This window comes from Papio anubis, chromosome 2, assembly GCF_008728515.1.
Source record: "Papio anubis isolate 15944 chromosome 2, Panubis1.0, whole genome shotgun sequence".
NCBI lineage: Eukaryota > Metazoa > Chordata > Mammalia > Primates > Cercopithecidae > Papio > Papio anubis.
In genome coordinates, this window is record NC_044977.1 from 96,348,362 (window position 1) to 96,492,540 (window position 144,179).

Below are 144,179 nucleotides of genomic sequence, written 5' to 3' on the forward strand. Positions count from 1 at the left end.
GACAGGAGACACCAGATTCCATCAAGAGGCCCCATATAAGTGGAAGTTGCTGTTGCAGGCTGGTATTGGGATTACATAATCATCTGTAGGTGGAATCATTGTAATCTGGAAGATAGAAACTTAATGAGAGCATTAAAGAAGCAGGGACCAAATATTAGAAGAAGAATAATGAGGAATAAAGGTCCAAGGAATGGGAGAAGCCAGGTGATTTTTGGAAACCAATTAGTAAGGATTTTGGCCCAGTTTGGGTTACTTTGAGAAAGTGTGTGTAGCCATTTGGTTTGTTTGAAAATCTCTCGATTTGTATTTATATTCTCCAGACATATTAATGTAGGTGCAACACATTTTGTTGATGACAGCACAGATGACTCCTTGTTCAGATAGGAGGTAATCTAGCACTCTTCTGTTATCAAAAACCATTCCTACTAGTGAGGTTAAAGACTTTTCTAGTGGTGATAGATTTGTGCTAGTTTTTGCTAAGCTATTTTGAGGGAGGCAGTAAGTTCCCGCAGTGTGATTTCATGATAAGTACAACCTCCTCAAGGGGTGAGAGTTGTGATGATTCCAGTAACTCCAGCAATAAGTCCTAGGACCCTTTTTCTTCCTGAATGGGATTCTAGATTGGAAGTTATGTTTAAGACAGTGATTTGGGCAGGAGCTATTGTACCCAGAGTACAGTCATCATAATGAAGAGAATTATCAAGGTGGGATAGGGCCAAAGCTTGAAAAGGATTTAAATAATTAATAGCAGTGCCACAAAACCATAAGAATCCAGGAGGGGCAGATAATACATTTTTGAGGCTTCTTGGACTAAGAGGGCCACCACTGCTAAGGCTCTTAAGCCATCCCTGGGATACTAGGTCTAAAGTTTTTTTAAAAATATGCCATAGGGGCAGGCATGGTGGCTCACACCTGTAATCCCAGCACTTTGGGAGGCCAAGGCAGGCAGATCATGAGGTCAGGAGTCCGAGACCAGCCTGGCCAACATGGTGAAACCCTGTCTCTACTTAAAATACAAAAATTAACTGGGCGTGGTGGTACGCACCTGTAATCCCAGCTACTCAGGAGGCTGAGGCAGGAGAATCACGTGAACCTGGGAAGCAGAGGTTGCAGTGATCCAAGATCACGCCATTGCACTCCAGCCTGAACAATAGAGTGAGACTCCATCTCAAAGAAAAAAAAAGTGCTATAGGGCACTTAAAGGGCCTCCCAATCTGGGGCTAAGACTCCCAAAGCTATTCCCTTTTGTTCATGTACATACAAAAAAGGCTTAGTCACATCTGGTAGGGCTGAGGTCAGGGCTGAGATTAAAGCCTGTTTGAAAGTGTTTAGAGCATGTTTCATATCATTAGTCCAGAATAGAGGCTGTTCCTCAGTTCCCTTGAGGGCTTCATATAAAGATTTTGCTATTAACCCAAAGGAAGGAATCCATATTCTGCAAAACCAAGCCTTACCCAAAAATGACTGAAGCTGTTGTTTACCACAGTTGTCATGTTTAAGATCTTTATAAGCACTACAAAGGCTTTTTCACTGGGAATTAAAATAAGACCCCAAAATTTAACCCTTTGTGTGGATATTTGTACTTTAGAAGGAGATACTTTGTACCCACAATTAGCAAGTTTGTTTAATACTAATACTGTATTTTGGTTTGGAATAACCTTGTTAGGACTACAGATTAGTAAGTCAACCACATACTGAAGTAGATTGCTATCTGGGAGAAGCTGCAGGGGCTCTTTTAGTGAAGTGTTAATATAGCTAGAAGGTGGGGCCTTAGCTGTAAATTAGATTGTAATTTTGTAAATCACAACCTAATGGAACAGGGCAGCTTGGCTGAAAAGGAGTAGAGGAATAGCCTTTCATTTTACAAGGGAGTGGTGGTGTGAAACAGCCTCATTGGGGTTTTCCATCAATATCCATGAGGAAAATGGAGGAGTGACACATTGGGCCATAGTAAATGTTTAAAGCTGAATAACTGTCCATTGTACCCATGAGTAATATTACCTGTTGTTCAGTCACAGTCAGATTTGCCCTGGGCTCATCCACAGAGATGGAAAAGACAGGGCCATGGATGGCTTCAAAGGCCCCATCCAGAGGATGGATGACTGACATTTCAGAGGTTTGATCATAATCCAGGCATAGAATTAGAGGTACTTGCCCTTGCCCTCACCCTCACCCTTGTTCTACAGGATCCCCTTGTTAGGTTGGTGAGATTGTGGCTGTCATAGCCTAGAAGGAAGAGGTGGCCCCCGTTCACGAGGGAGGGACACTCACTCTTCCAATTTGCAGTGAGGACAGGGTCCCAGGGATGACTTGCAACCTGGAGGTTTGGGACATTCTCAACTTCAGTGTCCTTGATTTCTGCAGTGATGACAGGCTCCCCTTCTGTTAGTGTTATAGGGATGAGCCTTGGGGTTATTGGCTAATGAAAAAGAATGTGCCAATGTTGTCTCAGTATAATTAGCTTGGTGACAGCATTTTTCCTCCTCCAATTGAGCCTTTTTTTTTTTTTAATGTTTCCTCCTGGTTATTGAAAACCTTAAAGGCTGCTTTTAATAAAGTACAAAAGGGAGTCTGTGGGCCTTTCTCTAATTTTTGGACTTTTTGTCTGATGTCTGGGGAAGGCTGACTTATAAAATGTATGGGCAGAAGGGATTGGCCCTCAGGGCTTTCAGGGTCTAAATTTGTATATTTATGCATAGCCTCCATCAGTCTAGCTGGAAAAGGGCTGGGTCCTTGGTCCTGAGTGATCTATCATAATTTAGAAAAATTAACAGGTTTTATTACAGTCTTTTTCATTCCTTCCAACAAACATGTTATCACGTAATCTTCTCTGCCCGTCTCTGTTTGGGCTGGCATTGGCAGCATGGTATTGCCAATTGGGTTCTGTGTTGGGGACTGCTTCTGCCCCGGCTCTATTATTAGGATTGCCAACATGAGCTTCATCTGCCCAAACTCGAGCTAAAGACCATGATTTTTCTTCGTGGGAACAGCAAATAGTTAATACCACAAATGTGTCTTGCCAGGTTAACTCAAAGGCAATAAAGCCCGAAATTCTTGAATGAACTTAGAGGGATCCTGGCTAAATGAACCCAACTTGGATTGAATTTGCCGAAGATCAGACAATGGAAAAGGGACATGAACTCAAATTGTTCCCAAATCTCCGTTTGCCACCTTGTGGAGAGGCAAAATATTTGGGGGATTTTCTGAGGACTCTGTACTAGTGGCATATGTAACTCCTGTGCGAGTATGTGAGGGTGATAAAGTATCTGGATGGTAGGGGGCAGGGGTTGATTGGGGCATGGAGCAGATGGCAAGGGGTACACAATGAGTTTTGACATGCGTGCATTATGGAGATGTATAGAAATTCTAGTTACTTTTAAATTTGAAGGGAAGAAGTCTGGTACCAGATGCTGGCTTTAGATAACAGGGAAGTCTAGTTACTTGTAAATTCCTGAGGTAAGGAGTTTCTGCCTCAGGATGGTCTGCTTAATGGCCACCAGGTGATCTTTGCTCGCAATTCTATTTGCTTGACTTCATCTGTGGCAGTTTCTGGGTGCGGGGGTGGGGGGAATCAAAGTTACAGGAACAAAATAAAACCAACAGTAAAACTTTCATGCTGACTGGAGAATGCTTAACGTTTAAAAATAGGTGTTGAATGGGCCAAAGCCAACGCAAGCCGGAAAAGAAATGTTTAAAAGTTGGCTATATTTATACAAGAAAAACCAAAAGAGATAATTAAATGAGACTTTTAAAATTCGGGGCTCTCCACTGAGGCTCGTCCCCGGGCGCCAGCTCCGGGAGTTCGGCAGAGGCTCGTCCCCTGCCAGGGCGCCTGGGGCAAGGGACCGCACGGCGCATGCGCGTCTTCCAGCAGCCCCTTTCCCCTTCTTCCCCAAGATCCAGCGCGTGCTCGGTTGCCCTTCTCCGTTCCCTGCGGACCCTTGCGTCAGGACCCACCACCTGCCGGCCCATCATTTTCCGAGTCCCTGCGGCCTAGTCGGAGTGCTCGCTCGCGCCTCCTAAAGCTTTCAGCGGAGGGCGCCGAGACCCCTGAGGGCAGCTGGTAAGAAGGCGGAGGGGGGGGGGCCTCAAAGCTCGCGGGGAAGGTGCAGCAGTCACTAGAGTGCTGACGTCAGCTAGAGGCAGGGCACCGCGGAAGGTTGAATCCACGCCCTGGCTGCGCGCAGGCGCTATAGGGGGAAGGCCTGGCACGCTCCAGCCAACCAGGGCGTCACCTGCAGCCCGTCCCCCTTCCCAGGCTTGCCTCCAGCGCTCTGCCGCCGCCGGAGAGGGGAGGGTGTTGGGGACAGGTGGAGCCGGGAGGGTCCAGCTGAGAATTCGGGGTTAGGGGCTCAGAGAGCACTGCGGCTAGGAGCCCGTCAGAACCTGTCGCCCAGTGGGGCCAGGGCAGGTGGGAGCGCCTGGCCGTGCGTCGCGCGTTGGTTGGCCGGCTGACGCCCCGGTGCGCATGCGCGGCCGAACAACCCTGCGGGCGGAGCGAGTGTCCTCTCTCCTGGTGTACTGGGTGGGAGGTGGAACTGGTCGGACAAAGCCCTCGCGTCGGACCCTTGCCAGAACTGTAAGGAGCAAGAGGGGAGGGACTCCGGTGGTGCATTCATGCCCCTCTCAGGGTGGGAAGCGGGGTCGGAGGGGAGTGCTCAGAGCCACCTTAGCGCAGCGTGCTAACTTTTGAACTGAGGCGGTGCGGGGGGCCGCAGTATCCACATCGCATCTACATTTTAACTCGCTTTGAAATGAGAACGTAAAGACGATTTAGGTTTTATTGTTTCCGACTTATATTTTACCGAGGTCTTTGGTTTACGGGAAATTGTTACCTACTAAATCTCATATAGCAAGAGATTGAGAAAAGGAAGCTACAGAATCTAGGCTAATTTATCTGATAGCTTTTCCTGCTTTTACTCTTTTTGCCTTTTCCCCCTACTCTAAAAAGTACATATTCAACTGAAAAGCCATGAAAATTGCCGCTTTTATCCGTCCTTGATGTAACAAACTGCGTTCAGAAACCTTACAGGATAGTCACTAAAGGAAGTCACAGTTCAAATGAGAGTGGCATGATATTAATTTTGTTAAAATAAATTACTTTCAAATAAAAGTTGTGCCAAATGGTCAAAGCTCAATCCTGGGAGCTCTATTTGGCACACACTGTTATTCTTTCTGTGTTAGTTGAAAGTGATTTAAGCAAAACAAAACCGTTTTTCGTGTACTCTTCCATAATTTGGATTTTTCACCGATTTACGTATCTTTCCTCCAAATTTGGTTTGAAACTGCACAGATTTAATGCCTCAGCACAGATTTTAGGTAAAATTTGAAATTTTCATTGTATGAAACAGAAGCTAATATCACTATTAAGTAGATTAAAGTAGTCATTTACCATGGTTTGTAAATAAATTGTATCCTTCCCGGTCCTCTGCCCCTTTCCAGGAAAGGCACCATTTCCTTAGAGAAGACCTTCCTGAGTGCTCCCCGTCCCATTCTAAATGTAGCGTCTGGGAGTTTCTCATATTCTGTGCATGTTTGTATTATTGCATTTACTGCGTTTATAGTTATCTGCTTGTGTCTGTTTTTACACTCCCCCCTCCCTCTAAAAGTATTTTGAGTGTTAGAATTGTCTTAATATTTTTCTAGTCCCAATGCTTTACGCAGGACCTGGCCCATAAGTGATGATGAATGGGTGAGTTAAAGACTCAGTATGCCTTCCAAGTCTGATAAGACAGTGCAACCTCTTTAGTTATTTTATAGCATTTTCCATGTGGAAGTATAGTGGGCTAAGTGCAGTATGGACAGGAACCACCTATGTAACAATTTGTCTGAAGAGGAGAAGCCTGCAGTTGATGTGGATGCCCTAGGCTTTTGGAGCTAGTGTCTGAATGAGAGCACCCACCTCTACTCTGAAGCAATGTGTCTTCAGTCAGCTGATAGTAATTTGATTTTTTGTGTAGCTAGTCCTGAGAGAGTAAGAACATTATATGTGAATCTTCTAGTTGTCTTAGCATTCATAATCTCAAAGTAAATTTACAGATTGACATTCTAGTTATCAGGCCTTCTAATTTAGCTTTCCCAAAGTCCGCATATATCTGTTTGAAGTGATAAAATTGGGTTCTGTTCTTACAAAGTTAAAGACTAACCCAAGATCTGGGCGTTAGGAAGAGGCAAGCAGCCATGCCTGCCAACCTGCTGGACTCTTAACATTGTCTCTACTTAGAATTTTGTTTTTTTAGTCTGAAAAGTACGTAAACCATACAGGAAACAAAGAACTAATTCAAGCAAAAACTTGAAATCCTCCTTTGATTTTTAGCATAAATTGGGTAGCTAAAAATCCAAGTTTGTATTAAATAATTATTTTTAAAGAATTAAAGCTTAAACATTAACAGATGCCCCAGAATCCTCTTTGGTGATAGAATCAGGATTCCCTAATACAGTGGTTCTCAAACCTGAGTGTGCGTCAGAATCCCTGAGAGTATGTTAAAACAGATTCCTGGATCCCACCCAGTTTCTGATTCTGCAGGACTAGGATGGGACCTGATATTTGCATTTCTCATGAATGTTGTTGCTGCTTTGAAAACCACTGCCCTAAGAGTTCTTTCTCTCCTTCGTACCCTATCCCTTTCTTCTTTTCCAAAACTGGATCCTGATCTGTCACTTAGTGTTCAGAGCCCATTCTTAAATAAGAGCTTATAGGAAATACTCAAAAGACTCATAGGACTCAGTTGTTCGTTCTTATTCTTAAACAGAACAAGAAAATATATTTTTAATTTTTTCCAATGATTTGTATAAGAAGTCATCATCTTAGAGCAATAATTTTGTTTAATGGATAGCAGAATTATTAACTGAATATATTTTTATGTATATAGGCATTTTCCTCTAGAAATATGAATTGGCTACCATTATGGGAGAGAGGAGAGTTGCTGGAAAAAGGAAAAGTCACATTCCCTCTCATTTCTCCTCTATTGCTCTCTCATTGTTTCTCCATGCCCCAGAACGCTGTCTTCAAAAAGTCAGTATTAATTCATAAAAAGACAATTCCCACAGCACAATATAACTTTATTATACTCACTTTAGTTTTTTATTTTGAAGAGAGAAATGCTACTTCCATCAAAACTTGTGTTTTTATTGGTTAGCAAGTGCTAACTTTGTCTTCAAATGGTAAAAATAAACAACTAGCTACTTTTTAATTCTGATGAATTAAAAGTATTTTTCTAGAGAAAAATTTGTGAAATTAGATTATACATTTGTACTTTTTAAACTCTAGCCTTGGCAAAATTGTCTACTACCTTGTATTTTTTAAGACCTTCAGACATTGATTCCTTATTGTGATAATTCTGAGTTTTTCAACAAAGTTTTTCAAAATTTGTTTTCAAATAAAGTGTTGTATTTAACTGCATGTTTGAGCAATATGTTATCCGACATTAGGTGGAAAAAAGAATTATGCCATTTTTTAATATACTCTGACATAATAATAGTTGCAACTTTTTTTTTTTTTTTTTTTTGAGACAGAGTCTTGCTCTGTCACCCAGGCTTGAGTGTAGTGGCGCGATCTCAGCTCACTGCAATCACTGCAAGCTCCACCTCCCGGGTTCTCACCATTCTCCTGCCTCAGCCTCCCAAGGAGCTGGGACTACAGGCGCCCGCCACCACGCCCGGCTAATTTTTTCGTATTTTTAGTAGAGACGGGTTTCACCGTGTTAGCCAGGATGGTCTCGATCTCCTGACCTCGTGATCCGTCCACCTCGGCCTCCCAAAGTGCTGGGATTACAGCCGTGAGCCACTGTGCCGGGCCAATAGTTGCAACTTTAATGAATTTTTTACTTGCTAAATGTGGCTAAAGCCCTTATGCGTATTATTTTACTTAAGCTTCACAAAAATTCTATGAAAAAGATAGCCCCTACTTTCATAAGTGATGTATCCCTCAAAACATGTACACAAAGTCAGATGTGGGATTCCACATCCAGAGCGCTTAAACATCATTATTAGGTTCTAGATTAGATTTCACCTTTTAGAAAAGTCTTACTGAATATTTCTAGCATTTTGTTTGTGTCTTTCCACCATTTTATCTTAAATGTGCTGTCCAGGTAACTTCAGTCCAATGAGCATCAGATACAGACCAAATAGCAATATAGATGTCGTTTTCTCATTTATATTTCATTTCATATTCTTTATTACTAGTATTAGAATTGTAATTTTTCTTTTTTATAAATAAAGACAAAATTCAATAAAATATTCACTAATTTCATTGACTAATTTGTACTCCTGTCTAGCAGATTAGCATTGTGTTAGCTCAGAGTATTCTTTCGGTTAATGAAAACTTAAGATTCAGAATTTAAAAGGCAGTTTGGAGTGGGGACAGAATGTTTATATATATCCACATGTTTCTGCTGTAATGCCATACTTGCATTCCTGGAAATCCTGACATGCTGCCAAACAATAAGCAAAAGTAACAGTTTGTGGAGAAAAAACACTCAAAACTGAACAAACTTTTATAAGAGCCCTAACAAAAACCCTAACCCTAATAAACATACTAGTACAATTAAATCTAGTTTAGACCAGTTTTGTCAAGATTAACGTTCTAATCTAGGAGTAGCTTTATTTATCTATCCATTTTTTTTTAAGACTTAGAAATCTCTAGCTTTTTCATTTATCCTAGCACATTGCCAGATGGTTTGATAAAGTGGAAAATGTAGCCAGACATGAACCCACTAAACATCTGCTTCTTAAACCAAAAGAAAGAACTACCATGATATTTTTTTTTTCCTGAAGGTCTTTACATATCACTAAAGCCTTTTTTTTTTTCTTCTAAATTGTAGAAAGCCTACCTCTGATCACTTCAAATCAGTAATATGTTGGGGGAAAAATGCATATATAATGTCTTTCCCCTGTTGACCAATTGCACATAAGCTGATTCACATTAAATAAACGTTTTGAGGCTGGACACAGTGGCTCAGACTTGTCATCTCAGCACTTTGGGAGGCTGAGGAAGGAGGATCACCTGAGGTCAGGAGTTTGAGACCAGTGTGGCCAACATGGAGAAACCCCATCTCTACTAAAAATATAAAAATTAGGTGGACGTGGTGGCAAGTGACTGTAATCCCAGCTACTCGGGAAGCTGAGGCACGAGAATCACTTGAACCTGGGAGGCAGAGGTTGCAGTAAGCCAAGATCATGCCACTGCACTACAGCGTGGGCAACAGAGCAAGACTCTGTCTCAAGAAAAAAAAAAAAGAGGAAATGTTTTGGTGTTACGACAGACTTTCCTTAACCATTTGTGTTATTTAAGAGATGAGGAAACAGACTCCAGAAGGTAACGTAACTTGCCCTTGCTCACACAGTCACTGAAGATGTCAAGATTTGAATACAGATCTCAAGCTCCCTGCCTTCCTTTCCAAACCATGGTGCAAACTACCTACTTTGACAGCCCCATTAACTGTGTTTAGATCAGCACAGTCCAATAAAAATAGAATGTAAGCCTTGGATATAGTTTAGAATTTTCCAAAAACTAGATGTTTTACTTTTTTAAAAAAGTAAAAGTGAAATTAATTTTAGTGAATTATAATTTCAACACATAACCGATATGAAAAATTATTACTGAGCTACTTTCCATTCTTTGTACTAAATCTTTTAAATCCAGTGGGAGGTATTGAGGATAGGAGAGTATATGGGTTTGGCACCACGGGGTGGATAGGCAAAACAATTTGACTGATAAGGCGCAGATCCTGAACTAACCTGTAAGACTTGTCTGGTTTTTGGACAGGTAAAATGGACTTGTAAGGAGAGTTTATAGGCTTTAAAAGGCCATGCTGTAATAGGTGAGTGATAACAGGCTTTAATCCTTTTAAAGTGTGCTGTGGGATGGGATATTGGCGTTGAGCAGGGTAAGAGTGATTAGTTTTTAATGGGATGGTAAGGGGGTGCATGATCGGTCATCAAGGAGGGAGTAGAGGTGTCCTATACTTATGGATTAAGGTGGGGAGACACAAGGGGAGGATGTGAAGGAGGCTTTGAACTGGGGAAAAGGCTGGCAATGAGGTGTGGCTGTAGCCTAGGAATAGTCAGGGAAGCAGATAATTTAGTTAAAATGCCTTGACCTAATAAGGGAACTGGGCAGGTGGAGATAACTAAAAGGAGTGCATAAAAGAATGTTGTCCAAGTTGGCACCAGAGTTGGGGAGTTTTAAGAGGTTTAGAAGCCTGGCCGTCAATACCCACAACAGTTATGGAGGCAAGGGAAACAGGCCCTTGAAAAGAAGGTAATGTGGAGTGGTAGCCTCCATATTGATTAAGAAGGGGACGGACTTACCCTCCACTGTAAGAGTTACCCAAAGTGTCTGTGATGGTCCAGGAGGCTTCTGAGGCAATCAGGCAGCGTCAGTCTTCAGCTACTAAGCCGAGGAGATCTGGGAAGGAGTCAGAGAGCCTTGGGCCAGAGTTCCAGGGGCTCTGGGAGTGGCTCCCAGGCAAGTTGGACAGTCCAATTTCCAGTGGGGTCCCACAACAGATGGGACACGGCTTAGGAGGAATCCCGGGCTGTGGGCATTCCTTGGCCCAGTGGCCAGATTTCCAGCACTTGAAGCAAGATCCTGGGGGAGGAGATCCTGAAGGAATGCCTGGCCGCTGTGGCTTAGGTGTTTTGAAGTTCTTGTGTGCTGGAGTTGTGGCTGGGGTTTCTCTCAGAGCAGAGGCAAGTAATTGCAACTCTTCTCTATTATTGTACACCTTGAAGGCAAGGTTAATTAAGTCCTGTTGTGGGGTTTGAGGGCCGGAATTTAATTTTTGGAGCTTTTTCTAATGTCAGGAGAGGATTGGGTAATGAAATGCATATTGAGACTAAGACGGCCTTCTGGCCCCCTGGGTCTGGGGTGGTAAAGCGTCTAAGGGTTGCTACTAAACAAGCCATGGACTGGGCTGGGTTTTTATATTTGATGAAAAAGAGCCAAAATGCTAACTGATTTGGGAAAGGTCTGATAGAGAAAAAGAAACATAAACCTTGACTATGCCTTTAGCTCCAGCCACTTCTTTAAGAGGAAATTGTTGGGCAGGTGGGGGAGGGCTAGTGGTGGAACGAAACTGTAAGCTGGACCGGGGTGAGGAGGGGAGGTGATAGAAGGATTATAAGGTTGGGGAGTGGAGGCTAAAGAAGAATTGGGACCTGGCTCAGCCTGGCGAGGAGCAGACTGGGGAGGAGGGGAGAGGTCAGATGGGTCCTTAGAAAAGGAGGATTTAAAGGACTCAGAGCTTGGGGTGGAGACTGAAGGAACAGACAGGAGAGAAAGAAGAAAGATTCGGAACGAGTCGCATTGGGAGCAGAGATTAGGAAGGGACCGATGTGTGAAAGAATGCCTGGAAATCAGGCATCTCAGACCATTTGCCCATTTTACGACAAGAATTATCTAGATCTTGTAGGATGGAGAAATTGAAAGTGCCATTTTCTGGCTGCTTGGAACTATTGTTGAGTTTGTATTGGGGTCAAGTGGTATTATAGAAGAAAATAAGGCATTTCGGTTTTAGATTAGGTGTGAGTTGAAGAGGTTTTAAGTTCTTGAGAACACAGGCCAAGGGAGAAGAAGAAATGGAGGGTGGAAGGTTGCCCATAGTGAAGGAGGCAAGCCTAGAAAAAAGAGAGTTTAGAGACACGGAGAGAGGGGGTTGGGGGGGGTACTTGCCCCCCAAGGGAGGTGGTGCTTGCCACCAAGGTGAAGGATCCAGGCAGATATCCCCGCGGTGATCACACACCTCCGAAATGTGGGCGAATAATCAGGCAGGCGTCCCCGCGGTGATTAAACACCAAAGAAAGACTGTCTTCCCAAGTTTGTGACTGGTGCCGGAGTTTTGGGTTCACGGATAAAACGTGTCTCCGCTGTCTCTACCAGAAAGGGAAAGGAACTGAAATTAAGGGAAGGGAGAGATTGAAGGGTGGCACCAAAATTGAAAGGAGAAAGAAGTTGAGGGATAGTGAGAGATGTTAGAGAAGAGAGTAAAAAGAGGCCGCTCACCCGATTTAAAATTGGTGAGATGTTCCTGGGCTGATTGGTCAGAGGACCCGAGGTCGTAGGTAGATCTTTCTTATGGAGCAAAGAGCAGGAGGACAGGGGATTGCTCTCCCAAGGGAGATCCCCTGGTCCGAGTCACCAAATGTCACATGCATCCGTGTGAAGAGACCACCAAACAGGCTTTGTGTGCAGGTGGGCTGAGTCTGAAAAGAGAGTCAGCAAAGGGAGTTAGGGGTGGGGCAGTTTTATAGGATTTGGGTAGGTAGTGAAAAATTACAGTCAAAGGGGGTGGTTCTCTTGGGAGCAGGGGCCGGGGGTCACAAGGTGCTCAGTGGGGGAGCTTCTGAGCCAGGAGAAGAAATTGCACAAGGTAATGTCATCAGTTAAGGCAAGAACCATTTCTACTTCTTTTGTGATTCTTCAGTTACTTCAGGCCATCTGGATGTATATGTGCAGGCTTGGGCTCAGAGGCCTGACAGTTACCTCCCAAAGGCCCCACTTCCTTCTTTTTATTTCTCTTTTTTAAAATTTTTTTTGAGTCAGGAGTCTTGCTCTGTCTCCCAGGCTGAAATACAGTGGCACGATTGCAGCTCATTGTAGTCTCCACTTCCCAGAGTGAAGCCATCCTTACCTCAGCTTTCTGAGTAGCTGAGGCTACAGACAGACAACACCACCCAGCTACTTTTTTGTTTTTTAGAGACAGGGTCTCACTATGTTGCCCAGAGGCTGATCTTGAACTCCTGGCCTCCCTCAAGCAATACTCCTGCTGCAGCCTCCTGAATTACTGGGATTACAAGTGGGAACCATCATATGCAGATGATTTTTTTTAAAAAACATATTTCACATGTTTGTTGTAAATAATATAGGAGATAAGAAGCAAAATTAAAACATTTAATATCCTACCACCTAGAGATAGCCATTGTTACAGATTGCATGTTTTTCTAGTCTTTTTTTCTTTTCAAGCTTGGGGTCTGGCACTTGTGCTGTCTTAACTAAATCTAGGTTATTTTGTTCACCTTATGATGAAGTTTGGTGAGAATTCAGTCCCTCACAGGTAACACTGAACCTTCAAATAGTTCAAATTTTTTTTGTGTTTTTTATTGTTGTTGTTGTTTTTGAGATGGAGTCTCACTCTCTCACCCAGGCAGTGCAATGGCGCAATTTCGGCTCACTACAACATCTGCCTCTCGGGTTAAAGCAATTCTCCTACCTCAGCCTCCCAAGCAGCTGGGACTACAGGCACACATTACCATGGACGGCTAATTTTTGTGTTTTGGGTAGAGACAGGGTTTCTCCATGTTGGCCAGGCTGGTCTTGAACTCCTGACCTCAGTCGATCTGCCTGCCTGGGCCTCCCAAAGTGCTGGGATTACAGGCAAAAGCCACTGCATCTAGCCCCCAATTTTTTTTTTTCCTCATTGTGTCTCCATTTGATCTCAGAAATCTTTGAAATGGTAGAAGTATTTTCTATATCTTTGTATTTGTCTCAAAATATCAATGTTCATGGTTAAATAAAATCACCTTTTTAAATTTATTTTATTTTATTTTGTTTTATTATTATTATTAATATTATTATTGTTGTTATTTTGAGACAGAGTGTCACTCTATTGCCCAGGCTGGAGTGCAGTAGCGTGATCCTGGCTGACTGCAACCTCCACCTCCAGGGTTCAAGTGATTCTGCTGCCTCAGCCTCCCAAGTAGCTGGGATTGCAGGGGTCCCACTATCACACCTGGCTAATTTTTGTATTTTTTGTAGAGACAGGGTTTCACCATGTTGGCCAGGCTGGTCTCGAACTCCTGACCTCAGGTGATCCTCCCGCCTCAGTCTCCCAAAGTCTCCCAAAGTGCTGGGATTACAGTCATGAGCCACCGCGCCCAACCCACCGTTTTAGTATTTAAATGGATACCTATAAACGCATTCTGTCTCCAAGAAACTCTTCCCACGTCAGTCAACCTAGAAATAAATTGAAGTATCCATTTTTGTTTAAGAATGTACTTTTTAAAAAGATAATTCCTGATTTTTCATTTAAAATTTTCTATCATTCTATTAATAACAGTTATGCTTCATTAGATTACTTCACATATATTCACTGCTTCACTTATATATATGTTATGTATATATTATGTTAGTTATATATCTATTATATATATAAAGATATATATATGTATATATAATATATTAAAAACATTTTGGTACTTAAGATGTGACAGAATAGGACTTTAGCCATGTGATGATTGTTTTGAGAGAACGTGCTACTCAGCAGCTCTCCACTAGAATGGAATAATGGAGAACAGGAAAAGCTCAGAGCTCAATTACATAGGGGAGAAAATAATTTTTTACCTGATGGTTATTATGTGAATAATAGGGCCTTGCAAAATTTTAATAAGGTACTGCTCATAGGATTTTAAAAATCATTTGGTCAGTTGATATGGAGACCATAATATACTCGAATATCTTGCTAAAGATCTAAATTATTGGAAAAGTTCATGTGATTCAAATCCTTTCCCCCACTTTTATCTCCATAGCTTGTTTTAAAAATAAACTTTAACTTTCAGAGCAATTTTAGGTTCACAGCAAAATTTAGCAGAAAGTAAAGAGAGTTTCATATACTCCCATCCCTACTTACACATAACCTCCCTCACTATCAGCATCCACACCAAAATGGTATATTTATTACAGTCAGTCTACATTGACACATCCTTATCACCCAAAGTCCATGCTTTACCTTAGGGTTCACTTGGTGTTGTCCATTCTAAGAATTTTGACAATTGTTGACAAATGATGCTTCCACCGTTGTAGTATCATTCATACAGAATAGTTTCACTGCCCTAAAAATCCTCTGAGCTCTGCCTGTTCATCCCTCCCTATCAATTAACCCGTGGTAACCATGGATCTTTTTGTACTGTCTTCAGACTTTTTGCCTTTCCCAGACTGCTTGGAATTCATATGCTTGGAATCATACAGTATACAGGTATATAGCCTTTTCAGATTGACTTTTTTTTTTTTGAGACAAGAGTTTTTGCTGGTGTTGCCCATACTGGAGTGCAGTGGCACGATCTTGGGTCACTGCAACCCTCTGACTCCTGGGTTCAAGCAATTCTCCTACCTCAGCCTCACTAGTAGCTGGGATTACAGGCGCCCTCCACCACACCAGGCTAATTTTTGTATTTTTAGTAGAGACAGGGTTTTACCGTGTTGGCCAGGCTGGTCTCAAACTCCTGACCTCACGTGATCCACCTGCCTCGGCCTCCCAAAGTGCTGGGCTTACAGACGTGAGCCACCGCACCTGGCCGACTTCTTTAACTTAGTAGTATCCAGTTAAGTTTCCTCCCTGACTTTTTTTTAGCCTGAATAATATTCAATTGTCTGGATGTACCACAGTTTATCCATTTACTTACTGAAGCACATCTTGTTTGCTTCTAAGTTTTAGCAGTTATAAATAAAGCCTCTATAAACACCTGTGCACTGGTTTTTGCGTGCACATAGTTTTCAGTTTGTTTTGTAAATTACCAAGGACTACTATTGCTGTATAGTATGGTAAGAGTATGTTTAGTTTTGTAAGAAATTGCCATACTGTCTTCCAAAGTGGCTGCACCTGTTTGCATCCTCGCTTCCCACTAGGAGTGAATGAGAATTGCTGTTGCCGCACATCCTTACCAGCAGGTGTTGTCAATGTTTTGGATTTTGGCCATCCTAATAGATTTGCAGTGGCATCTCATTTGTTTTAATTTGCAATTGTCTGAGGATACATGATGTTGAACTGCATTTCATGTGCTTATTTGCCATCTGTATGTCTTCTTGGTGAGGTGTCTGTTAAGGGTTTTTGCCCATTTTTAATTGGGTTGCTTGTTTTCTCATTGTTAAGCTTTAGGAGTTCTTTTTTTTTTTTTTTTTTTTGAGATGGCGTCTTCCTCTGTCGCTCAGGCTGGAGTGCAGTGGCGCGATTTCCACTCACTGCAAGCTCCGCTTCCCGGGTTCACGCCATTCTCCTGCCTCAGCCTCCCCTGTAACTGGGACTACAGGTGCCTGCCACCGCGCCCGGCTAATTTTTTTTATGTATTTTTAGTAGAGACGGAGTTTCACCGTGTTAGCCAGGATGGTCTCGATCTCCTGACCTCGTGATCCACCCGTCTCGTCCTCCCAAAGTGCTGGGATTACAGGCGTGAGCCACCGCGCCCGGCCAGGAGTTCTTTGTGTATTTTGGATAATAGTTTGTTATCAGACGTGTCTTTTGCAAATATTTTCTCCAAGTTCGTGGCTTTTCTTCTCATTCTCTTGACACTTTCTTTCACAGAGCAGAATTTTTCAGTTTGACCAAAGTCCAGCTTACCAGTTAAGCTGGATAGTGCCTTTGGTGTTATAACTAAATAGTCATTTCTATCCCCAAGGTCATCTAGATTTTCTCTTTTGTTATCTTCTAGGAGTTTTATAGCATTTTATATTTAGGTATATGACCCATTTTGAGTTAATTTTTGTGAAAAATGTAAGGTCTATGTCCAGGTTAATTTTTTTGCATGTGGATGTCCGATTGTTTTAGTGTCATTTGTTGAACAAGCTGTCTTTGCTCCAATGGATTGCCTTTGTTCCTTTGCCAAAGATTAGTTGACTTTATTTATATGAATCTATTTCTGGGCTCTCTATTCTGTTCCATGGTTCTATTCATTCTTTCACCAACACCGTGCTGTCTTAATTACTGTAGCTTTAGGGTAAGTCTTGAAATAAAGTAGTGTCATTTTTCTACCTTTGTTCTCCTTCCTTATTGAGTTGGCTACTCTCTGGGTCTTTTCTCTCTCTTTATAAACTTCAGAGTCCATTTGTCAGTATCCACAAACTAACTTGCTGGGATTTTGATTGTAATTTCATTGAATCTATAGATCAAGTTGGGAAGAATGACATCTTGGCAATATTGAGTCTTCCTATCCATGAACGTGGAGTATCTCTCCATTTATTTAGTCTTTCTATTTCCTTCATCTGAGTTTTGTAGTTTTCCTTATCTAGATCTTATACATATTTTATAAGATTAATAACTAAGTATTTCATATTTTAGGTGATAATATAAATCATGTGTTTTACACTTAAAATTCTACTTGTTCATTTGTGATATCTGCTTAACTTTTAAGCAATTAATGGATGCCTGGAAGTTGACGTACATATATATTCAGAAATGTTTTGCCACCTGAGACCTATGAGGAGGTAAGTATCGTGGTCCAATCTGTAATTAGTATTGTGGGGGTGGCGGGGGAGGTCTGTTATGCATTTGGTTTATTTCAGTTTGTTACTATTTTTCTAATTCTGAAGTTATATTATGGTGGAAAGCTGGAACAAAAAAGTAAAGAAAATTTATATAAGACAGGTCCTCCAAGAGTACATTCAGAGTAGAAGGTGAAAAGAATACTGTCCTTCAGAATAGTTAGGTGTGAAAAGCTTAAACAGAAAAACAGATCAAGTTTCCTCTTAACACAATTCACTTTATGGTATTACGTTTCAAGCATCTAGGGCACACAGTTTCTTTTCTTTAGAGTTTAAAAGAGGGAGAGACTAATGAGAATACAGAAGGGAAGGTTCTGGGGGAATAGATACAATGCCTGGAGCGTGACAGGTGTGCAGTAATTGTTCAGTTTGGATAGGTGAAAATGCAGGTCAGGGAGGATGCATTAGGACTTAAAAATTATGTAGGACAAAAAGGGGAAAATGAGGAAGATTATTGGGACCTGGAACTAAGGGTTTCTATAAGGAATGATTGGAGATCAAGTTGGAAAGACAGATGGGGAAACAATGAAAGAGGGTTTCAAATACCAGACTAAGGAGTGGATTTATTCGCAGGAATTAGGGCACCACCAAAGCTGTTTGAGTAAGGAATACAGTGATGGTGGGATTTTAGGAAAGTTAATCTGTTGGTGATACCCAATATAGCTAGAGAAAGGGACAGCAGAGTAGACTAATTATGAGACTGTACAGTCTAGTTTTGTAGTGATGATAATTGATAGCAGAGAACGTGGGAAGAAGGAATGATTTCATTGAACATTGTAAAGTGAGAAGACTTTACTAACTGAAAGTGAATGGGGGTAGTGAACTAATTTGGGTTTTGTGCTTTACAACATTGAGAAAGGTGGTACCACAATAACAAAAATAAGGAAGATAATCCTGGATTGAGTTGTTAGCTGCTCCCTGGCCTTCTGTAACCAGGCTGAATTTAAAAAGACAATAATGACTTGTACTCCTTTTTTAGATACGCAAAATTTGAGCAGCTGGCAGGAGAGCTAAGTGTATGTCAGACGCTGGGAAATGAGAACGGAAGCTCAGAGGGATAAGTGGAGTTGCAACTGTGGTTTACTTAGACTAGCTCATATTTAATCCTGGCTGATTGTTTCCTTTGCTTTAAACTCCTGTTCTAATCCTTGAGGTACAAATCCATATATTGACTTTATAAAAGGTTCAAATATATGGGAGGAATAAAAGATAATCTGCAAATAGATTGATGGTCTCCAGATTGTTTAAAAATCACCAGAAATGATTCCACAATCTCTACCATTTTAAAAACATAAAACTTTTCTAAAGACTTGGCACACCTAATGTATGAGAACAGAGGCATGTGCAATGTTTAGAGACTTCATTATAAAAAGCTTAGGTTGGGCCAGGCACAGTGGCTCACGCCTGTAATCCCAGCACTTTGGGAGGCTGAGGCAGGGAGATCCTTTGAAGTCAGGAGTTCAAGACCAGCCAGGCCAACATGGCAAAACCCCGTCTCTACTAAAAATGCAAAAATTAACTGGGCATGGTGGCATGCACCTGTAATCCCAGCTACTTGCAAGGCTGAAGCAGGAGAATTTCTTGAACCCAGGGGGCAGAGGTTGAGCCAAGAGCGCACCACTGCACTCCAGCCTGGGCAACAGAGTGATACTCTGTCTCAAAAATAAATAAATAAATAAAAGCTTAGGATGGAAAAGGTAAATGATAACATTTAAAAATAGGTGTCGTGGAAGTGCTTTCAAAAAACTGCAAATAATTTCATTTGGATTTAAACACTGTACTTTTAAAAAACACTCTCAAGTGGGTTACAAAACTTAAGAATATCACAGCCGTGTGTGGTGGCTCATGCCTGTAATCCCAGCACTTTGGGAGGCTGAGGTGGGTGGATTACCTGAGGTCAGGAGTTTGAGACCAGCCTGACCAACATGGTGAGACCCTGTCTCTACTAAAAATACAAAAAAAAAAAAAAATTAACCGGCAGTGGTGGCACATGCCTGTAGTCCCAGCTACTTGGGAGGCTGAGGCAGGAGAATCACTTGAACCCAAGAGGCAGAAGATTGCATGCAGTGAGCTGAGATCATGCTACTGCGCTCCAGCCTGGGCAACAGAACAAGACCCTGTCTCAAAAAAAAAGAATGAGAATATCAAGTTATCCAACTAGTATAATTTTAGCATGCTAATAATGAGGGAATGAGCTAAAAGACATCTGTATCTCTTTTTAAGTATAATAATTATCAAAATGTTTGCTACTATAAAGAAAAAATTGAACCAGGCATGGTAGCTCATGACTGTAATCCCATTGCTTTGGGAAGGTAAGGCGGGAGGATTGCTTGAGGCCAGCAGTTTGAGATCAGCAAAAGAACTAGTTGGGTGTGGTGACAGGCGCCTGTAGTCCCAGCTACTTGGGAGGGTGAGGTGGGAGGATCACTTGACCCCCAGAGATCGCACCCCTGCACTCCAGCCTGGGCAACAAAGCAAGACTCTGTCTGAAAGAAAGAAAGAAAGAGAAAGAGATAGATGTAAAGAGAGAGATATAGATATATAGAGAGAATTACACTATTGGATATTAAGATTTTTTGATCTGAATAAGAAAATTAGAAAGGAAATTGTTACCATTTGCAGTGAAGTCAGCTGAATTTCAAAGTGGAATATTGAGGGGAAATTATAATATTATTTAATATTTCTCATTTTGCACAAGAAAAAACTATAACCAGTTTTAGAAATCATGTGGTACTCACCGCTTGTAAAACTAATAGATTTCAGAAAACCATGAAGTATCTATCTTGTTTCTGCTGTGCATAGTACGTTTAATTTTATTGTCACCTTATACATTGAGGATTTGTGCGTGTGTGAGTGCCTCAATGAATAACCAGCCCACATCTTTTTAAAAGGTTATGTCTAGAGAAGATATTTCCACACTGGTTTCCCTATTCAAGAGCTTTATCAGGAGCTGAAGCAGTCAATGCCTTGAGGCCTTTCTATTTTGCAGTACATCCAGATTTCTTTGGACAGCACCCCGTAGAAAGGGTAAACATTTATTTATTTTTAAACCAGTAGTGTACATTTCTGCTTATTTACCTTTGATACAATATAATACATAGAGTTCTATAAATGTGGATTATTCTGTTGTAGTGATATAATCAATGCTTTGAACTAATTTGAAATGTAGATACCGAAAATTGAAAATAGAGCTTTTTTTAATCAAAGCTGTCATTGTTTTGTGCAGGCAATAAAGCTGTCATTTAAACTCTTTAGAGTACTAGTAATCATGTTTTTGGCACCAAATTTTGAAGTACAGTTGAGGGTTTGAAAGAAAACTTGAGACCTCTATTATCATGATCGATCTCTCTTTTTTATTTTTTTTAAATTATTCTTTAAGTTCTGTGGTACATGTGCACAGCATGCAGGTTTGTTACATATGTATACATGTGCCATGTTGGTGTGCTGCACCCATTAACTCGTCATTTACATTAGGTATATCTGCTAATGCTATCCCTTCCCCATCGCCCCTCCCCACAATAGGCCCTGGTATGTGATGTTCCCTTCCTGTGTCCAAGTGATCTCATTGTTCAATTACCACCTATGAGTGAGAACATGCGGTGTTTGGTTTTCTGTTCTTGTGATAGTTTGCTGAGAATGATGGTTTCCAGCTGCATCCATGTCCCTACAAAGGACACAAACTCATCCTTTTTTATGACTGCATAGTATTCCATGGTGTATATGTGCCACATTTTCTTAGTCTGTCACTGATGGACATTTGGGTTGATTCCAAGTCTTTGCTATTGTGAATAGTGCTGCAATAAACATACGTGTACATGTGTCTTTATAGTAGCATGATTTATAATCCTTTGGATATGTACCCAGTAATGGGATGGCTGGGTCCAATGGTATTTCTAGTTCTAGATTCTTGAGGAATCGCCACACTGTTTTCCACAATGGTTGAACTAGTTTACAGTCCCACCAACAGTGTATAAGTGTTCCTATTTCTCCACATCCTCTCCAGCACCTGTTGTTTCCTGACTTTTTAATGATTGCCATTCTAACTGGTGTGATATGGTATCTCATTGTGGTTTTGATTTGCATTTCTCTGATGGCGAGTGATGATGAGCATTTTTTCATGTGTCTGTTGGCTGTATAAATGTCTTGTTTTGAGAAGTGTCTGTTCATTTCCTTTGCCCACTTTTTGATGGGGTTGTTTGCTTTTTTCTTGTAAATTTGTTTGAGTTTTTTGTAGGTTCTGGATATAGCCGTTTGTCAGATGAGTAGATTGCAAACATTTTCTCCCATTTTGTAGGTTGCCTGTTCACTCTGATGGTAGTTTCTTTTGCTGTGCAGAAGCTCTTTAGTTTAATTAGATCCCATTTGTCAATTTTGGCTTTTGTTGCCGTTGCTTTTGGTGTTTTAGACATGAAGTCCTTGCCCATGCCTATGTCCTGAATGGTATTACCTAGGTATTCTTCTAGGGTTTTTATGGTTTTAGGTCTAACATTTAAGTCTCTAATCCATCTTGAATTAATTTTCATATAAGGAGTAAGGAAAGGATCCAGTTTCAGCTTTCTACTTATGGCTAGCCAATTTTCCCAGCACCATTTATTAAATAGGGAATCCTTTCCCCATTTTTGTTTTTGTCAGGTTTGTCAAAGATCAGATGGCTGTAGGTGTGTGGTATTATTTCTGAGGGCTCTGTTCTGTTTCATTGGTCTATATCTGTTTTGGTACCAGCATCATGCTGTTTTGGTTACTGTAGCCTTGTTGTATAGTTTGAAATCAGGTAGCGTGATGCCTCCAGCTTTGCTCTTTTGACTTAGGATTGTCTTGGCAATGCGGGCTCTTTTTTGATTCCATATGAACTTTAAAGCAGTTTTTTCCAATTCTGTGAAGAAAGTCATTGGTAGCTTAATGGGGATGGCATTGAATCTATAAATTATCTTGGGCAGTATGGCCATTTTCACAATATTGGTTCTTCCTATCCATGAGCGTGGAATGTTCTTTCATTTGTTTGTGTCCTCTTTTATTTCATTGAGCAGTGGTTTGTAGTTCTCCTTGAAGAGGTCCTTCACATTCCTTGTAAGTTGGATTCTTAGGTATTGTATTCTCTTTGAAGCAATTGTGAATGGGAATTCATTCATGATTTGGCACTCTGTTTGTCTGTTATTGGTGTATAAGAATGCTTGTGATTTTTGCACATTGATTTTTTATCCTGAGACTTTGCTGAAGTTTCTTATCAGCTTAAGGAGATTTTGGGCTGAGACGATGGGGTTTTCTAAATATACAATCATGTCATCTGCAAACAGGGACAATTTGACTTCTTCTTTTCCTAACTGAATACTCTTTATTTCTTTCTCTTGCCTGATTGCCCTGGCCAGAACTTCCAACACTATGTTGAATAGGAGTGGTGAGAGAGGGCATCTCTGTGATGTGCCAGTTTTCAAAGGGAATGCTTCCAGTTTTTGCCCATTGAGTATGATATTGGCTGTGGGTTTGTCATAAATAGCTCTTATTATTTTGAGATATATTCCATCAATACTGAATTTATTGAGAGTTTTTAGCACGAAAGGCTGTTGAATTTTGTCAAAGGCCTTTTCTGCATCTATTGAGATAATCATGTGGTTTTTGTCTTTGGTTCTGTTTATATGCTGGATTACGTTTATTGATTTGCGTACGTTGAATCCCCTGCATCTCAGGGATGAAGCCCACTTGATCATGGTGGATAAGCTTTTTGATGTGCTGCTGGATTTGGGTTGCCAGTATTTTATTGAGGATTTTTGCATCGATGTTCATCAGAAAAGATACTCTTTTTACACTGAATGAGCAGGACGTTGAGAGGAAATGAAGTACTGAGAAAAATGAGGTGAGGCTAGCCAGAGGCAGCTTGACTAAAGTAGGGCATAGCCAAGAGACGGGAGAAGGGTTTATGACAGGTAACTATCTAAATGGGCATACAAACAGTTATTAGAACTTTTCCTTCAGCTTTTATAAGTCCCCACCAAGACACATATATTTTGGCATAAATAATAATGATTTTTCTCACCTGGATTTCATTTCCAGAACTGCAGTTATTTCTTGTTTGGAAGCTTGTACTTGATATAAGAGCTTAACAATATAGTTAAAGTGCTCTGGGTCAAGCACCATCCCAGCTTCAACAAGCTGTAGAAGAGAAAAGAAAGAGTGGTTATTCTTACAAAAATGTGACAGAATTGAGGAGCCAATGTGTGTGAAACAACTAAGACACTGAAGGAAGAAGTGAAACATGGAGACAAGCGGAATAAAACTCACTAAAAAAAATTGAGGCACAGAATCACAAAAAGATATCCTAAGAATTTAAAGCAAAAATGAAAATATTAAGTGTTTGAATTTTCTTCCTGTTCTCTAAGTTATCTCAACCACTTTATCATATATACCTCTTATTTAGTACTCAGTCTGTCTTTTAGTCTAGGACTGGTATTCATACCTCATCCCTGATTGCAAACTTCCTGAGAAGTATTGTTCCTGTGCCTCACACAGGGCTGTGGCCAGAGAAGAATCAGTGATTCCTTGATAAATTAATCACTCAGGTGGATTAACTGCCCACATGTAATATAGCATTTAATTTAAAAAAATCAATTCAAAGATTTTTATCTGTCATTCACATATGACTCATTTCCTGTCTTCTTCATGAGCCTCAACTCTAATGAAGAGAACCAACAGGGGAATATCTGGATACTTCCAGTGTGAGAATGGATGAATGAGAGGCAGGCCTTTTCTGACAGCTCTTCTACATGACATTATCCTGGAAAAGCGAGAAGGTACAAGGTTGTGAGCTGGCAGTCTTATTAGTTGCCCCAGCTCAAATGATCCTCTTGACCTTGGTTCAAAGGTATTATGACTAGGTCCTCCAATACCTCCATAATACCTCGAAGGTATTATGACTAGCTACCCTGGACTAGGATTTAGAGAGTTAAGAATGACTCAACTGAGTGGTGTTTGAAATTCTCTGAGCAATATTTTTGCTGAGAATTTTCTATGGTTTTATTCTGGTTTTCAGAAAAATTCCCTTTAAGAAATTACTTAAATATCAAAATATATTTTGAATGTTTGAGAGAATGTATGCTTTGTCTCCAGTATATATCTGAAGGGAGTACTAGGAAGTAAGAATTTGGGGTAGGATAACAAAACAATACCGGGGTAAGTGGAGAAGCTACCTGTTTCAAGGTATAATGTGAGATGCTGTAATTTGGCTGTTAGAACTTACAATTATATATTTTGAGATAGAATTTCTTTTAGTGAAGGATAATAGTAACAAGCTGCTAAGAGATTTTTCCCACCTTTGAACTCCAAGGAAAACGGTCTCAAATTTAGTGCTACTAGGCCCCCTTTGAATGGGTCCTAGAAATGCTACCCTAAGCCATGTTATTAAACAATTTTAACTAAAAACAATTTTGGTAAAAATTCCTGTAAAAATGACTGTTTAAAGTCTGTTCTAAAGATTAGGTTCTAATCCTTAAGCTCTATTAGCTCCTCTAGATTCAGAGCATACTCAATTTTATCTTAAAAGAGGAAAATAGCTCCTCTCCTACACCTACCAATCCACTACCTTAACAAATAGTTTTCCAAACATCATGAAGTAAAGGAGTGGGCATCATGATTTTTTTTACTGTTATGCTCTACAACATTTGAAAGGGTCACTGGTGGTCTAACTGTATTCACTGACCTTGCAGTAACTTTTGACTAAATGAACAAGGCCAACTATAAACAAACCTGCAAGAGAACAAATCAGTTATCTGGTAACTGACATGCTTTAAAAACTCTGCCCTTTAACACTGCTCAAAAACCAGAGTAAATATAAATTGTTTTGTAACACACTAGGTAACAATCTAAGGCAGGACAAAAATAAGATGTTAATTATCTTTTCTCAGTGATATTTATGCTAAATACATGGAGTATGGTACACCAGGATAAAGAGGAGGAAAAGCATCTTTCTCCATGATGATATTATGGTGTTACTACTGAACCCTGAAATAGTCTTAAGAGGGAAATTGGTACTGGTTTTAAACAACTTCCAGAAATGATGGTTCCATATTAGCCACGCAAAAATGAAAATCATTGTCTTTGTTAGATATTCTCCACTAAGGGTAATTTTATTTAGACAGTCACTGAGGGGTACATTTTGCAGAAAGTCAAGTTATTTAGTATCAGACAATTTATGGAATCCTTACTGAGATTTTCTACAACCTCTATGGGTTATCAGCAACTTTTTTTTTTTTTTTTCTTTTGAGACAGAGTTTTGCCCCCCTGTTGCCTAGGTTATGGCGCAATCTTGGCTCACTGCAACCTCTCCCTCCAGCTTCAAGCAATTCTCCTGCCTTAGCCTCCCGAGTAGCTGGGATTACAGGTGTGCACCACCATGCCTGGCTAATTTTTTGTGTGTTTTTAGTAGAGATGGGGTTTCACCATGTTGGTCAGGCTGGTCCTGAACTCCTGACCCTGTGATCTGCCCGCCTCGGCCTCCCTAAGTGCTGGGATTACAGGCGTGAGCCACCGTGCCCGGCGATCAGTAACTTTTGATTCAAAACATTTCTAGGCAAGCAATTGTCAAGTTTTATAATGTGAAATCTGAGGTATTCACTCAAATATCTGTTTTTCTGCTAGAGTTCTTCCAATGTTGCTTCTGAAAGAAAACCAGTAGTTTTCCTATCAGGCCTATTCTGAAGTAGATGATTAAGTATCAAATATTAGGAAGTATTTAACAAAAGTTGAATTTTATATTTTTGTCAGTCTTTTTTGGTTTATTTCTGTTGTAAATGATCTCAATTCTTTTAGAGAAAGAAAATTTCATTTAATCATCCTTATCAAGTAGAGATGAAGACAATTCATACATCAAAAAGCAATAATCTGAATGTTTGAAACTAATTTAAGGGGAAGGCTTATCAGCCACTAGAGTATATTTTTATAAACCCTATTTCAAGAGAAAAAGAATACTTCTCGAAATAGAATTCTTTGGCATCCAGAATGTGAATAAAAGGCAGCTCAAGCGTATACATGGAAACAATTATTTTCTTGGTTACTTGCCATCAGAGAATAAAAGAAAATAAAACCATACCTTGCAAAATATATCAATTAAAGCAGGTAGAGCATTCCTTAATTTCATAGTTGCCACATGCTCAAATATGTTTAGTAATATTTTCAGAGAAGGCTGGATAAAACAAAAAAATTACACTCATTTTCAGATCTTCTTTTAGTACACCTTAAATTTCTCAAACTCATTTATGTTGAAAAACACAAGTGGTTTCTAGGAAGTATTCAACAAACACAGAAATTCAACTGCTAAATTCAAATAATGAATAACAGAGAAATTAACATAAAATATTAAAATAACATATATTTTCAGGCTACTTACCAGCATTTTAACCATTATGCTGAGGTTCACTATCTGAAATACTTCTTTCAATAAACAATGTTTGAGTAAAGAATTTAGAAGATCATTTAGCACTTGTAAATCAAAGTATATACCTGGGGGAAACTTTCTGTAGTACTCCATAAATACGTTTACTGAAAATGAAAATATATATACTAACGTCATTTGCTGTGTCAGATATCCGTATTTCTTAAATTCAATAATTTTTCTATATATAAAGATAAAATAATATGAAATCAATGTAAATTCTTGAAAGGTACAGTTCTAGTATTAGAAATAGTGGATGAAAATTAAAGCAAAAGTCAAAATGGCAATAATATTTGAAGTCAACCAAGCATGTTCAGTATGGAGTAACTCATGCGCTGCCTGCAAAAATAGGTCTAAACTGCCATTCCCATATATCATACTGTCAATATGAACTCCTAGAGAGTCAAGTTCCCAGGCAGTCGTGAGGCAGTAGCCCTGGTACATATGTGAAGTTGTATAGTTTGGTGATGGACGCAGACTGTTTTGACACATACCCATTCTTGTTGCTTTAAACCCACTAACACGTTGACATTATTTTTAATTTCTCCCTGCCTTGTCATGGATGGGGATTTTTTTTTTTTTTTTTTTTTTTGAGACGGAGTCTGGCTCTGTTGCCCAGGCTGGGGTGCAGTGGCCGGATCTCAGCTCACTGCAAGCCCCGCCTCTCGGGTTCACGCCATTCTCCTGCCTCAGCCTCCCGAGTAGCTGGGAGTACAGGCGCCCGCCACCTCGCCCGGCTAATTTTTTTTGTATTTTAGTAGAGACGGGGTTTCACCGTGTTAGCCAGGATGGTCTCGATCTCCTGAACTCGTGATCCGCCCGTCTCGGCCTCCCAAAGTGCTGGGATTACAGGCTTGAGCCACCGCGCCCGGCCGTCGGATGGGGATATTTTTGATTTCAGTTTGTGATTGTGGAACATTCTACTAAAAATTACAACAACGCTGATTAGTTTTCTTTGAGAAAGTACTTTCTTCATGCCCATCCAAATCCTTAATTTTCTATGTAACATGATGTTTCCAATTTTTCCCCATTGATTTCACTAAAATTATTTAAATTGGGATTCTTTCATTGATCATTTTTTTCTTCATTCCAAAATTTCGCAGGTTAAAATGTGTATGCCTTAACTGCCTTAGTAAAAATACTTTTGGTTTTATTTTGTGTTAATTATTTCTATTAGAAATATTTATTACTAGCTGGATTACCTGGTGTTGTTTGGGAAAGCCAGTAGCTATTGACAAAGTTCAGTGGCACAAGTGAAAAATTAATGTTAAAGTTTTAAAACTTTAATCATATGGTATAATATTCAAATTTCTTGTAAAGCTTTTTTATATACTACAATTATTTTCCCTGAGCACATACAGATAAATTATTGCTGCTATACTTTTGGCAGTATTTATATAGTTGCCTATACAGAAGCAGATCAACTGATAAAATGGTAAACTCAGTGTTATTATAGCTTATTAATAAAACTAAATTGCAGACATTCAAAAAGCTGCAGTTAATCTATGTTAGCCAGCGTGTAAATAGTCCACTAATTGACATGCAACCTTCCTCCTTTGTGTCATTAAGTTATTTATTTTTTTGAGACAGAGTATCATTCTGTCACCTAGACTGGAGTGCAGTGGCATGATCTTGGCTTACTGCAACCTCTACCTTCCAGGTTCAAGTGACTCTCCTGCCTTAGCCTCCCAAGTAGCTGGGATTACAGGCATGCACCACGATGCCTGGCTAGTTTTTTTTTTTGCACTTTTAGTAGAGACAGCATTTGACCATGTGGGCCAGGCTGGTCTTGAACTTCTGACCTCAGGTGATCTGCCTGCCTCGGCCTCCCAAAGTGCTGGAATTATAGATATGAGTCACCGCGCCTGGCCTCATTAAGTTATTTTTAAACTGTTAATATATTTTCTGCATTGAAAATAATGATCCTCTCAGCTGGGCGTGGTGGCTCACGCCTGTAATTCCAGCACTTTGGGAGGCTGAGGTGGGTGGATCACCTGAGGTCAAGAGTTTGAGACCAGCCTGGCCAACATGGTGAAACCTTGTCTCTGCTAAAAATAAAAAAATTAGCCGGGTATGGTGGCGCAGGCCTGTAGTCACAGCTACTCAGGGAGACTGAGGCAGGAGAATCGCGTGAACTCAGGAGACGGAGGTTGCAGTGAGCCAAGATCGTGCCATTGTACTCCAGCCTGGGCGACAGTGGGAGACTCCTTCTCAAAAAAACAAAAACGAATAATGATACCTTCTTGTTAAACTGTTGGGTGGAAACTGAACATTTTTAATACGTTTTGACACAAACTGCTGTATTGTCTTTTATTTTATTTATTTATTTTTGAGACATGGTCTTGCTCTGTCACCCAGGGCTGGAGTGCAGTGTTATGATCTTGGCTCACTGCAACCTCTGCCTCCTGGGCTCAAGCGATCTTCCCACCTCAGCCTCCCGAGTAGTTGGGACTATAGGCGTGCACCACCATGCCTGGCTAATTTTTAAAATATATTTTTGTAGAGATGGGGTTTTACCATTTTGCCCAGGCCGGTCTAAACTCCTGGACTCAAGCAATTCACTCACCTCAGGCTCCCAGAGTGCTGAGATTACAGGTGTGAGCCACTGCACCCGGCCTACATTGCTTTCTTAAAAAGTTTGTCAATTCATAATGCTACTTTACCAATTATTCACCAGAATCAGGTACTTTTACTCCTTTCTTTGGTTAGGAATGCATAATTCTAGTGAATCATTAACCACTGGAATTTCCTCTTGAAATGTTTCTAATTTTCAAAAGAAGAAACAATATTCATGTCTTTCTAAATAGCTGATTGGACTCATTATTCTTATATATTGGAATATTTTTGTATATTACCAGTGGTAAATCTAAAATATTGAAGATAATAGCTTTTTAGTTCAAATTTATGTGATCAAATTTATATCTTTTATACTCCCTTTGATTAAACCACAGAAATCGTCATCTTTCTAAAAATCTGATTTAAAAGACTTTTTTTCTACTGAATTGCTAATTGCTGTACTTCATTGATTCATTCTGGGATATGCTAAATGCGTTGTTTTAAAATGTTTTTGGCCATAAAACTTCTGGAAAGGGAAATTTTATGTGGAAATTCAAATATAAAACAGATAAAACAGGACCTATAGTTTTACTCTTAGGTATATACCCGAAAGAACTGAAAGCAAGGACTCAAGTAGATACTTGTATGTCAAAGTTCACGGCAACATTACTTTAATACCCAAAAGGAAAAAACAACCAAGTGTCCATCAACAAATGAATATATAAACAAAATTTGGTGTATTCATACAATAGGATATCAGCCTTAAAAAGGAAGAAAATTCTGATACATGTTATAATATGGATAAACCTTGAGGACACTATGCTAAGTGAAATAATCCAGACACAAAAGGACAAATATTGTGTAATTTTACTTATATGAAATACCTAGAATAGACAAACGTATAGGGCCAGAAAGTAGATTAGAGGTTATCAAGGGCTGAGAATGAGGGTAATGAGGAGTTATTGTTTAATGCATACAGCATTTCTGTTTGGGATGAGAAAGTTCTAGGAATGGATAATGGTGATGGTTACACATAACAAATGTACTTAATATGGCAGTGAATTGTACACTTAAAAATGTTTAAAATAGTAAATTTTATGTATATTTTATCATATACATACTCCCAAAATGTCCAAGACAGACGGTGGAAATGTTCTAGATTAAAGGAGGCTAAAGAGTTATGACAACTAAATGCACACCTGATCCTGGACTGGATCCTAAACTAGAGGGAAAAATGCTACAAAAGGCCATCATCGGGTCAAGTGACAAAATTTGAATATAAGTAATAGATTAGACAAAACTATTGTACTCATGTTCAATTTACTAATGTGGATAAATGTGCCATGGTTATATAAAAGTATAGCCTGTTTTTCAGAAATATGCATTAAAGTATTTGGTGGTAAAGGGCCATGATATGTGCAACTTAACTTCAAGTGGTTCAGGGAAAAACGTGTGTGTGTGAATGGCCATGCACATATGTGCACATGTGTATATACACACATATATGGAAGGAAGGAGAGAGTGAACAAATGAAAATGATAAAGGATATGACTATTGTTTGTATTATTTCTATTTTCACAGATTTTTGTAAATTTAAAATTTCTAAATGGAAACTTAAAATTTAAAAACCTCTCAAAAGAATTTTATGTGGAAATTTAAATATAAAATAGATAAACAAGAAACTATGGTTAAACAGGGAGTTGGGGGGGTCCACTGATTCAGCTCCCTCCCCTTGTGCACCAAAATGGTTCCTGAGGCCTCTCTGTAGAGCCTGAGTAGCTAAATCCATAACTTATTTATACCAGTGGTATTCAGAGCCTCTTTAAGTTGCTATCTAGTTATCTTATCATTTTCAAAGTGATTCCTCTTGTCTCAAATCCTATGGTCTTTGTAAACACTAAACCCCTCATATATATCAGGTCTATTCTGAGCTATCTATTATTTCCCACTAAGTTTTTATTTTTAAACCAAAAAATTTCCACAGGTTCTTGACAACTTTCTACATTTATTCTTTGCTACAGGCTCTTATTTTTGTTCTCTATTCATTGTTTTAAAGCAAAATTCAGATGGATTTTTCCTGTAGCCATGTTGGATCTTTATACAGTCAGACTTATATTTTTGGGAGTTCTGCATCTTTTTCACGACATCCTCTTTTCTTCCACATCTCATGTTATGGGATTATTTCTGGAATTTAAAATTTCATCCATATCTAACCTATATAGTTTCATAGGTTAGATATGGATAAATCCCTCAGGTTACAAGTATATTTCCATATAGGTACCTATTACTTCACCTTAACTACTACTTCTTTGTTACAGTTACATTAAGTTGAGACTAGCAATTCCATTAGGTGTTTCCTCTAATCCTTGGGGAGATGATATCACCAGCAAAACAAAACAATAAACCTGTCAGAGACTTTGTTTTTAGCAGAATGAGATCTCAAGCAGAAATATATGAAGTGAAAGTGCTCTATTACCACATCTACTATGTGGCTTTGGTGGTTGTGTCAGGGTGACAAATACAAATAAATTAAGCATGGTCTCTGTCCTCTTGCAGCTCACTATTAGTATGGGGAGAAGGTGGCAAAGAATGGGATGGGGTTGTGGAATCAGATAAGGGCCTAATAGAGGAGGTAATCCTATTTCCTATGACCTAGCCTTGAAGGCCGAATAGCCAATCCTATTTCCTATGACCTAGCCTTGAAGGCCAAATAGCCAATCCTATTTCCTATGACCTAGCTTTGAAGGCCAAATAGCCAATCATATTTCCTATGACCTAGCCTTGAAGGCCGAATAGCCTTTCCTTTGCCATGAGGAAATGGGATGGAACTAGAGGCATCCCTAACAGAGAGAAGTGGTAATAGTAGCCTTGAAGTTTGAACACAGCCTGGTATGTATAGGGAACTGCACAGAACTCACTGGATGGTACACTGGCTACAAGAGGTAAATGTAAAAAGAGAAGAAGGAAGAAGAAATAGGAAAGAGTCAGCTTCTGAAAAGTCCCTTTAGATAGAATTAAAGACTAATTAACAATACCATTTTCTCCATCTTACACTTGTAAATAAAATTTGTAAGTCATGAAAATATTAGTGTGTAAGGGAATTACAGTATTAGGTAGATTTTTTTTTTATTAACCAAAATATCTCATTTATTTTCAATCCTTTCTTAGGCCAACAGAGCCACTCTTGGGTAAGGCATTCCGTTTTCAAACTTACAAATTACTGAATTTACTTTTAAACTATTTTCAAACAATAGCACATTACTTAATATCCACACATTAATAGCTTTATACGAATTATTTGTTTCATACCTGCACGCTGTAGCAAACACAGTTCATTGATATTTATATATTTCTTAAACACATCCATGCAAACCTGCAAAAGTCATGAAAAATGTAAAATTACCTTTTTTTAAATATTCTGTAAGAACTATACACATTTCAATCCTATCTTTTTGCTTATATTGAAATTTTTAAATGATCTCAAAGGATTGGAATAAAGAAGCTGATGTTTGGTTAACTCACAGATTTGAAGTACATATTTAATTCATTACAAAAATCTTATGTTATTTTATAAATAACCATTTCCCGGTGCAAGGATAAACACACTGACCAACGTATTAGAACAGAGAGCCCAGAAACAGACCCACTCATATACAGTCAGCTGATTTATAACATGGTATCATTGTAGTGTAGTGGGGAAAAGATGGTCTTTTTGATAAACGGTAATGTGTCACCTGAAGATCCACATGGGAAAAAACTGTATCTTGATTCTCTTTTTATATCATAAACAAAAATCAATTCTAGATGATTTGATTCTGCAAAAGGTAAAACAAACTTTTAAAGGAAAAACGTAGGAGAACATCTTCATGATCTTGGTAAAGATCTTCAATAGGATGCAAAAAGTTAATAGCACAAAAGAAAACTGAAAAATTGGACTATAAAAATGAAGAAATTCTATTTCTCAAAATATACTTTTAAGAGGGTGAAAAGGAGTTTCTGACTACCATAGCATTGCGGTGGGTATTAAATGCCTGAAGACCTGGCCTTGGACCACCCATTTCAGTGGAGAAGGGATGGCATGGTGAGCCAAATGGATGAATGCATTTCAGTGAGATTTTGCTAAAAGGTAGAAGAAAATGCATTTGCTTAGTTTGTCTTATACAGAGAAAGAATCTCAGCAGGATCAAAACCTACTAGTGGAGTTACAGAGGCTCCCTAATACAAAGAAAGTGTAAATGACAGACTCCCAGTGGCCCACACTCTGGCTGAAAACTCCTATAATCCTAGCCATGACAGAGTCCCTTGGCCCTTGTGGGTCCTGAGACTAATGTAGGGGGGTTGCCTGGAAAAGCACTGCTCCAGAGAGGAAGAGCTCATGCTGAGTCCCACAAACTACTAAGTCCTAAGTAGCTGCTAAAAAAGCTGCTAATTAACAACACCCTGGTGCCATGTGGGGAGCCCAGCCCCCACAGATTGTGCCCTGCCCTGGTGCCGAGTGAAAAATCCCTGGAGCCCCACTGACATTCCTGGCCTGCAGCTGCAGCTGCTGTGGCTGTGGGAGCCAACAGCAGTGACCCAGCCACACCCCCAGCAGAAAGATGGCTACACATTTTCACATACCAGAAGGACAAATTCTATTGTTTGTAACCATCACTGCTGTGGACTGCTAAAACAACTTTTGAAAAAGAACAGGCTGTGTACAGTAGCTCATGCCTGTAATCTCAGCACTTTGGAAGGCCAAGACGGGTGGATTGCTTGAGTCTAGGTGTTAGAGATCAGCCTGGGCAACATGGTGAAACCCCATCTCTACTAAAAATAGAAAAATTAGCTGGGCGTGGTGACATGTGCCTGTAGTCCCAGCTGCTTGGGAGGCTGAGGTGGGAGGATCACCCGAGCCCAGGAGGCAGAAGTTGCAGCGAGCTGAGATCACACCACTGCATTCCAGCCTGGGCAACAGAGAAAGACCGTGTCTCAAAAAAAAAAAAAAAAAAAGAAAAGGAAAGGAAAGGAAAAAAAAAAAGCATCTAGTCACTTATAAAGAAATCTCCATCAGACTAACAGTGGATTTCTCAGCAGAAACCTTACAGACCAGGAGAGAATAGGATGATGCATCTAAAGTATGCTAAAAGAAAATATGGATATTAATTGATATTATACTCAGCAAAGTTAGCCTTCATAAATAAAGAGAAAGTCTTTCCCAGAAAAGCAAAAGCTGAGGGAGTTCATCACCACTATACCAGCCCTACAAGAAACGCTTAAGGGAATCCTACACCTAGAAGTGAAAAGAATGATATCTACCATCATGCAAACATAAACACCACTGATAAAGCAGAGCATACAAACAAGAAAGAGAAAAGAATAAAATGTTAGCACTACAGATAAGCAGTAAGAGAGAAAGAAAGAAACAAAGGATATACAAAACAGCCAGATATCAATTAATAAGATGACAGGAATAAGCCCTTACATGTCAATAATAACCTTGAATGTAAAGGAATTAAACTTTCCACTTAAAAGATATAGATTGGCTAAATGGATTAAACATGATCCAATGATATGCTCCTTACCAGAAACTCATCTCACCTGTAAAGACACATTAGATTGAAAGTAAAGGGATGGAAAAAGATATTCCATGCAAACAAAAGCCAAAAGCAAGCAGGAGCAGCTATACTTATCAGATAAAACAGACTTTAAGTAAAAAAATAACAAAAAAGATAAAGTCTTTATTTAAAGACAAATGTATCAATTCAGCAACAGGATATAACAACTTAAATACATGCATCTATCAATGCAGCACCCAGACACATAAAGCAAATATTATTAGATCTAAAGGGAGGGACAGACTCCAATACAATAATAGTTGGAGACTTAAACACCCTACTCTTAGCATTAGACAGAACATCTAGACAGAAAACTAACAAAGAAACACTAGATTTAAACTGCACATTAAATCAAAGGACCTAACAGACATTTACAGAACATTTCATCCAACAGCTACAGAACACACATTCTTTTCATCAGCACATGAACATTTTTTAGACCATATGTTAGAATACAAAACGAATCAGCAATTAAAAAATCAAAATCATATCAAGTATCTTCTCAGATACAATAAAATAGAACTAGAAATCAATAACAAGAGGAACTCTGGAAATTGCAAATACATGGAAACTAAACAACATGCTCCTGAATGACCATCAGGTCAAGAAAGAAATTGAGAAGAAAATGCAAAAATTTCTTGAAGCAATGAGAAAACAAAATACCAAAATATATGAGATACAGCAACAACTATTCTAGAAGGGAAGTTTATAGCATTAAACACCTATGTTAAAAAAGTAGAAAGATTTCAAATAATCACTCTAACAATGCATCTCAAGAAACTAGAAAAGCAAGAACAAACCAAACCCAAAACTAGTAGAAGGAAAGAAATAAGATCAGAGTGGGGCTAAACAAAATAGAGACAAAAAAAGAAAAAAAAAAAAGGAGGGTCAACACAATGAAAACTTGTTTTCTCAAAATGATAAACAAAATTGATAAACTGCTAGCTAGACTAATCAAGATAAAGAAAAGACCCAAATAAACAAAATCTGAAATGAAAATGCAGACTTTACAATGGATACTATGGAAATATAAAAAGATCATCAGAGACTATTATGAACAACTAACTATACATGAAAAAGTAGAAAATCTAGAGGAAATGGATAAATTCCTGGACACATACAACCTACTGAGATTGAATTAGGAAGAAACAGAAAACCTGAACAGATCAAAAACAAGTAATGAGATTGCATCTTTAATGAAAACTCTGAACAAAAAAAAAGTCCAGGACCAGATAGCTTCACTGCTGAATTCCAAACTTTCGAAGAAGAACTAATACCAATTTTCCTCAAACTATTCCAAAAAATGGAAGAGAAAGGAATTGTCCCTAACTCATTCTATGACGCCAGCATTACTCTGATAACAAAACCAGACAAGGCTACAACAACAACAGTAAAAACTATAGGTCAATACCCCTGATAAACACAGACTCAAAAATTCTCAACAAAATATTAGCAAACCGAATCTAGCAGTACATAAAAAAAAAAAAAATACATCATGATCAAGTTGGATTTATTCTAGGAATGTAAGTTTGGCACAACACACACAAATAAATAAACATGATACATCACATTAACAGAATGAAGGACAAAAACCACATGGTCATCTCAATAAATGCAGAAAAAGCATTTAATAAAATTCAATATCCTTCATGATAAAAACCTCAATAAACTAGGCATAGGAGGAATATACCTCAATATAATAAAGGTCATTGTATTATTAGGTCATTCTTGCATTGCTATAAAGAAATATCTGAGACTGGGTAATTTATAAAGAAAAGATGTTTAATTGGCCCATGGTTCTGCAGGCTTTACAGGAAGCACGGTGCTGGCATCTGCTCAGTTTCTAGGGAGGCCTGAGAAAGTTTACAATCATCGCAGAAGGTGAAGGTGGAGCAGACACATCACATGGTGAAAGCAGGAACAAGAGAGCAAGAGAGTGGAGCGGAAGGTGCCACACACTTTTAAATGACCAGATCTCATGAGAACTCACTACAGTGAAGAAAGCACCACGACATGAAGGATCCATCCTCATCACCCAAACATCTCCCACCAGGCCCCACCTCCAGGATTGCAGATTACAATTCAATGTGAGATTTGGGCAGGGACAAATATCCAAACTCTCTCAGCCATATAAGGCAAACCTGCAGCTAACGTCATACTGAATGACCAAGACAAGGATGCCTACTTTCACCAATCCTATTCAACATAGTACCAGAAGTCCTGGCCAGAGCAAGCAGGAAAGAGAAAGAAATAAAAGGCATCCAAGTTAGAGAAGTCAAATTGTCACTCTTTGCTACTGATATGATTTTATATTTAAAAATAACTAAAGAATACACCAGAAAACTCTTAGATCTGATTAATAAATCAGTAAAGTTGCAGGATACAAAATCAAAATACAAAAATTAACAGTGTTTCTATATACCAATAAGGAAATAGCTGAGAGAGAAATCAAGAAGGTATTCCCAATTATAAAAGTTACAAAAAAAACCTAGGAATAAATTTACCCAAGGAGGTAAAAGATCTCTACAAGGAAAACCACAAGGCACTGATGAAAGAGACTGAAGAGGACATTAATAAATGGAAAGACATCCCAAGCTTATAAATAAGAAGGATTAATGTCATTAAAATGACCATACTGGGCCGGGTGTGGTGGCTTATGCCTGTAATCCCAGCACTTTGGGAGGCTGAGGTGGGCAGATCACGAAGTCAGGAGAGCAAGACCATCCTGGCCAACAAGGTGAAACCCGTCTCTACTAAAAATGGTGGCATGTGGCTGTAGTCCCAGCTACTCAGGAGGCTGAGGCAGGAGAATTGCTTGAACCCAGGAGGTGGAGGTTGCAGTGAGCTGAGATCTCGCCACTTGCCCTCCAGCCTGGCAACAGGGCGAGACTCCATCCAAAAAAAAAAAAAAAAAATACTGCCCAAAGCAATCTACAGATTCAATGTAATCTCTATTAAAATACCAATGTCATTTTTCACATAGAAAAACAATCCTAAAATTCACAGGGAACCAAAAAAGAGCCAGAATAGGTAAAGCGATTCTGAAAGAAAAAGAACAAAGCTGGAGGCATTACACTACCTCACTTCAAAATACATTATAAGGATACAGTAAACAAAAAAGCATGGTATTGACATAAAAACAGACCTACAGACCAATGGAATAGAACAGAGAATCCAGAAGTAAATTTATGTATTTACAGCCAACTGATTTTTGACAAAGGCACCAAGAACATACATTACGGAAAGGACCCTCTTCAATAAGTGGCGCTGGGAAAATTAAGATATCCATATTCAGAAGAATGAAACTGAATCCCTATCTCTCACCATACACAAAATCAACTCAAGATGGATTAAAACTTAACACCTAAAACCATAGGAGAAAACATAGGGGAGATACTACAGGACATTGGTCTAGGCAAAGATTTTATGGCAAAAACTACAAAAGCACAGACAACAAAACAAAAAACAAGACAAATGGGACTATATTAAACCAAAAAGCTTCTGCACAGCAAACAGAGTGAAGAGAACCTGTTGAATGAAAGAAAATATCTGCAAACTATTCATGTGACAGAGGACTAATATCCAGAATATACAAGGAACTCGAACAATTCAACAGTAAAAAAAGCAAATAATCTCATTAAAAAGTGGGCAAAGGACATGAACAGACATTTCTCAAGAGAAGACATACAAATGGCTAACAGGTATATGAAAGAATGCTCAACATTACCATGTATCAGGGAAATGCAAATCTAAACTACAGTAAGATATTACCTTACCCCAGTTAGAGTGCCTATTACTAAGAAGACAGAAAATAACAAATGTTGGTGAGGATGCAGAGAAAAAGAACTCTTACACACTGTTGGTAGGAATGTAAATTAGTGCAGCCTCTGTGGAAAACAGTATGGAGATTTCTTAAAAAACTAAAACTACCATATGATCCAGCAATCCCACTACTGGGTATTTATCCAAAGAAAAAAAAATCAGTAAATTAAAGGGATACCTGTACTTACATGTTTATTCCAGCACTATTCACAACAGCAAAGATGGAATCGACCCAAGTGTCCATCAATAGATCAATGAATAAAGAAAATGTGGTATATACACACAATGGAGTATTATTTGGTCATAAAAAATAATGAAATCATGTAGTCTGCAGCAATATGGATGAACTGGAGGTCATTATGTTAAGTGGTAATAAGCAGGCACAAAGACACATACACCATATTCTCACTTTTATGTGGGAGCTAAAAAAAGTTGATTTCATTGAGGTAGATAGTAGAATGATAGATACAAAGGCTGGGAAGAATGTGTAGGTAGGAGGGGGAAAAAGAGTGGTTGGTCGAATAGTATAAACATACAGTTAGAAGGTATAAGTTCTAATGTTTGATAGCAGTGTAGGATGACTACAGTTAGCAACAATGTATTGTGTATTTCAAAGTAGCTAGAAGAGAGAATTTGAAATGTTCCCAACATATAGAAATGTTAAACACTCAAGGTGATGGATACACCAAATACCCTGACTTGATTGATCATTTTTTAAAATCTTGATTCACAGTATTTTACATATTTATGGGGTATATGTGATATTTTGTTATATCTATACATGTAAACTATGTGGATGTATAACAATAAATTTTACATATTTATGGGGTATATGATATTTCACTACATGCATAGATGTATAAAAATCACACACATGGATGTAACAAATGTCACATATACCCCATAAATATGTAAAATATTATGAATCAAGAGCAATTTAAAAAAAAAAACAACCTACTAGTGGAGGTACAAAATAAGAACTGCCATCTCTCACTTAAAAGAATTAAAGGTGGCCGGGCGCGGTGGCTCACGCCTGTAATCCCAGCACTTTGGGAGGCCGAGGCGGGTGGATCACAAGGTCAGGAGAGTTCGAGACCACGGTGAAACCCCGTCTCTACTAAAAATACAAAAAAATTAGCCGGGCGCAGTGGCGGGCGCCTGTAGTCCCAGCTACTTGGGAGGCTGAGGCAGGAGAATGGCAGGAACCCGGGAGGCGGAGCTTGCAGTGAGCCGAGATCGCGCCACTGCACTCCAGCCAGGGGAACAGAGCGAGACTCCATCTCAAAAAAAAAAAAAAAAAAGAATTAAAGGTGGCTGGGTGTGGTGGCTCATGCCTGTAATCCCAGCACTTTGGGAGGCCAAGGTGGGCGGATCACCTGAGGTTGGGAGTTCAAGACCAGCCTGACCAACATGAAGAAACCCTGTCTCTACTAAGAATACAAAATTAGCCAGGCGTGTTGGCGCATGCCTGTAATCCCAGCCATTCGGGAGGCTGAGGCAGGAGAATCGTTTGAACACAGGAGGCTGAGGTTACAGTGAGCTGAAATTGTGCCACTGCACTCCAGCCTGGGCAACAAGAACTCCGTCTAAAAAAAAAAAAAAAATTAAAGTCTTTACTTCCATTTCAGGGCTTAGCATTGTGCCTGGCATGTTGTAGATATGCAATAAATGGTAGTCATTATTATGTTTATTTTACTTAAATTCTTTTTGATTCTCATTTTCTTTTCTTTCTTTTTTTTTTTTTTTTTTTGCTTTTGTTTTTGTTTTTTGAGAGGGAGTCTTGCTCTGTCACCTAGGCTGGAGTGCAGTGGTGCAGACTCGCCTCACTGCAACCTCCACCTCCTGGGTTCAAGCAATACTCCTGCCTCAACCTCCCAAATAGCTAGGTGCCCGCCACCATGCCCAGCTAATTTTTGTATTTTAGTAGAGATGGGGTTTCACTTTGTAGGTCAAGCTGGTCTCCAACTCCTGACCTCAAATGATCTGCCCGCCTCAGCCTCCCAAAGTGCTGGGATTACAGGCCTGAGTCACTGTGCCTCGCCAAAAAAAAAAGACAGGGTTTCACAATGTTGGCCAGGCTGGTCTTGAACTCCTGACCTCAGGTGATCCACCCACCTGGGCCTCCCAAAGTGCTGGGATTACAGGCATGAGCCACCGCGCCCGGCCTCTCATTTTCATCATCAACAAAATAAGGATTAAATCAGTTAATATACGTAAAGCACTTGAAACAGAATCTGGCATATATGGTAAGTGTTGACTATTAATCTTTCACCCATGAATATCTTTTTATTTTTTCTATGAAGCTTCTTCTGATCTTACTTGTTTGGATTAATAATTTGCCTACCTGTATTCTGCTCATATTTTATAACACATCCTTTATATTAAATAACATTGATTTGTTTGCTTGTGTGTCTCTCTGCCAAATGGGGTTCTCGATAGCTGGGACCTATCTTACTTATCTTAGTGGTCTTAGTGCATAGTCTTTTCTTGCCACATATTATTGTGGCTTTGAGCTGGGTTTTAAAGGATGAAGAGGATGGTGTGATTGGAGCACGGTGGGTGGTACATCAGTGGGAACTGAAATTTGACAAATATACTGACATGTGATTGTAAGTTGTTGAATGCCAAACTAAATAATTTGAATTTATTTGTATACAGAAGGGAGGCATTTTTTTTATTATTGACCAGATTAATTCCATATTTTAGGAAGATAATTCTGAATGTGGAATAGAGAATATAGTGTAAAGAGGAAAAGAGATTGAAAACAAAAAGAAGATGTAAGAAACTCTGGCTCTTGCTGTATTAGAGAGTTATTATTTTAGCAGAGGTCTTCTAGAATATAGCCTTTTACCATCATGCAACCTTTTCAGCCTTATCACAGAAAGGCTTCAGTGTGTCCCTGCTAACTTTGTTTTGACTTCTGTTAAAAGAAAAACTTCAGAAAAAATAAATTTAATAGAGTTTATCTGAGCATTAAAAGATTCATGAATGGGGAAGCACCGCAAACTAGAGAGGTTCAGAGAGCTCTGTTTTAACAGTGTGAACAGTGGGATTTCTTACAGACTGAATGTGGAAACAAAGTTGAGAAATTACTTGAATGGCTATAGCTAGGTGTTTGCCTTATCTGGGCACAATCTGGTGGTAAATTCCTTGTTAGAGGATAGTTGTTGGTTTCGTTAAGATTAAGTTCTGACAACCTATAGATTGGGAGAAAATATTTGCAAGCCATACATTTGATAAGGGGTTAGTATCTAAAATATATAAATAATTCAAATAACTTACAAAGAACAGAAGTAATCCAATTTAAAAATGGGCAAGGGAGGCTGGGCGTGGTGGCTCACGCCTGTCATCCCAGCACTTTGGGAGGCCAAAGCGGGCAGATCATAAGGTCAGGAGATGGAGACCATCCTGGCCAACATGGTGAAACCCCGTCTCTACTAAAAATACAAAAATTAGCCAGGTGCGGTGGCGCAGGCCTGCAGTCCCAGCTACTCAGGAGGCGGAGGCAGGATAATTGCTTGAACCCAGGAGGCAGAGGCTGCAGTGAGCCGAGATTGTGCCACTGTACTCCAGCCTGGGCAACAGAGCAAGACTCTGTCCCAAAAAAAAAAAAAAAAAAAAAAAAACAGGGGGTGGGGGGGCAAGAGAGCTGAACAAACATTCGTCAAAAGAAGATACATAAATGGCAAATGTACGAAAAAAGGCTCAACATCATGAATCAGAGAAATGCAAATTATAAACCTCAGTGACATATTGCCTGACATCTGTCAGAATGGCTATTATCAAAAAGACAAATGATAACAAGTGCTGGTGAAGATGTGGAGAAAAGGGAATCTTTGTATACTGTTGGTGGCAATGTAAATTAGTATAGCCATTATGGAAAACTGTACGGTCATTCCTCAAAAAACTAAAAATAGAATTGCCATATGATCTAGCATCTCACTTCTGTGTATTTACCCAAAAGATTTGAAATCAGTATGTTGAAGAGATGTCTGCACTTCCATGTTCATTGCAGCACTATTCACAACAGCCAAGGTATGGAATCAACCTAAGTGTCCATCAATGGATGAATGGATTAAGAAAATGTGGTATATATACACAATGATATACTATTCAGCCTTAAAAAAAGAAAGAAATTTTGTCACTGTAACACAGATAGACTGGAGAACATGCTAACTGAAATAAGCCAAGTACAGAAAGACAAATGCCATATATGTTCTCATTTACATATGGAATCTAAAACTCAAAGGAGCAGAGAGTAGAACAGTAGTTACCAGAGGACAGGGGTGAAGGGTGGTAAGGGGGAATGGGGAGATGATGGTCAAAGAGTACCAAGCCTCAATTAAACAGGAAGAAAAAGTTTTTTTTCTTTGATATCTACTGCATGGTGTGGTGACTATAGCAAATAATAATGTACATTTCATAATTGCTAAGAGTAAATTTCAAATGTTCTCACCACAAAAAAAGATAGTATCCTAGGTGACAGATATGTTACTTAGCTTGATTTAATTATTCCATATCATATTCATAAATCAAAACATCACACTGTACCCCATAAATAAACTATAGTTTTCAACTTGTAATTTTAAATTAAAAATTAAAAAAACAAAATACAAAAGGTGAAAAGGCAACTTCTAAAGTAGTAAATGATTTTATATATATAGATATACATACACACACACACAACTGAGAACTTGTATACAGATTATATGATCAATTATTGTAGACAGAGAAGAAAAAGAATCCCACAGAATATAGGGAAAATATCAGTATACTTCCAAATACAGCATATCCTACTAATGCCCAATAAACATTCTGAAAAGTGCTCAACTTCATCAATCATCAGGGAAGGTATCACTACCCACCCGCCAGAATGGCTAAATGCAAAAGGCTAATAATGTCAAGAGCTGGTAAGGATGTGAAACAACCAGAATTCTCAGACATTGCTGGTAGGAGTGTAATTTGGTAAAACTCTTCTGGAAAACTGTTCGGCTGTTATCTACTAAGGCTGAATATATGTAGGCCCTATGACACAGCAGTTCCAGTTTTAAGTATAACCTATCATAATGTATACATATGTTCACCAAAAGACATGCAGAACACTGATAGCATCACAATTGTAATATCCAAATCTGCTCCAACCAATATTCCATTTTGATATACTCACAAAATGGAATATTAACTATTATACGACAATGAGAAACATCTACAATAGGTGTTTGTTCAAAAATATTGAGCAAAAGAAGATAGACAAAAGAATACACATATGATTCCTTTTATATAAAGAACAAAAGCAGGCAAAACTCACATCAATGCTATTAGGAGTCAATGAAAATCTAAATTAAAATGCACGACTGAGATAGCTATTAAAACAATCTCTACTTTAAAGACTTTATATGTTTTACCTTTTCATCCCCTTGTTCAGGCACATGAGCAAACTTGCACAGTGGTCGCTCACAGCCACGTAACGTATTAAAATGAAATTTGCAATATTTATAGGGTATCATCAACCCTAGGGACTTCTGGAACACCTAGAAAATTAGAAAGATTCACTTTCTGTATTAACTGTAAAGCATCCACTATAGTTAAGCAAGACAGCATTTGAAGCAACACAAATAACATATACTCCAAAGAGTATCAAGATAACTTGTTTGCTAATTTGATAAGAAAAAATAAAACTTCAAACAATTTATATTTTCAAAAATAATTTAAAAATCATTTCAGAGTGATTTGTCTGGATTTTAAAAAATTTATCTTTGTGTAAAATATTCCATCAAGGTTATTCTCTTTTATGTCCCTTTTTTTTTTTTCACCAATGACAGATATTTATTGAGCACTCTTTCTGTGGAAGGCACCCTCTAGAAATTTATCATCTATTAGAGGGATGAAATACAGATGACAGAAAAACAACTACAAGACAGTATATTATAAGTGGTATGGAAAATGGCACTTTATAATTCTCATTTTTTAAGACTGTTTTTTTGGAGCAGGTATAGGTTCACAGAAAAATTAAGGAACAGAAATATCCCACGGACTCCCTGCCCCCACATATTTTACATAATTAAAAAAATGTACACATTCCTCCTCCCTTTTATATACCTGTCTCTATTTTACAAAAAGTTAATTCTATTATAATATGCACTATATTTCAGATGCATTTATTAGAACCAAAATTCTCCTTAGTTTTTCTGGTTAACAGAACAAGGCAAATGAGAGTTAAAACTTTTTACAACAAACTTTCCCCATAAACTGCTTTATATCAGCAGCTTTCTCTGTCATCACAGAAAACTGTTCAGCCTGTTTTTTCTGTTTTGGATGTTCTCCCTCTGCTGTTTTCAACCTCTTATGCTATTTGTTAAAATCTTCTAAGTCAGTACTTATTTTCTACCTCTTACCACAAACCTCTATTCAAAATCCATATAATATCTGGAACTGCTTAAAAAATGATGATAGGCTGGGCACGGTGGCTCACACCTGTAATCCCAGCACTTTGGGAGGCCAAGGAAGGAGGATCACGAGGACAGGAGTTAGAGACTAGCCTGGCCAACATGGCGAAACCCTGTCTCTACTAAAAATACAAAACTTAGCCAGGTGTGGTGGTGGGTGCCTGTAATCCCAGCTACTTGAGAGGCTGAGGCAGGAGAATCTTGAGGCTGAGGCTCAAACCCAGGAGGCGGAGGTTGCAGTGAGCCGAGATCATGCCATTGTACTCCAGCCTGATGACAAGAGCAAGATTCCGTCTCAAAAAAAAAAAATATATATATATATAGGGAAATAAAACCAAAAGGTCCAAAGTATTGGTTTTATGAAATTATTTTTTTTAAGGGGAGGGTAAAAGAGGGAGTGGAGGAAAGTGAGGAAGAGGAGGGAGGAGAAGGAGGAGGAGGGGGAAGACAAAGAGACAGATTATTACTTTTTTAAAAAGTAGACTTACCCCCACATTTTTTTCCCTCTTAAATATTTCACAAGTTTCAGGATTCTGCAGCTTTAGGACAGAATGTTTTCCCAGAAATCTGAAATCTAGAAATGATTTAGAGTGACATTACACACCAATATGTTACAATTTATTTTCTTCATAACAATGAAATAGATGATCACTACTATCTGCTTTAAAGTTTCACTTTGAAATATTCATGTTCAATTCACAGACTGTGCTGCCATGTGTGTTCCTGTGAAATATAGTGTGATTTACATCTTAGGTGCCTTCAAGTATTTCTAGACCTGAATTTAAAATTTTAAACTCACTATAAGCTGCAAACAACTTTCTTAAAAACCTCACATAGCAGCATTGGGCACTGTATTCAAATGATATGTCTCTAAGTTAAATAGACAAATATTATACACAATGAACACTTCTAAGGGAAGAAAACTAGTGACAAATACAGGTGCAATGTACTGAACTGTGTCCCCACAAAAATCACATGTTGAAGCCCTAACCCTCAATATGACTATATTTGGAGATAGGGTGTTTATGGAAGTTAATAAGGTTAAATGAGGTCATAAAGGTGGGGTCCTGAATCAATGGAATTAATGTCCTTATACGAATAGGCGCCAGCCTGGTGTGGTGGCTTACACCTGTAATCTCAGCACTTTGGGAGGCCCAGGTGGGCAGACTGCCTGAGATCGGGAGTTTAAGACCAGCCTGGCCAACATGGTGAAACCCATCTCTACTAAAAATACAAAATTTAGCCAGGCATGGTGGTGTGCGCCTGTAATCCCAGCTACTCGGGAGGCTGAGGCAGGAGAATCACTTGAACCTGGGAGGTGGAGGTTGTAGTGAACCAAGATCACACCATTGCACTCCAGCCTGGGCTACAGAGTGAGACTCTGTCTTAAAAAAAAAAAAAAAAAAAAAAAAAAAGAATAGGCACCACAGAGCTTACACTCTTTCCTTGCACACACCAAGGAAAAGTTATGTGAGGACTTAGCAAGAAGGTAGCCATCTGCAAGCCAGAAACAGAGCCCTCATCAGAAAATGAACCCTTCTAGAACCTTAGTCTTGAACTTCTAGCACTGTACAAAATAAATTTCTGTTGTTTGAGACCTTTAATCTGTGGCATTTTATTATGGCAGCCCAAGCAAACTAATACACCAGGCATCATATCCCTTAATGTTGGTCTTTTAAAAAGAGAACTAGGGCATTTAAAAATGTTCTTTTCTAAAGATAAAAATAACAAATAAAAATAAAAGTATTTTTAATTTTAAATCATTTATTTTTTACTTTGGCAGCATCCAGCTATAATCTGAAACAAGCTGAAGTTTTTGCTGCATAGCTTCACAGTAATTTGCATTATGAAAACTGTAAGACTTTTTAAGATAAAACACATGACCATCATGAGCTTGCTGTTACAGTATACAACACGAGGCAGCATGAAGTCAGTACTGGGTAGGTATAGAAAAGTTAGGTGTGTACTATACAATGTGATTTTATAGATCCTAAATTCATCCTTTAATGTAGTCTATTTTGTTCAAAGTACTGTTAATTATCAAAAAACTGACACAAGTTCTAAAATACATATACAAATACACTCTATCAAAATATATTTTGGATACAATCTGTAATTTACTCATACTACCACTATCACATAAATACAGATATTTCACACATTGTTCCATCAAAAGTACTAAGTAGGCTGGGCGTGGTAGCTCACACCTGTAATTTCAGCACTTTGGGAGACTGAGGTGGGCAGATTACGAGGTCAGGAGTTCAAGACCAGCCTGGCCAACATAGTGAAACCCCGTCTCTACTAAAAATACAAAAAATTAGCCAGGCATGGCGGTGGGTGCCTGTAATCCCAGCTACTCAGGAGGCTGAGGCAGGAGAATCGCTTGAACCTGGGGAGGTACAGGTTGCAGTGAGCTGAGATCGTGCCACTGCACTCCAGCCTGGGCAACAGTGTGAGACTCTGTCTCAAAAAAAAAAAAAAAAAAAAGTACTAAGTAAAGGTGCACAGACTTCTAATTTTAATATATTTTACATGTTTCCATTTTTCTTTTTTAATCATCTTTTGTCTTTGGTAGAAAAATCTCCTAGTTTCTGTATTACCAAAAGCCAACAGGATTTCATTAAGAAAACAAATAGTACCATTCATCCAGGTATTCAGTATTGTGTCTTCTTGATGACCACTTAGATTCAAAGGAGGTACTAATAAGCACAGAGGTTTCGGGACTGGTGCTGCAAACTGACATTCGCCAACCATAATGTCGGCATTTCTAGAATCTTTGCTGTGTGAAAGGAAAAACTAACATCAGAATTTAAATGCATTTTTAAACATTAAAGTAATCCTTTGCAGATATTTCTTTTTTAAAAAAGTTTTTATTTTTATTTTTTTACAAATTGAAGGACTGTGGCAACCCTGAGTCGAGCAAGTCTAACTGGTGCCATTTTTCTAACAGCATATGCTCACTTACGTCTCTGTGTCACATTTTGGTAATTCTCACAATATTTCAAATTTTTTCATTATTATTTTATCTGTTATGGTGATTCGTGATCAGTGATCAATGTTACTACTGATATTGTTTCAGAGCACCATGAAAACTAAGCCCTTATAAGAGGGTGCACTTAATCAATGAATGATGTGTGTGTTCTGACTGCACCACCAACTGGCTGTTCCCCTATCTCTCTCCCTCTCCTTAGGCCTCCCCATTTCCTGAGACAAAACCATATTGAAATTAGACCAGTTAATGACCCTACAATGTCCCCTAAGTAGTCAAGTGAAAGGAGGGGTCTCACATCTCTCACTTTAAATCAAAAGCTAGAAATGATTAAGCTTAGTGAGGAAGGCATGTTGATGAACAAGATAGGCCAAAAGGTAGGCCTCTTGTACCAAATAGTTAACCAAGCTGTCAATGTAAAGGAAAAGTTCTTCAAGGAAATTCAAAGTGCTACTCCAGTGAACATGTGAATGAAAAGAAAGTGAAACAGCCTTATTGCAGAAATGGAGAAAGTTTGAGTGATCTAGATGGAAGATCAAACCAGTCCCTAATACAGAGCAAGACCCTAACTCTTCAATTCTGTGAGGGCTGTGAGAGATCAGAAAGTTACAGAAGTATGAAGCTAGCAGAATTGGTTCATGAGGCTTGATGAAACAAGCCATCTCTGTAACATAGAAGTGCAAGGTCAAACAGGAAGTGCTAATGGAAAAGTTGCAGCAAGTTATCCAGAAGATCCAGCTAAGATAACTGATGAAGGAAGCTACAACAAACTGATTTTCAACATAGACAAAACTGCCTTATACTGGAAGAAGATACCATCTAGGACTTTCATAGCTAAAGAAAAGTTAATGCCTGGCTTCAAAGATTTAACAAATAGACTGGCTCTCTCCTGTTAAGGGATAATGCAGCTGGCAACTTTAACCATTTCAAAAATCATAGGGCCCTTAAGAATTATGTTAAATCTATTCTTTCTGTGCTCTATAAATGAAACATCAAAGCCTGTACAACAGCACATCTGTTTAAAGCATGGTTTACTGAATATTTTAAGCCTACTATTGAGATCTATTGCTCAAAAAAGATTCCTTTCAAAATATCACTGCTCATTGACAATGTATTTTGTCACCCAAGAACTCTGCCAGACATGCTCAAGGAGATGAATATTGTGTTTTTTTGTTTGTTTGTTTTTTGAGAAGGAGTCTTGCTCTGTTGCCCAGGCTGGAGTGCAGTGGCATGATCTCAGCTCACTGCAACCTCTGCCTCCCGGGTTCAAGCAATTCTCTGCCTCAGCCTCCTCAGTCGCTAGGATTGCAAGAGCCTGCCACCATGCCTGGCTAATTTTGGTATTTTTAGTAGAGGTGGGGTTTCACCATCTTGGCCAGGCTGGTGCTAAACTCCTGACCTCGTGATCCACCCACCTTGGCCTCCCAAATTGCTGGGATTACAGGCGTGAGCCACCACGCTCAGCCTGAATGTTGTTTTTATGCCTGCTAACACAACATCTATTCTGCAATCTATGAATCAAGAAGCAATTTTGACTTTCAAGTCTTATTATTTAAGAAATACATTTAATTAGGCTCTATCTGCCATGGATAGTGATTTCTCTGATAGATCTTGGCAAAGTAAATTGAAAACCTATAAAGAACTCACCATTCTAGGTGCCATTAAAAACATTTGTGATTTAAAAGAGGAGGTCAACATATCAACATTAGCAGTCTGGAGGAAGTTGATTCCAACCCTCATAGATGATTTTCAGGGTTTAAATACTTCAGTGGTAGAAGTCACTGCAAATGTGGAGGACACAGCAAGAAAACTAGAACTAGCAGTGGAGCCTAAAGTTGTAACTGAATTGCTGCAATCTCATGATAAAACTTGAATGGATGAAGAGTTGCTTCTTATGGATGAGCAAAGAAAGTGGTTTCTTGAGATGAAACCTACTACTGATGAAGCCATGAACATTGTTTAAGTGGCAAAGGACTCAGAATATCACACAAACTAGCTGATAAAGCAGAGGTAGAGTTTGAGAGGATTGAATCCGAATTTGAAAGAAGTTCTATTGTTGGTAAAATGCTATCAAACAGCATCACATGCCACAGAGAAATCTTTTGTGAAAAGAACTGTCAACTGATGCAGCAAACTGCATTGTTGTCTTATTTTAAGAAACTGCCACAGCCACCTTAACCTTCAACCTTCATTCCAATCTTCAACTACCCTAATTCAGTAAGCCGACATCAACATCCAGGCAATTATGACTCACTGAAGGCTCAGATGATGTAAGAACTTTTTGGCAATAAAGTATTTTTAAATGAAGGTGTGTACATTTTTTTAAAGACATAATGCTACTGCACACTTAATAGACTATAGTGTAAGCATAACCTTTCTACGCACTGGGAAACAGAAAAAATTCATATGACTCATTTTATTGCAATATTTGCTTTACAGCAGTAGTCTGAACTCAAACCTGCAATACCTCCAAGGTATACCTGTATATATTACAATTCTTTAACATCTCTAATAGGTTGTTCCTGCCTTCTTAACTAGAAAACCAGCACTTCTTAAGTGGTTGGAGTAGAGGAAGGAATGGGGTGGTGTGGTTAAGATTAGAGCAAAATATTTTTGACCATGCCAAACAAAAGGTCTGAGGAGGAGTTAGGTTAGTGTTTTAATCCGGAAGAGGTCATTAAATTATTCTACTGATAATGTAATTAAATGAATTATAAATTATTCTTCAAGAAAAGTATATACAATAAGCCTATAAAGGTCTTTGAGAGCTTTCTCTGGGGAAAAGGTATTAAAAATGTTATTGTTTCAGGGTGACTGATTTAAACAGCTTAATTGCATCCTAATATGTGAGATCCTACATAACCAATTTTACAAAAATTTAATTTGGACACTACTTCTCTAGAAAAATAACTTAAGCAAGGGGAGGGAAAGAAGTACTTCAGAGCTGATTAGTAAATACAAATGCATTTACTTTTTAGGAGAAAGGTTTACACTAACATTCAGATACTATAATGTTTACCTTAAAAATAATTCTAGTAAGTTTTTTCAGCTTGTGTTTTCTGGGCCAGAGGAGAGTAAAAGTAGTAAGAAGAGGGAGCCATACTTACAACAGTTGAAATTTAGTAGCATTGATAGAATTTAAGATTTTCACACAAAAAAAAGATCTTCATTTCTCTCCCCAACTTGGGATGTCACTTATATGTATTATCAGTATGTTCCCCGCAAATAAAACAAAAGCGGCAACATAAACAAAGAAACAGAAATTATGAATTTCTACAGATGGAAGAGATTATCTATCTTTTATTTTTGATCAGATGACTGAAGCCCATGGTGATGTAATGACTTAACCAATCAATGTCACACTGGTGATCACTATGATAGAGTCAAGTTGATAAACCTTTGCAGGCTGCAGTTACACTATCTTAGTTTGTAAGCAAAATGATTGCAATAGAAAAAAAAAGTTAACCTTGTTGCTTTTTCTTCAGTATCTTCCTTTTTCTTTAGTATCTCCAAATGGTCATGAACCGTACTAAACCTTCTATACCAATCTAATTCTTGTCTAGCCTTTCCCTTAACACAGTAGTTCTCAAACTTGAGCATGCATCAAAATCAGCTGGTGGTCTTGTTAAAAACAGATTGATAGGCCCATCGCCAAAGTTTGATTCAGCAGGTCTGAGATGGGACCCAATAATTTCAATTTCTGACAAGTTCATGCATGATGATGCTTCTCCAAGGATCACACTTTGAAAATTACTGCGTTAACATTAAAGGCCTCAGATATATCCATCACCTTGACCTGGGTGAGTCAAATGCAAAATGAAGGTGGTGGAGGATGGATCAGATGATCTTTAAGGTGTCCTCCAACTCTAAATGCGGTTTTATATGTTCCAGAGAGTGTGCTATAACTCTCCGTATGAATCACTGCATCCATGTAAGATCCTTGCAAACTGCAATGTGAGTCTGATTTCAGCCACTCTTATCTTCATAAAAGTCAAACATACATCATTTTTTCTTTTTATCACTACTCCTTATCTTTCCTCAAAAAATATTTTAATGACTCAAAAAACTTAGTGACAGCTTTAAGGTAATTTACAATACCCCTTACACCTGAGTACATCTGACACATTAATTAAAGTATACCTATATATGGCTAATGGCATATAGCCCAAGCATATAAACAGTAGAGAACAAAAAACATACTCAAGATACAAATTAGACAAGTGACTATTATAAGTTATGTAATTAAGAATTATGTTACAGACCTTTTGCGAACTTCATAAATATTTTCTTTTTCTTCTTTGGTAATCACTTTGTCTGTAAATCTATGCTGTGAAGAGATTATGGTTAAATAAGAACCAGTGAATGTCTCTGTATTACACACTAAGCTATGAGGCTTACTGGATTTATTTTAATGTATTCGATGTTAATTAAACAACTAGTTTATGGCCAATCCCTAAAAACAATTCTATTCTACATAATTTAAAATACTGAATCCTGACTTTAAAATTTCCACTGCTGCTTAAGAGAAAAATTAATATAAGTCAAAACATTTGTCCAGGTTTTGATATCACCTTTAATTACCCAAGTCGCTATTTCAAATCATTAGGTAAAACTTAAGTTGAGTTTCTTTTTATTCAGAAAAAAAGCTTGAGCTTTGAGTTATTTTAAAGCGGTATTTGTGAACATAAAATTTATTTTTCATAAGAAATATTTAAATGTGTTTTAAATATAACTATACTTACATTTCACAAGTAGCTGTTTTGAAATCATGATTTTCCAGTCATAAGAAGGTTATACATGTTCAAATACTAAACTTTTGAAAAAACATCCACTAAAAGAATAAAATACCTAGGAATACAGCTAACCAGGAAAGTGAAAGACCTCTATGATGAGAATTACAAAACACTGCTCAAAGAAATCAGAGAGGACATCAACTAATGGAAAAACTTTCCATGATCATGGATAGGAAGGAGCAATATCATTAAAATGGCCATACTGCCCAAAGTAATTTATGGATTCAATGTTATTCCTATTAAACTATCAATGACATTCTTCAGAGAACTAGCAAAAATTCATATGAAACTCAAAAGGAGCGCGAATAGACAAGGCAATCCTAAGCAACAAGAACAAAGCTGGACGCATCATGTTACTGACTTCAAACTATACTACAGGGCTACTATAACCAAAACTGCATGGTACTGGTACAAAAACAGATACACGGACTAATAGAACTGAATAGACAGCATAGGAATAAGGCTGCACACCTACAACCATCTGACCTTCGACAAAGCTGACAAAAACAAGCAATGTGGAGAGGACTCTCTATTCAATAAATGGTGCTGGGTAACTGGCTAGCCACATGCAGAAGACTGAAACTGGACCCTTCTTTTACCATATGCAAAAATCAACTCGAGATGGGTTAAAAACTTAAATGTTAAAACCCAAAACTATAAAAGCCTTGGAAGACAACCTAGAAATCTTAGAAAACTACAAAAATCAACTCGAGATGGGTTAAAAACTTAAATGTTAAAACCCAAAACTATAAAAGCCTTGGAAGACAACCTAGAAATCTTAGAAAACTACAAAAATCAACTGAGAAACATAAAACATAACAAACTGAAGGACCTACCATGTTCCTGAATGAGAATACTAAAGATGTTGGTTCTCCCCAAATTAATTTATACATTACAGAAATTACAATGTGAGTTTAAAGCACTGTTTAAAAAAAATACATGAGAGAGAACCACCAAAAAACATTTTACCATTTAATATTTTACTTACTATTTTTCAAAAAATTGATAGTATGCTATTGGTGTAAGGACTAGCAATCAATGAAACAAAAGAAAAGAAACAGATCTATATATAAAACTGAAAATATTCAATATGGCACTTGAAATTTAGGAGGAAATGATTCAATAAATGGTAGAACAACTGGCTAGTTAATTGGATGGAAAATAAGTGTGCTCCCAACTCACCATATGCCAAAATACCTTTTAGGTTCATTAAAGATTTCATTAAATTAAAAATAAATTCTAAAAGTAGAAAATAAAATAAAATAGCAAAACAAATCAAATATATAAATGAGTATATAATCTGGAGGATTTGGAAAGCCTAAGCATGACACCAAAGGTAGAAACCATGAAGTAAGATATCAATAGGTTTGACTACAAATATTTTAAATATTTTCATATGTTAAGAGAATAAAGAGTACAAAATGCCATCTGCTAAAACAAGGAAAAGTTACATTGTTTCTATATTCCTTCTCCTAAGATAAATTTTAGTTTGATTAAAAATTTAAACATAATAAATAACACCAAAAAAAACTAAAAGAAAATATGAGAGAAAATTTTAAATGTTGAGATGGGGAAGGGTTTCTCTAAATCTGACTTGTAACTCCTATTACGAAAGAAAACTGACATATTTGATTAAATAAAAATAAAAGGCTTTTACAAGGTGAAAAGCTCCTAAACTAAGTCAAAACAAATGAAATCCAGGAAAAGGTATAGCCACATATGACAAAGAACAGATAAGTTTATATCATGAAATGTTCCTACAAGTAAAAAGATCAAATCCGGAAGAAAATGGGCAAGTGGGCATGTATTAGTCCATTTTTATGCTACTATAAAGAACTGTCCAAGACTGGGTAACTTATAAAGGAAAGAGGTTTTAATTGACTCGCAGTTCAGCATGGTTTGGGGAGGCCTCAGGAAACTTACACAAGGTGAAGAGGAAGCAAGGCACCTTCTTCACAAGGTGGCAGGAAGGAGAATGAATGCAGGAGGAACTACTAAATGCTAATAAAACCATCAGATTTCATGAGAACTCACTATCACAAAATAGCAAGGGGGGAACTGCCCCCATGATTCCATTACCTCCACCTGGTCTCTCCCTTGACATGCAGGGATTGTGGGGATTATGTGGATTCAAGATGAGATTTTGGGTGGGACCACAGCCAACCATACCAGGACATAAACAGCAAGTTCATAGAAAACAATATAAATGGCTTCTAAAGATGTTTAACTAGACTCATAAGAGAAATGCATATTAAAACTAAAACAAAGTCATTTATAAAAATAGGCAGATGGACAAAAAATTAATAATAAATTAGTGTGTGGGGAGAAAATGGCACTCTCACACAATGTTGTTGAAAGTATACATCAAAGCAATCTCTATGAAGGACAATTTGACAACTCCACTTCTAGGAATTAATCCAAAAATGCTTGCACATATGCAAAATGCCTTATGCTCAAGGATGCATAATGCAGCAATATTTAAATAGCAAAAAAATGGAAACAAACCAAGTGTCCATCAGTAGTGGGACTTGTTAGAGTATATTCATATAGTAGGTAATTATACAACTATAAAAACAAGACATCATTACATACATTGAAAGGAAAAACATCTCAAGCAAGGTAAAGAACAGTACGCTACCATCTGGATGAAATTCAAAAGAATTCACAATGGGTGTACTTTGAGAAATGGCAGAGAATCTCCTATTGGGGTAACTCTTCTGCAGATAACAACCATAAACCCTGGATAAAATATTTTTAAACTACCTGAAAACCCTGAAGAGATATGAAAAGCAGGCAGAACCTAGAGGGAAGTCTACACTCAGAAAGATGGAATGCCACTGGGTAACTGTCTTGTTTTTATGGCTGTATACCCAAGGGCAGGCACTAGTTGGAACCATTTGGGGAGGACAATAATTTGCCCTACTAACAAAGAACCAGAAGAACAGAGTTTGGGGTAAAATCAGAAAGTGAGGCTAGGAATCTGGGAGAAAGTCTAACAGACAAAGTCCCCAAATCTACTTATAACTTGACCCAAATCTCTAGCTGATCTCTGAACAATATGTATGTAACGTGGATTCCAAAGAGCCCAGCTAAGACTCAAAGAACTGAACAAACATTTCAACTGAGTCTAACCGCAGGGGAGTAATCTGGAGGACGAGTTCACCCAAGTTAAAACCTAACATGCGACTACCATATAGTTCAGCAGTTAACAGCCCATTTATTCCAGAGAAATTAAAACACATAGATACACAAAAACCTGTACATGAATATTTATAGATAGCAGCTTTATCCTGTAACAGTCCCAAACTAGATATCCATCAATGAGCAAATAGCTAAACAAACTATGGTACACTCACACCATGGAGTATTACTAAACAGTAAAAATGATATATACAATGATTTGGTTGAATATCCACAGGATTATGCCAGGTGGGGAAAAAAAAAAAAAAGAAACAAATCTGAAGAGGTTACATACTGTATGATTCCATTTATATAATATTCTTGAAATGACCGAATTATAGAAATGCAGAACAGATATGTGGTTGTCCAGGATTAAGGAATGGGCGATGGAGGAAAGAGAGAAGAAAGTAGGTGTGCACTATCAAAGGGCAACATGAGGGATCCATGTGGTGATGGAAATGGTCTGTAATATCTTGATTGTATTAATGCCAATATTCTGGTTGTGATATTGTACTGTGGTTGTGCAATATATTACAATTGGGAGAAACTAGGTAAAGGGTACATAGATATCTATGTATTATTTCTTATAACACAGGTGAATCCACAATTTATCTCAACAAAAAGTGGGATGCTGCTGAAACAGTATTTATGGATAAATATATAGCACTAAATATCTCTATTAGAAAATAATTAAGAAAATAATAAATCAATGACCTTGGCTGCAACTTTAGGAAGCTACAAAAAGAACAACAAATTAATCCGAAGTAAGTAGGAGGAGGAAATAACCAGAGCAGAAATCAGTGAAACTGAAAACAAAAAAGCAACATAGGAAAAAAAAAATCAGTAAAACTAAAGCTGGTTTTGTTTTTAGAATTATCAATTAATAATCCTCTAGCCAACCTCTTATGAATCTTCATTTTAAAATGCCAAAACTATAGAAATTATTGGTGGAGGGAGAGAGGTATGACTGTTAAGAGTTAGCATAAGGGAGATCTTTGTGGTGCTATTATAGCTCTTTGACTGCAGTGGTGGTCACATAAATCTGCATATTTGATAAAATACACTGACCTACACAAACATATTTTATCAATATCAAATTCCTGCTTCTGATACTTTAAAATGTAAGATGTAGGGGAAAACTAGGTGAAGGCAACATGGGTCCTCTCTGAACTACCTTTGTAACTTCCTGTGAATCTCTATTTCAAAATAAAAAGTTAAAAAAAGTACACTAGTACTTTATCAGGAGCCCAACAGTAGAATCATAAAGTAATTACTACTATGGTAAACCTAAAAATTGACAAGTGATACAGAGAAGAAAAGAAAAGGCCTCTGGAAAAGAATCATTCACACACACACGTATATAATAGATAAGCACGCACACACACGCACACATGCGCGTGCGCGCCCCTACCTTTTCTTCTTTGAGACAGGTCTTGCTTTGTTGCCCAGGCTGGAGTGCAGTGGCCCGAACGTGACTCACTGCAGACTTGACCTCCCAGGCTCAAGCTATCCTCCCACCTCCAACCCGCCAAGTAGCTGTGACTACAGGTGGATGCCAGCATGCCTGGCTAATAAAAAAAAAAAATTTTTTTTTGGTAGAGACAGGGTCTCACTATGTTGCTCAAGCTGGTCTCAAATTCCTGGCCTCAAGTAGTCCTCTCACCTCAGCCTCCTAAAGTGCTGGGATAACAGGCCTGAGTCACTGCACCTGGCATATTGATCTTTTATTTCTCACTATACATGTGTGCACTTGTACATACATACATACTTGTACACACATACACATGTAGTGGGAAGTAAAAGATCAGTAAGGAAGCATTTCTAAAAATTTACAGTCAGCCATTTACAAGAGCAGAAAAGCAATACGCCAGGCATATGTCCCATAAGTCAATCTATTTACCCTGTAGTGTTCCTAAAATGTAAGAGAGAGATGAAAACAAGTTTGTTAATTCCCAAATTTGAGGGCCAGACATCTTAAGAGCAAATATTACTAAGTCTCATATTTTGTAAAGGGTTAGTACTTTGAAGCCTACGATGGTATTAGAAGAATAAATATATAATCCCCCTTCCCTCAAACAAAACAAAGAAATCATCCCATACTAGGAAGCATGGCCCTCAAGTACTATGCTACCTGAAAATTAAGGAAGATCAAACGATTTTCAGTATTATAGTGTTTTCTGAGGCAGAAAAATATGTAATATTTTATTTAGAAAGACTTTCATAGGTTTGTGGCAAACTTCAGACACTAAAAAGCTAACTACAGTATGTAATTAAACAGTACATCTCATTTTCCCAGGCAAGGAAAATCTTTTTTATACTATGCTTACACCAAATATCAAGGGATACATCCCATGGCTAGAGCGACTTGATTCTTTTATTCAATAAAGGGAGTTATACTCGCCACCCGATAGCACTGTTAAGATGGATTTATGCATTACCACTATTTAAGACCAAGAAATAAAAACATGCAAAAGATCCCCTAGTACCTTTTCATCCAAGTCTGAACCTTTTATTTGTTCACTGAAGTCTCCCAGTGTTTCATTTTCAGAGGTCTCATTAGCAACTTCTCCTAAGGAAGTGTTTGCATCTTTGGGATCATGTTTTATTTCACTTGCTGAAAAGAAATAATATTCAGCTATAGAAATTTTAAAGACAAAATAACTGAGTTATTCAAAGGCTGTTGTAAAAAATGACTTAGAATTCAGAGGCTCTTTTAAGGTCTAATGTGACAAATATGAAGCAGAGTTTTCAGCGAATTATGCAATAATTCCTCTTTATTAAAATAACTCCATTATATTATATAAAAAGAAACAGATATTTAAGAATTTTTATTGATCATCTTAAGAATTTTTAATTTTAAATATACTTATTTTAAATATACTTATAAAATAAAATATATTTTAAATATACTTGTAAAATTTGAAAGTCAAAGTAAAATTAACTTTCATACTAAGTTATGCCCTGTGAAATAAAGATTCAGGTATTTAAACTTCTGACTACCTGTTAACTATATATATATTTTTTTGAGACAGAGTTTTGCACTGTTGCCCAGGTTGGAGTGCAGTGGCGCGATCTCGGCTCACTGCAAGCTCTGCCTCCCGGGTTCACATCATTCTGCTGCCTCAGTCTCCTGAGTAGCTGGGACTACAGGTGCCCACCACCAACCTCGGCTAATTTTTTGTACTTTTAGTAGAGATGGGGTTTCACCATGTTAACCAGGATGATCTCGATCTCCTGACCTCGTGATCCACCTGCCTCAGCCTCCCAAAGTGCTGGGATTACAGGCATGAGCCACCGCCCCCGGCCAACTATAAAATTTTTTTAAGCAACTGAGATTTAAAATGTGATAAAGCTAAAATACATATTTCAATTTCAAAATAAGATGACAAACACTGCTGAGGTTAGTTACCTATCTTTTGTTAGATAAAGCCTAACAAAGTTATTTATTAATCAAACAGAAAATATCTCAATCTGATCTTCCAAACAGTCAATTAAAACAGAAAAATTGACAAACTATAAAACATATGGTCAACAGACCCTAAAATGAAAAGTTTCCTGTTCTAATGAATTCATCTTGACTAGGCCTGCATGGAGATATAAAGAGATGATTCAATATTGCATATTCTGAAAATGTCAACTTTTACCTGCTGAGTTGGAAGCACAGATGTCTGGCTTTATCAGTCCACAGTCCAGTACAGGAAGTTCTCTACTATAAAGCAAACAGAGCTTAAACATTATAACAGATTCTAAGCAGAACTATCGAAACATTATCTCTAAACATTATATAATAATCACTTTAGCTTCTGGTGAACATCAGCTCAAGTCCTCCAGGGCAGAGTACTTACTATAACGAGACTCAGAACCCAGTGCACCTGTGTGGATTCTTTGTTTGGCTCTTTAATCACATATGCCTCAACTGTTAGGGGGTGCTGCCACTCAAACTTTGTTACTGAGAGCTTGACAACATATACAAAGCATGTAAAACTCAAAAAAGTATTACATCAATACAAGATAGTGTTTACTCTTTTTTTTTTTTTTTGAGACGGAGTTTCACTCTTGTTGCCCAGGCTGGAGTGCAATGGCGCAATCTTGGCTCGCTGCAACCTCTGCCTCGTGAGTTCAAGTGATTCTACTGCCTCAGTCTCCTGAGGAGCTGGGATTACAGGCATGTATGCCCAGCTAATTTTGTATTTTTAGTAGAGATGGTGTTTTGCCATGTTGGTCAGGCTAGTCTCAAACTCCTGACTTCAGGTGATCAACTGGCCTTGGCCACCCAAAGTGCTGGGATTACAGGTGTGAGTCACTGTGCCTGGCCAATTTCTACTCTTAAGCATGTATATGTATGTCATATGGTCAATGTCAAAGGAAGACAGCTTGAAAGCAGCTTAGTTTTTTTTTGGTAGTCCCTAAAGACAACTTAGAGTCTAAAGATTATGTAGAACAGAGTTAGACCAGTCTGGGTTCAAACACTGTTCTGCCACTTGCTGTATAAACTGTGGCAAAACTACTTAACTTCTCTAAGTTTAATCATATCTGTAAAATGAGAATACCACTAACCACAAGGTATTGTGAGGATTAAATGAGATAAGATGTCCTTAAAGCCAATATCATAGGCCCAACAGATGAAAACTACATTTATAGGAGCCACTCAAATACAAATGGCCAAACACTATTCCATTTTTAATCACTTAGACAAAAATTTAAAACATATAAAAGTACACAGAACAAAATAAACACTCATAATCCCACCATTTGTTCATTTAACAAGTGGATAAGCATATCCTTCAGCACTGCGACTGCTCACTGGTTCAGAATTACTTCCTAGCCAAGAAAGAGGAAAACTAAACAAAACATTTTGTATTTACCATTCTTTGAAGTTTGGAAAACAAAGTATTTTTTCCCAACGTAAACCCTAGAAACAGTAAGTATAGTTTAAAGGACGGGGAAATAATACAAACAGAAAACATACACAAATGCAAATCTTTCTCTAACCCGGACCTTTCTACATTCATATCTAGCTATCTACTAGAATATTTCCATCTCAGTACCTCAAGGACCTCTTCAACTTAAAATGTCTAAATCTGACCTCCCCAATATAGCTCTTTTGCATGGGAGATGGATGGTAATGTTCTTCTCCCATGCAAAAGATGGTATGGTAATGCCATGGATGGTAACGAGATAAAAGAGAAACCAGGTATCAACCTTAACATCTCCCTCTGCCTCACCCCCATCTGATGAATCAATATTCACTTCTTAAACCTCCCACAAATTCACTCCCACTTCTGTGTAAAGTCACCACATTCTTTCAGCTTATTACAATAGGTCCCTGTCAGTTTATCCTTCACACCAGAGCTATAATTATTTTTAAAAGTAAATGTGATCAAATTATGTCTCTTATTTAGAAGCCTTTCCATGAATTCCTATATGCTTAGCATAAACTTCACACTCACCATAAATTCTAGTTTGCCTAGGAAGGTCTGTTTACGCCTGTTGTCCTGGCATATTAACAGCTCCTCATGTCCTCAAAAGCTTTGCAATCCAGAAGGTAAATTCTATGGTCATTTTACTCTCACAGCCCTTCATGACAGTTTTTGCACATTCTGTAGCTTCATTTCTTGCTATTTGAACACCAAGCCATGGGACGTTATTTTGGTGTCTCAGTTTTCCTCAACAATTAGCTAATCCCTACTTATCCTTTAGTGATCATTTTAAATGCCACTTTCACAAGGAGGTGTTTAACATCTTGCACTTGTCCTATCATTTTATGGTACATGCTTATTTGCCTCCCTAAAAGCACTGTGAGGACGAGGCTTATATATGTCTAGTTGTTCTCTACACATGCAGCACCTAACATATTCTACGCTAAGGAGACCCAAATGAAGATGCCACTCCCCTTTCTAGCAATTCCAGTACAAGGTGAGGCTCACATACAAGCAGACATAATATACTGAGATATGTGCCAAGAGAACTACTGGAACAAATTCCTGGAATAATATCTCAGATGTGATTTGATGGATAACTGAATGAAAAGAAAGGGACTTTCAGATAAACATATGCAAAAGGCCTAAAGTACATGGTGCATTGTAGAAACAGTGAGCTGCTTGCTATGCTTATCTTTCATTAGCCTTTCACCCCACTTTCCTCCCTCCAATATCATAGTTGCCAAAGAGAGAGTGGATACAGATCCACAAAGAGCCTTAAAAAGCCATGCCAAGCAATTCAGACTACCCCCAGGTGGCTGAAAGCCAGTGAAACACTCTCAACAGTTACTGGCAGATCAATTTCTATTTAGAATATCACTATGACAAAAGATATATTAAGAGAGTTTAGGAAGATTAACCAGGAGCTCATTACAATAATCTAGGAGAAAAATAAGAACATAGAGAGAACTGAGAGGAAGGAACAGCCATGAGAGGTATTGAGGTAATAACATGAACAGAATTAAGTGACTTAATAGAGAACTGAGGGATGCTTCCTTGGCCTCTAATTATCCCGAAAGTTCCATTCATAAATAGGTACAGCAAGTATATTAGTTTAATTTCCAAGTATTAAGATAGTATTTATAATACTGCTAGTATAATCTATATAGATGTGGGAAACTTTTTACTATGAAAATAGCTAACTTACAAGGAAGGTAAAATTACACATGCAAACTCTCGTAAGAAACAGTTTATTTTTGTCTGGAATTTGAGAGACAAAAAGTTAAATTCACTGAGGTGAAAAAAAATCACAAAGTGAGCAAAATTGTAATTTACACGAATATTTTACAGTTTTGCATTGGTGTAGTTACAGTTCTGAATTGGTAAAATGAAAAAGGGAAAAATGAAGGGAAGAACAACAAAAGGAGATAAAAGAGATTTGGATGAGGCTACAGAGATACAGATAAGCAAAGAGAAGAGCTGAGTAAAAAGGAGAGGACAGAGTAAAACAGGTTTAAGCCAACTCTGAAGAGCCATACAGATTATATCAAGCTTATTCTCTACCAGAGCAGTTTTCATGTGGATAATGAAATCTATTTAGTGGGTCACAACCAAGAAATTTTTTAATGAAATCGAATATGAAATATAAGACTATATCAGTTGTAGCAAGGAAAATAATTGTTTTCATAAACCTGTAATTTCATATATTTATAAATATGTACCAGATTGTAATATAAAACAGATCTTTGTTGAGGATAATTGGCAAAATGGCTGGAAGATGATTGCTTTAGAATAATTACTATCAGAAAATGTCTGAAAATTATTGCCCAAGGAAAAAGTTTAGGGTTTAGCATAGTGGCTCGCACCTGTAATCCCTACAATTTGGGAGACTGATGTGGGAGGATTGCTTGAGTCTAGGAATTCAATACCAGGTTGGGCAACACAGTGAGACTTAGTCTCTACAAAAAGAGAAGAACATTAGTCAGGTGTGGTGGCATGCACCTGTAGCCCCAGCTACTTGGAAGGCTGAGGTGTGAGGATCATTTGAGCCTGGCAGGTAGAGGTTGCAGTGAGCCATGATGGCATCACTGCACTCCAGCCTGGGCAACAAAGCAAGACCCTCTCTCTCTCTCTCAAAGAAAAAAAAAAAATTCAGAATGTCACTGCCTCCTTTTGAGATGCTAATTGTGGTCAGTATTCATTTACTTACAAATACCCATATTCTGTTTCTGGATAGAACTGCTACAAATTTACTGGGGCACATATTATGCAAGTAGTAGTGGCCCTAAGCAGAAAAATATTATAGTATCCAATTAATCAAGGCAGAGGTTCCCTAGCCTGATGCCACACTGTACTGTTAGGTCTCCTGATATTACAAATGCTCAATCAGGTACAATACTGTTTATTCCAGCAAAGACAAAGAATAGTTTACGTGACCTGAAAGAGAAAAGAAAAAAACTCAGAATAGTGTTTCTTAATAGTTTCCACCTGCTACTTTAAAGAGGCAGCAGAGATGAGAGGAAAGGGACCTCAAGTAAAATAATGTTCTGCAGTAGTTTGCAGAGTAATTGAATTAAATATATAGGAAGAACCAAAATGCCGCTCTTCCAGCATGCTGTTTTGCAGAGCAGGGACAGACTTTGGAGCAGGTTGCCTTGAGTTCAGATGTCAGCTCTGATACTTGCAAGCTGGGTCCTTTAGAAAGTTAATCACTTTGATTTAAGTATAAAAATAGGGTGAGTTTCAACCTCAGAATTGTTTCACTAAATAAAATAAGTAATGTATCTAGCACAGGGTAGACATTAAATATCAGTTCTTAAGATTAAAATTTAGTAAAAATTTAATTTTTATAAAAATTTAATAAAATTTTGCAGTAAAGTTAGAGCACATTAGATATTCAGCGCAATGGGACAATGAAGAAAAGTAAGTTTCATAAAAGACAATGAATCTCAATATATAAGGGAGAGAAAAAAGATCTTTATTTTTGGTGGAAACCTGTTTGGTTTTTTGTTTGTTTGTTTGTTTGTTTTTTGTCATTTGATGGTAAAATTGGTAATAAGACTACTCTACTCTAGAAGTCCTCTCTTGGGGAACGAACTGGGATTAAGTCAGACTCTGAGAAAGTAAGTTACTTGAGACAGGATATAATTTGCCCAGCATAGATCCAGGCTAGACATGGGTCTAATGAGACTCAAATGCCTGGGCAAAAGTGGTAGGCTTTTATTTTCTGTGCATTGGTACCAGATATTTATCCCTCAGAACTTTATTATTTACTGGCTCCAGAATCTACAATGGCTGCCTATGGATTTGAGACCAAGTTGTGAAGGTGGTAAATAACTGATCCCCACTGATCACCAACATCAATTCCATACAGAATTCAAGTTTTTGTGCCTAACTTTCCAACCTCCTTAATCTAGTATCACCCTACTTATAAAATCTTATTTCCCACTATTGTTCAGTGTCTACTTGCTTAAGAAAGAAAGGATTTACTGTCTCCATTTACATGTAATCTAATTCAAGCACTTCAGAAATGGCCTGCAATATTTTCAAATAGGAATTGAAACCTTAATTCTCCTTCCCATCTCAATATATGAGGGACTGGACTTGCAAATAAAAGTAAGATATTGACATTTCCCACCCTCACAAAATCCAACAGTTTAGCAAGTGAGAGATTAAATTATACCACCATGAAATCAATGCCACAACTAAGGTAGCATAAGGTGCTATGGGAATGCATAAGGGATTTCCACCTCTGCCTGATGGAGTCAGGAAAACCTTTAACCTTCCGTACACAATCATGCTTACATGTACTTTTGCCTTTCTGCCCACATATTCCTCATTATTCTTCCTTCCCTACCAAACTTCTTTTCTTCTTCTCCTTTGTCAATCTAAACAAATTCAAACTTCAAGGATCAATACAAATTTTTGCTTTTCCAAGGTATCTTTCATTCTTCTCTTTTCTAAACTCCTACTACTCTTAGTACTTCAGTTTATATACTTTTGTTTAAAACACATTAGTCCCTCACTCCTCCCCCCTCCTCCCTACCTATATAGCAATTCCCCTGAATTTTTGGCAGACACTTAAAATCTCAACAATCCACTGTGTGGTATCATTTAACTGATATTTCAGCATATAATAATCCTATGTTCTAGTACAGATTAACTGTCCAGCACTGACTATTACAGACATTCTCAGATCATTTCCAATGACACAGCCTATTTCAAACATTTTACCAATTTCAGCCATTACACATTTCCAAGCTCATCAGTTCAAGTTTTAGTGAATGAGTTCTAGTATGCTTCTAATGTTTTAGATTTTAACATGGACTTTCCCCACTGTGGAGACTAAAAACAAATAAGCATTCTGTCACAACTTAGACATCTTACAAATTCTCCCCAATCTGGTCTGAGAATATTTTCCCCAGTGATTAAGTCAGCTCAGGTTTGTCTACTTGTTTTACCAAAAGGGGCAGTCCAGAGTTTCTGACAATATATGGGCCCTGCCCTTTCATCTTCTACTTTTATTCCTGTAAAATAAAAATTCATTCTAGCAGGCTTCAGCCTCTCAGTGTCTTAGAAGGGAGAAAAGGGAGCATATGAAGTAGCAACTGGCTGGTAAAAGGGACATAGCTGAAATTTGAAATTATATTTTAAGTTTCATTTAGTTCTAGAACCATTAATGAGTTTCTGTGCAACTACTGATAGAATCTCTGGTTATCAGGTCTTCATTTTTCCCTGTTAAGGTTTATCCTAGCACTGTGGATGACTACAAAACTAGTATTTCCAGTGCAGAATAAATATAAAAATATTAAAATAATACTGAGAAAATGTTCAAGTTTGTTTAAAAACAGAAACTTTAGAGGTAGATAAAAGGCAAAGAAGAGCCAATAAAAGTATAACTGATGCTTTTGAAGTGAAGACAAATGAAGTTCAAAGATAGTAACAAAAAAGCTATCTGAAATAAACACCTGATACTGCAAACCAAAATGGCTAACCTTGTCTCAGGAAAAACTGATATGTAATTACCACTCCCAAGGTGGAAAACAAGAAGAAACAATAAAGGCAGTTTAAAGTGGAACAGTGGAAGTATTAGTTTGGCCTCAGAGTTTTTTACTACAACACATAATGCCAGAAAGCAGGAGAGCAATGTCTACATAGCTGTGAGGGGGAAATACGTAAACTAAGAATTTTACACACAGACAACCTGCTCTTAGACAAATAATTCTCATGCACCCAAGATTTTAGGGAACACAGTAATTATGAACTCTTCTTAAAAATATTTCATTGCTCTGAAATCTAGCCAACTAAGTGATGAATCAAAATAGTCAAGATTAGGCCAGGCACAGTGGCTCACGCCTGTAATCCCAGCACTTTGGGAGGCCGAGGCAGGTGGATCACTTGAGGTGAGGAGTTGGAGACCAGCCTGGCCAACATGGTGAAACCCCATCTACTAAAAGTACACAAAAAATTAGCCAGGAGTGGTGGCATGTGCCTGTAATCCCTGCTACTCAAGAGGCCAAGGCAGGAGAATTGCTTGAACCTGGGAGCCATAGGTTGCACTGAGCCGAGATCTGCCACTGCACTCCAGCCTGGGCGACAGAGCAAGACTCCCTCTCAAAAAAATAAAAAAAAAAATAGTCAAGATTAGAGGAAAGTAAAAAGGACTGGTGGTAGGGACTGAATCAATTTAAATAGAAAACTAATAGTGAGAATCTTTGGAGTTCAGATTATTGAAGGAATGCACATGGCACAAGGCTTAGTAATACAAAATAAACTTTAAACAAAAAAGTGGGGTAGGCAATATTAGGAGAAAAAGTGTGTACAAGTATGTTCATCTTTCATATGAAGAAAGCAAACACTGCTGTCTAAAGTTGGAAAGCAATTTTTATAAGTGAAGCTAAAACTCAAACTTTTACACAATTTTCCTCATTAACTTGAGAACTTTAAGAAACTAATTTCTTGTGGTAAAGAAGTATATTAATTCAGCAATCCATTTCATTCCACTTTCATTTCTCTGCCTCTTTTGGTTAAGTGTAAATGAAATTATCTTTAATGTTTTTACTAAAAAATGGCATGATCCAATTTTTTCTAGTATTATATCTATTTATATGTATAGATAAATGTCTGGAATGACGCATACAAATGGCAATTAATTTGTTACTTGGGTGGTGGAATTTCCCCCCCAACACCACTTTTTACTTTAATTAACATGTATCATGTTTTAAAATCAGCCATTATTCTTTAAAAAAAGAATAAAGAACAAACGTCCTGCACTTTAATTCACAACATTTATCTCTTTCTAAATCTGGCTTAGTTCACTGTCAACATCTTGTCAGTCAACAGAGATGTTTGCTCTTGAATGCAGAATTTACTCTGATTTTCCTTTGTATTCCTCCAAGGAAGTATGGTGTAACAGTTAAAAATGCCAAAACCTTCTCTATTCATTATTTAATTTAATCCTCACAACCCTGAGGCAAGTACTTTCCCTTTTTACAGAAAGATGAAATAATTTGCCTAAAAGGTCACATAGTTGTTATGTCGTAACAAGAAGATTCAAAAACCAAGGTCAGACTACAGAGACGAAGCTCTTAATCACTAGGTTTAGAGTAAGATAGGCCTAATTCTGTTACCAGGAGTGTGATCTTGGGCAAGTGACAAATTTATCTTCATTTTTTTCCATCTTCAAAACAGACAGATTACCATGCTACCTCATTACATGGTTAAAAAAATCAATAAAACTCTTGGTTTTCCATTTGGCACACAGAGAGCATTATATTTGGTGATAAGTTTCAAGTTCTTGTAACAATAAGACCATCAAGAAGAGTATGATACCACAAAGGTAACAGAAAATAAATGGCAAAGAAACTTAAGTCATGCACCACTGAATCTTAATGAAAAGTGTTTTCATTTTTCTTTTAGTCTGTTCACAAAATACTATGATATTCAGGTATTATATAAACAACAGCTTCAGGAATTATAAAATTAAGTAAAATATGACATATTATTAAATCAATTTGGGGCCAAGCAGAACAGATTAAGTTTCTGAGCATGAACGTTACTACTTGGCCCCATTCAAAGTTGCATTGGGCAAACTAGTCCTATTTGAGGGAAAAATCATCATTTATAACCACTGCCTTAAAAGTAAAACCATGAAGAAATTCTATACTGTTTATCTCTGAAAATTAGTTTAACTTTTGACTCTACTTTTAAACCCTAATTACTTCAAACAAAAATTTCCAAGGCTTCTCTGTCCCCTGAAAAATAAACTTTTTATCGAATAAGGAGGCTATAGAAAATGGATTAAAATAGATAGCACTGATATTAATAAGTAACCTGGCTGAAATAAAAGTTTATCTGCATATTTATAATAATTAAAGAACATTTGAAAATAAACTTAATTGACTTTTGAAAGAAGCAATTTCCATCATTTAAAAAGCCACTCTATGGGCGGGTTGCGGTGGCTCATGCCTGTAATCCCAGCACTTTGGGAGGCTGAGGTGGGTGGATCACGAGGCCAGGAGATCAAGACCATCCTGGTTAACATGGTGAAATCCCCGTGTCTATTAAACACACACACACACACACACACACACACACACAAATCAGCCGGGCGTGCTGGAGGGCACCTGTAGTCCCAGCTACTCGGGAGGCTGAGGCAGGAGAATGGCATGAACCTGGGAGGCGGAGCTTGCAGTGAGCCGAGATTGCGCCACTGCACTCCAGCCTGGGTGACAGAGCGAGACTCCGAAAAAACAAAAAACAAACAAACAAACAAAAGGCCACTCTATGAACCATAAATTCTGATGAGCTAATCTTTTCTATCTTCCAAGATACACATAATTCATTATTTTGACTCTAAGTTTTATCATAATGACATTTCCAGGTATCAGCAGTAATAATGGTATATTACATTTAATAAATAACTGGGTTAAAAAATAATGGAGCTTCAATATCACTGAATACATTAGTGAAACCTAAGAGTAGAGACTGCTTTTCTAACCCCCAACAATCTGCACTAAAAGGCATACTTGAACATGCATACCTTAAGTCATCACTTGGTTCTTTTTTTACTGGAGTTTCCACATACTTGGAGTCTGTTGATTGGTGCTCTCCAGGAACACTGGGATCCTGGCTTATCCTGGGGACCTCTGAAGTAAATGAGAGGTCCCCTTCATTGGAGACTCCAAAGAGGTCTGGGTCATCTTGAATTACATCAATTAAGAGGACGTCATCTTCATATGCTTTAAGAATATCTGGAAATCCTACTTCTGAAAAATTCTTAGTTATTTTTCTACCCCTAACTTCACTGGAAACTGGTCGGAATGTTTCTTGTTTATTACAGCAGAAGGAAGGACTTTTCTCTACATACCCAGGATCACAAGAAAAAGCATTATTTTCAACTGTGAGAGAAGCAACTTCTTTATTAGAAACAATATTGCCTGGTTCAGAGAAGTGACTAGATAGTTTGCTACTGTTACCATGCTTTGTAAAGCTTGGAGAAATACTACAGGAATTCTTATTGTAGAATGAGTCAGAACTAGCTTGCACTGGAGTTACATTATTTTGTATGCTCAAAGTTTGAGGTCCTAACATCGTCATGGAGACATTTTCTTTACTCCTATTGTGTCTCGTATCTGCTCCAGATAAATTGTCCAGAAGTTCTAGAGGACTGTAAGCTTCTCTCTCTGATGACTTGGCATTTACTTCTTTTCTTTTTTTTGTTTTATTCTTAAGTAAAGGAATTTTAAAATTAGTCAGTCGTCCTGTGTTCAATATTTTAACCAAGTCTGGAACTACAAATGTTTGTTTAGCAACACATGCTTTTCGATGAATAGTTTTGCCTGTAGAGTTATTTGCTTCCTGACCATCTTTGGAAGCTGCTGTCAAATTAAGTTTTGTTAAATTTCCTCTATCTCTTTTTTTATTTCCTGTTAAGCTTTGAGTATCACTGGTTAATTGAGTATCTTCAGTAGTGTTAGAAATTACCTCTGACCCACTTCTGCTCAGTTCCTCTGATTTTATCTTTTTATCATCCTTGATTATAGGTTCCTTTATAACCATTAAAGTATGTTCTACTGCAGAAACTGAAAACAAACAATTCAAATTAGAATCTAATTTTTCTTTACTTGAAGATTCAGTGTTTGTTTCTGTTAAGGAACTTTGTAATAATAATTTGGAGTCGGTTAAGTGGGTCTTGTTTATTTGGTGTTTAGGGACATCAACTTTCTTACAACTTTTCTGAGACCCAGGAAGAAAGTAACTTGATTCTGGCAAGGAAGCCTTTTTCCAACACCAGGCAGATATTCTAGCACATGAATAATAGGGCCAAGTTCTTTTACCAGTCATAGGTATTGTTCTCTGACAGCTTAACTTCAGTTCTTCAGAGTCACTTCTTAAATCTTCCCGTGAAGATCTCCTTTCAATATGGTACTCAGGTGATTTCCCTATGAAGCTTTTCGATTTAAAATCCTCTTTCAGCGCCATGTTTTCATATCCTAAGGGCTCTGAAGCATTCTCTGTTTCTTCTTTCAAAAGTGGTTCGATGGTTTTCTGAAACATAGCATTTACATGATGTTCAGAACTTGTTTCTTTTTCTACCATTTCTGGGACACTTAATAAATGATCCATCAAAGAGACTGTATTATGGCTTACTTGTCTCAAAACATTTAAAGGACTTTTAGTCTCTGCTTCTTTACCATCAGCAATCATTTGATTTTCTTGCAACATCAACTCAGACTTGTTATACTCATTAGAGAAGTTCATCTGAGTAACTGTTTCATCTGCTTTTTCAGACAACTTCATCCTTTTCCTGGGTTTTCGCCCAACACTGCTCTCCTCTATTGAATATTTATTTTTTTCACGTTGAAGGCAGGGAAGCAAGCCATTGATTTTACTTTGGTATAAATCACTCTCTTCTGGTAGTAACTTATTTACTCCCATTACATTTTCTTCAGTTTGTAAGAGTTGAGGAATATTATTTGTGTCACTCTTTTCTGCAAGACTTCTAAAGTTTTCTTTCTGTGAGAAATTTTCTGCTACATGCATACATCCACCATCAGGCTCATATGGCAGGTTGTTTTCATCATTACAATCCTTGGAATGGGGAAAACAACTGCAATCACGTAATTTAAAAACGGAATTATTTTCTAGTTCAGGTGACAAGATGTTACAAGAATATTTTAGAGTATTCTTGTACAGTTCATCTTGGAATTCAACCTTAATATTTTGTGTAGCCTCATTTTCGGTTATTTTGAGAGGTGGGTTTTCTAAGCTTTTCAGTTTTTTATTTCGAATTCTTCTTTTAATACCTTCTACTATACCTTCCTTACCCAAAGACCGCAAGCACTCCACTGTTTGGAAAGATTCCAAACTGGTTAATGATTCCTTTCTTACCAGGTCAAACCCTGGCTGTGGATCATCACTTGAGGCTTCAGTAACTTTTCTTTTTTCCTTGGCTGATCAAAAAAAAGAAAACAAAACATATCAGAAAAGATTTTATATTGAGGAGGAAAATGCAATATCATTGAAATTAAAAACTGTGAGGCTATCATTTTTATTTCCCTGAAGAGCTGTATATAAATACACATTTGTTTTTAAATGAAAGCCTTAATTTCTGTTAAGGAATTACATATAAACCTGTATAAATTCTAAAGCAACTGAATAACGCTTATAACATTGTCATCTCATACTAGACAAAATGGACCACAAGTAGGAATTCCTCCTATCATTATTCTGACCAAGGACTCCTAACGGCGAACACCCCTTTTAAAGAAATCCATTTTTTCCCATCTCCTGGTCAACTATGTGCATCAGAAATAACCATGCAGGTTCAAGTTAAAGACTAGTAGTAAAATAAAGATGGAGCACGCTGAGTTGCAAAGGCTAAAGGTAAGTGATCGTGGGTTCTTTCTTACTGTGTCTTTCCGTTTGCAAGGGGAGTTCAGCCTCCTTTGCTGCTTCTAGGCCTCGCCGGTCTGACGGGCTCACCTGGCCCCTGCGCCCCTCCATCCGACGCCTTGCGGCCTTTCCAGCCCCTGATGCCGCAACCGACTTGTCACTTTTCACCTCGCCTCTCCCAGGGGTGGCCCGGGCCACCATTCTCCTCTTTTGCCTATTCTCCCCGCGCCCCCCAGCCTCAGGGCCGCAGCCTCCCGCGGCGCCTGACCCTGGCGCCTGCCGCTTTCGCAGGTTTCGCACATTGCCTTCAGGCCCTGAGGCCGTCGTTGGGCCCAGGGGCGGAGGTCGTCGCATGTGCCCCGGGGCCGGCCCGCCGGGGTCCCTCTGCACCAGCTCGCAGGAACCCACCGCGGCGCAAAGGCCGCTCCCCCGGGCAGGCACCTATTGCCCTCTGACCCACCCCACACCGCCAGTCACCACAGCCCAGGGCCGGAAGCGGAAGTGGGGCGCGTAAGCGGAAGTAGGGCCTAGTGTCTGGGGCTCCGACTGGTGCTTCGGGATCCAACGGGCAGGAGAGTCGCGAGTTCCGTGCCAGCGTCTTTCCGGAGGGCCTCTCGCGGAGCCCGGAGGAAGGCAGTGGCCGCGCCTGATTTAATTGCAAGGGACGGTAGTGGGGCTCATCACATCACAGACCTCCGTTGTCCCTTCCACTAGGCCGAGCTTCCTGGAACCGTTCAGGGCTCATTCTCCCAGGTGCTGCTCCTCACTCATTGGCTGCTCGCAAAGGCCACTGTCAGCCAGTGGCTTCTAACTCCACACCAAGTCTCCCAGAAGCCCCTGTCTAAAAGCCTTCCTGATATATTCACCCGGATATTCCACAGGCACCTCACACTCAGGTGGGCAAACCAGCTCATCGATTCTCACAAGCTTGCTCCTTTCACATAGGTGGATGTGCCACCATGCGCCTAATTGTTTAAGCCAGAAACCTAGAAACCAGCAGAGACAACCTTCTTTCTACTTCATCCCTCACATCCACTTTCACTAAATCTGCTTGACTGTATTTTGTTTGTCAGCCACTCTCCCACTTGCCATTACCGTGGCTCTGGCCCTCAGACTTTCTTGACTGACCTACTGCATCAAGCCTCTGAATCCATCCTTGAGCTATTCCAGTCAAATTTCCACCTCCTTGCCAGGCCATGCCTCTCCTATGAAGGGGGATCCTAGCACTTCTTAGTTTGACCCTTCATGAACTGTTTTTGCTCAAAGACTAAAACTAACAGAAATCAAACTCTAGTGTGGTATCTGCAACCCTATCTGATGTAGCCTCTGAAAATTTACCTGGTTTTCTCTTACTGCCACTGCAGGGTAAAAGTTGTGCTTTGATGGAAAACTACATAGAAGTCACCCTTCCGAATTAGTTGATTCTGATTCTATGGCAGTTATTTTATGACTGTGTAAATTATAGATAAGCAATAGCAACACAAAATAATGGTCTATAGACATCCAAATTCTGTCCAATAGAAGTTTAATTGACTTCCCATTTTCACTGTGGAAGAAGCCAGTTTTGCCTCCTTTTTCACATTCATTTCATTTCTGGTCGAGAATGTTTGTTGTTTGGACTTATCCTTTGAACTAATGTTTATAAAATCTGCCTGATGAGAGAATATAATCTTTAATACATGTTCATCTATGACAGCCATTATTTTCTCTTTTTTGAAAATTATCTCATCACCACACATAGCCTGCCCGTAAGCCACGTTGGACTACTACCGAAGTTCCCCAGATTTCATATACTTTTGTCATGCTTGTGCTTCTGTACTTGACAGTCCTAGAAAGTCTTCCTTTGCTTGTCTGCCTGGTGAACTACATATTTCCCCTTCAAGATTGAGTGCAAGGATCACCCATCAAGGAAACTTTCCTGCCACTGTTCTTGCACTTTGAGGGGTAAAGTGTTTCCTCCTGTCTGCAAACACACAGTTCAACTATTTATTTGTGTGTCTCCCTTAGTAGCTTCCTTCCATCTGAGTGCAGATACCTTCCATTAATCTTTGCTTTCTGTGTGTTTAAAGAAGGACCTGGCGAATTTGAATACAAAGCATTAAAGAATGGTAGGTATGATGCATGGAGTATGACTAATATGGCAGTTTGGATGAGGGGCTCAGGTCGAGTATTCTGAGGAGCTTTTATAAAATGGAATTTAAGTAAAAGAGGTGTAAAAGATACAGAAATTTTTCTTGTTTCTTTCTCCTTGTAAATACCCTTGGTAAAAGGAAAATCAGTTTAAGACTAGCAGAATTTATAACAAGTTATCATAAGCATTTCAGGCTCATTCAACAGTCACTTTATGATTCACTTTATATATCAGTTTCCTCATCTGTAAAATGAAATAGTATCTCCTCAGAGTTCTCATGAGAATTAAATGTGCCAATATTTGTAAAGCAGTAAGAATAATGCCTAGTTGATTATAAACATTAAATAGATTTGTTAAGTAAAAACTTCAGCACACACACACACTGAGTCAGAGTCTCACTCTGTCACCCAGGCAGGAGTGCAGTGGTGTGGACACAGTTCACTGCAGCCTTGACCTCCTGGGCCCAAGTGATGCTCCCACCCTAGCCTCAGGAGTAGCTGGGACTACAGGTATGCATCACCAAGCCCAGCTCATTTCTTTCTTTTCTTTTTTTTTTTTTTTTAAATAGGGATAGAGTCTCCCTATGTTGCCCAAGCAGGCTTTGAACTCCTGGCCTAAAGTGATTCTCCCACCTCAGCCTCCCAAAGTGCAGGGATTACAGATGTGAACCACCGGCCCTGGCCTCAATATATATTAAAAGGTAGACTCTATAGAATTCTGACATTTACTACCTTCAAAATAAGCATTGCTACTAGAATGTTAGTAAAATAAAGATAAAAATTCAAGAGTCCAGCCTCTGGTCTGAATCTGGAGCCCACTGGCTTCACAGAGGCTGTTCCTGCCACTAGGCACCCACTGCCTTTGGCCCACTTTAAGGACAGATGGTATTAAAGTTGGTTGTAGGCCCAGGAATTTAGAAACTTTTATGACCCATAACTGTTGAACAATATGTAGAACAGGAATGAGCAGAACTTAGTAGCATAGGAAATTCCAAAATCAAGTGCAGTCGTCCCTCCCTATCTGTGGATTCTGCATCCGCAGATTCAACCAAGTGTGTAACAAAAATATTTGAAAAAAAATGAATAAAAGATACAAAATTAAAAACCAATGTAACAATTATTTACATTGCATGAGGTATTGTAAGTAATCTAGAGATGTTTTAAAGTATACAGAAGGATGTGTGTAGGTTATATGTAAATACCATGATATTTTATGTAAGGAACTGAATCACAGATTTTGGTATTGAGAGAGGTCCTGGAACCAACCCTCTGTGGACATTGAGGAAGGACTGTATTATACTTAGGGTTCTGCATGGGAAAATTTTAATCTTTATTACAGCTTTTAAAATCCTCATACCAAACTGCTTTCACAGAAAACTTGAGGTTAGATGTCTTTATAAAAAGTTTCCATGCATCTTCTGTTCTCTTCTGTGAAATGATTATCATAATTTTACTTATTATGCATGGCAATATCTGGAAAGGGAAGGCATTATCATTTATCAAAAAAGACTGTCTTCCTAGTGGGAGACCTCACATTCTTGGGAATCCAGAACATGAAGCAGAATATTTACTGATAGCTATTGGGTTGCATCTCAGTCCACACAGAGATGACCTTCTGTGGGTGCCTAAGAATCCCTTCTCTTCTAGTCCGTTCCCTTTTCCTTTTCTACCCATGTGCTCTTGTCCCTGCATCCTGGTTGGCAATATTGCCCAGCCCTTGAAGTCAACTTCAGGGTCACCACTTCTTCAATGTCCTAGTTCTATCCAGAAAAGAGGACAGCAGAGCTACATTCTCTGCATTCCACAACTCTAAGTTGTAGATTATTGATCCTCTGGACTGGCTACATAATTTATGGGCCCCAGTGCAAAATGAAAACTCACACAGCCCTTTGTTCAAAAATTAAAGTTTCCCCATTTCTTTGGGTCTTCATTTCTAAAGGCTTTTGTGTCATGTAAAACTTAAGGAAGTTTGTGAGCTTTCAGCCGGGCATGGTGGCTCACACCTGCAATCCCAGTACTTTGGGAGGCTGAAGCAGGAGGATCGATTGAGCCTAGGTGTTCAAGACAAGCCTGGGCAACACACTGAGACCCTGTCTCAAAAAAGAAAAAAAAAAAATTAAAAACTTTCAAGACAGCGACAGCAGAGCATTAAACCAAGTATGGAACCCTGTGCAGCTACACAGGCCATGTCCCCATAAAGCTGACCTTATAGATTCATGTTCTATTTATACAAACATCTATAAGACTAACAGTCCTCTCTATTGCTAATATTTGTCAACTCTAACATCATAACTTCTATCCTTTATTATGCCAGTCCATGGCCAATTTGCAGTTAGAGCAATTCCATACCCTTTTTCTGCCCTGCTATGACTCACAGAGGCCAGCTCCTGATTCTGCATTTTCCATATTCCTGGGTCAGCTGGCTTTGGATGAGACTAGGCCAATAGAGAAGTCTGGCAGAATAAAGAAGGGAGAGTTTTCCCACATTGCTTTCTGCCTTGAACTGCCTAGCAGACAACCGGTACATCTCCCCTGGGGCTCCATCTCTTGCTGGAGGGGCTCTCTGTGGGGGCAGCTTCAGCCATGTGCCTTGAAGTCCCTTTGCCCCTCCAGCCTAGAAGTGGTAGTTGCTTTCTGCTGTTATTAATATCTGGGCACCACAAACCTCATTTGATTTCTCAGTTCTTCTATCCCATTCTCTGCAGTACAATCCTGTTTTGTTGGGAGTGATGAGGTTCAGAACATGCTACCCCAAAATATGGCACCTTGGCATTTGAGAAAACAGCAGAAGCAAGATCACTTTTACCCTCCCCCTGCCCTTCTCCCCTGAAACAGGCCATAAAATCTAGCTGACGTTTTCCTGAAGTAGGCCATAGACCCTCATTCCAGAGGTGCCCTTCTTATTCCTGGAAGAAAGCAATATCCTTATGTCTGAAGACACAGGGACACAGAGAAGAACCTGAACAAACAAGCCTTGCTAAGTTCTCCCCAGTTTATTACCATTAGATCACACCCCCTTTGTCCAATTACACTTCTGCGCAACTGCCCACTATTTAAGTATAAAAATACACAAGTTTCTCTATTTCTTTGAGTCTTCTTTTCTGAAGGCTCCTGTGTCATGTAAAACTTAAGTTTGTGAGCTTTTCTCTTGTTAGTATGTTTTTATTATAGGTGCCTCAGTCATGAACCTAGTGATGATTATGAAAATAAGTATCTTCTCCCCTATGGGAGGAAATATTTTTTTCCTCCTTTGACTTGGGTCCAGTGTTTGGGGGTCTGCAAATTAACTGACAGTAGACATATTAATAGAAGAAAAGACAAAATTTGTGTATTCACTCTGGATCCTTTAGATGAAATGGCTATTCAATCAGCCAAAGATAGAAGTTTATATATCCACTGAAAAAGGAGAAAGGAGGGGGAGAAAGGGCTTCTGTGGAAGAATGAGTAGAAAGTTTGGTTCAAATAAAGTTTAAGCAATTACTAATTCCAGTGATAATAGTTAGTCTTTTTTTTTTTTTTTTTGGCTGTAAATCATTCCGAGAGGGAATTATGGTGGCTGGTATTTTCTGGGAGGTCCTGCTTAACTCAGCAAAAGAAGTTTAGATAAGGTCCGCCCGCCTCCTGCTCTCCTGGCTGCTGTTTGTTCAGATGGTTTTAGCTTAAAATAATCCTTATGCCACTGAGGGGCATTTGAGATTCCGACAATTTAAAATACTTAATTTCTTTTTTCCTGGTGAGAGAGCCCCCTCTGTAACTAAAGGAAGCTGGAAGAAACAGTGTGAAAGCAAAGACTTGTTCAGTCACAGTGGCAGAAGATGTTCTTTCACTGTCTTGAAATTAGCGTTTAAATAATGCACGAATAAATTTTGTGTTCTCCCAAAACGGTCTCTTATCTTTTCTGCTAAACATTCCCCATGTTTTCTCCAAGTTTGACTTCTTATTCAATTTCTGATTGTAAATCATCTGCCTAGGAATATTATCCAATCCAATGTTCAGCAGACAATAACATATCGGTATCTCTCAAATGTTAAAAAAAAAAAATTAATGATCCTATTTTACGTTGGAGAAAAATGAAAGGTTTCAAAACCTGCCGCTTGCCTCCAGTAATTTTACATCTTAAAGTCCAGACTTCGGAATCTCAATTAACTTTCTATCCACTAGAGGGCCCCGGATCAGAGTCGCCAACGATGACTCACCCTCTTTCCTCAGGCTGCAGGAACTCCAGGCTCTTTAATCTTAAGAGCCTCTCTGATTGTGTCATTGAGTCGGAAGAACTCAATTACTCAATGTAATAAGTCCAAAATGGAACACAATAGGAATCTGTGAGCAGAACAGGACCTTGAAATAATCTAGTCTAACCTCTCCGTTTTACTCCTGAGAGGCAAGAGCAGCTAAGTAATTTAAAAGTGCGGTGAATCAATCATTTCCTAAGCGTTTCCTCTTGGTTGCTGCCTAGCCGCCTGTGCTTCCAAAGTGACCATTCTCCAGGAGGCAAGAACCTGTGGTCTGAAAGAGAGATGGAAGCAAGCTTATTCTACTGCTTCTGCACCCGTCGTACACTTAAGAATGCCTAAGGTGGATGTGCCCATACTCTGGCATCTCCGGAAAGGATCTCGTAATATTTATCCCTCTCAAATTTTAAAGTTAGGGCCGGCTGTGGTGGCTCAGGCTTGTAATCCCAGTACTTTGGGAGGCCGAGACGGGTAAATCACCTAAGGTCAAAAGTTCCAGACCAGCTTGGCCAACATGGTGAAACCCCATCTCTACTAAAAATATGAAAATGAGGCTGGGTGTGATGACTCACTCCTATAATCCCAGCACTTTGGGAGGCCGAGGCAGGTGGATCATTTGAGGTCAGGAGTTCGAGACCAGCCTGGCCAACATGGTGAAACCCCACCTCTATTAAAAATACAAAAATTAGCTGGGCATGGTGGCGCACGACTGTAATCCCAGCTACTAGGAAGGCTGAGGCAGGAGAATAGCTTGAACCTGGGAGGCGAAGCTTGCAGTGAGCCGAGATGGCGCCACTGCACTCCAGTCTGGACGACAGGGCGAGACTCCATCTCGGGGGGGAAAAAAAAATGTCAAGTTGGATTAGGGCCATCATTTCAGTGTATTATTTTGTTTGTTCGTGGAGGAGAGAATCGCCATGTCACTATCCCATATGGGATAACCTCAGAAGGGCAAAGAGAGCTATGTCAGTGGCTACGACGTTAACATGAAGTTTGTCAATGGATAGAGCAGACGGTTGTCTAAATGGTTTGATTTGATGTGTGACAAGGAAAATTCCTCCTATATGGTCTCTTTCCACTAAGGAGAATATTATATGTATTTTTAAATATACTGATGACTTTTAAAGTGGTATCTCCAGCCCTATGTCCTGCTTTGTGTCCTCTTGGCCATGTCTCTTGGGGTAACCACTTCCTTGCTGGCTTCCACTCACCTGGTGGGGTGCGTTCACCAGGACTCTCCCCTTTCTGCCCCAGGGATTTCCCAAATGCCTAGGAGCAGACAGCTGGCTTCCTTCAGGGCTCGGGCAACTAGAAAGTGCAGCAGTGCTAGCATGCCTGTAGAAACCTTCAACAAGCAGGGGAGGGGAGCTGATGGATAAATGCTCCTGCCTCCTGTTCCACAGACAGTGCTGGAAGCAGTCTGTACATTTTGTCAGTTACCTCTGAAAGGTTGAGCTCTCATTGCACAAGTCAGCAACGTTAATAACATACCCTTTGATTAGATTTTGCTCCTTCCTTGTCTCACTCTTCCTATTCTCTCACTTCTGGTCCCTGTACTTCCCAAATAACCTATTTACACATAGGTCCTTGCCTTGGGCTCTATCCAAGCTAAGACAATATCCAATCAACATTTAAAATATGCTGAAATATAACTTTATTCCCCCACAGTTTCCCTAGCTCGGCAAATGGCAACTCTGTAATTCTGTTTACTTAGGTCAAAAATTTTAGACTCATTCCGGAATCCTCTTTCCCAACTCCCATCCAATCCATCAGCAAACTGTGTTTGCTCTACTTTAAAACATATCCCAAATCTTACCATTTCATATCACCTCCATCACTTCCACCCCCTAGTCAGGCCAACATCCTTCCTGGTCTGGACTATTTTAAAAATCTCCTTACTGGTTTTTCTATTTATAACTTTATCCAACTATCCTCTACACAGTTGATCCATTAAAATTCAAGTTGCTTCTGCCCAGAAACTCTCCAATGGCTGCTCATCTCATTTAGAATAAAATCCAAAGTCCTCTGATACTCTGCATATAATAACAGCTCTGGAATCCCTCTGCCCTAATATTCTAAGACACCCCTCTTCCTTGTGTGGCTCCACCCCACTGACCTCATCCTCAGCGCTTAAACTGCTAAGCAAGCTCCTCTCCTCAGATCTTTTGCATTTACTGTTTCTCTGCCTCGAATGTTTCTTCCCTCCAGAATCCACATGCTCCACTTCCTGACTTCCCTCAGCTTTCTGCTCAAATGATCCTTTATAGAGCAACCCTCTCTAATCACTGTTAAATTTTAAAATCTGGATTTAGCAATATATTAGTCCATTTTCACGCTGCTGATAAAGACAGACCTGAGACTGGGTAATTTATAAAGAAAAAGAAGTTTAATGGACTCACAGTTCCACATGGCTGAGGAGGCCTCACAGTCATGGCGGAAGACAAAAGGCATGTATTAAATGGCGGCAGACAAGAAAGAACTTGTGCAGGCAGATTCCCAGTTATAAAACCATCAGATCTCATGAGACTTATTCACTACCACGAGAACAGTACCGCCCCTTTGATTCAATTGTCTCCCACTGGGTCCTGCCCACAACACATCAGAATTATGGGAGCTACAATTCAAGATGAAATTTAGGTGGTGACACAGCCAAACTATATCAAACAAGGACAGAACTTTATTCAAAAAGATCATTGCAAGGAGGGAAAGAGACTATTGCAGTAAAAGAAGGGTGTGACCATAAGGTCTGCAGGGGCTTCCAGAAGTGAGTAAGAAGAGTTTTCCTTCGTTATAGAGAGGAGTAAATAAAGCTAGAAAAGATGAGGTATGGGGTAGTGGCGTGTTCCAAAGAGTGGCGTGTTCCAAAGAGTGGTGTGTTTCAACAGGAGATCACAGAATGTTTGACCCTGAGGCCAGCCTCTTCTCAGGAGGGGCTGTATATTGAGCCAAAGTTCGGGGACCTGGAGGAAGGAGAGAAGCTGAACTGAAGTGTGAAACATGCATTTTGTTCCAATTGGTCAGTGGGGACAAGTAGTTCAGCTGATTTACGAAGCAAAGAAAGGTCGGTGTCTGGCTTCATCATAGATAATTTAGGTGAGTATCTGTGAGTCTTATCTCAGTTACATGGGGAAAGGTGGTTCTTTGCAGGAAGCTGTTTTTTGGAACACAAAGGGCAGGGAGATATCTTAACCTTCCCTTTTTCAGGGTCACAGGGCACAAGTAAAATTCAACATTGCTACCACTCTATAATGGAAGTTCCCTCCCATGCACTTTTCCAGTTTGATTTTCCTCATGACACTTTTAACAGTGCCATATTGTGTATTTGCTCATTGTTAGTCTTCCCCAACTCTCAGCTAGAACAGGGCCTTTTTTCATGCCCTGCTGTAACTCTATTAATGAAAACAGTGCCTGGCACACAGGTGTCAAGTTAACATTTGTTGGCTGCGTGGGGCCTGCACTTTTTTTGGAGGGGTTGTGGAATAGCAGGACTGTCAGGGTCATGGCTCAGGAAGCTGATCTGGAAGGGATGTGCAGCATTGTAGGAAGAAATGAACTTCCTTGGAGGACCCTCTCCACAGTCCACGTGGGAAGGATGAGGCCTGTGACAGAGTGAAACACTGACAAATGAGGTTACAGATTCAAGGGATCCTTACGAAGAAAAATTTCTCTTTGAGAGCCAAGAGAGTCTTATTTTAATCTCTTAAAAATTGATAAATAATAATTGTACGTACTTACAGGATACAATGTGATGTTTTGACATATGTATACATTGCAGTTACATCAAGCTAATGAACATATCCATCGCCTGATATATTTCTTTTCATGGTATGAAATCTACTCTTAGCAATTTTGAAATATACATTATTACTAACTATAGTCACCACGCAGTCCAAAAGATCTAAAAACGTTGTTCCTCTTAACTAAAACTTGGCACCCTTTGACCAGCATCTCTCCATCACCAACCCTCTACCCACCATTCTAATCTTTGCTTCTGTGAGTTTCACTTTTTTAGATTCTATATATAAATGAGGTCGTGCGGTATTTGTCTTTCAAGAGTGTCATATTGATCTCTCTTCTCTTGGCACCTAGCATAACTCCTTGCCACTGGTCAGTCCTTAAAAATAAATGTCATGGTGTCTCCATGAGAGGAGTGTTGGGAAGAGTTTGTATATATCTATGTTGAAGAACATCAAGAGTGAAAACAAGAGCAAATGTACATCTTAAAAAGGGTATGAAAAGGAAAGAATTCCCAGCCCTGGCATTGTCTTCAGTACTTTCCTTTGAAGGAGAACCATATTGACAGAAGAACATCACATATTTGGTGGCACCAAAGAGCTAGATTGCTTTCTTCTGTTTACCTAAGATCTATCTTTCAATAGCCACTGCCCATGTAGCCACCCCTTACCCCACAGGCTGGTCAAAAGCACTGACACTATCAGGCAACCTACAGCCCTACGCCTCATTTGTCACCCCTTAGGATATATGCCTTCAACAGTAATGGTTGTCTTAGACTTGGCAAACATGGAAGTAGTGTAGACCATGGGCTCTGGTGCCAAACAGCCTGGGTTCAAATTCTGGCTCCAGCATTTACCAGCTCTGTGACCTTGGACTAGGTATATAAATCTTTATGCCCTAGTTTCCTCCTCAGTAATAGTCATACTTACTTCATCCAATTGTCCTGAAGATTAAATGTCAATGTAACAATGTTTGGCATGAAGAAAGCACTAAATGAAGTGTTAGTTTTAGGAAATCCTCTTTTAATAATTGTACTGTATATCTCCGGTTTAGTAGTGAAGTTCTATTTATATTCAGCACTCTGATCCATGTCCATGCCAAGAGATTCAGCAAAGGGCTGAGAGAAAACACTGTCTTGTATGCATCAGTTTCTAAGATTTTACATGAAATGCCAGCATTCATATCTTGACATACTGTAGAATGCATACCTGCACCCCTGACCCCAGCCCCCAACAACATTCCCTCGTTCTTTTCTCTTATCTAATTCACAGTCTCTGGTATTACTTTTTGCATGAAACACAAGGCGTAAGTCAATGGATGCTGACTTGGTGGGAGGGGGAGCTTGCTGCTTCTCAATGCTTAAAACCTGGAACACCCAGTGATGTCAGAAATTTGTCCTTTCAGTCAGCATGTACTTAGTAAGCAGCTATTATGTTCCACATCCTGTGCCCAACCTACCCTTAATGCAACATAGTTCAGTAAAGAAAACAGATAACAAATAACGTCACGAGGTTCCATTCCAAATAGAGTTGAAAAGAGGGCTTGTAGGCTGATCCAGCACTTTTTCTCACATACTGCCTGGCACCCATTGATAGAATGTGGCTTTGGTTTATCCAGGAAGTGGCTAAGCCAGCATTAGGTTGAAAAGGGTTACGTGTTCATGAGGCAATTCAAACTGTACAGAGGCACATAAATTAAATTAAAAAGTGAAAGTCTTTCCTCCAATATCTTTTCCCAGAGGTAACCACTCTTAGATTGGGTGTCCATTTCTCCAGGTTTTCTATAGATGTACAATTAGCATATATATATATGAAACATGTACAATATTTTGTTTGGACATAAACTTTCCTCAAAACAAAGCAGTTCCTATTGTTGCTCAACTTGTCTCAATTTATTTTTCCCCCCGGTATATTTTGTAATTTTTTTTTTCAGATATTGATTCACAAAGTTTTCATAGAAATTGTAGCCCTCTGTTCCATGACCCAAGCAAGTACTATGTGGAATAGTGCTATGTAAATAAAGATTTTTGATGACCAAGGGAATGGAAGGAGCGAGGAAGATACACAACATTTTTACTATTTTTCTCATTGCAGGGACAACTAATTAAAAAGTTAGAAATAAAATTAAAATATGATTAAGTTTGAATTCATACTTAATGATTGTGTTCCTGATAGTTCAATTTTCAGTTTTATCCATTTTTATAATTAATTGTTTAGGATTCCTATATCTTCCTAAGAAATTTGCCATTTTATCTTTATGAAACACCCCTCTATTTCTGGCAATACTCTCTGCCTTGATACTACTTAGATTTTTTTTTTTTTTTTTTTTTTTGTGATGGAGTCTCACCTTGTCGCCCAAGCTGGAGAGCAATGGTGCAATCTCAGCTCACTGCAACCTCTACCTTCCAGGTTCAAACGATTCTCCTGCCTCAGCCTCCCAAGTAGCTGGGATTACAGGCATGCACCACCATGTCCAACTAATTTTTGTATTTTTTAGTAAAGATGGGGTTTCACCATGTTGGCCAGGCTGGTCTCAAACCCCTGACCTCGTGATCTGCCTGCCTTGGTCTCCCAAAGTACTGGGATTACAGGCGTGAGCCATCTACTTAGATTCTTAAAAATAGCCCCCTGGTATTCTTATGGTTAGTGTTGGTATATAGTTTATCTTTTGTTACATTTGTTTCTGTCGTTTCCCATTTTTTTTTTTTTTTTTTTTTTTAAGACGGAGTCTCGCTCTGTCGCCCAGGCTGGAGTGCAGTGGCGCGATCTCGACTCACTGCAAGCTCTGCCTCCTGGGTTCACGCCATTCTCCTGTCTCAGCCTCCCCAGTAGCTGGGACTACAGGCATCCGCCACCACGCCCGGCTAATTTTTTGTATTTTTAGTAGAGACGGGGTTTCACCGTGTTAGCCAGGATGGTCTCGATCTCCTCACCTTGTGATCCGCCCACCTCGGCCTCCCAAAGTGCTGGGATTACAGACGTGAGCCACTGCGCCCGGCCTGTCATTTCCCTTTAACCTGTCTGTAGGCCTCTTGTAATAACATACAGTTGGGTGTTGGTATTTTTTTCCCCCTAGTTTGACATTCTCTTAATTTAATCTCTTGAGGATTTAGGCATTATTTATTTATTTATTTATTTTTAGATGTAGTCATGCTCTGTCGTCCAGGCTGGAGTGCAGTTGCACAATCTCACCTCACTGCAACCTCCGCCTTCCGGGTTCAAGCAATTCTCCTGTCTCAGCCTCCGGAATAGCTGGAATTACAGGCATGCACTACCATGTCCAGCTAATTTTTGTATTTTTAGTAGAGACAGGGTTTCACCATGTTGGCCAGGATGGTCTTGAACTTCTGACCTCAAATGATCCGCCCACCTCAGCCTCCCAAAGTGCTGGGATTACAGGCGTGAGCCACTGTGCCTGGCCTTAGCCACTAATATTTAACGTAATTACTGATATGGTTGGATTAAATCTACTGTCTTGCTGTTTGCTTTGTGTGTCCCATCTGTTCTTTCGTCTCCCTTTCCTGACTTAAAAATTTTTTTTTAGGAATTTAGATATATTTTTGTGGCAGTGGTGGAGGGGTTAAACAGTAACCTGTTGTTTTTAGTAACCAGAAATTATAATATGTATCCTTAACTCATTATATTTGCCTTAAATTGGTTCTTTACCATTTCCAGAATCATATAAGAACCTTTAACAATGTAATTCCGCTTACCATCTCTTGCTCTTTATGACATTGTCATATTTTACTTATACATGTTATAACCCCTTACAATACATTGTTGTTATTGTTGCTCTAAATAGTTAGCAATCTTTTGTAACATTTTAAACAGTCATTTATATTTGCCCATTTATATTTCTGAACATTTCCTGCATGTAGTGAGAGTACATGGGGGGAGAAATTCTTGTGAGTTTATTTGTTGAAGAATGTCTTTATTCCACTTTGTGTTATAGAATATGCTTTCATTGGGGATAGAATTACAGGCTAGCTTTTATTTTGTTTCTTTCCCCTCTAGGCACTTTAAAGAAATAGTTCCATTGTCTCTGGCTTCCATTTTTTTGTCGTTGTTATTGAAAAGTCGCTGTTATTCTTATTGCTGTTCCCTGAATGTAATATGTCCTTTTTTCTGTCAGTTTGAGATTTTCCCATTATTTTTGACGTATAGTAGTTTAACTAGGTGTAGTTTTTTTTATATTTGTCTGCTTGGGGTTCACTGAGCATCTTGAATCTAGGAAGGGCTTGTTCCCTTCTCTGGTATTTCCTCTAGATTTCTTCTCCCTTGTCTTTACAAAATATTAAAAAAAATTTTTGGTTATTATGATAAGAGCAAGGATGAAAGCTGAACGCTCTGCCTCTGATATTTAATTCATCTATTCACAACATAATTTAATGGGTAGTCAACTAAGCTTCTTTTACCATATTGATTCAAACCTGTCAAAGTAAAACAATGCTCCTTCACCTGAATCAATAGCACACACGTGCACGTACATACATACACACACTAACCTTTTCAGTTTTAGGGTGTGTAGCTGGTTATTTGCTTCTTTGCAGATTTTATTTTATTATCATTTTTTGAGACAGGGTCTCTCACTCTTTTGCCCACGCTGGAGTGCAGCAGTGTGATCATGGCTCACTGTAGCCTCCAACTCCCAGGCTCAAGTGATCCTCCTACCTTAGCCTCCTGAGTAATTGGGGCTACAGTAACTGCGCTACCATGCCTGATTAATTTTTTTTTTTTCTTTTTTTTGAGACACAGTCTCGCTCTGTCACCCAGGCTGGAGTGCAGTGGCTTGATCTTGGCTCACTGCAAGCTCCGCCTTCTGGGTTCACGCCATTCTCCTGCCTCAGCCTCCCGAGTAGCTGGGACTACAGGCGCCCACCACCACACCCGGCTAATTTTTAAAAAAATATTTTTAGTAGAGATGGGGTTTCACCATGTTAGCCGGGATGGCCTCGATCTCCTGACCTTGTGATCTGCCCATCTTGGTCTCCCAAAGTGCTGGGATTACAGGCATGAGCCACCGCGCCCGGCTACCTGGTTAATTTTAAAAAATTTTTCATAGAGGCGAGGTCTCACTATGTTCCCCAGGCTGGTTTTGAACTCCTAGCCTCAAGCGGTTTTTCCACTTCAGCCCCACAAAGTGCTGGGATTACAGGCGTGAGCCACTGTGCCCAACCTTCTTTGCAGACTCTAAAATGTCGCTTTTTGTTTCAGGAAACTGACTGAAATTTGTTTGGCTTTAATCTGCATGAGCATAGGTGTTTGTACATTCATCTGGTAATTCCACTATCTGTAGCAGTTGTGGGTTTGTCTCTGTACTTGTTTCTTTCATCTGTGCTGGGTTTGGTCATGTTTCTTAGCTTCTTGTGTACCTGGTTATATTTGACTGTATTGATTGTTTATGAACATACTTGAAAACATTCTTTATAGATTTATAGAAATATGTGGGATTATATTATCTTCCTCCAGAGAAGATTTTTCAATTGTTTGCTTCAGTCACCCAGAGGCACTAGCAATGTGAGACCACCTGTATCCAGTATAAACACAAGATTTTCCCAGCCACCCAGATGAGTCCTGGAGTTTATGCAAGGGGCGATTTACTTATAGTTCACTTGCATTTCTACGGTTCAGCCTGTCAGGCTTACGACACTAAGTGAGGAATTTTTTGCTGATGCTTTCCTCTCTTGATCAGCTCTCAACTTCTTATTTAACCTCATAGCCTTGAGAGGCTGTCAGAGGTACGACTCAGTCTCTCAGTTCCTCCGCTTGTGCTTTCTAGATTTAGTGAATAAAAATGCAGAACAACTGAATTTGAATTTTAGATTATCAACAAATAATTTTTTAGTACAGATATACCTCCTACAATATTTGGAACATACTTATACTAAAATTATTCATTGCTGACTGGGAGCAGTGGCTCATGCCTGTAATCCCAGCACTTTGGGAGGCTGAGGTGGGAGCTTGAGCCCAGGAGTTCAAAACCAGCCTGGGCAACATGGTGAGACCCCATATCTACAAAAATTACAAAAAAAGTTAGCCGAGCATAGTGGTGCATGCCTGTAGTCCCAGCTACTCAGGAGGGTGAGGCGGGAGGATCGCTTGAGCCTGGGAGGTAGAGGCCACAGTGAGCCGAGATCGCACCACTGCCACTCCAGCCTGGGCGACAGAGGAAGACCCTGTCTCAGAAAAAAAAAAAAAAAATGTAATCGAGATAGTCTATGGCTAAAAGCAATGGATGAATTATCTGTGAGTGACTAGAAGATTCTTTAGCTTGCCCAAGTCGTCATCTAGGATCAGGAGTTTATTCCTTACTACAGAAAATTCACAAGACTAGAGGAAGACAAAAATAAAGTTTAGTTTTGGTCAGGTTATGCATTTGTTAAAAAAAAAAAACCTACTATTCATATTTGAGTGTGTTCTATAAGAGACATGGCATTTGGTCCTCCTACCAGCTCTATGAGGATGGGCTTGTTGCCAGGACACTTAGTTAGGGACACTGAGACTCAGAGGGGTATCCTCCTTTAGCAAATTGGAGCAGGGTGGACATTTACAACCATTTGTCCAACTCCTTAGCCTGCGAAGTTCCTCACTGCACTACAGTGCCTCCCATGAATGTATTTCTCTAGTGCTTCCTGGGGGTTAAGGCATCAGCATATTTTGTTTATCCTTCTGGTAATGCTATGAAGTGGGCCAGTGGATGGTGACAGCCCCAGTTTTACAAAGGAAAGTGATTTGTAGAGATTCCAAGCCTTGCTCATGTCTACTGGTTCTGTGGCCTGTTTTTTGATTCTTGCTCTGTTGGTCTTTCTCTATTTCTCTAGGGTGCCTTTCAGAAACTAACTTTGCTGAACCTAAGGGTTATGCTTAGAGATAATTTTCTATTGATTAACTTTTGAAAAGTTGTGAAATACACACATACAGAAAAATATACAGAACACACATTCGGCTTAAGCAAAGGTCTATGTAGCCATAATCAGCTCAAGAAGCAATATTTCAACACTCCAGAAACCCCATGTGCCCTGACCATAATCCTGCCTCTTCAAAGATAGTGCTGTGTCTTTCATGGCCTTTCTTGCCTTGTTTTATAGTTTTACCACCTACATGTACTTGTATGTCTCTCAACACTACAGTACAGTATTGTTTTCAAACTTTATATAAACTGAGTTGTATTGGTGTACTATTTGGTGTTGAACGTTTTTTACTCAACATTGTTTTAAAGGTTCACCTATATTGCTATACATAGCTCCAGTTTGCTTTTATTACTGTATAATAAATTTCACTGTATGAACATACCAAAGGAATGTATTTATTTACTACTGGATAATAGGATTGTTTCATGTTTTGACTGATTATAGACAATATAATGTTTCTGCATGTGTATACATGAAGACATTTCTGTAGGGTGGCATGGCATTTCTCGGTCATTGGGTGTGGCCATGGTAGTGTGTGTGCTGGAGCTTCCTCATGCTGTCCCTCAAGGGCCACTTGTTAAATTTTCTGAAATTTTATGAGCAAATTGTTAACACAGCTATTAAAAGTTGAATTATGTAAACTTATAATTAAAAATTATGTTAAAAATAAAGGTGACACATACTGAAGACTCATCACTTTCTAGTTATTTTACAACATTTATATCATTATCTATACTTTTGAGATTCCTTCTGTTTATTGTATCTATATGGTAGAAACACTATATAATGGTGTGTACTATTGTGCATCTTTTCTCAATTGTACATTCAGTAATGTCACTTTGGTAGCTTGAAATCAGTCATAGCGGGAGTATTTACACCATGGAAATAAGAAAAAACTACAAATCAAGGCTTTCCCTCTGGAGAGCTGGTTGTTAAAACATTTGGCAGCCCACCACTGGATGTGTGTCGTCAAATTTATCAGAAAATTCCAAACTGTTTTCCCAAGTTGTACCAATTTGCATCCCTACCAGCAATTTCAGAGTTCCTGTAGATCCTTGCCAACACTTACATTTGATTCTGCTGGGCAAGTAGCAGTATCTAATTGTGGTTTTCATTTGCATTTCCCTTCAGCACTTGTCTTGTTTATTGGCTATTTGGATTTCCTCTTTCTGTGAAGTGCTTCTTCAAGTCTTCTGCTCATTTTTCTATTATATTGGCTGTCTTTTTAATCATTTTGTAGGAGATCTTTTCTCTTACAAAGGTTATGGACCCTTTGTTGATTAGGTATATTGCAAATATCTCTTGTGACATTTCACTTTTTCCTTTCTTGTTGTAAAACAGGCACACACAAAACACACACACACACACACACACATAAAATGTAGTTTAATAGGTTAGTATAAAGCAAATCCCTTGCAATCACTACCCAGGCTGAAAAATAGACCTTTGCTGACCACTTTGGAGGTAGTGACTCTGTGCCAATCACAGCCTTTCTCTCCTCCCTAAAAAGACAATCCAGATGTTGACAGTCATCATTTCCTCACTTTTCTTTGTAGTTCTAGCTACAAATGTGCATCCTTATGTGCAATAGTCTAGTTTTGCTTTTTAAAAAATAAACGTCTTAAAAGTCTCTTAATTTACAGGTTCTCTCCTCTCTTTCTTTTTGCAATTTGAAGACATCAACCATTTGCCCTGTAAAGTTTCCCATAGACTGGATTTTGATGATTGAATTCCTATAATGTAAGCTATCATTTTCTTATATCTTCTGAATTTTCTGAGCTTTGATCCTATTCAGGCTTTTTCCCCAAGGTAACTTTGTAGATGGCAATGTGTTTTTGCACTGGGAGGCACTTAATGTCTGTTCCTCTCTCCTTCTGTGATATTACTAGCCCCTGATGTTCAACACCTACATTCATGAATTCATTAGGGAATGCAAAGTGAGGAGATTCTAAATCTATTATTCTGTCATATATTTGTTCAATTTACTTTTTTAAAAGAGTTTGTTCTCTATCCTGATCCAGAAGTGATTTTTTTCTTTTAGTGACATTTCACAATGCATTTACTTACAACCTATGTATTTGAGTGTCTGTCTACCACCCTTATCTTTTTATGGCTGTGCAAATTCCCTCATTTCTGGTTGTGGGAGCTTCATGAAGAAACACTACCCTATTAGTCTTTGATAGCGTCTTTTTTGTTTTCTGATATGAAAAGATGTTACAGGCTAATTTTTGTCATTTCCCATTCTGACCCTGGAATAATCCATTTTTCCAAGGAGCCCTAGTTTCTTTTAACAGGAAATGGTGTTTCAAGACCATAGTCTGGGTGCCAGGGTGCTCATTGTTCACAGGATGCTCATTGTTTCTATGTCTCTTCAGCAGACAGTGCTAGGAAGCTAAATGAAAATAATGTGAGTTCATGCTGACACCTCTATTTCATATTCCTGACCACAGGATTTTTACTTCTTTCACCTTATCTCTGTTATTTCCATCCTTCCACATAGAAGCTCTTATTTCTCAAGGATACAGGGGATAACAGATTAGACTATCCCATAATAACACATTTGCTCTCCTCCATCACACACACACTACACTCCCAGAACTACAAAACCAGTGACCACCACAGAAGTTACTGAAGACAGCTACCTTTTCCACACTCTCTCTATTCTCTCTGCCTTTTTAAATTGTGTGCTATATCCGTATTGCCAGAGTGAATAGCAATTATATGTTATATTTCCTCCCTTATACTCTCAATTCCTCATAAGCAGGAGTTTATACAGGGATGCTTAGGCAAAACTGACACTTGCAGCACATCTTTACATATTTAAAAGAGCAGATTTTAAACAAAAGAGAAGTATACTTGACCAAGGTCACATATTATATCTCTTCATATGTGAACATGTACACTCTTCCCTCCTTTTAACTGATGTTTTGGGTTGTGCAATTAATTCTAGCAATCTCACTAGATGATCTTTTAGCATAAAGAATGAGAGAGAAGGTAACAGTCATGGCTGTTTCCAAATTTACGGGCATAGAAATAACAGATACACCAAAAGATTCTGGCATTTGAAGGATTACAAAAGAAGGGCAATTCTTGATGAAAGTACACCAAGTTTTATTTTCAAAACTTTCTTTTCAAAGTTAGTATCTGTATCTTTCTGGAAAAAAAAATACATGCCTTTGTTAAAAACTTCATCAATATAGAAACATATTTTAAAAGCCACCTTTAAAAAATCACTCAAACTCACATTACCCACAGGGAGTTCCAAAGTTGGAATTCCATATTGTCAATTAAAACTTTAGTTCTGATTATGTTACTTATCATAACTTCTGCCAGAACTTCCAACATTCTCAGAGTCACTTTAGATAAAGGGAAGAAACAAACAAGCTATACTTAGAATCATGAAAATGCAACTCAAATGTTTTGATAAATATAGTAGTACATCCCATAAGTTGAAGCTGTCAGGATATTACTGGTGTATTGTAAGTTGTACAATTGTGGTCATTAACTGCAAACTCTACCTGTAGAGTTGCAAAGCAGCAATTGCCCCACAATATACTTGACTATGCAGGTGTAAGTGGTAGGAAAACAGGTAATCAGGTTAAGGAAATGAGATTAATCATGCACAACTTCTTTATTTACCTAAGATATATTCAGCTCCATGGTGCTGACCTAGGTACTTCAATTATATCATTAACACACTAATTAGACAAAGCAAACACCAGCTTAGTGGCTCTTATTTTTAAAGACTAGCTACAATGTCTTAAGTACCTGCTCTGGCTTTCCCAAAAAGTTGTTTATCTAAAAGCTCAGCAATTCTAGTTGGAGGTTAATAAAGAACTTCTGACTTAAGGCAGACACAATCTCAACTTTCATCCGATGCATTCACAATGAGGTTACAACACAACTGGTTTACCTCTAGAGAACTAGATCTTTGTTAAACTTAAAGTCATCTACCTATTGTAAAGGAGTGGATTCAGGCAATGTAATGGTCTTCACAGGCCCTAAAAATTGGCAAGAAACCTCTATTTGCTTGCAGCCCTACTTAAAGCATTTCCTAAACTACTGCCCCTTCCTATGCATGGTATTTCTGCCAGGGAGAAACATCTAGGAACATCCCTGACCTACAACATCAATTTCCCAAGACAACTTATTAGAAATGCAAATTCTTAGGCCCCAACCTAGACCTCCTGAATCAGAAATTGGTGTGGGGCCTTGTAGTCTGTTTTAACAAGCCCTCTAGGGAATTCTGATTCAAGTTCATGTTTGAGAACTGTGGTCTAAGATCTGAGTGACGAATCACTTTCCGCGTGCTTTGTGAAATTAAATAAGTCATGATTCTTTGTGATGCTTGGCATAAAATATGTTCCATAAGCACTTGTTTACCTCTCTGAGCAGCATTCAGGGAGAGTTTTTTAACTACTGCATTGGGATAAGATAATTCACACTTTGTGGATTGTGTTTTTTTTTCCTGAGATCAGCTTGGACCCCAGTCACTGCCACCCACTGCCCTGTGATTCACCTTGAAGTCAGCTGAGTCACGACTATAGGAAAACACAAATCAGCCTTAAATCATTTAGCAGCTGCCCCCCTTTTTCATAGCTTGCCCACATAGACAGGAGACCCCTGCTAAACTGTGTAACCCGGTTTCCCCCACGGCCACTGCAACCAGTCACATCCCTCAGTGACTGTCTGCCACCTGATAAAGTTGCCCCCAAACCCCTGACCAGCTCAGCATAACATGTCCAAGTCTCTAGCTTCAAGTAGTGAGACAAGGAGCTTTCTAAGTTTGGGGGAACACCAATTACTGCCAGAGAGATGAATTTAATGAGAAACCAGCAGAGGAGCACCTGGTCTTACTGCTCTTCATGCTCCGTTCATAAGCTACATCAGATGCTGTCCCTGAGCTCACCAGCTGTGCCTTCTCCCTGACTAGTTTTGCTTCTGGGCCACTTCAGATGGGAAGCAGACTCAGCAGGGAAGCAACTGCAAAGTTGTTATAAAATGTGTACTTTTCTTCCTGTCTCCTGTAATTCCCAAGCGGTTACCCTAAAGTTACTTTTATTGCCCTCTGTATCTTGCCAATAAGAGAATGGTAAACATTTGGTGGAGGGCAGAGATGCATGGGCAGCTAGGAAGCTTTGTGACCTGAACATATCAGCATTAAGTAAATGTTCCTATACGTCAACATCAGCTTTTACATCCCAGCTTTCCAGCCTATACCTGCTGTCTGTCCTTTCCACGGTCATCTGCCTTGTAGTCTTCTCACTTTTCATTAGCACCTCCCAAAGAATGACGAGTTAGGATCCAAATGCGAATAACTTTGAGGTGCTCAGTTGCTTGTATTTTTCCTTCCTCTCCTTAGAAAACCTTATTAGTGGTCTCTTTTTGCCAGATTTGCCCTTTGGACTGATAGGCTAGACTAGAGTTCATTCATAGAGCAACCGGCTACTTGAGGAGGGGAATCACTCTCTTGGTTCACTGTCTCCACCTGCCATTCTGCCTCACCTCCTCACTCCGCCCCTACAGGTCTCAAACAGCTAGATTTCTTAGCCTCTGATTCAGCATAGCTAAAGAGTACAACATTTCAGGTAGCCCTTTGCTTCTTTCTCCCTGGAAATCCCTGAATCAAGACAGACTTCTCACAAGAATTGCCTTTTCCCGCCCAGAAAAATGAAAGAAGAGTTCAGGCCTTTGGCTGTTTTGTGAAGGGAAGATTTTGTGAAGGGAAACATTTTAGGAAAAAATATAGTTTAAAAATATTGACCATTATATTTATAAGCTTGACAAATCTTACTTCCAACGATCTGATGAGGATCTAAAATCTCTGTGACTTCCTCCCACTCCCATCGCTTTTGAGAATGACCCCCTCTAATGAAGTGAGACCATCTTATAAAGGCAGTAAGCAGCTGGGCGCGGTGGCTGACGCCTGTAATCCCAGCACGTTGGGAGGCCAAGGCGGGCGGATCACGAGGTCAGGAGAGCAAGACTATCCTGGCTAACACGGTGAAACCCCACCTATACTAAAAAATACAAAAAATTAGCCGGGCTTGGTGGCGGGCGCCTGTAGTCCCAGCTACTCAGGAGGCTGAGGCAGGAGAATGGCGTGAACCTGGGAGGTGGAGCTTGCAGCGAGCTGAGATCAGGCCACTGCACTCCAGCGTGGGCGACAGAGACTCCGTCTCAAAAAAAAAAAAAAAAAAAGAAAAAAGGCAGTAAGCACAGAAGGGTAAAAATGAGACCTTGTCTACACCCATCACTGTCCAGGTACCCTTTTGAGAGAAGGTGAAGATCTTTAAGTCAAAAGGAACAATCAGTACTTTCAGAGCAAGAACACATTGTCAGTGGGAGATAGGGCAGAAGGTGGCCTAGAGAAATGATTCCCTGTGGTGCATAGAGCACTAGAGAAGTCTGAAATGTAAGTCCTTGCACTAGTGTTAGCTCTCCATTCAAGATAACTTGGTAAAGAGATGGCAAATTCTTAAGCCCAGTAGATTGCCAATACCCAGATCAAAATTGAGATTGATTTATCTTTGCTCATAAACTTTTGACCATTTTCTATGGTTTTTAATAGACATCATCTGGGTCACTGACCACACTTGGAGGAATAAGAAGTCTCAGACTACCTCACAAAGAGCAAAGTCCATTAAAAGAAAGAAGTATTATTTATATCATAATAGCCCAACCAAGAAAACAGCTGGGCGTTGTGAGCACTGATTGAAGTGACTAAGAATGAGGGGAGTGGGGGCTCTGTACCCAATCGCTTAGCACACAAAGAGCCTTGCAGCATAGCTAGGATCTCTCTAGAGCCACTAGGTTTCACCTAATGCACCACACCCTTTGTAAGGCTGCAGCCCCTTTCCCCTGCAGGCACTGAGAAGTCTCCTCATTTCTGGACTCAAGCTTTCTGGCCCCTCTCCCTGGGCCTAACCACACTACATGAGCCTGTTCAAAGAACTTAGCTTCTTGACAGTCCCACTTACCTATACCTCCAGACTCTTGGGCTCAGCCTTCCTCTTATATCACCTTACTGCTTGTTAGCTGAATCAGATCACCTGGGTAGGTAGAAGCATGGCGCCTGTTAGCAATCTGGTGTCAGCTGAATTCTGAGCCCGTGTCTTTCTTTTCCCTTCTCCTGCCCTCAGTGTTAATTACCCACAAAATTGAATTATGTTCCATAGCTTAATATTGACATTCTCATAAAGGTAGAAGGACTGATTTCCACTTGTAATAAACAATTTCATGTAAACACCTAAAAGTAAATCTCATCAACTAGTTTAGAATATAAAAGAGAACCAAATTTGTATTAAAAAAATTTGAATAGTTTTTAATTATAGGCTGGGCATGGTGGCTCACACCTGTGATCCCAGCACTTTAGGAGGCCAAGGCAGGTGGATCACTTGAGGCCAGAAGTTCGAGACCAACCTGACCAACATGGCCAGCTAAAAGTACAAAAATTAGCTGGGTGTGGTGGTGGATGCCTGTAATCCAAGCTATTCAGGAGGCTGAGACATGAGAATTGCTTGAACCTGGGAGGTGGAGGTTGCAATGAGCTGTGATGGCACCACTGCACTGCAGCCTCGGCAACAGAGTGACTCTGTCTCAAAAAAAAAAAAAAAAAGTTTTTAATTGTAAAATATAGAATTCATAGATAAAGCAAATATGTTCATATCTAATATTTAAAGCCAACATCTGTGTGATCGTGACCATGTGCCAAGAAATGGACTACAGTTGCCTGCCACCATGCCCGGCTAATTTTTTGTATTTTTTAGTATAGGCGGGGTTTCGTCGTGTTAGCCAGGATAGTCTCGATCTCCTGACCTCATGATCCGCCCACTTTGACCTCCCAAAGTGCTGGGATTACAGGCGTCAGCCACCGCGCCCAGCTGCTTACTGCCTTTATAAGATGGTCTCACTTCATTAGAGGGGGTCATTCTCAAAAGCGATGGGAGTGGGAGGAAGTCACGGAGATTTTAGATCCTCATCAGATCGTTGGAAGTAAGATTTGCCAAGCTTTTAAATTGCCTGATTATGAGATGCTTCCCCACTTCCATCCCTTCCTGCCTCTTGTGATAACCATTTCTTGCTCTTCCTTGTAGTTTTACTACTTATACATCTAACCCTAAATGACCTAGTAAAGTTTTGGCTCTTTTGAGCTTTATTTAAATGGATCATACTGTATGAATTTTTAAAAAATCTTTCTTTTTTTGAGCTTCTGCACAGCAAAAGAAACAATCAACAGAGTGAAAAGACAAGCTACAGAATGGGAGAAAATATCTGCAAACTGCATCTGACAAAGATCTAATATCCAACATCTATAAGAAACTTAAACAAATTTACAAGAAAAAAAATGACCCCATTAAAAAGCGGGCAAAGGACATGAACCGACACATTTCAAAAGAAGATATACATATGGCCAACAAGCATGTGAAAAAAAGCTCAACATAGCTGATTATTGGAGAAATGCAGATCAAAACCACAAGGAGATACCATCTCACACCAGTCAGAATGGCTACTAATAAAAGTAAAAAAACAACAGTTGCTGGCAAGGTTGCGGAATAAAAGGAATGCAATACACTGTTGGTGGGAGTATAAATTACTTCAACCATTGTGGAAGACAGTGCGATGATTCCTCAAAGAGCTAGAAGCAGAACTACCATTTTGCCAGAAATCCCATTACAGGATATATACTCAGAGAAATATAAATATCCATTAGTGGTAGGCTGGATAAAGAAAATGTGGTACATATAGATCATGGAATACTATGCAGCCATAAAAAGTAAGATCATTTCCTTTGCAAGAACATGGATGGAGCTGGAAGCCATTATCTTTAGTAAACTAATGCAGGAACAAACAACTAAATACTGCATGTTCTCACTTACGAGTGGGAGCTAAATGATGAAAACACATGGACACATAGAGCAAAACAATACACACTGGGACCTACTTGAGGTTGTAGGTGGGGAGGAGGGAGAGGATCAGGAAAATTAACTAATGGGTACTAAGCTTAATACCTGGGTGATTAAATAATCTGTACAAAAAAACCTCCATGACACAAGTTTTCCTATATAACAAACTTGGACAGATACACCTGAACTTAAAATAAAAGTTAAAAAAAATTCAAATCCAGACACATATTTAAAAAAATCTCTCTTTATTATTTTGCTATTATTTATCTATTTTCCTGCTCAAGCTTTGTCATTTTCATTGCTGCATAATATTTCATTGCAATGTATCCCAAGTTATTAATTTTTATTGTTGATTAGCATTTGCATATAGTTTTAGGTTATTATAAATAATGTTTCTATAAACATGCTTTTATGTGTATGATGGTGCACATATCTACAAATTTCTTTAGGATCTAGGAGTGGAATTTCTGGGTCATGAGGTTTACATATCTTGTGGATTATCAGATAAAGCCAAACTTTATGGTATCTTTATCAGACAAAAAACAAAGTGGTTATACCAATTTAAACTCCCACCCAAAGAGTATGAGTTTCCATGATAACACATGTTCAGCAACATTTAGGATTGTAAGACTTCCCATGTTTTGCTAATCTGATGGGTTTACAATAGCATCTCATTAAGGTTTTAGTTTATATTTCCCTGATTATTAAAGAAGTTAGGCACTCTTTTCTATTGAGGTCGGGCATTTTTTTCTATTTATTTGCTATTTGAATATCTTTTGCATGTGCTTATTTAAGTCTTTTAGCCATATATACCTTATTGGTTTGTAGGACTTGATATATTGTAGCTTGAGTTTGATGGCTTACCTTTTCAATCTCTTTATGGTGTTTTCTGATAAACAAAGTTGTCAAATTTAATGTAGTAAATTTACAAAGTCTTTGCTTAAAAGTCACTGTACTTTGTATTGTTTAATAGATATTTTTCTTCCCCAAGGTCAGGACAATATTCTACATTATCTTCTGAAAACTTAGGTTTGCCTTTCACATTCAGGTTTATAATATAGTGGTTTCAGCATCATTTTTTCCATATAGGCACTCAGTTGTTTTTAGCAGCATTTATTTCAAAACTCATCCTTTCCCCAGTACTCTGTGATATGCTTTCATTATAAAGTGTCCTCATTTTTGAGACCCTGTTTCTGAGATCTCTATTCTTTCCATTAGTTTATTTGTCTAGTCCTTGTATCAATACCGTAAGTATGACAGCTTTGTATAAATAATTGGTATCTGGTAGAGCAAGTCCTCCCATCACATGCTTCTGCTTTAAGTCTGTCTTATATCTTTATGGTATTTACATTTTCATACATTTTATAAGATTATTTATCAAATGCTTCTTTACATCTATTGAAATAATTACATTTTTCTTCCTTAATCTATTAATGTGATCAGTTAAATGAACTGATTTTCAAATATTGAAATACAATTACATTCCTGGGATAAACCCAACTTGGGCATGAGGTAGTGTCATTTGCATGTATTCTTTAATTTGTTTTGCTTGTATGTTATTTGAAATTTTTGTATGTGTGTTTCACAAATGACTTGCAATTTTCCTCTTCCTTTCTTATATAGGCCTTGCCAAGTTTTTGTTGTTGTTGTTGTTTGTTTTTGTTTTGTTTTGGAAATGGAGTCTGGCTCTGTCGCCCAGGCTGGAGTGCAGTGGCCGGATCTCAGCTCACTGCAAGCTCCGCCTTCTGGGTTTACGCCATTCTCCTGCCTCAGCCTCCCAAATAGCTGGGACTACAGGCACCCGCCACCGCGCCCGGCTAATTTTTTTGTATTTTTAGTAGAGACGGGGTTTCACCGTGTTAGCCAGGATGGTCTTGATCTCCTGACCTCATGATCCACCCGCCTCAGCCTCCCAAAGTGCTGGAATTATAGGCCTGAGCCACTGTGCCCAGCCCAGGCCTTGACAAGTTTTGCTGTCAAGTTTATTCTTGCCTTATAAAATGAGTTAGTAACTTTCTTCTTTTTTCTATGCACTGGAATACTTAGGGCTAGATTATAATGATTTCTTCCATAAGATTAAAAAAATTTCAGGGATACATAGAAGGTGTATATATTTGTGGGTTACATGAGTCACTTTGATATAGGTATGCAATGCATAATAATAACATCAGGGTAAATGGGGTATCTATAACTTCAGTCATTTATTCTTCCTATTACGAATAACCCAATAATATTCTTTCAGTTCTTTTGAAATTATGATAAATTATTTTGACTATAGTCACCCTGCTGTGCTTTCAAATACTAGATCTTATTTTTATACCTCATTAACCACTCCCACTTTTCCCCCACCCCTCACTATTCTTCACAGTCTCTGGTAATCATCATTCTACTGTCTATCTCCATGAGTTCAATTGCTTTAAATTTTAGCCCCCACAATCAAGTGAGAACATGTGAAGTTTGTCTTTCTGTGCCTGGCTTATTGCACTTAACATAATGATGTCCAGGTCCATCCATGTTGTTGCAAATGAATAGGATCTCATTCTTTTTTGGTGGAATAGTACAACATTGTGTATATGTACCACAGTTTAAAAAATGCATTCATCTGTTGATGAACACTTAGGTTGCTTTTAAACTTAGCTGTTGTGATGCTGCAATAAACATGGGAGTGCAGATATCTTTTTGGTATACTGATTTGCTTTCTTTTGAGTATAAACCTAACAGTGGGATTTCTAGATTATATAGTAGTTCCAATTTTAGTTTTTTGAGGAACCTCCAAACTGTTCTCCATAGTGGTTTTACTAATTTACATTCTCACCAACAGTGTATGAGGGTTCCCTTTTCTCCACATCCTCACCAGCATTTGTTATTGCCTGTCTTTTGGATAAAAGCTATTTTAACTGGGGTGAGATGATATCTCATTGTAGTTTTTATTTGAATTTCTCTGATGATCAATGATATTGAGCACCTTTTCATAAGTCTGTATGCTATTTGTATGACTTCTTTTGAGAAATGTCTATTTAGATCTTTTGCCCATTTTAAAATCAAATGGATTAGATTTTTTCTTACCAGATTGTTTGAACTCTTTCTATATTCTGCTTATTAATCCCTTGTCAGATAGATAGTTTGCAAATATTTTCTCTCATTCTGTGGGTTGTCTCTTCACTTTGTTGATTGTTTCTTTTGCTGTGCAGAAGCTTTCTAACTTGATGTGATCCCATTTGCCCATTTTTGCTTTGGTTGCCTGTGCCTGTGGGGTATTACTCAAGAAATCTTTGCCAAGAGCAATGTCCTGGACAGTTACTTAAATGTTTTCTTGTAGTAGCAGTTTCATAGTTTGAGTTGTTAATTTAAGTTGTTAATCCATTTTGATTTGATTTTTGTATATGGTGAGAGATAGTGTTGTAGTTTCATTCTTTTATGGATATCCAGTTTTCCCAGTAACATTTATTGAAGAGTCTGTCCTTTCCCTAATACATGTTCTTGGTCGCTTTGTTGAAAATAAGTTCACTGTAGATGTATGGGTTTGTTTCTGGGTTCTTCATTCTACTCCATTAATCAATGTGTCTGTTTTTATGCCAGTACCATGCTGTTTTGGTTACTATAGCTCTGTAGTATAATTTGAAGTCCAGTAATATTGTTACCTGGTAACAATATTTTTGCTAACAATATATTTACCAGTTTTGTTCTTTTTGCTCAAGATAGCTTTGAGCTAGTCTGTGTCTTCTGTGGTTCCATGTAAATTTTAGGATTTTTTTTTCTATTTCTGTGAAGAATGCCATTGGTATTGTGACAGGGATTGCATTGAATCTGTAGATTCCCTTGGGTAGTATGGACATTTTCACACTATTGATTCTTCCAATCCATGAACATGGAATATCTTCTTCAATTTCTTGGTGTCTTCTTCAATTTCTTGCATCAATGTTTTATAGTTTCCATTGTAGAGATCTTTCTTTGGTTAAGTTTATTCCTAGGTATTTTATCTTATTGTAGCAATTGCAAATGGGATTACTTTCTTGATTTCTTTTTCAGGTGGTTTGCTGTTGACATATAGAAATGCTACTGATTTTTGTTTATTGGTTTTGTATCCTGTAACTTTACTGAATTTGTTTATCAGTTCAATTAGTTTTTTGGTGGAGTCTTTAGATTTGTTCTTCCACAAATTTTTGGTAAAACTTGGTGAAGGTATTTGAGCCTGGAATTTTTGTGTGTGGGGAAGGAAGTTGTTTTTTTTTTTAAATCACTGAGTCAATTTATTTAATAGTCATAGTACTATTCAAGTCTTCTATTTATTCTTCAGTAGGTACATTTCTAGAAATTTGTTCATTTAATTCAGATGATTTGAAGCTGGGCTGCATATCCATGTGGTGGCTGGTTCATTCTTACCCTCAGGGTGTAGACTATTTATATCAGTGTTTACAAAAAATTTTTGGAAGCACAAACATAAAGATAATAGTCTTGTAGATTCTAGGATTTTATTTTTTATGACTGAACAGTATTCAATGTGTATACGTATCACATTTTCTTTCTTTCTTTTTTAGACAGAGTCTCACTCTGTTGCCCAAGTAGGAGTACAGTGGCATGATCATGGCTCACTTCATCCTCAACTTCCTTGGCTTAAGCGATCCTTCTGCCTCAGCCTCCCAAGTAGCTGGGACTACAGGCGAGTGCCACCATGCCAGCTATGTGGTTTTTTGTTTTGTTTTGTTTACTTTTTGTAGAGATGGAGCCTTGCTATATTGCTCAGTCTGGTCTCCAATGCCTTGCCTCAAGCCATCCTCCTGCCTTGGCCTCCTGAAGTGTTGGGATTATAAGTGTGATCCACTGCACCTGGCCCCACATTTTCTTTATTTGGTCATCTGTTGATGGATGCTTAGCTTGATTCTATATCTTGGCTATTGTGAATAGTGCTGCAGTAAACATGAGAGTACACGTCTTTCTTTCTCTTTCTCCTTCTCTTTCTTTCTCTCTTTTAAATAGAGACAAAGTCTTGCTCTAGCACCCAGGCTGGAGTGTAGTGGCATGATTATAGCTCACTGCAGTCTCGACCTCCTGGGATCAGCCACTGGAGGAGCTAGGATTAGCTACCATACCTGGCTAATTTTTTTTTTGTAGAGATAGGGTCTCACTGTATTGCCCAGGCTGGTCTGAAACTCATGGGCTCGAGCAGTCCCACTGCCTGAGCTTCCTAAAGCATTGGGATTACAAGTGTGAGCTTCCATGCCTGGTCCAGATATCTCTTTGACATACTAATTTCATTTCATTTGGATATGTACCCAAGAGTTGGATTGCTGGATCATATGGTGGTTTTATCTTTAATGTTTTGAGGACCCCCATCCTGTTTTTCATAATGGGTGTACTAATTACATTCCCACCAATCGTGTATGAGTTCCCCTTTCTTGACATCTGTGCTAGCATTTGTTAGTTTTTGTCTTTTTGATAATAGCCATTTTAATTGGGATGAGGTAATACTGTGATTTGGATTTGCATTTCCCTGACGATTAGTGATGTTGAATAATTTTCATATAACTATTGGCCATTTGTATGTCTTCTTTTGAGAAATATCTACTCAGGTATTTTGCCCATTTAAAAATTATTATTATTATTATTGCTATTGAGTTGTTTGAGTTCTTTATGTGTTCTGGATGTTAACCTTTTGTCAGATGCATAGTTTTTTTTATCCCATCCTCTAGGTTGTCTTTTCACTCTGTTGATTGTTCCCTTTGCTGTGCAGAAGCTTTTTAGTTTGATATAATCCCATTTGTCTATTTTTGTTTCTGTTGCATATGCTTTTGAGGTTTTATCCATAAAATTCTTACACAGACCAATGTCATGAAATGTTTCCCCTATCTTTTCTTCTAGTAGTTTTATCATTTCAGGTAATGAAATGTAAAGTTTTTTATTTCTGTGATTTCACTTTTTTTTGGTAATTTTTTTTGGGGGGTCTCTGGCTGAATGTTCGTCTTCCCTTTTCTGTCTATATTATTTCAGCTTGGTCTTACTTGTTCTGCTCAAATGCCACCCCTTCTTGAGACTGTTTCCTGCTGTAATCCTTCTCTGATCTCCCAAATCTCTCTCATAAACCTACTTCACTCCGTTTTCTATTCAGTTAATTGCTTGTATGTTGATCTCTGTCTCACTCTAGACTATATTCTAAGTGACTTTTTATTCATTTTGGTATCCACTATACTGTCTGGCACTTTGATTTGTCTCTAGTAGCACTTGGTAAATACTGGTTGAATAAATGAATAAATAAACTCATGAAAAGATTTTCAAATTTCCTTTGTTTTAATGGAGATGGAAATTAAAATACTATGTTCTTAGTGTTATTGTTAATATTTTCATTTTTTATCTTCTGATAGGCAAAAATAGCATATTCTAGATCTAACTTGTACTTCATTGAATATTTTTGAAGTCCAGTATACTTCTGTGTATTTATTATTTGTGGTTTTTCCTGTGCATTTGTGTTTACATCCTTTGCCAATTTTGAGGCAGGGTTATCCTTTTTCTATGGATTGTAGGCACTCTATATTATGAATATTATCTTCCTGATTATATACATGACTAATATTTTCCTCCCACTGTCTTTTAATTCTATCATATCGTTCATTAAACAAAATATTTGGATTCTTACATGTTCAATCTGTCAGTGTTTTCCTTTCCACATTTGGTTTTAATAAGAGCCCAAGTTCTACAACAAGCAAGATCTTGAGGAAATAGATCCTCCTCCTTTTTTTTTTTTTTTTTTTTTTTGAGACAGAGTCTCTCTCTGTCGCCCGGGCTGGAGTGCAGTGGCGCGATCTCGGCTCACTGCAAGCTCCGCCTGCCGGGTTCACACCATTCTCCTGCCTCAGCCTCCGGAATAGGTGGGACTACAGGAGCCCACCACCACGCCCGGCTAGTTTTTTGTATTTTTAGTAGAGACAGGGTTTCACCGAGTTAGCCAGGATGGTCTCGATCTCCTGACCTTGCGATCCGCCCACCTCAGCCTCCCAAAGTGCTGGGATTACAGGCGTGAGCCACTGCGCCCGGCCAATCCCCCTTCTAAGAGATAGAAGCCATTTTGTAGCTAATAAAGAGACCCTTAAGTAGACTGGTGACATCTTCTATACTTTAATTCAGAGGTCCAGATTCTCACATGTATGCTACAGACACACAATAGCACATCAAGATTAATTTTTTAATGTTTCTATACATGATTTTAAAAATCATTGCCTGATATTGGCATTCATCATGTGGTTTTTCAGTGCACTGAGTTTTTTAGATGGTTTAATAATCTCTATCTGAATCAGTAAGAACTTCAGAAGTAACCCCTTGAAGGTGTATAGTCTATCAAATTCTCTCCGATCCTTCAACTTTCAATATACCCAAACTAATCAATATTTACAGAGAAATATATAGGGATTGATGATTATACTGCAGTAAGACTAGGAATCCTACAGTGGGGCGGGCTTTCATATGGACTGTTGTCATTCAATTTTTACAGGTAGAAATCATTGTTCCCAGGACCTGACAGCATAATGCCATGATGTTTTTAAAAATAATCTTGCTGTCAAGCGTACTTTTCTGCTCTCTCCCCAGTAGCCTTGTAGGTCAGGAATAGCCCAGCAGGACTTGAGCTCACAGCTCTGGTCCTTATGGACTGCATTTTAGTGATACTCATCTTAACCACAGTATGAATAGGTTATTGGAAGCACTAATGGGAAAAACAGTAATCACTGAGCTGTTCTAAAAGTGTGATTAATTGTTCTGTCATCAACTATAGCCTTCCCTACACATTCCTAACAAGCTTATTGCCATACTGGGAAGGGCGCAAATTATTTTCTTGTCCTTTGAGTGCATGGATCATTTATGTGTTCCTGAAATCTGAATTTGCATAAAGATATAACCACTATGAATGATACCTATTAGTTGTTTTCCTTTGTACTTAACTTGTTTAAATATTTAACCTGAAATGGATACCAGGCTTTGAACTTAGGAAGGATCCTAAGGATTTTTCTCCAGTGATGAAGTCTACATTGGCATAAGAGGGTGGTTCTTGCTTGTACTCGATTATCACCTTCCATTTGAGCTCTTTTTTTCCCTTCTGCAGCAATCCAGAGGAATAAGGAATTCTGATCATAAAACCAGCAATAACTTTCATATTTTGAATCTAACTTAATAATATTAGCAAATGCTTATGCAGTGCGTACTGTGTACCAATCTCTAAGACTTTATATGTAATAACTCACTTAATCCTCACAACAACTCTCTAAGGTCACTACTACTATTATCCCTACTTAACAGATGGTGAAACTGAGGCTCAGAGACATTATAGGGTAATAACTGAACCAAGTTTAAAATCTAGATGACTAGCTCCAGAATCAGGTTCTTTACCACTAAGTTATGCTGTTCAATTATTATTTATTTAGAAAAATTAGAGTATGACTTCCATCAGGATAAGAGGAGACCCATAAGCTGGTGGCCAACACACTGGAATGGATCCCTCTAAAATTTATTCAAAGTAAAATCTAGGATGTGCTATAAAATCATAATAGTAATAGTAGCAAACACTATAATAGCTAAATATGAGCTACTGTTCTAAAGCTCTTCACATATATTAATTCTTTTAATCCTCACGCCAACTTCATAAAAAAGGCTCTTCCATTATTCCTACTTTACAAATGGATGAACTGAGGTGCAGAGAGGTGAAGTAATTAGCCTAACAACACACAGCTTAAAGTACTTGCTAACAATTTCCTAATTACTTTTAGCCATCTGTAGAGACAAAAGTGACTTCATCTTGGATGTGAATCCTCCATGTTAATTTCTGATTAGCCCTAGTCCCATGAATGTGCCCTAATTTCTACTTAGTGTCCCTAGTGTAAGAACATGTACTCCTGCTTTTAGGTCGAAGCAATGTGGATGTTATTGCACAAATCATAAGCTATGACACACATAGCATTCTGGCCTGTTCTGGAGGGTTGCCTTTCATTGTCTCTATAGAGCACATCCCCTTTCCCCTTTGGTATATAAGCCCTGGTTCTGGGGAATAATGATGTGAGATCTGTCTTGTGGCCAGCGAAGACCATGCTTTTGTCTGTAAGTTCCGCAATAAGACACCCTATACCAACAAACTGGATTTGCCTGCCCCCGTCTTTGGTTTCTCTGCTCCTTCAGCATTTGGGGGTTGCTTTGCATATATAGCCCTTTCATGGAACACCATCAAACCATTTGTTCTCTATAAACATTCAAGATTTTTTCACATGTATTAGTCTCATTTCATTCTCAAGATAATAGTGTACCAAACTGTTCAGTAAGTCAGGTTTCAATTCTTTTAGCATTTAAGGTATTTTCTATTTTAGGTCATTAGGAGATAATTAAGAGTACTCCAGCACTTGAGATAAAACTTAATATCATACTATTGAAATGGAATCATGGCAATCAATTATTAGCAAGAATCACAATCCAGGGTTGCAGGACCTGGGAGGGAACAGATGGAGTCCCCAGATGGTCAGTACAGACTCAGGGAGTAAATAGAAATGCTTCAAACCCAACAGGGAGAGAAGCTGGGGTTTCAGATCCACGGCCACCCATTCTGCTCCTGGCTCTGGCCTTCTTTTCTGTGCCATGCATGTCAAAAAATTGTTTAGAGAATTTAGGTGACTTGAACCATTTGAAGTGGGGGAAGAATTAGTAGAAATAAAGAATATGAATTCTATTCTATTAATAGAGCTGAGCTGCACCCTTGCAGTATTGTTTGATTGTTGACCCAAAGAAGGGTCAAGAGTGCAGTTCAGCATGATTTTCCCAGGCTGGAAAGCACACGGTCTGAGCTGGAGTTCTCCTTGGGCAGGGCTGCTATGTACTGCCGAGTAGATTGTTGAGTGTACCTGCCTGACAATTACACAGTGGCCTTGCTTGTATGAAATGCACTTGAAAGAATTCCTTATTGAACACATTTAATTATAATCTAATCTGCCAAAAAAGATTTTCAAAATATAGAAAAACTTTGTTTCCTTGGATTTTCTCTTGTCAGTTTTATTGCGATGGTTTTTTTTTTTTAAATAATAGCTTCATTGAGATATAATTTATATACCATACAATTAACCCATTTGAAATGTATAATTCAACGGTTGTTAATGTATTCAAAGTTATGTAACCATCACAATAATCAATTTTAGAACATTTCATCATGCCCCAAAGAAACCCCATACTCATTAGCAATCACTTCCCATTTCCTCCAACCACCCAGCTCTGGGCAGCTACCAGTCCACTTCTGTCTCAATGGATTTGCCTGTTCTGAACATTTCATATTAATGGAATCACACAATATGTGGTCTTGGTGTCTGGCTTCTTTCACTTACCATGTTTTCAAGATTCATCCATGTTGTAACGTGTATTAATCATGTATTCTTTTATATTGACAAATAATATTCTGTTTCTGGAATATACATTTTGTTTGTCCATTCATCAGTTGATGGACATTTGATTTGTGTCCACTTTATGACTATGATGAATAATGCTGCTATGAACATTTGTGTACAAGTTTTTGTGTGGACATATGTTTTCATGTCTCTTGAATATATACCTAGGAGTGAGATTGATGGGTTATATGTAACTCTATATTTAACCTGTTGGGGAGTTGCCAGATTGTTTCACAGAGCAGCGGTACTGCAGTGTATGAGGGGCCCAATTTTTCCACATCCTCACCAATATTTAACTGTCTTTTTGATTCTAGCCATACTAGTGGGTGTGAAGTGGAATCTCATTGTGGTTTTAATTTCATTTCTCCAGTGACTAATCATGTTAGTCATCTTCCTGTGTGTATTGAACATCTGCGTATCTTCTTTGGAGAAACATCTATTCAGACAGTTTGCCCATTTAAAAAATTGGGTTATTTGTCTTCTTACTATTGAGGTCTAGAAGATTTTTTTAAAAACATATTGTAGATATGTCTCTTATCAGATATATGATTTTCACAAATTTTCTTTCTTTCTGTGGGTTGTCTTTTCATTTTCTAATGGTGTCCTTTGAATCACAAAAGTTTTTAAATATTGAGTAAGCCCGATTTTATTTTTTCTTTTGTTTCTTGTGCTTTCAGTGGAATATCTAAGAAATTGTTGCTTAATCCTAGGTCATATTTACATCTCTGTTTTCTTCTAAGAGCTATGTGGTTTTCACTTTTATACTTAAGCCTTTGATGGCTGCAATGTGGAAGACAACCTTCTCAATGTGGTATCTCTTTGCAGTGTACATTCTGTGCAACGTTGTATGGTAGCCCCAACTTAGGAGAACCTAGTATCAAATAAATTCTGTAAATACTTGTGGTTTGCCTTTAATGAGCAAGACACTGCATGTATCTATGAGTGTTAGGGCAATGTTTAGGGGATGTTCAGTTGCAGCAATTGATTTTAGTAACTAGTTATTGAGCATCTTTTGTGTGGAGTCCTTGCTGGGGGCACTCAGGTGAATAACACACAGTTCTTGTCCTCAGTGGGCCTAGAAGCAAATGGGCAAAGTGAATGCATTGACACATAACTAGTGTATAATTCAACCATCTTTGTGGCTACTTACATTTCAATGATAAAGTCAGTGTCCTTTGCCCGACAAACAGCATCACCCCTCCTTCCAAACTGTCTCTGCTTCCAGCACCCCTAATCCCTGTCCTAGGGAGAGGTTCTGGAATGAACACTGTTTATAGCATAGACACAGGCTTGAAGTTCGTTTGAATGTACAGTGGTATCCCACATAAATCATATAGCAGACAGACTGTTTTATTGAGTCATGGAAGAAATACCCTTGGAAATACAAGACCCACCTAGGATGCACAGGACTTGGGCTACTGGCTAAGGATTTGCATGATGCTCCATCTGGTGTGTAGGTCATGGAACATTTACATTGTTATCAGCTGTATGCTTGATACAAATGCAGATTCACAGACCACTGACCCAGAATCTGTTGGGGTGGGGCCCAGGAACTTGCACCTTACTAAGCTCCCAGGGGTGACCCATGTATAATGATAGCCACCTACTTAACCCATTGTAAGGTACATGGATGTAGTTTGGTCAAGGAATAGGCCAAGGCAGACATCCAGGCCAGAGTGACTCAGCGAGTTTAGGGCGCAAGTGCATACTCCACTTGCTATATAACCTGTTGTGTAAGTTCATAGTCGACTCGGAGCCACTATTGTTTGGAAAAGGTATAACTGCCCTGCTGATGCTGTACATGAGTGTCAGCCCAAGAGCTCAAGATGGCTCTTGGGCTGGGCTCAACATAGTTTCTGGGCATGGCTCAACATGGCTCTTGTACAGGTGCTGGTGCCCAGAGAGTAAAGCTGCTGACTGCTTTAAGGGAGAATGAATGTCTGGGAGATGGACACAAGGGAGCCAGGATATGGCTTGGCTTGTGCCCAAATGGAAAGAGTTAAGTTGCTAAACCTAGAGCTGGCCTTGCAAGCTGTCTGTGCAGCTGTGCGTGGGAGACAGCTGCTGAGAGGAGCCACAGAGCCGGAGCAGAGTCAAGATAAAGGCAAACAGCGTAAAGAGCTAGTGTGAGAGAGCTGCTGATGAAAGAGCTGCTGAATAAAACAATATTCACCTGCCTACGGCCCTCTGAGTGTTCTTTCAGTTATCTACCCATCCACCCACTCCCCTGGACCTCAGCATGGGCTGGAACCTAACCCTGAGCATAACACTGGGCATAGTCATGGCCCTGGTTTGACACCCATGCTTCCAAATGCTGTTTGGGCAGTGACTTCTCCCAATGACACATCAGACTCTGGGGAAATGACCCTGTACTTCCAGAAAAACATAGCCACCCCAAGTTTTGTGAAGAACCTACCTGGCATACTTTTTGTAGTCATAAGAAGTGTTGATTGAAGCCTCACTCATATAAGGCAGCTGAGTGGAATTACAGTTTTCACCTGAGCAGGAGACCCAGGCACAGGCCATAAAAGCTCTAGGCCAGCAACCTCTGCCCTTGCAGACAGTATGGGAGTCAGCTTGTGTCTAGAGTCCTTTGTGAAACCCGCTTCTTGGGTAGCTGTGATGAGAGCTTTCTGACCTCTGGAATTTGAGCCCCTGGTGAGCAAACGGGTCTATAGGAAGAGCCAAGTCTCCAGGAGAGGAGGAGAACCAAGGTCAGCTTTGTGTCTCCCTGTATTGATAGAGGTAAAGTCCTCCGTACACTTAGTCTGCTCTCTGGAAAGTAAGGTCTCCAAGCTACCACTTCATCTATCCAACCTTTGTTCTGAAGAGCCGTGGCTTTCTGTGCAGCTAGGAGCAGGGAAAACAGGATTGAGTCAGCTGTTGCTGTTTTGGTGGGGTGTCTGAGGTACACACTTCAGGGGCTGGTAATTCTAAAGTGGAGGTTCTTTAGAAACTCAGTGGATTCAATTTTGATTTCAAGCAATTCTTTTCAATTTTAGTTTCAAGCTTTTTTAAAGCTACTGTTAGGTTGAACTTTGGTATTGTTTTAAATTCCTAAGTAGAGAGACTCCTGCATCTAACAATAGGGCTATTCCTAGAAGCGTGTAAGACCTGGGGCAATTTAACCCATGCAGCCTGCCCAAGATAAGAGCAACAGAAAGGAGGCTGGGCTATTGGCATATTTCATGGATCCTTGAGGCTTTGGTTAGATATGGAAATTTGAACTGTGATAATCAGAACAACAAGGAATAAAGTGCAGGACTACGTGGGGCTCCCAGGAACTGCCTTGTTGCCCCTTCAAAGGACAGGCCAATCTAAGATGGTAATAATGGAATCACTATGGCAACATTACCCGGTTATTTAAATGTTGGCTGTAGCTATGAAGAGGCCAGATAGGTCTTATTTTAGTTGATAACAAATTCCTGGGTTTCTGTTTTTAACTCAGTTCAGGTGTTGTCTCAGTTCCTTTTTTGTGGCTGTAATTTACCTGGGCACAAGCCAGGTCTGAGTTCGTCAAGAGTGAGCAGTGCTGAACAAAGGATAATGCTGCCTCAGGTGCTTGTTCTGGTTTGTTAGCCCCTTCTTCAAGCTACTTATTAGCCTGGAATACTTCCCTCATTGGCTACCCAGCTTAAGTCATCAATGTAGCCTGCCAAAGCACCAAGAACAAAACAGCACTGTGCCCAGTGCAAGTCTACCTAGCAGTTCTGTCTACACGTCAAGACCTCACTGGCTGTTTCTTATTCACTTCCATGGTAACTCAATGCTGCTCTGAGGAAAACATCCAGGGAGGAACCTCATTGACTTTGACCTGCAGATGTCCTAGTGCTTCCTTCCCAGTAATGGGTTGGCTTATGAGGGTGCACCCAACCTAGGGAAGAGCGGGTGAGCATGAACAGCCAGAGAACTTGATTTTTCCCATGTCTATTTGGGATGTGGATCAAAAGTCTTTAATGTTGAATTTGGCTTTTGATAAGGAGAATTATTTTTCACTTTCTGGGCTATAGTTAATTTCCTCACTGAGACTCTTCTATCAGATGGCTAAAAACTGATGGTAAAGAATAGGTCACTTGTTCTTGTGACTCGCACTGAGTTAACTCAATGCCCAGTGGGAAGTAGGTACTTGAAAACTGTTGGTTAGAAATAAGATGCGGATTCTCTGGCATTTGAAGGTCTTCACCAGCCAGGTGCTTGAGATGCTAGAGAGAAATTGAACTAAAAGGAGCTCAGTAATTTGGTCTACCCTTCCACTCTTCCTCCAAACCCCCCACAAAATGGTAAGGTTAACTCTCTCCCCTTATAGACCATACGGCTGAAATTGAGATATTGAAATTTTCTATAACCAGTTAATGGTAGGGTAGTATGGGAGACTGGTCTGATAGTGATCACACTGCTTGTCCCATCTAATCTATATTCCTATGGCAGAGACAGCTATGGTGAGTTCACCGAATGGGTCAGTGTGTCTCTTTCACATCTTCCTTCAGGTGGTTGCTAGCCTGGACCCTGGGAAAAGTGATCCTTTTTGGTATTTCCAATATTTAGTGTAGATGTTCTTGTGTTCTTGAACAATCAGATGCTTTGTGCACAGATAGAGCTAGCAGGGGCCCAAGTCACCAGTTTATTTTTCCAGTCTTTCCAATTTCGGAAGTAGTCATTTCCTTCTGGCCATTCTCCAGCTGTGGCTCCATCTATCTCTCTTGTCTCCAGTGGAACAGGTTCAGAAAACCCTGCAAGACTCCTGCGCAATCCCAAAGACTGTGTTGGTGGAAGTGTCCAGGTTGGTCTGTCCTTCCATGTTGATTAAATTGTTGCTTTTGGCAGAAAGCATTTGACCACATTTTTGGCATTGGTCCCCAAGAGCCAGTTGGCACATGTAAAGTTAGAGCATTGAGTGGCATCTCCATGGGGAAATTCACTCTCCCTCCATCATCTCTTAATTATAACCTTATGAATTATGCATTCCTGAAGACAATGAAGCATTATGTGTGAGGTATACAGTTTTTCTTCATCCAATTTTCTGTAATATGGAATTACCAATGACAGGGGTTCCCACCCTTCCTTTTTTATTGGATCGACTCCTTGGTATCTTTTTCTAGATGGCTGTAGATATTCAAAAGGCCATTCTGAGTAGCTAGAGTAAGAAGACTATCAGAGGCAGGTTATGGAGGGGAACTCTTTGCTTACTACCTATTCTGTGCCAGTAATATGTTAGATATAATTTATTTAATTGTTATAACCCTGTCTGAAATGTGTTCTCAATTAAGGGTCATAAAGATTTGAATCATTCAGACTCAAATTCTTTTCATTGCATTCCTCTAGAACAATGTTTTCCTAAGTAATGTGATACATATTTTTTGTATATACATAGTCACTATATTTCTAAAACTAATTATGGGAAGATATTGGATTATTACTACAGCACATAAAATAGAAGCTAATTTTTCACCTTCATCTCCTTCTACTTAAAAGATACAATGTTAGGGTTGCTGGTTTTAAGGCTGAGTTTATTGGAGATCTGTCCACCGAAGGGTGGACTTAAAATTCTTAACTGTGGTTATGTTGATCTTGAAATAGAGTTGCAGGGCTTGTATATTCCATTTAGGTCAAGACTAAGTTCAGTGAACTTTGAGACTTGGCAAAACTAGAATTTCCCATCTGTGGAGTAGAGGCCACTAGGGTTTGTAGTGAACTGATAAGTTACTGATACACTGGTTAGCTCATTTACTGAACACATATTTTGTGGGAAAGCCTGGAGCTATGAAATCAAGACCATCTCACCCCTAAGATGCTGAAAGCCTGATGAAAGATGGATTTGTAACCAAGCATACCCCAGAAGTAGGTTGCATATTCACCTCTTCCTTTATTCTCTTTCCCCCTTATTCCTCTCTTCTGTCAGTAGCACCCATACCACTTTTTTGGTTCCACAGGAAACCTCCAGGATAAAGACACTTGCTGAGTGGAAGTGCTCATATACCAGCAGTTACTGTGTCCTGGAGGATGCCTTCAGTGAGATCTGGCAGCCAATGCCAGAGAATACAAAGGTCATGTTCGTTTCTTCTGTCCAGTGGGCAGGATGCTGTATTTCACTGCTGGCCAGCAATCTAGTCACTTAATCAGCAATCTTAACCTATGATTCCCTTACATATTATTGGAATTTATAGAATGTGAGACTACATTTTGAGAATTTAAAAGGCAGGCTGCGCATGGTAGCTCACGCCTGTAATCCCAGCATTTTGGGAGGCCGAGGCGGGTGGATCACCTGAGGTCAGGAGTTCGAGACCAGCTTGGCCAACATGGTGAAACTCCGTCTTTACTAAAAATACAAAAATTAGCCTGGCGTGGTGGTGGGCGCCTGTAATCCCAGCTACTCGGGAGGTTGAGGCAAGAGAATTGCTTGAACCTGGGAGGCGGAGGTTGCAGTGAGCCAAGTTCATGCCACTACACCCCAGCCTGGGTGACAAGAGTGAAACTCCGTCTCAAAAAAAAAAAAAAAAAAGTTGTCAGGCATCTGTCGATGACTGAAATTTTATTTTATTTCATACCATCAGATTATTTCTTCATCTTTGGAGTTTTGGATCTTTTCAATGCTCTTACAAATACGAATCACCTCTTCAGCAAATAAAACGTGTGGATGTTTTCTGTGTACTGTTGACTACCATAGCCCTCGCCTTCCCCTGTATGAGGAGACTAAGAAATGTATTAGAATAAGCATGCCTGTATCTGGTTGTCTTTATTGGTTCCTCAATTCTGCAATCCTAGGAAAACAACCCCAGGGCCACAGTGAGATAGCAAGGGTCTCATTATTCTAGATTAAAAGTCATTTTCACTGTCTTTAGGAAACAATAGAACTGTTTCTTCTAAATTCTTGAGGAGGCCTTTCATTCAACAGATATGTTTATCCACCTGGAGCAAAGACTATAGGAGTTAAGTAGTAGCAAACGTGGGAAGACTGCTTGGCTTATGAATAAGCTAGGTGATTCCTGTCACGTCCAGATGAACAATGTGAGCTATTGGCCTCTCATGAAAAAGCAACCGTAGACAAGTAAGAAGGAAGAGTGGCATCTGGGAACTTAAATGATTGAAGCCTCTGGTGAGGCAACCCAGCTGCAAGTGTAAGGTAGCTGAGGGAGGTTAGGAGAAGGATGCTCTTTGGTTCTGTTCATGCCCCTCCACCATATTGCCCCAAGACAGTCACTGCCTGCTCCTTCCCTGTTGGAATGGAGAGCAAAACCCCAGCTCCCAGTGAGGGCCAGGTAACATCAAGGTAGCAAGCAAAATAGGGGGAAAAAAGCCCTACTGCTGTGAGGAGTTAAGGAAATAAGGAGGGGTCTGCTCAGTTACCCACAGGCAGTTCTGGGTCTACCCTTCCACCTCCAATCCCCAGGGATAAGAGCATTACGGTAGCTCATCCCAAGGCTGCATCCTAGAGTTGAAAGGTAGGAATTTCCTGGTGGAGAGATGGAAGGCAGTTCTCTGGAGCTTGTAGTTCAACTCCTGCCCTCCCCTTAGGCTCACCAGGACCGAGACAGAGGAGAGCCTGGTTTCAGCCATTCTCAGGTCCTACTACCAGGCAGAGGAGCTCAGAGCCCCTAAGGAATAGCTCGCAGGCTCAGTAACTGGACACTTGAAGAGTGCCACAAACTGAACAAGAGACCCTCTGAAACAAGGATTGGACCAGATAGAACAAGGACTTAAACAGGGATGATCAAGAAACTTGAAATGAGGAATGGTATTGGCAGCATGAAACAAGAAATCAAAAGACCACGTATGAGAAGAATACAAATGAAGAATATATATATATATATACAGGATAAACAGTAGTAGACAAAGTAGAATAAATTGGTGAGGTGGAAGGTCAAATGAAAGAAACAGAAAAGTATAAAGCAAGCAAGAAGAAAGATATGAAAGACAGCTCTGTCTGGGAGACCAAAGGGAAAGGTGGAGACTATAGCTAATTAGAGGTGACCAGGCTTAGGGTCACATGGTCATCCACAGGAGGCACTGTTTGACTTGAACTGAATTTAGGTAAATTAAGACCAAAATTATAAAATGAAATTTAAGCTCCTCTTAGAGGAAAAAGGAAAATCAACATACTTCTATTAAAGCCAGCTTGCTTTTTCCTGCTTCATCCACTGTTGACCTGGGTATGTGATATACTTGACCTTGGAAGAGACCGTATACTTGACTATGCATATCCCTCATCCAGAACAGATAATGTCTCTTTAAAGTTAATGAACTATTTTAAAAAGCTATTTTAAATGACATCCTTAAAATCACAGTGAACCATGCACAACGTCCAAGACTACTGAAGGAATACTGCAATCCAACAAACTACTGCCATGGTTCAAGAGTGACTGGTGATGGAGTAGGGAAAGCCTTGTGGTTTCCAGTGAGCAATAGCTTAGGTCACCCCCTAACTTAGGCACTTCTTTAGTAGAAGCTCTGACTTTTTATGAAGATAAGGGTAACCAAATCTGCTGGCCACCCTGGACAACTGTGTTGTGGTGGTGGTAGTGGTTGTTGTCTAAAATCCTGAGTTGCCTGTCACATGTCTGTAGTCTTTTGTTGTCAGTGTATTTTACATGCCTGTCATCTTCTGCTTGTAGCTATATACTGCCCAGGGGCAGCCCTGATGTACCTTCTCCTACTTGGAGAAGGGAGACAGTCAAGCTTGAACTACCTGAAAGGCTTCTATCAGCCTTTCCTCAGTGAGCTATGCCTTCTTCTCTGCAAATCGTGATCAGCTGTGCATGCAGCAAAATGAACAAATGGTTTTGACCAAGCTGGCCAGTTTGGAAGTGAGATGTGAACTCACTTATTAAAATTCAAGGACACTGGTTTTCCTTACTAGGAATCTGGGACTTTCATATGGTGGTGGTGGGGAAGTAGGAGGCCTGTATTTGGATTTCCCTTCTCTGATCTTTGGAAATTGCTGTTTGTGTCATGAAATGCTTTTCTTTGTGTCTGTTCTTGATATGCTGAATTACTTTGAGCAAAAGTAGTGGCAAGCCCATCTCCCCTAGGGCAAAGATGAGAACATCTATATGAGGAGGCATGTTGACATGTATATGACGTGTGTTCACATGTCACTTCCCCCAGTGCTGGAAGGAAGGGGCTGAAAAAGGAGCTGGAGGGAAAATCTCTATGCTCCTGTTTCCAGATGACCTGCAGTGGCAATATGAGGCAGTATTAATCTTTCGTTCATAGGAAAAATCTTTAGGGGTTAATGAGCCCCCAAGATCAAATGTAAGATTTCATGAGCACGCTTTTTTGAGACAGGGTCTCACTCTGTTGCCCAGGCTGGAGTGCAGTGGTGTGATTACGGCTCACTGCAGCCTCAACCTCTTGGGCTCACGTGATTCACCTACCTTCCCAAGACCACAGGCACGCATCACGAGGCCTGGCTAAATTTTGTATTTTTTTGTAGAGTCAGGGTTTCGCCACAATGCCTAGACTGGTCTTGAACTACTGGGCTCAAGCGATCTGCCCACCTCGGCCTCCCAAAACGCTGGGATTACTGGCGTGAGCCACTGCACCCAGCTGATGCACACTTTTCTAGGAAACTCATATGTTTTACCAGATTCCCAAATGTGTATGTGAAACGAAAAAAAAAAAAGTTAAAAAAAGCAATTCTGATTGGAGGTCATGGAAAGAATAATGGTCCTAAAAATAAGGGAAAGAATGGAAGTCTTCTACTTAATAGAATTTTTGCTCTTGCCCAGTGGAAATGCCACTGCTTTTGGCCACCTACCTTTGTGGTCACTGAGGTCGGGCAGCCTGACAGGCCTAGATGGATTGGCTTAACTCTAAGGAGTGGCGAGTGAGTTTTTAAATGTAGGAATGTCATTGGTTCTAACACTGGTTGGTGTAGATCTCTGAGTGTTCACTCTACACCAGGGATGGTGGTTAGTGCTGCCAGTGTGAGTCACTTTTATCTTCACAATAACTTTTGGGATAGATGGTATTATCCTCACCCACAATGATGAAAGGTATCAGAATTCAATCAAATGAAAGCAGAATGCTCTGCCATTATTGAAAGCAGAATGCACTGCCATTATTAAAGTCCAGTGGGCATTCTGCTCTTCAGAGAGGGTATAGAATGCAAAAGAAGAGGTTCCAGACTGCCTAAGCTACTCCTTCTTCCTCTCCAGTGAGTTTGAAGGGGGCGGGGGGGCGAACGGGAAAGAGCTTTGAGTTCTCCTTTATTGCCACTAGATGGCGGTGTGCCAAAGGCTATTTCCTACCAGGATGTTAACCTCCAAGGAATGCACCTGTTTTGTTCTGGGGTGCTAAAAAAAAATTTTGCCTAAGAGTTTGAAAGAAGAGTTCTAGGAATGAGGTAGGAACCTCCCCTAACCTCTCCCTCCCACACATTCCCACCTTTCCCCAGAACAATTTAAACCGAATGTTTCATATTTTGGCTAAATAGTGCAACTCTTAAATAATGCATCTTACCTGCCTCTGTCCCCTGCAGTAATTCTGCATTTCCATCTGCAGAGCGTCTGCAACTGGCATGATGACTGCATTCTCAGCATGTCGTAACAGTTCTGCAGTGATAAGGCCTTTCATCTTAAAGTCTTTACAGAGTTCTCCTTATGGTCCTGATTCTAATGCCTTGAAATCTTGAGACACACAGTAGTGCAAAGTCCACAAGCATGTGTTGAAACATTTTGCTGCTGAGGTCATTAATGACTCAAGAACATTATGATCTTCACATTTCCCCCATCATATACTTTGTCCTGGTAAATGAAATCCTGCTTGGGTATTCTCTGATATTATCAATAGTTTCAGACACCTTCTCAAAGGTACACCTCTTTGCCAAATGTAGGCAGTCAAAAGATGTATTTTGTATCACTAGGAACTGGCCTTTTTGAAGCCATATCTTAGTACTACAATGAGACCAAAGTAATCTCATCCAATTAGGAGTTTTTCTTTAATCAGTAGTACAACTTTAATGGCTGCTGCTATTCTGCAGGGCTGTAAATGTATTTTTATTGCACCCTTTCCAGCAGTTAGACACTGAGATTAGTCTCTTGTCTAAAGAGCTTCATCTAAAATCATATATAATTCACTTACTAAATGGCTAAACTGGAACTGTGCCTCTTCTCTTACATAGGAACCTAAAACATAGAATTATTAAGCAGTAGGATCCTCTTCCTTCTCAGATGTGCTTGATGAATATGTCCTACAGTCCTAAGCTGTTTGTTTCAGAAGAGAATTAAGGGCCAGGTATGAATCATTGCATATGATGTATGTTCAGGGATCTTTGCAATTTCTTTAACAGATCCATAGCAAATATTTTTTAGCTAAATGGAAAATAGTCTCAATTCTTACTAATCTGTATGTTCTGTTTTGAGGCTTCCATTAAGAGCACCTGCATTATCAGATTGCTGTTTCTAATAAGGTTTCCTTTGAAATACATAAACACTATTATGATTTATGATATTTTTTGCATCTATCAGAAAATATATACTATCCAATTTTGCTAGTGCTAAAATAAGTATCAAAGTGCTTTCCCTAAATACACTTTATTTGCTATTTCTGTGAAGCAAACTGCCGTTGGACTTCCCATTAAACAATGTCTAGAGTCTTTGCCATTGTCTCTCTATCCTAGTCACATTTATAGCACCTACTTTCAGACTCCCCATCTTTCAACCTGTTGTCTCTCTGAGTGTTCACTCTACACCAGGGATGGTGGTTAGTGCTGCCAGTGTGAGTCACTTTTATCTTCACAATAACTTTTGGGATAGATGGTATTAGCCTCACCCACAATGATGAAAGGTATCAGAATTCAATCAAATGAAAGCAGAATGCTCTGCCATTATTGAAAGCAGAATGCACTGCCATTATTAAAGTCCAGTGGGCATTCTGCTCTTCAGAGAGGGTATAGAATGCAAAAGAAGAGGTTCCAGACTGCCTAAGCTACTCCTTCAGTTGCTGGATTGAATATCATTTGGGCTACATGTTCCCCCCTTGTCCCTAAAATTTATTCCCATTCCACCCCAGCTATTCTAATGCATTTAATATGTCTTTAGATATATATGATTTCTTCAATGTACAGTGGAATGTATTCCAATTTACATAAATAGTTCTACATTATTTTCTGTCATGGCCCCTCAGTTGATTTCCAAGTTTCACCTTATTGATCTCATTCTTTCTCTCCACTCAGTGCTTGCTTAAGATGTGTGCACAGCTATGAATGCATCCTATTCATGGCATTTAACTGCAGGATGGTGTTTTAGTATTCATCTGAATTTCCCTTATCTGATCTACTAGTGATGGTCACTACATCAGTTAAGGTAATGTTAGCTAATGGATCAAACACGATGAGTTTATTAATAGGAGTATCAAACAGTCATTTCTGGCTGGATGCAATAGCTCATACGTGTAATCGCAGTGCTTTGGGAGGCTGAGGCAGAGGGGATTGCTTGACCCCAGAGTTGGAGACCAGCCTGGGCAACATAATGAAACCCTACAAAACTCTACAAAAAAATTGATGAAAAAGCTGGGCATGGTAGTGCACACTGGTGGTCCCAGCTACTTGGGAGGCTGAGGCAGGAGTATCACTAGAGCCCAGGAGGTTGAGGCTGCAGTGAGCCATGATTGTGCCACTTCAGCCTGGGCAACAGAGAGAGACCCTGTTCCTTCCTTCCTTCCTTCCTCTCTTTCAGAGTTTTGCTCTTGTTGCCCAGGCTGGAGTGCAATGGCGCAATCTCAGCTCACCGCAACCTCCGCCCCCCGGGTTCAAGCGATTCTTCTGCCTCAGCCTCCTGGGTAGCTGGGACCACAAGCATGCACCACTATGCCCAGCCAATGCTGCACTTTTAGTAGGGATGGGGTTTCTCTATGTTGGTCAGGCTGGTCTCGAACTCCTGACCTCAGGTGATCCCTCCACCTCAGCCTCCCAAAGTGTTGGGATTACAGGCTTGAGCCACCGCGCCTGGCTGACCCTGTTTCTTTTAAAACAACCCAGTCATTCCTGATAGAAATGCTCTGGGGACCCAGGTGCACCTATCTTGTGGCTCTGCCATCTTCAAACCAAAGTTTCCTATAATGATCAGGAAGGAGAAACTGAGGATTGCATCTGAGAGGATTTTCTGAGCTATGCTGAGAGGGATACAAATCACCTCTATTCACATTCCATTGACCAAAGCTTGGTCACAGTCCATGCCCATTGCTGGGGAGGCTGGAAAGCTATCATTAGTGGTATGGCTTTTAACATTTCTATTTTTCAACTAGTATATAGAACTACAATTGGTTTTTAAATGTTTACCATGTATCATGTGACCTTACTACATTTATTATTTATGGTAATTGACTTAAATAGGTTATTTAAAATTTTCTCTATAAACCATCATGTTGCAGGGGCAGTTTCTAGTATACCCTGTTAAGAAGTTGTAACAGTAGATATCCTTGCTTTGCTACTGCCTGTAAGGGAAAAGTCTTCGGCATTTCATCATTAAATATGATATTCCCTGTAGGTGTTTTGTTGATACCTTTCATCAGATTGGGGAGTTTCTCTATTCCTAGTAGGCTGAGAGTTTTATCGTGAATAGGTGTTGAATTTTGTCAAAGGCTTTTTCTGCATCTATTGAAAGAATCCTGTGATTTCCCTCCCCCTGCCATATTGTTCATATGGAAATTACATTGAAATTTTTCAAGCCTTAAACCAACTTTACATTCTAGGCACAAGTCCCACTTGTTCACAATGTATTGAGTTATTAATATTTTGCTAAGAATTTTTGCATGTATGTTCATGAACAATATTGTTCTGTAGCATTCTTGTATCATCTCTGGTGTTGGTATTAGGGAAGTGCTGGCCTTAAACTATTTTCTGAAAGTTTATATAAGACTACTGTTAATTTTTTTGAATATATTAGTAAAACCATCTAGGTTTGGAGTCTTGTTTGTGGGAAGGATTTTAAAAACAGCCAATAATTTCTTTAATAGGTATAGGCATTCTTATTTCTAGATTTCTTATTTCTTTAAGTTATTTCTTTAATAAGTTGTATATTTCATGGAACTTGTCCATCTTATATAAATTGTTTCATTTACTGTTCAGTTGTTCATAATATTCACTTAGCCTCTTAATATCTTTTACTCCTGATATTGGTAATTTGTATTTATTTTCTTAGTATAGCCAGGGGTTGATCAGTTTTGTTGATCTTTTATTAGAACCAATTTTTGACCTTAATTTTCTCCTTTTTTCTGTATTTTATCACTTCTTAATATATTCTACTTGCTTTGGGTTTACTTTACTCCTTGTTGGAGCGAATACATGGGCCTCAGACCCCTGATTTAATACACTTTTCTAAAATAGACACTTATGGCTGTAATTTTCCTCTGAGCACTTAAGCCCTAGTTTAGCTGCATTCCACACATTTTAGTGTTCTATTTTAGTTATATATCAGTTCTAAATATTTTCTAATTTCCTTTGATTTCCCCTTTGTCTCAATAGAGATGTATGTTTTAATTTCCAGATTTTTTTTTTTTCTAGAGCTCTTACTGATCTTTGATTCCATTGTGGACAGAGACCATACACTGTATGATTTCAAACTTACGGGTTTATTGAGATTCGATTTATAGCCCAGAACATAATCTATCCTGATGAATGTATCATATATGTTCTGAAGTTTGTTGGTGAAGTGTTCTATAAATGGCATTTAAGTCAATTTGGCCAAAAGTACTTTTCAAATCTCAGTCCCGTTTAAGTTTTAAAGCTGGTTTTCTATCAGTAACTGAGTGAGGAGCATTTAAAAAATATCCAACTATGATTATGTATTTTTCTTTCTTATACTTCTATCCATTTTCGTTTCTTGTACTTGTAAGTTCTGTTATTTGGCTTATATGCATCTACCATTGCTTTGTCTTCCTGAGGAACTGACCCTTCTACAATCTAAAATGTCCTTCTTTATTGATGGCAGATCTTTTTGTTTTAAAGAGTACTTTTATCCAGTCTTAATGTAGTCACTCTAGTTTTCTTAGGCTTCCTATTTGCATGGTATATGTTCTTCTATAGATTTACTTTAAACCTATCTATATCTTTCTACTTAAAACATTGTCTCTTGTAGATAGCATGTAGGTATGTTTTGCTTTTCTTAAGCAGTCTGACCATCTCTGCCTTTAATTGGAGCATTTAGTCCATTTACATTTAATGTAGTTATTCGTATGATTAGGTTTAGGCCTACCATTTTGCCTTTTTTTTTTTTTTTTTGAGATGGAGTCTTGCTTTGTCACCCAGGCTGGAGATCAGTGGCGCTATCTCGGCTCACTGTAACCTCTGCCTCTCGGGTTCACGCCATTCTCCTGCCTCAGCCTCCTGAGTAGCTGGGACTACAGGCACCCACCACCACGCCTGGCTAATTTTTTTTATTTTTTTAGTGGAGACAGGGTTTCACCATGTTAGCCAGGATGGTCTCGATCTCCTGACCTCGTGATCTGCCCACCTCGGCCTCCCAAAGTGCTGGGATTACAGGCATGAGCCACTGCGCCCAGCCACATTTTGCTATTTGTATTCTGTTTTTCTTATGTTTTGTTCCTCTGATTTTCCTTTCCTATCTTTTGTGTTTATTCTTTAAAACTCCATTTTAGGCTGGGCATGGTGGCTCACACCTGTAATCCCAGCACTTCAGGAGGCCAAAGTGGGCAGATCACCTGAGGTCAGGAGTTCAAGACTACCCTGGCCAACATAGTGAAACCCCGTCTCTACTAGAAATACAAAAACTTAGCCAGGCATGGTGGTGGGTGTATGTAATTTTAGCTACTCAGGAGGCCGAGGCAAGAGAATTGCTTGAATCCAGGAGGCGGAGGTTACAGTGAGCCGAGATCACGCTGCTGCACTCCAGCCTGGGCTACAGTGCGGGACTCCATTTCAAAAAAAAAAAAAAAAAAAAATTAGCTGGATGACTTGGGAGGCTGAGGCAGGAGAATCACTTGAACCCAGGAGGCAGAGGTTGCAGTGAGCCGAGATGGTACCATTGCACTCCAGTCTGGGCGACAGAGTGAGACTCTGCCTCCAAACAAATAAACAAACGTGTCCATTTTAACTTAGCTGGCTTTTTCTTTTAGTAGTTGTTCTAGGGATTACAATATCTTTTCAGTTTACTTTGAGTTTATATTACACCATCTCATCTAAACTGTGCTTTGTAGCCATCTACTTCCATACCTACCTCATACTTTATATGATCGCTGCATGTATATATGATATTATCCACATATAAGCCCCACAATTCAGTGTAATAATTGTTGCTTTAAAAGTCATATTTTTAAATTAAGAAAAATACACTTTATGCTTGCCATATATTTTCTATTTTTGGTGCTCTTCATTCTTGAAAATCCAAGTTTCCACAAGATTTTTCCTTCAGTGTGAATAATATATTTTTTTAGTATTTCTTGTAGAATAGGTCTACTGGTAATTTTCTTAGGTTTTATTTATCTGAAAATGTCTTTATTTTGCCTTCATTCTTGAAAGATATTTTGGCTGTATATAGAATTCTGGGTTGACTGGGTTTCCCTGCTTCCCCCAACCCCAACACTTTAAAGATGTCATTACACTTGACTTTTTGCCTCCACTGTTTCTGATGACAAGCCAACAACAATTCCTAATTTTGTTCTCCTACATATAAGATTTCTTTTTGTCTAGCTGCTTTCGAGATTTTCTCTGTAACTTGGATTTTTGCAGCTGAGTGTGATGTGCTAAGGTGTGGTTTATTTGTATTTATCCTACTTAGGACTGACTAAACTTCTTTAATCTGGAAATTCACATTTTTCATCAAGTTTGGAAAATTTAGACTATTTGAATATTTTGTGCTCTGTCTCATTCTTACCTCTTTCTGGGACTCTAGTTATACCTGTGTTAGATCTCTTGATATTTTCCCATAGGTCATTTTTTGGTGGGGGGGTTCAAATCTGCTTTTAAGCCCACCCAGTGAAAAGCATGAATTATTCTGATAGCCAAATCTTTTTAAAACACTATCTATACTATGTCAGTATTTTAAGAATCTACAGGATATATATATATATATATATATATATATATATAGAGAGAGAGAGAGAGAGAGAGAGAGAGAGAGAGAGAGAGCGCGCGCAGCTTCCCACTATTAAATACAGACCAAGTGCTTTATCTTGGAACTCAAATCTTTCTGCAATAGCTATGTGTATTATTTGTATTTGTGAATGATTGCTATGATTGGCAGGCAGATCAGAGCTACATGGCTGGAGAGTGTGACAGAGTAATTCTCAAGGAGGGGAGTGGGGTGATTACTTGTGACCAAATACTAACACCCACTATTTCTTCCCTGACAACTGCCACATCGACTGGCCTGTCTATGCTTCCTGTGGTAGTCTTTTATATCATGTTTGGGCTCTTACATAGAGTATATCTGTGTCCTTTTAAGTCTGACATGAGAGTGTCTTATTTCCCCCAACTAAATTTTAATCTCTGTGACAATAAGGTTATAAACATGGAGAATACCAACAAATCCTGGAACAGATATAAACATGGGTGGTTCCTAACGCTCATATCAAACCTAAAGTCAGATGCAAAATGTTTTGATGTGTGTGGCTACTTGAAGACCTCCTTTTCAGGCAAAAGAATAATGGGAAGGAAAAAGTGTGCTTGGGTTGAAGTAAAGGGAGACCATGATGGGTAGTTTCTGACCTTAGCACTGGATTAGGCTGCCCACTCTGAGTTATTACTATGATTTGTCAATGACAGTTCAGCGGTATAGAAAGTACCGCATACTTGATTTTTCTTTTCTTTTTTTTTTTTTCCTTGACAGGGTCTTGCTTTGTTACCCAGGCTGGAGAGTGCGGTGGCATGATCTCAGCTCATTGCAGCCTCTACTTCCCAGGCTCAAGTGACCCTCGCATTCAGTCTTCCAAGTAGTGGGGACTACAGGTGTGCACCACCACACCTGGCTAGTTTTTGTATTCTTTGTAGATACGGGGTTTTGCCATGCTTACCAGGCTGGTCTCAAGCGTCTGGACTCAAGCAATCCGTCCAGCTTCCCAAAGTGTTGGGGTTACAGATATGAGCCACCACACCTAGGCTACATGATAACTTTTGCATATTCAATGTATATATGACATGGATATTACACTTTAATAGCTACCATCTTAAATGTCTTCAGACCCATTAATGCTATTTGAATTACTATCCATGTTCTTATAGAAAAAATTACTACAATAGCTCATCTTCACGTAATGGACTTGAGAAAAAATTGGCTAACTGGGTAAGGTTTCTTTTAGACTTACAGAAAAATTGTTAGATGCTAATAAAGTATTTAGTGACTGTTAGAGTCAGCACTACAGGATCAGTATGAGTGAATAACAAAATTAATGTAAACTTAAAGAAATGAACGAACCTCAAACTTTTTAATTCATAATTTATTTTCACACTTTGTCAATGATAATACTTCCAGGTATTGTTGCATAAGTGTAATCAGCATTTCCCCTGGGCTTCTTTTTGCTGCTACTTCATATGCTGGCAATTTTGATAAAGGGCATTGCCCAGGAGAGGATGGGAAGATGTCTTCAAACCTACTTGGAAATAAAGCAAATAGTTTTGATAACTATACAGAGCTGAAACATATAAAGAAGCGCTTCAGGTTATCAGAATAAATGTATCATTCATGCCTTTGCCCATGTAAATGTCATAGGTGAAGTCGGGTGCTTTGCTGCTATCAAGGTAGCAAACACAGGGAGGGACCCTGTGTTGTGCCTTGGTTCTGCCACATCTTTCCTGGGATATCCTTGAGAGAGCTCCCCACACAAGGAACCATAGGACGCAGAACAGCATGTCATTCTAGCTAAATCTGTGACACACACTCCTCAGCCCCCAAAACAAAGTCTGAAAAAACTGGGCTGGAACATGAGGTTTATTCTTGAGGCATAATAGAGTCTAAATACAAATAGGGTTTCTTCTCCTAAGCCCCAGCACCGAATCATGGGGCCTTCCTTGTTCCTTCTGCCCAGCCTCATGGTAATGAATTCAGATCAATGACCATATACTAAAGAGTGTGTACAAGGAAACCAAGGCATGGTGGGATCTGTGTCTTGTTTCCGTTAGTGATGTGGTAAGTGTTCCAGAAACAACATGGAAAGTGACCAAATTTGGACAACAAATGGTAATAAGTATGTAACACAGTACTAACCTTCTGAAAAGCAGGAAGTGCTGCAAGAGTAGCATTGGGAGTGATATGGGACACCTTGCATGCTGCCCCACCTGCCCTCAGTCTTGCCTCTGATTCCAGACACAGCTGGAATATGGTCAGTGTCTTCATGCTGACGGCACCACACCTGCACAGGGGCTACTCTTACATCTCAAGGGTGCCTATGGGAAACCACATGACATGGCTACACATGCAACCCAGATGTTGGGGGGAGTTAGGCCTCCCTGAACAACCCTAAGCCAGTGGACAACAGGAGCCTATCAATAGTGCTGTTCCCTTAGTCCCTTAGGTGGACAATTCTGGGGAACACTTTACCCAGCTTTCCAGGCCATGGTGGGACTCATTCCCCGTGACCCATGGTGGTGACCAATGGATAACAGTGATATATCATTGAGATGGCTTTCCCTCCTCCCTGTTTCACATTCTCTTTTCCTCACTCCTAATTCCTGGTTGTCCTTGTCAAGTCAACTGCTATAAGCAAGTTTGGCCTCAGGCTCTGCTTTCAGAGAGAAGCACCCAAGGTAAGCGCCCATGTGAGACATTTAATGCAGAAAACTGTTTCTGGATGGGAAACTATTTTGTACCATTCTTTTAAGTTTTATTAACTAGAAGTAGAGGCTTATCTTCTACCTTCTCAGCTAGCACCTCAGGAGCATGGCTCTTCTGTACCTGCCTGAGCACCTCCTCCAGGCATGTCCTACACCCTTGAGACAGTTGTCGTAGTTTGCATGGAAAGAACAATGTATACCAGACATGTACCCAAGCTGCCGGACACGGAGGGTGCCAAACGGGCGGAAAGGGTATGTGGAGTAGATGCATAATTCTATTTGGAAGAATCATCAGAGTTTTTTGTTTTGTTTTGTTTTTAATCGAAATAAATTTTTTCTTTGTCCATCTCTTGTTGGAGGCTGTAGAAATTCAGGTTTTTGGTTACTAGTACTGAATCTGGCCAATTTAAGCAGAAAAGGATTTGTGGGAAACATGAAAAGCCAGATTTGGAGGCCCCCCAGCTAGAAACAATACCCAGATAACACCACAGAACTAGTCTCCCGAAAGGCACAAAAGTGGCAACGTGTGTGACTTCTGTGCCAGACCCTGAGTTTTGTAGGCACCAAACCGACCACTCCTGCCATCATGAGCCCCAGACTAGATCTGCGGGTCCCTGCTGGCAGTTTCCTGTGGTGCTTCAGTTGGGCCCAGAGGCACCATTTCCCTGAGAAGAGCTGAAGAGCCCCCTGCAATTGCCTATCATTCCACCAAAATGGACATCAGTGTGGGCAGCAATCCAAAGGGGACTTATTTGGCCACTTTCAGAAACACCATTTAGTGTTACCACATGGTTTCCAACTGGGTTCAATGGGACCCTGAGTGCTGTGTCCCCTATTTAATCAAATGTGTAACTTTTGCCTGTTTTATACATATAGGGTTTTTGTAACTTTGTCTTTAGAATAAATTTAGAAACCACTACTCTGAGGAAATAAGCATCTTCAAGTGTTGAGAGGCCCTGGAAAGAATATCAGAGGCCCTTGAAAGCATCTTTTCAGGTGTGTGGTTAGCTGTGGAGAGAAGAGGCTCCCTGAGATATTATCACCAAGTAAGACTTAGGATGGTCCATGACCTCTGACAGCATGGCCAAACCTCATGCTAACCTAGCGCCACCTCCCTCATCCCCATGGTAACCTTAAAGAAACAGAATACAAATACCACACAAAATGATTGAAGGAAATGGAGACTCAAACTTCCCAAACCTTATGATCCTAGGCTTACTCCTGTGATATGAAATATTTCTATTTGTCTTCAAGCATGAGATGGAAAATTTTTCAGATCTTTTGCAATGATTCTAATTCTGAGTGCATCAAGACTCTGAAAAGACCAATGTGTACAAGTCTCAGACTGGATTCCATGGGAAGCAGATAGAGTTAAGGATGCAAATGGTTTTGGGAATTTCCCTTCCTTGAAGGCCTGAGCTGTGCTTTGTTCTGCTGAGAATGGCCTTCTCCAACAGCTGTGTCCCACTGTGTTTCCTGGGCCCTGAGGCAGCTCTTTGTGTCCAGAGTGTCCTCAAGCTTCTCATGAGCCACTCTTGTTGGTTTTTATGCCCCTATCCACAGTTGCTCAAACCTGATACAAGGAGCCAGGAGAAAAGTTTCCTCCACGCTGACCCAAGCTCCATTTTGGTCTACTTTCTCTTCACTACTTCTTGCCTGTCCAAATATCTTCCCTTTCTTACAGTTAGGAGGCAAAAGCCCCTGTAAGTCAGTAGGTGCAAAGAGACTGAAGGTACTGAGAGACCTTGTCCATCAGCCCAGCTCAGCCCATCCAAACACCCAGAGATAAGGGCTACTTGCCATTCACGTGGACTTTTAGGTAACCCTTGACAGAGGGAACTCATCACAAGCCCCTCTTTCCCTGATACCACAAGTTCACATTCAGTACTTCCTAGATTTCCAACTTCCAGATAAGATAATTTAAAAGCAAACTCAGGGCCTTGTGTGGTGGCTCACGCCTGTAATCCCAGCACTTTGGGAGGCCGAGGTGGGCAAATCACAAAGTCAAGAGATTGAGACCATCCTGGCCAACATGGTGAAACCCCATCTCTACTAAAAATACAAAAATTAGCTGGGCATGTTGGCTTTCACCTGTCATCCCAGCTACTCAGGAGGCTGAGGCAGGAGAATTGCTTGAACCCAGGAGGAGGAGGTTGCAGCCGAGATCACGCCACTGCACTCCAGCCTGGCAATAGAGCGAGACTCCATCTCCAAAAGAAAGCACACTCAGTCTTTGGTAAATGGATGCCTTGCTACAGGTTAAAATGAATCATCAGAGTGAAGATGTTGTGAATTCTTCAGAGAAAGCCCGGTGCTATTGTAGAGAAGTATTTTTAGGTCTCAGGATCCAAAGCGAATTTGTTTAGGATTATAAATTTTTCTAATGGAAAAATATAGTAGTGGTGGGGCTACCTACCTCCTATGCTTTAGGGAAGCCACTGGAGTCATTCTGGAAGCTGCCTCCCATAGGATGGCTCACAAGACATATGTGTCTGCATGGGCAAAGACTTAGGTACTGAAAGAAAGACCATGGAGATCTCTCTAAAGAGGGCCGGATTCCAGGCTTTCCCACCCTAGTTTTTCTCCTGGTCTCTAGGGTCTCTGGGTTGCACCCACTAGCTTTGTAGACCACAGAGAACAATGGTAGGCAGGTAGAGATAAAGCACCTTGAGTTAACCCAACACTCCAGCTTATAATTGTTTCTGGCTTGTCCTCATAGTTAATGTAGAGCTGAGTGATTAACGGCTACTTTGAAAATCAGCACCATGATACTCAATTCTCAAATGACAAGGGGGCAGATGCTAAGGCTCTAAGCACTGAAAAAAAACCCAGCAAATTTTCCCCTTCTGTTGGGGGGGGGGGGAAAAGTGAAGAAAGAAGTGACTTACAAAGGTTTGCTAGTTTTGAAAATTAGTTTTTACCTTGTATTACCCAACTCAAGTTCCTATGCTGCCCAGCCTGTGGGTAGGGCTTTGGCTTGAAGCTGCCAGATTACCTGGGAACTCTTAGCTTCTCAGCTGCTGTAAGCTGTGATGGCAGAACTCCCTCTTCTGACATACGATTTCTGTGCTAAGTTTGTTCTGTAATGCCCAGCAGTGCCTAGTGAAGAGTGTGGCTCAGCACCTCTGACTATTCGCTTGACTCCTGTCTCCTGAATCAGTTCCTCCAGCAGACCGTTGCTGGCATCATTTGACAGAAAAAAGGCAAAGCTTCTGTACTTTGTTCCATCTAATTCTTAATATACTAGGTTCAGTATCCCCCTCATATACTGATGTGGGGGTGAATTCATTTTCTATTGCTGTTATAAATTACCCCATAGCAGCTTAAAACATCAAACATTTATTATCTCACAAATGTTCTGTGGGTCAGGAATCTGGGAGTGGCTTAACCACGGGGCTCTGGCTCAGAGCTTCTTATGAGGCTGCAGCCACACTGTCACTTGACACTGTACTCATCTAAAGCCTGAAGTGAGAATGGAGTCTGCTTCCAAATTCACTCGCTTCAGTATTAGCTAGGCCTCAGTTACTTGCAGGCTGTTGGACTGCAGGCCTCAACTCCTTACTTGTTGTCTGGAGGCTTCAGTTCTTTACCCTGGAGACTCTCCTAGAGCTGTTGACTACAAGGAAGCTTGCTTCTCCCAGAGGAATTGATCCAAGAAAAAGAGTGAGGGACAGAAGTCACAGTCTTTTTATAACCTAGTCCCTTCTGCCATATGCTGTCATACACAGACCAATCCTGGTACAATGTAGGAGGGGACTTTGCAAGGGTGTGAATACCAGGAGGTGTGGATTGTTGGGGACCATCGTAGAGACTGCCATCCACAGTGGCCATTGGAAGAAGAGCTAAGAATCAAATTCAGACACTGCTGTTGACCTGTCTTCATCTTTGGTGCCTCTCTAAAGTAGCCAGTGTGAATCTCAGTCTACAAACCCAGGTGTATAAAAATGAAACAGCTTTCATTTTGAGCCGTCATGCCACTGGGCTTTAGGAAACTGAAAGTTCTCTTTTTCGTGGGGGAGTCAAGGTATTGGGAGGGCTCTCCCTGGTTATGAGCATTTGTTAACCCATTTTCTTACTGTGATATCTATTGTCCTGGGGGCTTTCTTCTGCTTTCAGGCTGTAGCTGGGAATTTATCTGCACAGCCATGTAGTATCTCATCTGCCTGGATGGTACAGCCCTTTCCTTTCTGAGGTGTGGCTGCTTCTCAGGTGGTTCTTCCTGGGAAATGGGAAACAGGTTTCCTCCACCATGGGACCTCCAGCCATCTTTGTTTTTACTTCCATAGCCCAGAAAGATCTTTTTTAGGCTGTTTCCTTCATTTTCTGACCAAAAGGTCTTTCTTGAGAATTCCGCCCTGACCCCAGGGGATTTAGACTTTAGAAACAAGCCTTGTAGAGTCCTAGGTTGCTGTGACTTCTGTCTTGAGGCAATGAGCACAGGACTGCCTACATTCTTGAAAGGCCAAAACACAGGAAGAAAAGATGATGAAATATCCCGCCATGCCAGCATGCTTTCTGTCCTTCAGGTGGCTGGACGGCACATTGCCTGGAGTCTCACCATCATGCCTTTGCTTTGCTGGCCCCAGGTTTGGCAGGCATATACACACCTGCCTGAACCTCTGAGTCATGTGCTTCAGTCCCTCTCTTGACCTTGAGACTTGTCTCCTTTCTGACACCTTTCTTCCTTGACCTCAAGCTCCAGAGATCATCATTCCTCATTCTGAATTTTATAGAACTCCCTTTCTCTCATTGCTTATTCTCTTTAACCTGCCCAGTGTCAATTCAGAGATCACAAATTGACAGTCTATTTGCTAAATCTGTCCCGAAGATATAGTTTGACCCAGGAAACTTAGTGTCTTTAATTTGAATTCATTGCCAGCATTTAAAAATGGGCATTTCACATAAACTTAGGCTTCTGATTTGCACTGAAAAATCATATCTAGGAACAACAGACCCACATTCCCAGGGAATAATAGTTGGCTGGTGCTGTGCAGCAGCTACCTTCCTTAGCTGGGTCCTGCTGTCCCCAGCTTGCCACTGTCTGCACCTGCCTGCTTTGGTCTTCTACCTGCTAGACCTGAGTCTGAGGTCCTTGCTTTAATTTCTTGTGTAGTCACCTTGCCTCTTATAGGCTGGTTGTCCTGGATGCTGCCCCTTTCATTCTAATGATCGCCTTACATTGGGCTGAACTGGATACAAAGAGAAGGAAGTGAAAACCATGTCATCTATGCACTAAATACTAAAAATGGCATTAAAAAGCAATTGGCCCTGTCCGCTAATTTCATCTAGAAATTTTCTGCTAGAAGTTCAATTTACTCTCCAATATTTATCTGATTTAGGGAGGCAAGTACAAAAGCCCTGGGGCAAGGGTGTAGGAGAGGGCAAAGTAAACAAGAGAGAAAGGTAGTAGGAGATGAGACCAGGGAGTTCACAGGAGGCTGGGGCATGACTGCACAGATGAAAGGAAATGGTCAGGTTCTGGTTTGCCAAGAGATTGGCATTTCCATGGGCTCCATCAAAATGAGGTCTCCCAGTCCATTCTGCACTATGGGGCTGAACGGGACTCCTGAAGCTCACTTTTGAGAACACTCGCAGGAGAAGATGTAAGTCCATCTTTGATTTTCCATGCTTCCCAGTCACCCTTTTGCAGAACCTGTGATCCGAAGACTCAGGAAGCTGAGCAGCATGCCTGAGGTTGTAGTCAGCATGTCCAGGTTTAGGACTTGGCATCCAGAATACAGAATTTCTGGGGTCTCCAGGGATGGCCTTTGCCCCAGAAGCTGCCCAGGATCATTAGAGAATTGTAAGACCTCTGGGAGTTCTCCCCGTGGAGTAGGGTCTTTCCCTATCTCTCTGTGGCTACTCAGAGCAACCTGGCAATTGTATAATAACCCATTTTCTTGACTCATAGCCCTAAATTTCCTTCTGCCCAGTTCTTTCTGTACCTCCTAGTTTCTCCTCGTGACATCCCTCTGTCTAGAATGGCTCCAGTATGAGCAGATTTGGCTTTGGAGGCTGTTTTGCAAACCAAAATGAAGAGCCTGCTTTCACGTGGCTTGCAGGAACACCCTGCGAACGAGCTTCAGCAGCAGCAGTTGCTTCATTCAATCCTGGGATACAACAAATGCTCCAAATGGGGCCACACATGCCTAGAAGTGCATCCCGTTTCTCAGAGCCACCCAGCAAGCGGCCATTTAATCTCAATTGCTCCCCAACAGCATGTGCCAATTAAAGAGGAAGCCAGCAGGGCAAGGATCACTGGCGAATCTTTTGAGGGAAGGAGACCCCAGGGCTGCCTAGCCAAAGGCTCTCCCCCTCCATTCACACACTGTGCAAGAATGCAAACGGTGGGGCTGCCAGTTGGATCGAGGGCTGCCCCAGAAACGGGAGCTGAGATTCAGTCCAGATGGCAGCGAGAGTGGCAGCACCACAGAATAGTATCCCCAGGGCTCGAAACTTCCAAAATGAGATTTACAGTTCTGGCCCGCCCCCTTTCGGGAGGAAACACCTGCTCCAGCAGCTTTGGGAACGGCCTCTTATTATCAACTTCTGTGCAGGGATCAGATTTTTGCAGCTAACTAGTGCCTGGTGTGAAATAAAAGCTATTTTGAGGTGGGAGGAGTTCTCAACCTTTCCTCTTGGAATTTTATGTCTTGATTAATTTCTCTCTCATCCATTATTTCCAGGTCTCCTTTATTCCACAGTTCTTCCTTCTCTGGCTGCTTTTCCTTTCTAAAATTTCAGAACCAGTGCTTTGGAGACCAAGCTAGGGCTTACTAGCAGTTCTCAACACTTCCTGCCCATCAGAATTATCGAGGCAACACAAACATTATGCCTGGGCCACTTTCCAGCTCACTTAAGTCAGAATCTTTAGGGGTAGGTCCCTGGCATAATGTAAGTTCCTTAGCTGATTCTAATATGTAGCCAAGGTTCAGAACTACAGGCTACACAAATGATGCTAAGAAGTAAAACAGAGTTGGATGGTCCTGATGAATCAAGGTTTAGCTTAGTACCTGCCTGTGAGGCAGGATTTAGTCCCAAAGATGAGCTGTGAGGCTCTGGATTATTTTTTCTTGGCTTTTCTCTTGTTATATGAATGATATACATTCATTGAAGATTTAGAAAATGCAGAACCAGAAAAATCTATAACCATTCAGAATTACAGTTAATAATTTGGTATATATTTTAATGTATGTCTCTTTTAAGCTAATTTTTATGCACATGTACAGAACTTGAATGAATGAAATGCTTGAATGAAAAATGGAATCAAACTATATGTAGCCTAGTAACCCTTTTAATATTATGAGTCACTTTCTATGTAAGTAAATACAACATGGAACACAATCTTAATTGGTGGCATAGCATTGTTTAATCGGCCTCCTATTAATAGATTTTAGGCTATTATTCTTACAATAAACAACATGATGTCTACTCTTGTAGCCAAATCTTTGCCCACATATCCATGATATTTTTCTGATCTTTTCTCTCTGCTCATTGACTGGGTCATCTTGCCTAGTCCTGTAGCTTTAAATATACTCCAAATTCTAATATGCCAAAATGTATAGACAATTCAAATTTATTTTCTTCAAAAGGAGTTATTATGATGCTCCTCTGGCTGCCTATGCCTCATTTCCTATCTACTTCTTGTATGTTTTTTTCATACCAGAAATCTAGATATCACCCTCAATTCTTCCTTTACTCCCACAGCAGAATCTCTCCCCATCAATCCCTACACAGGACTTGTTGGTTCAAGCTCCACATTGTCCTGAGTCTATCTACATCTTTGTATCTTCTGTCATCTCCTACTCTAAGCCACCCTCAACTCTCATTTGGACTGAAGTTTTCACTCTTGTCCTTCTCATATCTTTTCTTCATATTGCTGCCACAGTGATTTCCCTTAGGCCTAAATCAGATGATGGCATTTCCCATTTTGCAGAGTTTCATGGCTCTCCATCTTCTAGAATAAAATTCATGACTTCTTATGATCCACAGGCCCTGCAGATCTGGCTCCTGCTTATCTTGCCAGTCTCATCATTCTACTTCTCCCCTTGATGAGTAGGCTGTGGTCATACTTGTATTCTTTCTGTTCTTAAGCATGCTAACTTTCCTACCTTGGGACTTTGATACTTGCCGTGCAGCATCCACCTAATGCAAGGGGAACCCATGCAAACATGAAGCTTATGTTTTTTGTTGTTCCACAAGTAATTAAATCCTTTGATCTAGGAGTCTCATATCTTTGACCCATGAAATAGTGGTAGGCTAATTTGTTAACTTGCAAGTATGGTAAAATCTCAGACCCTTCACAATTATCGACATTCACCATGCCAGTGTTCTTGGGAGGAAACCCTACCTTAGAGAGGTCAAATGTGCTTAGCTGCTTACTGAACACATTGCTTTTGAACAGACCTGGCAACTCACTTTTCAAGTACTATAGCTTCCCTCATCCCCTTCCCCACTATACTCACTTTCAACTGACTATTAAACCATACTGCACTAAAAATTTCAGCTCTAATCAATGGAAGAAGCAGGAGTGATAATCTCTCAATGCTCATAGCAGTCCTACTTGGCCTATGAGTAAAGTGGGTGGCTCCTGGGGACAAATGTTGGCAATCATGGCTTTTCACCAAACTAGACACAGTGAAAACTATTTAGGAAGTGCAACAGATTGAAAATGTGACAGATTTGACGAATGCTTGCTTTTCTATATGAATTTCAAAAGGAAGCCAGGCACAATTCATTTTCTTATGGGAAGAAATGCAGTATGCATTTCTGAATTCTCCAATGTATGCTCACAACCTGGTGAGAAGCAATTTGGATTTGGTTACTATCAAAAGTTAAGTTGTTTTTCACATTGATATTATGATGACCTCCTTTTCAGAAGAAGCAGGCAAGGAAGACTGGAGAACTCCAGTAGCACACACGACCAGCTGAAGATGGTTAATTCACTTGTTCCAGTCAGTTCAATTAGGGGAAAAAATTTGGGCAAAGACTATGCAGATAAGAAACATTACTGCTCAGGGTACTATTTGTTTCTTAGAATTTTATCATGCTTTTTAACAAAGACAACAAGTGCAGACTGGTAACTTTACCTTGTACCTTTACATGCTGCCCAGCTGCCTACATGTATAGTTCCATAATCCTTGGCTTGTCTGACCCCCTGCCTCCTCTTTCCTGTGAATAGACAAAAAAAAAAAAAAAAAAAAAAAAAAAAAAAAGACAGTATGGCCAGCCTAACCCTGCTATCTGCTCTAGGGTGGGCAGTATAGCTGAATCCATGGATCTAAATTCACTGTCTGGTTTGAGACTGACAATGAATGGACAAAAGGGGAAATCATGACAGATGGTGATAGAGCACACAAATGGATGGTGATGCCAGGAAAGGATGTCACTATCTTCTCAAGACTTCATCTTGAGCTAGGTGCGGTGGCTCACGCCTGTAACCCTAGTACTTTGGGGTGGGTGGATCACTTGAGGTCAGGAGTTTGAGACCAGCCTGGCCTACATGGTTAAACCCCATCTCTACTAAAAATACAAAAATTAGCCCGGCGTGGTGGCAGGTGCCTGTAATTCTAGCTAGTTGGGAGGTTGAGGCAGGAATCCTTGAACTCAGGAGGTGGAGGTTGCAGTGAGCCGGGATCGTGCCGCTGCACTGTAGCCTGGGTGACAGAGTGAGACTCTGTCTCAAAAAAAACAAAACAAAACAAAAAAACAAAATTGCATCCTGGAGCAAGAGAATAATACAGTTAGGTGTTTGTGGTGCCAAACCATGGCAGATTCTGGGAGAAGCCCCTGGATTTGCTTTCCCTTGAGAAAATTTGGACTGAAGCTAAAATACAAGGTATGCTTATTGCTTGCTTGATTATTGACAGGGTTTCACTCTGTTACTCGGGCTGGAGTGCAGTGGCACAGTTAGTTCACTGCAGACTCAAACTTGTGGGCTCAAGCAGTCTTCCCACCCCAGCCTCCCAAGTAGGTAGAACTACAGGATCATGACTGGCCCAAGGAATGGTTTAGAATTCTACTAGGTTGATTAGAGAAAATATACCAATCAATATCCCTTTGATCAACCTGAATGGTAGCAGACTGGATCATCATTTGGGTAGCTTTTGTTTGTTTTGGTTATTATTGTGATATTGGTTCTTTTGTAGCCCTTACCTTTGAACTTGCATGTGCCTGGCAGCTGATACATTGCATTGCTGTAATTCAGGGTGGCATCTAGGTAAGGATATAAAAAGAGTTGCATCTTACTGCTTACAGAGTGTCTCAGAATTCACTTTGCTTTTTGATTATACCAGATATGAATGTGGATGAAAACCATGCAATCAAGCATTCAGGAATCAGAAGGGTATCCACAAGGGTGAATATGTATGTGATATGGTGGCCCCTTCTCACTGGCTTCCCTGGAACTTTGGGATGGCAGATGGGTGGTGCTGTATAGTGAAGCTTGGGTTTGTAAGAACTTATTTCTTGGTTGCAAGGGTATGGTCATGGCCTGGGACCAGTGGAACTCAGAGTTTACTGGGCAGTGGCCTTTAATGACCACCTCAATTAAGAAAAATAAGTGGTATTTGAGACAAAGGATGTTTTGCTTGGAAAGTTGGGAAAATGACTCCATTATATTAACTGATGTATGATGTAGTAAGTAACTTTATTTCTGTAATCATTATAGAGTATAATAAAAGATTTCTAGCTTCATGTATAGAGCTAAATGAAAATCAAGCCAATGTAGCAGATGATCTCCAGGATGAACAGGATGAAAAGATGTTTTGGGAAGTAGTCTTAAAACCTAAAATTGATTTAATTCCCATCAAAACTTGCCAAAAGACACCATGGAGTTGAATGCTTTTATCGACATCTATTCAAAAGGTGCAAACAATGGGTGGGGAAGGGGGAGAATAGAGAAGGGAAGAGTGGAACAATTGGTACCGTGTTATATATCAGAACATTTGTGAATGGGGCTGAGTGTTGTTAACATGTTTTGCAGAAAGAATCCCAACTCTTCATTGGAGGATATGTATCTATATATATATAGATCTATATCTTAGTGGTTGTCTGTATTTTAGTATATTTATTTTGTTGTACAACAAATATTGTGGAAATTGCTATACTAAGAATGATAAGAAAATACCTCAAACATGTATCAACATGTTTTAATGGGGATCAGGAAGTGAGCTGGAAGACGGAGGTTAGCAGCTGCTTCTGTAGTATTTCCTTCAGCCTGAGGGATAGCTGAGGATCTTCTTGCAGCATTAACTCAAAGAATTGTTGGGATGATATGCTACTGATTACATAAAATCCATCTGAGGATTATGTACAGGTGTCTAGTCTAGATGTGCATGTTGTCAACATTTGTTATTAAATAATGAATAATTGACAGTGAGATGCAGCTGCCCTAAAGAATCAAGACTAGTCATATGCCTGAGAGGCTATAAGGCCAGCTGGCATAAAGCCGAAGGAGCTCAGAGCTCATGGCTTCCCTGAGCTGGGGTCAGCTGCAGTCACTCAGTCTTGTCTCTTATGACCACACATGTTCTGAGTTTAGAATGGCTGGGACACCAGCAGCTGTGCCCAGGAGTAACAGGACCTATGCTATGCCATTGCTGTGCATGCCAAGATATTTCATGCTCTCTATCCTTTATTAAAGCTAAATACACTTGGTGCTAGGTGAGGCCCATTGTGTCTTATGAGGTTGTCTGTCTGAACCCAAGTCTACTGGGGCTAGTAGAATAGATATTGCAGTGACTTTATTATGTATTTTATGTTGTTTTATTCTTAGTTGTAGTATTCATAGCCACAAGGAACAGTTAATGGAAAGTAGAAAGTATGGGGAAATTGATTTTGAAATATATGTTTAAAAAGAAAAATGATAATTCCTCAAATTTGCTTCAAGTTGCGCTGCCTAGAACTGTAAGTTGCACTTATCTGATCAAGATCTTTATATAGCAGATCAACATGTCTCTCTGCTTAAGCAACCAGTGCTAAAAAGGAAATATGGTGAAAATTACTCCAATTTGGCTTGCTATTTATTGGGAATAAATACTATGCACATCTGTAATGTGGTATTCATAGAGAAATACTTGCAAAAAGCAGCCTAAAACTTTCACTCAAATCTTGTCTGTCATTTAAAAAAAATCATGAAGGTTGTTATAAATATTTATTTGGTCTTACACAGAGGAAAACAATGCACACTTGGGCCCATGGGAAGGTGGAGGGTGGAAGGAGGCGGAGAGGATCAGAAGAAATAACTAATGGGTACTGGGATTAATACCTGGGTAATGAAATAATCTGTACAACAAACCCCCATGACACATGTTTACCTATGTAACAAACCTGCACATGTACCCTGAACTTAAAAGTTTAAAAACAAGTAATATATTTGATCTTTCTCCCTGGTTCCTGGCACACAGCTCCTAAAAACCTTTGGAATTTCCAGAGTAATAGGAGTGCCTTTACTATGCTAACAAGATGATACATGACTGAGGGGTTCACAGATAGCTTTAAGATGGAGCTGGTTGCGGAAAGAACAACTGCGTGATCAGAGGGTTGGAACTTTCAGCACTACCCCCAGCCCTCCAGGGCCAATGATTTAATCAGTTATTCCTATGGTACTCCATTAAAAACTCCTTAACGACAGGTTTGAGACAGTTTCCAGGTTGGTGAATGTATCTATGTGCTGAGAGAATGGTACACCCCAGCTCCACGGAGACAGAGCTCCTGTACTCAGGACCCATCTGACCGTGTTCTGTATGCCTCTTCATCTGGCTATTCATCTGTATCCTTTGTAATGTCCTTTAGGGTAAACCAATGACAGTAAATAAAGCACTTTCCTGGGTTCTATGAGCTGTTGTAGCAAATTTATTAAACAAAGGGTGGGGAGGGTTTGTGGAAGCCTTTGATTTGTAGCTAAGTTGAACAGAACGGTGGGTCACCTGGGGACTCAATACTTGCAACTGGCACCTGAAGTGAGGGCAGTCTTATGGGACTGGGCCCTTAAACCTGTGGAGTCTAACTACAGGCAGTGTTAGAATTAAATTGAATGGTAGGACACTCAGTTAGTGTCTGGAGAGTCGGGTAATTTAGTGTAAGGAAAAAACCCACACATTTGGTGTCAGAAGTGCTTGTGGGCAAAAATATACCCCAAAATCTTATTTTTCTTTTTTCTTTTTCTTTTTTTTTTTTTGAGAGGGAGTCTCGCGCTGTCGCCCAGGCTGGAGCGCTGTGGCCGGATCTCAGCTCACTGCAAGCTCCGCCTCCCGGGTTCACGCCATTCTCCTGCCTCAGCCTCCCGAGTGGCTGGGACTATAGGCGCCCGCCACCTCACCCGGCTATTTTTTTGTATTTTTTAGTAGAGACGGGGTTTCACTGTATTAGCCAGGATGGTCTCGATCTCCTCACCTTGTGATCCGCCCGTCTCGGCCTCCCAAAATGCTGGGATTACAGGCTTGAGCCACCGCGCCCGGCCTCCCAAAATCTTATAAAAAGAAGCCAGTTGATTTTATCTCAACACACAAGAATTCTAAACATCTACTATTGACTTCTATTCTTCACTAACAAAGATCATACAAAAGTACTTGAAGCACTGAAGTGAGTCACGAAACATCATGAAACATTTTGAGAGAGGAAAAATGATTTCATTCAAATCTCAGCTCAGTTGTTACCTTTCCAGGGCCGGCCTGAATGACTCTGTCTTCCCCGGGCTCCTTCCCCTTGGGTATCTTCCACTCTAGAAATTGGGATTCTTTATCTCATTACCCCCTTCTGTTTTGTGGCTTATCAGGTTCTCCTCTTAGAATGTGAGCTTCATGTGGGCAGAGGCAATCTCTCATTTCACCACTGTGTCCCCACAGTGCCTAAGAATATTGCCTGGAACATGATAACCGTTCAATGACAATTTGAACATATCAAATATATCTTAACCCCCCCATAAAGGTAGTTATTTTGTAACAACAAATATGGAGTATGATATGCATGTTTCCTGTAACATGGTATCTTAAAGATGATGCCATGATGCCAAGTATTTATATAGTCAGATCATACATACTATGCTTTGCAGTTAGAGGCTACTTATGGTTCTATTTCATTGATTTAAACATATACTGGACTTTAAAACCAAAGGAGACTGTGGAAACACATTGCTTAGATCTCCTGCTGAGGGGAGTGTAGCTGACTGACAGCTCTAGCTACTACTTTTCTGGATGTGCCTCTGTGTTTGGCTGGGAGCATGCTTTCTTTCCAAAGACCAACATGGCAGGGTCCTAGTGGGCTTTTCTTTTTTTTTTTCTTTTCTTTTCTTTTCTTCTCTTTTCTTCTCTTTTCTTTCCTCCCCCTTCCCTTCCTCCCCCTTCCCTCCCCTCCCCCTTCCCTCCCCTCCCCTTCCCCTTCTCTTCCCTTCAGATGCATTGTCGCCTGGGCTGGAGTACAGTGGTGCGATCTTGGCTCACTGCAACCTCCACCTCCCAGGTTCAAGGGATTCTCCTGCCTCAGCCTCCTGAGTAGCTGGGATTACAGGTGCTCGCCACCATGCCCAGCTAATTTCTTATATTTTTAGTAGAGAAGGGGTTTCACCATGTTGGCCAGGCTGGTCTCGAACTCCTGACCTCGGGATCCACCCGACTAGGCCTCCCAACCTAGTGGGCTTTTCTAACTGGGAGCTTTTGCTTGAGGACTCCCCATGGACTGGGTTGAAAGTTTCTTGGAATAGCACTGCAGTCTTCGACTCTTCCTACCCAGTTTCTTTATTCTCTCTGAGAAATTCAGCAATGGGAGACATTGGCCAAAAATTGGAGAATAAGAGGAAGGAAAAGGAAGGCCAAATGCTCATCCTCTGCTCTGTTTCCTGTAGCACCTCTAGCAACATCTGTATCTTCTCCAGGGCTCGATCTCCCTCAGTGGTCCCACACTCAACTAAGCTCTCCCCATTGAGACTAGCCCCATCCAGTGGTCACTGTAATCAAATTTTTATTGGCTTAAGGATTGACAAACATACAGTGGAACAGAAGGGAATTCAGAAAGAAATCCTTCTTTATGTAAAAATTTAATATGTCAAAAGAATTAATAGGTTTGTAAAAGATTATATAATAAACGGTACTCATGCTGGAAAACATATGTGGATTTACTCCATATAAAAAATCAAATAGATTGAAGTCCTAAAATGTATTTTTCTTTTTTTAAGTAAAAAATCTTGCAAGCAAATGTAGGGGAGAGTACAGGTGCAATCTGGGATAATGGAATGGTTTGTAACTGTGTTGTTACTTTTCTCTTGCTGCGTAACAAATTAGTCCAGAATTTAGCAGTTTAAAACACCAAGTGTTTATTATCTCAAAGTTTTTAAGGATCAGAAATCTGGGAGTGGCTTAGCTTGGGGGCTCTGCTTCAGAGTCTCTCATGAGGTCGCAGCCAAGCTGTGGGTCAGGACTGTAGTCATCGAACACTCAACTGGGGCTGGAGGATCCACTTTCGAGATCACCCTTGGGGTTCCTGGCAGCTTTCAGTTCCTCTCTGGCTGTTGGCAGCAGGCCTCCACTTCTCACCATGTGGACCTCTCCATAAGGCTGCTCCCATTATGGCAGCTTGCTTCCCCCACAGTGAGAGATCAGAGAGAGAGAGAGAGTGAGAAGGCGAGTGAGCATGCACCCAAGATGGAAGCTTTAGTGTTTTTGTCACCTAACCTTAGAAGTGACATCTCACCACTTTTGCCACGTTATATATTCATTAGAAACAAATCACTACGTCCAGCCCACATGCCAGGGGAGGGGAATTAACCCCCACC

The 144,179-nt window shown here is 39.5% G+C and overlaps 2 protein-coding genes across 3 annotated transcripts; one reads left to right on the top strand and one right to left on the bottom strand.

Annotated features, from left to right (window-relative positions):
• Nucleotides 1-14,913: 14,913 nt before the first annotated feature.
• LOC116273785 (T-cell activation inhibitor, mitochondrial-like) lies at nucleotides 14,914-20,648 on the top strand. Its single transcript, XM_031663425.1, has 3 exons — nucleotides 14,914-14,972; nucleotides 17,122-17,194; nucleotides 20,143-20,648. The coding sequence occupies exons 1-3, from the start codon at nucleotides 14,948-14,950 to the stop codon at nucleotides 20,306-20,308; spliced, it is 264 nt and encodes an 87-aa protein (XP_031519285.1). The 5' UTR covers nucleotides 14,914-14,947; the 3' UTR covers nucleotides 20,309-20,648.
• Nucleotides 20,649-22,935: 2,287 nt separating this feature from the next.
• Nucleotides 22,936-74,889, bottom strand: TOPAZ1 (testis and ovary specific PAZ domain containing 1). 2 transcript variants are annotated; one of them, XM_031663426.1, is made up of 12 exons: nucleotides 72,389-74,889; nucleotides 69,517-71,929; nucleotides 59,700-59,764; nucleotides 58,542-58,669; nucleotides 52,345-52,409; nucleotides 47,733-47,872; nucleotides 45,582-45,667; nucleotides 44,053-44,178; nucleotides 32,538-32,601; nucleotides 26,628-26,779; nucleotides 26,331-26,423; nucleotides 22,936-23,398 (listed from the first exon to the last, which is right to left on the bottom strand). In XM_031663426.1, exons 1-12 carry the CDS (start codon nucleotides 72,723-72,725, stop codon nucleotides 23,279-23,281), a joined length of 3,789 nt encoding a protein of 1,262 aa, XP_031519286.1. In that variant the 5' UTR covers nucleotides 72,726-74,889; the 3' UTR covers nucleotides 22,936-23,278. The 2 variants fall into 2 exon arrangements, with proteins under 2 accessions (XP_031519286.1, XP_031519287.1); XM_031663427.1 differs by lacking the exon at nucleotides 26,331-26,423.
• Between the last annotated feature and the right edge of the window lie 69,290 nt (nucleotides 74,890-144,179).

Bases quoted from the DNA above. Each gene is read 5' to 3' on its own strand.
- LOC116273785 (XM_031663425.1), top strand. From the start codon at position 14,948: ATGCTTGGAATCATACAGTATACAG. The intron at 14,973-17,121 runs GTATATAGCCTT...TTAACTTTTAAG, and splicing joins TGGAATCATACAGTATACAG to CAATTAATGGATGCCTGGAA. The intron at 17,195-20,142 runs GTAAGTATCGTG...TCTTTTTAAAAG, and splicing joins CACCTGAGACCTATGAGGAG to GTTATGTCTAGAGAAGATAT.
- TOPAZ1 (XM_031663426.1), bottom strand. From the start codon at position 72,725: ATGCGACGACCTCCGCCCCTGGGCCCAACGACGGCCTCAGGGCCTGAA. The intron at 71,930-72,388 runs GTAAGAAAGAAC...TTTTTTGATCAG, and splicing joins CTTGCAAACGGAAAGACACA to CCAAGGAAAAAAGAAAAGTT. The intron at 23,399-26,330 runs GTATGGTTTTAT...TCTCTTCTACAG, and splicing joins TAATTGATATATTTTGCAAG to CTTGTTGAAGCTGGGATGGT.